At 42.1% G+C, this 120872-nt stretch overlaps 8 protein-coding genes across 12 annotated transcripts; 5 read left to right on the top strand and 3 right to left on the bottom strand.

Moving 5' to 3' along the window:
• Positions 1-13485: 13485 nt before the first annotated feature.
• On the top strand, positions 13486-21505 carry wnt7ba (wingless-type MMTV integration site family, member 7Ba). Its single transcript, XM_073480572.1, has 4 exons — positions 13486-13568; positions 14555-14781; positions 19338-19612; positions 21026-21505. Exons 1-4 carry the CDS (start codon positions 13486-13488, stop codon positions 21503-21505), a joined length of 1065 nt encoding a protein of 354 aa, XP_073336673.1.
• Positions 21506-23380: 1875 nt separating this feature from the next.
• Positions 23381-33587, bottom strand: atxn10 (ataxin 10). The gene is made up of 11 exons (XM_073480219.1): positions 33444-33587; positions 32759-32950; positions 32494-32579; positions 32290-32386; positions 31824-31988; positions 31659-31739; positions 30646-30802; positions 30365-30482; positions 29887-30059; positions 27365-27428; positions 23381-25873 (listed from the first exon to the last, which is right to left on the bottom strand). The coding sequence occupies exons 1-11, from the start codon at positions 33572-33574 to the stop codon at positions 25689-25691; spliced, it is 1449 nt and encodes a 482-aa protein (XP_073336320.1). The 5' UTR covers positions 33575-33587; the 3' UTR covers positions 23381-25688.
• Positions 33588-35970: 2383 nt separating this feature from the next.
• On the bottom strand, positions 35971-49343 carry LOC141008459 (fibulin-1-like). Of its 2 annotated transcripts, XM_073480834.1 has the most exons (17): positions 49164-49343; positions 48762-48870; positions 47945-48080; positions 47633-47786; positions 46132-46200; positions 45817-45906; positions 45286-45423; positions 45005-45142; positions 44781-44924; positions 44533-44655; positions 44255-44380; positions 43490-43609; positions 43278-43409; positions 43067-43190; positions 38725-38867; positions 38205-38345; positions 35971-38074 (listed from the first exon to the last, which is right to left on the bottom strand). In XM_073480834.1, exons 1-17 carry the CDS (start codon positions 49231-49233, stop codon positions 37935-37937), a joined length of 2097 nt encoding a protein of 698 aa, XP_073336935.1. In that variant the 5' UTR covers positions 49234-49343; the 3' UTR covers positions 35971-37934. The 2 variants fall into 2 exon arrangements, with proteins under 2 accessions (XP_073336935.1, XP_073336936.1); XM_073480835.1 differs by lacking the exons at positions 35971-38074; positions 38205-38345; positions 38725-38867 and adding an exon at positions 41912-42773.
• Positions 49344-50762: 1419 nt separating this feature from the next.
• trim24 (tripartite motif containing 24) lies at positions 50763-61072 on the bottom strand. Of its 3 annotated transcripts, none has more exons than XM_073480995.1 (20): positions 60990-61072; positions 60356-60660; positions 59692-59810; positions 59457-59604; positions 59082-59214; positions 58761-58877; positions 58429-58543; positions 58201-58347; positions 57635-57749; positions 56792-56958; positions 56428-56673; positions 55386-55508; positions 55143-55290; positions 54988-55045; positions 54575-54701; positions 54174-54463; positions 53539-53650; positions 53211-53285; positions 52728-52889; positions 50763-52586 (listed from the first exon to the last, which is right to left on the bottom strand). In XM_073480995.1, the coding sequence occupies exons 2-20, from the start codon at positions 60627-60629 to the stop codon at positions 52011-52013; spliced, it is 3252 nt and encodes a 1083-aa protein (XP_073337096.1). In that variant the 5' UTR covers positions 60630-60660; positions 60990-61072; the 3' UTR covers positions 50763-52010. The 3 variants fall into 3 exon arrangements, with proteins under 3 accessions (XP_073337096.1, XP_073337098.1, XP_073337097.1); XM_073480997.1 differs by having other exon boundaries at positions 55386-55448; XM_073480996.1 differs by having other exon boundaries at positions 56822-56958.
• A 357-nt stretch (positions 61073-61429) lies between these two features.
• On the top strand, positions 61430-64133 carry LOC141008478 (aldo-keto reductase family 1 member D1-like). Its single transcript, XM_073480855.1, has 9 exons — positions 61430-61600; positions 61752-61919; positions 62021-62137; positions 62530-62607; positions 62810-62932; positions 63191-63300; positions 63452-63617; positions 63715-63797; positions 63881-64133. The coding sequence occupies exons 1-9, from the start codon at positions 61502-61504 to the stop codon at positions 63921-63923; spliced, it is 987 nt and encodes a 328-aa protein (XP_073336956.1). The 5' UTR covers positions 61430-61501; the 3' UTR covers positions 63924-64133.
• Positions 64134-64851: 718 nt separating this feature from the next.
• kdm5a (lysine demethylase 5A) lies at positions 64852-81206 on the top strand. Its single transcript, XM_073480489.1, has 29 exons — positions 64852-66053; positions 66817-66894; positions 67346-67468; positions 67627-67797; positions 68284-68469; positions 69487-69565; positions 69653-69744; positions 69856-70014; positions 70126-70245; positions 70417-70575; positions 71326-71507; positions 71607-71769; positions 71861-71980; positions 72070-72264; positions 72404-72585; positions 72725-72849; positions 72961-73111; positions 73224-73344; positions 73472-73648; positions 73741-73919; positions 74371-74509; positions 74634-74813; positions 75025-75585; positions 75700-75858; positions 76307-76435; positions 76539-76686; positions 76778-76998; positions 77153-77623; positions 80295-81206. The coding sequence occupies exons 1-29, from the start codon at positions 65907-65909 to the stop codon at positions 80625-80627; spliced, it is 5250 nt and encodes a 1749-aa protein (XP_073336590.1). The 5' UTR covers positions 64852-65906; the 3' UTR covers positions 80628-81206.
• Positions 81207-82889: 1683 nt separating this feature from the next.
• On the top strand, positions 82890-91218 carry LOC141008700 (sodium- and chloride-dependent GABA transporter 2-like). The gene is made up of 15 exons (XM_073481150.1): positions 82890-82896; positions 83300-83482; positions 85339-85473; positions 85614-85754; positions 85848-85935; positions 86030-86162; positions 86276-86410; positions 87857-87960; positions 88205-88329; positions 88418-88530; positions 88792-88929; positions 89866-89968; positions 90096-90196; positions 90348-90518; positions 91069-91218. Exons 1-15 carry the CDS (start codon positions 82890-82892, stop codon positions 91216-91218), a joined length of 1827 nt encoding a protein of 608 aa, XP_073337251.1.
• Positions 91219-92890: 1672 nt separating this feature from the next.
• On the top strand, positions 92891-115908 carry LOC141008352 (ubiquitin carboxyl-terminal hydrolase 15-like). Of its 2 annotated transcripts, XM_073480677.1 has the most exons (22): positions 92891-92979; positions 93746-93873; positions 94237-94367; positions 96982-97108; positions 98121-98266; positions 99597-99658; positions 100119-100208; positions 104690-104834; positions 105091-105264; positions 105483-105641; positions 105839-106063; positions 106144-106227; positions 106555-106649; positions 107862-108050; positions 108257-108375; positions 108538-108819; positions 109096-109166; positions 110001-110116; positions 110207-110356; positions 111160-111263; positions 111864-111952; positions 113945-115908. In XM_073480677.1, the coding sequence occupies exons 1-22, from the start codon at positions 92891-92893 to the stop codon at positions 114305-114307; spliced, it is 3138 nt and encodes a 1045-aa protein (XP_073336778.1). In that variant the 3' UTR covers positions 114308-115908. The 2 variants fall into 2 exon arrangements, with proteins under 2 accessions (XP_073336778.1, XP_073336779.1); XM_073480678.1 differs by lacking the exon at positions 100119-100208.
• The last annotated feature ends 4964 nt before the right edge of the window (positions 115909-120872 follow it).

The raw sequence follows: 120872 nt of genomic DNA, 5'->3' as shown, positions 1-120872 counted from the left end.
AGTCCCACTGTGAACCTGCACAACAGAGCCGAGTGTATTGAGTGGTGATAAATCTGTATCGACGGGTGATATCACAGTCGCACTCAGTGACCGTGACCTGTGTACAGTACGCATATATCCACCAGGACAGACAGATACCATAGGATTAACCGTGTGTGTGTGTGTGTGTGTGTGTGTGTGTGTTCCTACAGCTCGGCTGTATATGGGCTGAGCATGTAGGTGATAGCTTACAGAGATTAGAAGGTGACACAGGTTCGTATTGAGATGGAGATTCACCTGATGTGACCTCAAGACAAACAACACACACACTTACAGTTTTTCAAAGTAAAATAAAGTTGAGTGTTAACATGTATTAAAAACTGGTGTGCTCTTTAAATAAAAGCTGTGTGAACAATTTTTAAATCATTGACTAATTCACTGCTTATTTTTTTCAGCTGATTCTAAACAAATGTAGGATTATTATCAATGTGTAATTAATTATTGTACTATTTTGTCAAAACTTTTATGTCGAAAAAAAATAGTTTTTAAAACATTATAAAACCAATTCCTTTTTTTCCCAACACACATAATAGTTTTTAATGACTTCATATAACTTTTTATAAAGTTTATCTTAATTAGCTGTCTGTATTTGTTCCAAACACACACATACACACACACACAACTGTTAATGGGAGCTTCTAAAGGTCCATGTGTTAATGTTATTTTATTATATATGATGTTACATTATTAAACATTATGGAACATATGGATGTAAGCTGATAGCACTTGCAGTTTTGGAAAGCCTTAAAATGTATACATTTGATCTATAAATATATTTTTGTTCCTTTTTATATATATTTCTGTAAAAAAGAATTGTTAATCAAGTTATTTAATATTTTAATTTAACTGATTTCCCTAATTGCAACTGTTTAATTTCCCTGAACTGAAGATGTATTCTATTTTTATATGTAAATTAAGATGCTGACACCATAAAAGAAATACACCTAGGGCAACAGATAGTTATATTTTTCTTGGTCTTTATAAATAATTTTGCATAGTTCCAGTCAACTCAAGTGGTAGAGACGTTGCTGAGCAGCAACTGTCAAACAATATACAGTAACGTAAAGCACACATTAAATAAAATATCACCTCAACTATGATATTAATAGTTGTTAGTCTCACTAATGGATATACTGTAGATATGGTAATAAGCACTTATCATCCTAAACCTTGCACCTAAATGGACTTGAGCAGTTGATACTCATCAGTCTTTCATTTTAAACTATTTGTACGCATTCACAAACATCAATTAAGAAAAAAGTATAGACAAAAGTATTGACAAATACGATGGACAAGTATTGTATCCATCGTTAGACTTCTTTAACAAGTTTTTTTCCATAATTTGAATGGAGAGGAGTGGTGAGGATGAAGGAGAGCTGAATCTTGTGGAGGTGGCCGGGGTGCTCCATTTGGCATTGCTAATTTGCAATCAGACACTCTCTTTGAGCTTCTTCGCTACCACGTCTCAAGACAGTGTGGATGGCAGCTGAGACAAAGCTAGCATTCTCGGCCGCCCAAGGCCCTTCTTAGTTTTATTTCAGGCCACTGCTCTCAGACACAGACCATTCTGCATGGAGCACTCCGAAGCCAGGAGAGGAGGAAGGAGCGAGTTCAGAGGAGGAGGAAGAGAGGCGTGGAAAAAGTGGGAGGAGGCTTTTGTCCAGCGCCAAACTGCTGTCTTTCCACCACCTACCCTCCTCTCGCTGCTCCTTCCTCTCCTTGGATGGTACCCCGGCCTGTTCCCCCGCTAACATGCTGCAGTGCAGTGCCACGCCCCACCTAGCACCATGAAAAGACTTGATATTTGGATCGATCACGCTGCTCTGACCGTGAGGGCCGATTACGACCTTTTTCACCTTTACCAATTTAGTTTGTCACTTTATGCCTAATCCTGACTTGAGTTTGAGTTCAGATTTCAGGTTTTCCATATCTCTGCCAAGGTTTTTGATAGCTTCAGCGGTAGTGAAATCCCCTTCCTCCCTTGCAGCATCCATCTTCCCCACGTGTTTTGTTGTCGTTCACTGTGTTCCTTGTTTCTCCCTGAAACTTTTTTAGTTTCTAACCCCACTCAGTTGAGGTCATTTCAGTTTCTTGTAAGAGCAATACTCGTGTTTTGTTGGAGATATTTTATGAAATTGACCAGGAGAGTTTTTGATCTATGCCGCCAAGTTGATCCTGACTTTATCAAGAAGATCAGGCATCGACCTATCATGACCGAGCCACATTAAATACAGTTTCTTTGACAATGATGCAGGTTTTTAGTGCCACAGGTATCCCACACTCATAATAACTTACCTACAGATATTAATTCTGGAAACTTATTTTTGAGTCTCATTCCCAACTCGTCAAATACTGACGATGGTGGCCATACCGACCAACAATCCTAAAGCCTCAGTATTTGATGAGATAGGAAACCCAGAGCATCAGTGTTACTATCTTACCAACAGGAGCTTTAAGAACACAATTATCACACCTGAACTCAACAGATGCCTTAAGTTTGCGCATCTGAGTCAGTATCAGGAGAGAACAGGTCGGAAAGTTGCTTCAAAGCTTACAACCCCCTCCTTTGCGATTGGTATGCACTCCATAAATTTTTATTAAAGTTGTGTTTGTACAGTGTAGGTCGGCTGAGCATGCATGTTTTTACAGCAACGCCCTGTTTAGGGAAATAATGAAAATGAGTGAAGGGTAAAAGCCATTCCTGGGCCTCACTGAGAAGATCACTAGTCCAGTGTAACTTATAATTAATTAAATGTTTTAGAACTCTGCTATCAATACAACGTGTGTGTCTGAATGTGCACCTACATTATCACTTTATTATCAGCAGTCCTGTGGTTGTGCAGTGTGTTGCGGGTTGGTTGCCCCAGGTAACAGGTCAATGATTACCCAGAGGGCCTTGGGTGTCCTCAAGCTCAGGTCAGAAGCACTTCCCCATGAGAGAGAGGGACAACAGCGGGCTGCAGCTGCCATCTGTAACTCTAGGCCTGTGCAGTTATCGGTGTCTGTCTTCAAATGCTGCATTGTGCTCACGTTGTGTATGCGGGCTGCGTTAAGGGCAGGGCCACGCTTCAGGAGCTCATGCTGCATGAATGTGACGACATGGTTTCTTTTTTGTGCTAGTGGTCATTTCAAACGAGGAGGTGCTGCATTTTTGCGCTTACTGCCACGTGTTCAGCTGTGATAGGATCAATGAATCAATGGCTGGACCGTTGTCCTTCATTACGCAGCAGTAGTGTTTACAAGCAGGCCCAAAAAGTAAAGCTAACGGAAACACAGAGGGGGGAAAAACTGCCTCAGTCCTCTTTTGGTTTGGGCCATTTCCCACAGGTTGTCTCACTTATTAGCTGCTTTCCTGCGCAGGACCGAAGAGCACAATCCCTCTCAGTCTCACTCCAACATGTAACAATGCCAGGAATGGCTGCATTTGTGCAGTACGACCATTAGGCAACATCCGACTGCCTAATTCATTCAATTTCTCCCACTGCCATGCCAGCACAATTGGCCTGAAAGGGCACAGTTGGGGGGCAGAGAAGGCTGGGAAGCTCACTGCTGAAATGCAAGCAAGCTAAAGTCGGTCACACAGCTCTGACTGCAAGAGGGCCGGATGGGTTAAAGTACAGGACGAGAGCAGATCGTTGGGAAAATGGTGTCCTCGAGGCGATCCCGGCAGGGCTCAGCGGTCACCCTGACCCCCCACTCTGAGCTTGACCCCGACTGTATCTTTAGCAGCGAACGGTACAAATTACTGGATCATATGGCTCTACTTTCTCCCTTTCTCTTTCTCACTTTCTTTTTCATCGGATGACCACAAACAGCCATTGTCGCTGCAGACCACGAGAACAATTGGGTTCTTATGCTGTGGCTGGTCAGGGGATGGGAGGGTAAACTTCAGCAATGACTGCACTAAGTAAATTATAGCTCCAATGGCCTGTGTGGTTTGGAGAGGCTGCGCATTGTGAGAGGTCCTGCAACTAAAACCACCGGTTCAGCACATTCAGTGCCTCTGCAGTGCAAAATGACGACGGCATGGTAAATGCAGACGTTTTTTTTTTTCCTCCTCGATTGGTTCACATTCATGTGACCACTTTCAACTAACTAACGGCGAGGGCTGTTAAGAAGCACGAGTAGCTCTCTTTCGGAAAGCACTCACACTTTCGACCGTCCTGAGTCACATCTTATGAAAACTGAATAATTGCGTGACTGCAGGGCAATGAAGGATTGCCACAGTCCTGGTCCCTCTCTCCCTCCCTTCCTCTCTCCCCCTTCCCTCTCTCAGATCGAGGCTCCGCCTGTCCACTGTCCTCCCGCGCTCCGATCGCTCCACCCTCCCGCCCTATCCCCTTTCTACATGACATCATCTGCACATCTGTCGTCCCAACAGGGTGCTGGTGACACAGACAGGCCACAAAAATTAGTAGAGCTCTCTCCCTCTGCCTTTGTCACCATCTCTTTCTCTCCTTCTGGCTCTCGGTTTCTTGCTGTTGATCTTTCTCTCCCTGTCCCTCTGTCCTCCTTCTTCTTTTCCCTTCTCTCTATAGATGCTTTTCTTTCTTTCTTTCTTTCTTTAAACACCTTTTTTCCAGCACTCTTCCCAGCTGCAGTATGTCCTGTAATAATACGGTTACATCTCACCGTTTCCTACGATGTGGGACGTACATTTGAGCAGGCAGGAAACAGCCATTAAACTAAATGATCCATGGGCCTGACCCCAGCCTTGACCCGTGTGATTGTGAGCAAACTCAATCAGCTAGGTCAGCGCTAACATGATGTGACTCTTACAAAAGTTGTCTTTTTTCATGACTTTCTCTGATTTGAGCTATTAGAGCCTGCTAAAACCGGTTAAGAGGTTGTGGTTACATCAATTTGTATGTGTGTGTGTGTGTGTGTGTGTGTGTGTGTGTGAGGAAGAGAGTGGGAGCGATTTTGAGTGTGTTTCGCCTGTAAGGCCCGGCCCATTAAGGGCCAAGTATTGTCAAGGGAATAGAAACTTACAGAAGTGTAACACATGTTTGATTCCCAAAGCCCCAGTGCAATAATTCTTCACATGTGAATTACTAACAGATCAAATCAAGGCGTACTGGATCAAACCAGCTGCAGCAGAATAACAGTCTTTGGTGATGTAAATGCACAAATACAATTAAGTTTATAATTAACAAAGGTTGCCTGAACAAAATGTGTTTTTCTTCTATATTTTCTCTTTAAAACGAGATGAAATAGCAGCTCGTAACCTCATTCCAACACGTTTTACTCACTCTTTCCTTTTTCGAAAAATAATAAATGATAAACAAATCTTAAACATATTCAAAGAACCAGAACTAATTGCTGTAAGTTGACCTTAAGCTTCACTTTTGGTCCGGCAGTTTAGACTCAGATACCAGCACAGAATGCAGCAGATGGGATTTGAATGCAGGATTACTCTGGGGGATCAAGGGTCTGATGACCACCACACACTCTTCAACCAAAACCCAAAGTTGTGAAATACTTTCATGTATTTTGTATGCATGAATCTGGATTATTATTACTTTAATAAAACACACTAATAGGTTCTGTTATTTAGGACAAACTGCACGCTGAAAAATGACAAGTGTGGCACTATTATATAATTAGATGCGTTCTTGTAGTTGCTGTGGACACTTAAGCAGATCTGATGGCTTGAATACTAATGTCTGGTTCTCATGTAACTTACTGTAAAGTACTGTAAAAGAAACGTCTGTCAATAGGGAGGTTAAACATTGCTCTTTTCACATACAATGCCTTTCACAATTCAGAGATACCAAACAGCTTAAGCTGATGTGTCGAAATATCCTTTTAATTTGTGTTTTTTAAAGCTATTGTGTGATCCAGATTAATGTAATGATTAATGTAAAAAGCAGCACTGAACATGATAATACTTTGATTTTAGATTCACTAAAAGCGTAGAAATCCGAAAAGAAAATCGTTCGTGTCTCGTGTTTACACGAACAAAATGTGACGGTTAAATTTTGAAAATTCGATGGTAGGAACCAAGATGGTGGAACCACAGAGGGGTGGTGGGAACCACAGGCTGCCGCACAGCCTCCTGTACTTTGAAACATAGGACTAAAGAGCCCCCTTGAGGATCTCAAACTTACTCATTTTACACACTTTGAAACGCTGCGACACGGTGAAGTCAAACACCCCTCAGGATCGACACTAAATATTTGTAGAGAATCTGAAATAAGTGGATAAGAAAAGAAGAAAGAAGATCACTGCATATGCATTAATCATTTAAAACCAAATGATGACATTGCAATGTGATGATGAAACCTTAAAACATATTTATACGGTAATCCTAGTGTTTGTTGCGATAAAGCGTACAAAAGCTGCTGTTCTTGTGCCCTGAAAGACAAAAAGATGGTGTAAAAGGGACCAGCTTGACCCTAACAGAGGAGTCTGATCTGTACTAAGACCTTCTCTGGTGTGTTGTCTCCCTCTGCAGTTGGAACTGTGTAAAAGCAGAAGCTGTAGGCGCTAAACTCAAACAACAAAAAGTGACAAAGTGAGGTGCAAGAGGCTAAAATCTTGCGCAAAGTTGAAATAAAAGTGGTCTCCTGGGCTGGAAAACACTGAGTTTAAAGCAAACACTCTGCAGGCTTCATTCCTAATAACCACTACAGGTGATAATTCCACTTTTTAGGAGACTGTACTGCAAAATGTACATATTTCTGGGCTTGGATGGAAAATGTCAATCTAGGGGAACTTTTAGTTAACACATTTGTAATTCATAACGATGGAAAAACTACTAATTAATGAGTGATAAGCAGCATCCAGAAGCAGCTTGTTCTGTTGGGAATCTCTCTCCTAGATGAATCATAACTTACTTTTCAATTTTTCCCTTTTCAGTCGCTCACAGCGGCTGAATTCAAACCCATTCCTGGTGATGCACTGTATCCATTTTCTCAACATCTGCAACATGTTTACAACTCCAAATCTGTATTTCTACACCAAAAACATAAATCCCGTTTTACATAAAAGGAATCATTTCTGCAGACATTTATGTGCCTCGTGGCATTGTTGAAAATATGGCCCTCCCTTCATCTGCTCTCAAAAAGGTTCAAGATGCTTCAAAGACAATAATTGCTCAAAAGTGGAATTGTTGTTCTGCAACATGGAAACAATTTCCCCCCTGTCAGCTTTCATGGATGCTCTGACAGTGTAAATTAGATTTGATTACAAAGTAGTTTCTTTTAGCTGTGTCATAAATACTCTCTTTGCCTGTTCGCCCCCGGGGTAATTTTGTTTTTTATCGGCAACACTCCGTAATCCCTTCAAAGTGCAGGGGGCGATGTTCATTCTCCCTAACCACACTCGGATTTCGTGTGCATTCCAGCATGCGTTTTAGCCCATTACACATATAAGCACCATGTGTTTGTCTTGCCATATTATAGTCTAAACAATGCCTCTGACATTGCGGTGAGGCTTGAAAGCCACTCGAGTTGCATGTCGCTGTGTGCCAGAATTACCCATGTGCACTTGTCTGACCTAAACAAATTAAAGCCATCAGGGTGTCTCAGTGGATCAGAGACACACATGATATACAGGACCAGGGCCTTTGATGCACGTCTCTCCCCATCTAATTAAATCTAAAATGTCATACTTAAAGATTAAGGCTGGTTTTATTTTGCATTTTTTTGACAAATCCTGTGAAAAAACCCAAACCAATGTGTTCGTCTGTCTCAGTGCTGTCTGTGTCTTTAAAAATGGTCACATATATTGCACTTTTGCACGTTTCATGTTTAAGCCTTGTGGGTGAAGTTGCACATGTGGTAGGTACACGAGTACCTTTATGACACAGAATGATCACGATATTCTTTATAGGACCAAACAGGTGTTCTTTTTAATCTGTGAAAATAAAAGCCATTGATTATTTAACTTAAAAAAGTTTTTTTTTATCGTTGACAGTGTCTTTTTTACAGTCAGCTGTTTCTCTTTAAATGTGGTGTAAATTTTGCATGTCAGACGCAGTGACTGTCACCGAGGGTGTTTCTGCACATTTTTTTTATCAGATGCTGTTGGCAATAGTGATGGTGACAATGTAAGGCTTTGGGTTTTCTTTTATTCATGATTTATTGTTAGTCTTTGTGCCATCCATGTTTCACCACTGTCTCAAAACCAAATTGGCTTTCAGGGATGTTACAGGCCAAGTTTTTCTTCTAGTATAATGTGATACTGTTTAAAATGTTTGGAGTGTGCGATATACTGAGCAGCATTATGCTATACTGTACTGTTTATATTGATTTATGACATTTTTGACGTCCCCACACACTGTGAAAATCGGTTCTACTCTTTTCTTACTTTATGCGGTATTTCTTGGGGCGATATTGCAAGTAAACAGCATGAATGCCATTATAATGCACATTAATGATTCATACAGAGTAACTCAGTGTGGAGAACTGCACTACCACAGTTTAGTCAGACGCATTTACATTGGATTTAGCAGAAAAGACACAAGCTAATCAGCAGATTTACTAACGCTATGCTCCATATATTCTAAGCCATTGGTTCTAAACCTGGAGGTCCGGACACCGAAGGGGGTTTGTGAAATAATTTCACCAGATGGTCGTGGGAAAAAAAATTAATAAAATAAATACATATATATTTTACAGTGGGGAATAGTTTTTGCATTACATTGCCTGTAGCAGTGATATATTTTGCCGTAAAATAGATTTTATTGACTGTGAGTGTGCACTTCTGATCGGACACATACAGACCTCAGGAAGTTGTGAGTTAAGTCCCAATGCAGGGGCCAAACTAATTTTCTGGGGCAGCTGCAATGGTTGAGAAACAATGTGCTTTTTTAAAGGATTTATAGACTGAATCACTGTGCCGACAACGACCGTCACTTCCAGTTAGACAACTGAATCTACATTATACGAAAAGGGCAAACTTGTTTATTTCTGTTGACATTTTTATTTAACATTCGAAGATATAGAGTCAAACATGGTGGTCTGACCTATCCGATGTTTCTGCTATGCTTATTTTATGTACTGTGTTGCCACAAGATTCAATTTCCCACTTACTTAAGACAGAAGTTTTTCTCGTTGCAAAACAGTCATAACAACAATCACACATGGCTTCAGTTCGAATAGCCGTCTGTCAGATCAGAGGCTGGCAAATCAAGCCTGTTCTACTGTGGTCCTTGGTCCTGGAATGATCTGCAGGCCGAGCTTGAACTTGAGACCCCTGTATCTTTAAATGAATGGAGCCAGCTGCAGTTGCTACACACATGCCTAAATATTGTTACCCGGTTTGCGGACTGTATTATCAAATGTATTTTTGTAGTTACTGCTGCATTTGTGATTTGATATTGTTGTTGTCCTGCCATGTCCTTGATGCTGCTATTTTGACCCTGTCCTGGCTATGTCTCACTTGTAAAAGAGATTTTAATGTCAGTGTGACTTCCAAATTAAATGAAGGTTATATATATTTGCTAGCATCTTTAATAAACCAAGTCAGTAGCCGGCAAAAGTGCTGGTATGAAGAGGATGTGAAACATGAGCGTGCATCTTAGATGAAATTCTGTTAAATATTATATATTAAAGGTACAATATGAATTTTTTTTTTACAGGCCTATAAACAAAAAAGACACCCGGCTCTTGATACATTGAATAGCAGTTTGCAAGAGCTAACGTGAGCTTTAAAGGTGTACCATTTGTTTACATTTGTATTTGTTAAAGGTGCACTATGTAGTTGTGGGGAAGAAATTTTAATCAGGAGAGAAAGATCTTCATTGACTGATTTTTTTAATGCCAAAACAAACTCAATAAAACAAACTATCTTTGTTTTCCTGACTGAATAAACTGAATAAACAAACTGACCTTAAAGGACAACACAGCTTCATACTGTTTTACTTTGTTTATATGTGGCGGACCCTGCCACCTTTCTAGCTTCAAACAGTTTATGGGGACCTTATTTTCCTCTGAGAACAGCTTGTTTATTCAATTATGGGAAAAAATTGCATTATTACCTCATTAATAATGTAAGTTTTATAATGAATTATAAAAACATTTCTCTCAAAACTACAGAGTGCCCCTTTAACATTAGAGCAAAACAGGCTTGTATTTTGAGTTCTTGTGCTGCTATGGTTACACGGCAAGAACATAGGACGACATACATACATCGTGCAAAAAAAAAAGTTCAACACAGTTTTTTCAGTGTGTTTTTTCCCTCCCATAAATGAATGAACCGGTGATGGGCCTGCATGTAGAAACTTCCTTTCCACTTAAAGCTGCTTGTGGGTGGGATTGTCGTTTTTAACACTCATATATGAGCCCCGTTCTTCCAGACAAAAAATGTCACTTACGATCAGCAATACCATTTCCTCTACAACCGCTCACACATCTAGGGATTTAGGGCTCAATGTCAAGATAGGTCCACAGAGCCATAAAACATCATTATTAATCAGGACTTTTTTAGGCCTGCTTCCAGCTTGAGGCCCCTCTGCGTCACTGCTCCACTTTCTCCCTGCCTGTCTTCAGCCCTGTCACTCATCATCATATGGATGAAGCTATCAAAAACTCCCCTGTCTAAACTCTGGCAGCTGCCGCGACAGATAAAAAAAAAACCAAAAGCTGTGTTTGTTTTACAGCCACTGTCATCCCTGATCTGATTCCTGTGCAGCCCTAAACTTCCCAAGTCTCCATGTCCATCTTGTGTTTTGCGCAAAAAAATATGAAAAGAAACAGATATCACTGCATGGGCGCCAGGACAGTGAGTGCACGCTGCTTAAGTGCTATCTTGGCTTTGGAAATTGTGGTTTAGGAGGATTATTTGGACAGAAAGAGAGAGGGAGAGGGAGAGAGAAAGAGGCATACAGGAGACACATATACACAAAGGGTTCTGCTTCTGCCAGAGGCTTTATCTGCGAGTTGTCCTCTGAAATAGCTGCAGATTGAGTTCGTGTGATGAGGTTACAACAGCCAGCATGGTCCAATTTAGTGGCAGAGCTGCTTCTCATTCTTGACAGTATAGTACTGATACAGTATGGTTACACAGGCTGAGTGGGCACGAGAATCAGGCCAATCTTATGACAGCCAAAGAATGAGAGGTATTTTATTCTTTTACACTCCAAATCACTGCTATCTCTCAAACTGTTTTGCTGGCAGCCAAAGGGAATTTAAATTAAAAGGTTCATTTCCACAAAACTACCCTCAATCATTTTCGAAGGTCTCACTTTTGTCCAGATGATTGATATCTCGCTTTGGAACAAATCTTATTAACATTATCTCCCTGTGGTTGTTTGTTCGGCTCAAGTAAAGCTGAGAACGTCTCCATTTTCAGTCTCCAAAACGTCAACAACAAGTGGAGGAAATATGTACTTTGTCCTCTGTCCACTCTGTGAAGTCGGCCTATAAAACTGCTCGCCCTTTGAAGGTCCTGTGGAACCGAACAGGACAATCCCCTCCCATTGTACTTGTTTCACTCTCTTTAAAGTCCGACAGCAAACAGGGCGCTGTTTGAAAGGGACGTCTTTAAGAGGAAGAAGCAGCGTAAATTCCTTTTGTGCTGTCCTTGTTGGCTTTTCCAACTGATTACACCTGGGCGCTTCAAAGACTATATGGGTTTAACAAGAATATAAACCATGCAGAAAAATGTGGTTCCAACATGGTGATTAATCGAAAACCTTTCCTCCATCTCCAAAAGGAATATAGTCTTAAAGACATCTCTTCTACCTCACGTTTCAAAAAGTACATCTTAATGAACTGCCGCTCACTACCTGCTTTGCACTCTAGCATCAATGTCTAGCCGGATGTTTTGGTGTGATGACATTTCCTTCATGCTACCACATGAGGGCGTATTGTTGGTGATGCACCAGCAGAACATGTGGGTGGGGAGACCGACAAGTCTCATGAACTGACTGTCTGAAGCGTTTCAGCGAGCATCTGAGATGAGAGCAAAACTGCAGCTCCAGCCGTACAGTACTGAACTAAAACAGAGGAGTGCATATGTCAGAGATTTTGCATTCATAAAAGTTGATCCATTCACACATCTCAGCCTGTAGTTGTACAGTTCATATCATTATTGCTCAAAAACACCCATTATGATTTCCGAAAGCCCAATATTTCCAAAACACAAATATATTCAGTTTAATATCAAATAAGACAAAGCAAAGCATCTAATGATCATATCTGAGAAATTGGAACCAGTTTTTTTTTGCCATTCTGTCTTAAAAATTACTCTTACGGATTGTTTTATATTCTAAAAAGCTGCTAAATAATTTGCTGTTGATCAGGTAATGAATAAATCAACTGATGATTTCAGCCCCCGTCCAGTCCACCTGTATGAAACTAAAACTATAACTATTCCTGAGTCACTTAGAAAGATTTTTGTCAGGAATGGTGGTTGTTTAACAATGATGACAAGCTAGACGCGTCTTTTGTTTCATTTCGATTAAGCGTCAGAAATAACATACTGTGCATTTAAATTAACAACTTGCAATCTGGTATCTTCCAAAGAAGTCCCTCAAGAAAAAACACGATTTCATGTTACTTTAAAGATGCAATATGTAAGAACTAGCCAAGAATTAGGGGCCAGCATACGACCAGAGTAACTAACTGTAGCTGCCATTAGCTAGTTAGCTCTCTTAGCCGTGCATCTAGTGGTCAGACTGGGAACTCGGAGGAGTGTTGACGTTTACACCACTAGCACAGTAACACACAGTCGTAGCACAGTCGTACCGAAACGGGCTGCTGCTAACTTGTCAGCATATGCTATGCTAATATGTAATTCTAATGTAAAAATGATTCAAGTTGAGTTTGGGGTGGCATGGTGGAATAATTGTACCCAGACGGTCACATGTTGGATCCAATCACAGGTAAAAGAGGCCTCCACTTTTAGTCAGGAGCAGCTAAAACAAAAAAAGTAAATACTGACTGTACAGATACAACTTGAGAGAGAGAGGGAGGGACAGAGAGAGAGAGTAGAGAAGGAGGTGTGTCGGGGGGTGGGATGCGGGGTGTGCGGGACTCATCCCGGGGGCTGGTGCGCCGGGAGAGGCCACTGTCTCCCACCCATCGAGTGCCACAACAGTCTCACTTTTGGAGACGTGAACGGCACGTTATCATACATCCGGATACCCCATCAGCCCCCACTCTCCCTCCCTCTCTCTCTTTCTCTCTCTCTTTTCCCACCCAGTCCTCTATCAGTCCAGGTGGCAGAGCGCACTTCGGCCGTGGGATGCAGCCTCTCATCTCCGACACATGGACAGCGGAGCTTGGAGCTGCCGCAGCGCGCCACGGCTCCACTAGCTGAAGACACCCAACCGCGGAAAGAAGAGAGGAAGAGACGACCCTCCTGAGTTTTTTTTTTTTTTTTTATCTCCTGGGAATTCAGATAAAAGGATATACTCGTTCACCTTCTTTTTTTTGTTTCTCTTCTAATCTTTTCCAACCGCATGAGAGCAGAACCAGTTGGGTTCAATGCGCAACCATGCTCATCATCTCGTCTCGCAGCGCGCTGCTGTCCGTCTACTACCCGCAGATCTTCCTCATCCTCACCAGCGGTAGCTACCTGTAGGTTTCTTATCAATGCACTTGTTTCATTCAGACACAAGTCGGTTTGATTCGCTTGCGAGCAGCCGTGCCTTACGCGCAATTACGCACAGGGGAAATCAAGTTAGATCGCACCTTGTTGCAGGTGTTTTATTATTTATTTTTACACTTTAAAAATCAGCTTTAACATTGCTAAGTGAAGCAAACTGTCATGGTTTTAATCTTTTTGGTGACTTTATTATTTTGGAAATGGAAGAAGTCAGCCAAAATTTAAGAAAAGTGGGTAAGAAATGTCGTTTAATCGTCTCTATTCCGCCATGGAACAAGATCTTATTCCCATAATATGAGCAATTATGTCATTTTCAGTCAAACACTATGTCATAAATCGACTTGTAATAAATATCTGGACAATATTCAATCTGCGTGTTTTAATATGAGCGCAGCTGATGAGAGAACCTGCTCTGCTGGATTTACACATTACACCAGAACCACTTTGTCAGAGGAGCACCTCGTCAGACAAGGGCCGTAATTGGAAAGTGGCATATGGAAAAGAGTCATGCTGGACTACCTCATGCTTTGCCTATAGGTGTAATGAGCTCTTTCTTCTGGCATTAAACGACCCAGAGCCCTCTCAGAGAGAATGATTGCTGCACCATGCATGCCTCTCATTCATGACATGGGCAGGTCCTGAAACTTAAAATAGCTGTGGTGGTTCATGTTTTCTGTAACACAGAGAGGGTAGAGGGAAATGGAGTGGATTTGGACCCATTTTAACTATTATTCTCTTTTATGTCTTTATGAGGGTCCATTAGATTACACATGATGTGGTAAGGGGTAAGGATGAATGCTCTTATCCTCTCATGTGGTTTATTTGGTTTTATCTTTGTGATCTGCAATGAAAGGTTTAGCAAAAAAAGTCTGTGTGTTCAGGTACTGTTTGTTCCTTTTAATCAACAGCAGTTGTCTCCATCTGTCCCCCCTCATTAATCTCCATTTCTCCCTCCCAGGGCGCTGTCCTCAGTGGTCGCCCTAGGCGCGAACATCATCTGCAACAAGATCCCAGGACTGGCCCCCCGTCAGAGAGCCCTCTGCCAGAGTCGCCCCGACGCCATCATTGTCATCGGCGAGGGCGCCCAACTGGGCATCAATGAGTGTCAGTACCAGTTCCGCTACGGCCGGTGGAACTGCTCGGCCCTGGGCGAGAGGACTGTCTTTGGACAAGAGCTGAGAGTAGGTCAGTCTCTGCTCAGCTTCTATAGACTTTTAAATTTCAATATAGACAGGAGGAGAGCAGGGTGAGTGAGGGGAAGAATGCTGCTCAGGGGACAGGGGTCTTGTATAAGGTTTGTCTGGTTTATTTCTTGACATTTTTATGCCCTTATTAGAGATAGATGACTTGAAATGAGGGGAGAGAGATGGAAAATGACCTGCAACAAAGGTTCTCATCTTGACTCCAACTAGGGACGTTGTGGTTCATGGTCAGTCCTTAAAACCCCTCAGCCAGTGGGCCACACTATAGCACATCCTTGGACTTTGTGCCAATTTTTTTTACAAAAGGAAGTCAGATCAAACCAAATGTAGACACAATAAGTCGTCGACTTGAGGCAGGAGTGTTGAAGCGACACGTCTCTCATTAACCTAGAGTTGCAACGAGTAGCCGATGAATCGATTAGTCAATCGAAAGGAAATTAGTCGCAAACTATTATATAATAATAATAGATTAATCGTATGAGACATTTTTCAGGTAAAAATCAAACTCTAGTAGGTTTCAAGCTTATTGAATGTGAGGATTTGCTGCTTTTCTTTACCATGTGTGATAGTAAATGAAGATTTTTCGGGGTTTTGGACTGCTGGTCGGACAAAAGAAGCAATTTTAAGATGTCACTTTGGGCTCTGGGAAATTGTGATGAGCATTTTTCATTATGTTTAGTCACGAAATTCATCGATTGACTGTAAAAATAATTGGCAGTCGAACCGATAATGACAATAATCGTTGAAAAACTGCTTTAACTGAGCTGTGTGGTCTGATTTTCCCATCCTTGATTTTCCCATACTTGTGGTACAGCTTGTGTGTGGATGAGCACAGTTCGTCATTGTGGTTTGACATCAGCCTGTCTTCTCATTGTTCCCGTATTTATCCTCAAACCTCCTGTAACTGTTGTCAGTGGCACAAGAAAAAAGCTGCAGCATAGCTCGACTGAGTGGCATGAAACAGACTTTGAGATGGGTGGCAAAACACCACATGCGAGAACCACAATAGATTCACAAAAAAACAAAAGGCTTTGAGGAAATTCAATGTGTGTGACATCACTGTGCTTGTAACTCACGTTGTCACAGCAAAGCAGCCATAAATGAGTGTGAAGACTTCCTTCTGAAGGAGGTTTGATGTCTATCTGGGTGTGACATCTTCTATATCAAACTTACGCGATCTGTAAACACATAATCTAACACATCTCCCTGGTTTTTAGTCGGCCTTTTCCCCCGTTTTATTTCTCACAGAAGCCTGTTTGCTCCTAATGTGAACCTCTTATATAAATTGTGTTGCAGTCCGAAATGTTTTGTTGCGGTCTTGCTGTGGGTTTGGATCCATGTTTAATCTAGCAGCTCTGGGAGCAATCACTTTCTTCTACACGGGAGACAGGCAGACAAGACGTCTGGATCCCTTTATTTCTTTTGTCAGAGGAAATGTCTCTTTTCTCTTGTGGTGTTTAAATGAGCTCAGAAAGACACTTTGGACCCTGTTTTGATCCTCACGCCCTCCCCATGGAGACAGTTTCCCCAAAGAAAGACTTAAAGGAGACTAAAACGTATTAGATCTGTATAATTAAGACTGTTATTTAATGTGAAAACATGTCAGAATCCTTTCATCTTTAGGGATTCTCAGTATCGTTTTCTTATGCCATCTTTGTGCAAAAACAGACCATACCCCCTCTTGTGTCACCAAAGCACCATCCACCACTTGGTTTGATTGACCTGCCGGTCCTGTGGACTCATTAAGCATTGAAAAAGACCAGAGAGATTCATGTTAACCACTAATTGAAGTCAGCTCCAGCAGCTGGATGGCAACAATGGGGCCCTGCATGCAGCACTGTACAATCAAAACAAATCACAGCGCGAGGAGATGGCTGTTTGGCTGTTGCATGCGTCTGATGCCTTGAGAAATGCTCACCATACAATATATCTGAATGGGTCGTGGATTTAGCCTGATGAGAGAAGACTTCAGAGTTTGTTATGAGTTATGGACGGGGGGAACCGCAGGGCTCGATGGTTTTCTGCGAGTGAGTTTGTCAGGTTGGAAAGGAGCCATTAGAGCCGCCTCCACCCGAGACGCCATGCATTAATACTCTGGCAGCATTATCCTGATTGGAGAGGGAGGATATCCTATTACCAATTGTAGTGCCAATAAATTCATTTCCCCCCTCCACACCATAAATATAAAATGTGTTTATTCTGAAGTTCAAATTGTGACATACAAAAGCTTGGGAATGGGCACATCTCACTTGAGCCTGGCCACAGATTATTTCAACATGCACAGCGGTATCATTTTAATGTGGACTTCCTAAGACAGACACAGAATGACACTTAAGCCGCGTGAGAAATTCCATTGATGAAAACATCAAGACGTAGCAGCTCTAAAGAAGCTCCTCTAGTCAGCCAGTAGATGTCACTTGTGTTTTTTACACTACACTCATTACTGTTGCAACAGTGACTGACTGCTGATGCAGATCAGTGACATGAAACAAGGCAGAAAGGAAAAAATCTGTGAATTCTTATGAGATTATATAGATGGTCTCAATAATTCTTGTTATATTGATGCTCCTCATAGTCAGCTTCTGATGTCTGGCCCTTTAATCTGCCTTGGACAGCATTTAAAATGCATTGCAGCTGAAAAGAACACTACAATCTCCTGAAGTGCTGATGCTTGAATTTAGTAAACATGGGGTAAGATTACTTAAACATCCTTTCAACATTAATTTACTCTACAACCTTCCAGTAGTAGAGTCGTCCAGCAACAGTGCACTTCAGTAATTTTGAGGATTCACAGTTATTGGAAAGGGAGCGAGGTCAGAGAAAGAGAAGCATTAAATACAACTAAGGTCTAAGATCAACATATTGGTGCATCTAATCCACCAACACAGGTGTTTTTACTCATTTTTCTTCTTCTTACAACTGTGTAAGCTTGATATTGGTATTGTTGCACATGTTTGGGTGTCGAAATTTCCCCTTCATCATTTTTTATGGTTCATGAAGTTTGGTGACCTCAACTTCTACCTGAAACAGGTCTGATCAATAACAAAAAGGCCTGTGTGGGAGTCAAACTTGCTCACCGTCTCAATTTTGTATTGGGCTCTCTTTCCCTCGATTTCCAATTCTTTTTTGTTCGCCTGTTAGTCATCATAACCTGTTTCTGGCACTTTGCAGCGTGTGGTCAACTGCACTGTTGTGCCTCATCCTCCTCAGTGAATGAGAGACGGAAAGAGAAATGGAGAGGAGAAAGATTATTTTAACATATTTCAGAGGCCCTGGAAAGAAGAATTTCCATTTCTTACATGAAGTTCTAGAGGAAAGGGGCTTTAAAATCTGCCATGTTTATTTTTCTGTCAATCACTGGGGTCGCACCTCGTCAATCGCAAATGAGAGGCCAACAAACAGGGCAGTGATTGCAGAGACTCTCGAAAGGGTAGGGGCAAAATATTAATGAATGACACGTGAACACGTTAGGTTTCCTGAGAAGTAAAAATAAAATAAAAATGCTGGTTAATCATTATTTTCTTAAATTCATTCTTTAAATGTCACCAGAATGCAGGAAACACAGTCCTTGAATCTCATATTTTTGAGGGTTGAACCCTCAAAACCCCATGTTTTAAGTCTCAAGGTTGGCAAGTATGGTGGGTGTCCAGGGCCTTAAAAAAAGAATGGTAAAACTTGATGCAGTAGAAGTCGAATAAGTCTCTCTCAAGTCCAAAAACCAGTCCTTCCCACCGACTTCTGTGGGGAACAGATCCATAGTCGTGTGACCTTCGTCTTCATGCTAACAAAAATAAACATGTGGTTTACATGGTGAAGCAGTCACAGTTTGGTTAGGTTTAGGCAACAAAACAACTTGGTTAGATTTGGGAGATCTAGATCATCATTAATGTTAAACTAAAGTGACTAACGTTACATACTGCAGTATGTTAGATACGTTATGTCCGTTACTTTATGGAGTTGAGTTAAACCAAGTCTTTGCCAACTTTCAGTTACACACAGGACACAAACAACCGTCTCCTGGGTGAAAGTCATGTGTTTGTTTGACCCACCTATCCCTCACGACCTCCTCCACCCTGTGTGGACTGTCTCGCTCTTTATACAGCGTCACCTGACATTTTTAATTGTGGTATTCGGACGCATCTGTTTTCCACAGAACTTAATAGGGAGGATTGGTGTATCACCTGTACATAAAATTTGACTTAATTTGGCGTAGTCAAAGTCTGAAGTTCTGTTAATTATATGCAGACTGAACAAACTGGGCAGAGGTCAAGGACCACAAATACTGGATCCTACATTTTCGCATAAAGCAACTCACAAGTGTCATTCATTCTGACTCTTTCAAACTCCAAAAACCCAGACTGTAACGCAGGCTTTCTGCTGCATTACAAACTCTCAAGCCTTTAAAAGTTCTTTAAAACTGATTTTAGAATGTCTACTTGAAATAATGAGAGTACTTGTAGCCCATTATGTCAGTTTTTGCTACTTTCCACTTTCCACTCCAACTCAAATTGATTGACATTTCGCTCTTTTTCTCTTCAGGCAGCAGGGAGGCAGCTTTCACCTATGCGATCACCGCAGCCGGAGTTGCCCACGCAGTGACCACAGCTTGCAGCCAAGGCAACCTCAGCCAGTGCGGCTGTGACCGCGAGAAGCAGGGCTACCACGACTACCAAGAGGAGGGCTGGAAGTGGGGAGGCTGCTCGGCCGATGTTAAGTACGGGGTGGAGTTCTCGCGGCGCTTTGTCGACGCCCGGGAGATCAAGAAAAACGCCCGCCGGCTGATGAACCTGCACAACAACGAGGCAGGGCGAAAGGTATCACACTCCATATATAACAGTATATAAGGAAAATGTCTAAATTGGGATGGATTGTCCATGATTCTACAGTTCAAGTACAAGTGCAGCAATGTGACTGAAATGCAAAACTTGGCAGATGCTAAATGGAATTGTGCCATAGCCCTACAGTCCATTCATGAATTACTCACATTAAGTGAGCATAGAGGATATTATTGCAAGCCTCTCTCTCTTCCCCTCTTTTAGTGGCAGCACCAAAGACCATGTTTCTGCACCACTGCACACACTGAACCAACCAAAGTCAAGAGCAAACTCCCCCCAGAGTGTAGGGTTAGAGTTAAGAGTCAGGATGAAGGGGAGCCACTGATTTGACCAGGACAAACACGTTACAAGAAGTTCTAATTACGAGCTTAGTCGCTTAATGATCATACGCTCTTATTGATGGAGAAGTAACTACAATAAAAGTAGACATGGAGCTCAGTCAAAAGGGCAAACAGTCACCTGTCAGTGTTGTCATCTGAGAACATTTGTATGGCATTATAATAGAAATCTGTCTTAAACCACAATGTAATTCTATACGTGTATGGTTGCGCAACAGCTCTGGTCAGTTTTCTCGGGCTGTCACGCCATTATGTGGTCTGAAGAAAGGTAAAGTTAATTAGAGACTACAGTCTCGGGGTATGAGTTATTTCCCCCAGGTTTTTGACATAAAGTTGGCATGCTGGACGGCGGGCTTACCAAAAGAGGCTTGAAGGCTATGCGATCGCTATTGACAGTTTGAGACTCAAACCATGGACATACAGACGGTTGACAAATTAAGGGACCAACTTAAAGCTCCTGTTGGTAAGATAGTCCATTTTTGAGTCTCATTCCCAACTCATCAAATATTGATGCTTTGTGTTTCCCTAACTCATCGAATACTGATGCTTTTGGATGTGGACTGACCCGACCTACAAAGCGTCAGTATCACTATCTTACTAACAGGGCCTATTGATAAATGACTGGAAAAATATAACAAACGGTGGCTCTGTTATGCTTTTTTTTTTTTTTTTTTTGGGGGGGGGGGGCATTTTAGTGGCATGGTTTGAGTGCGTTGTTCTGAGTGATTACCTTCATCTGATGATGAATCATTTCTATCGTGAGGAGAGCAGTCTCTTTCACAATGATCCATAGGGGACGAGGGGTCACTGAATGGTTAGATGCGTATGACCCATCTTCAAAACACCAAATGAGGAAATATCTTTTCAAGTTTCGTCCCTGCAGTAGAGTTCCATGACTTGCTGAATCAATTCCAAGGAGCTCTGAAGCTGTTTTTAAGTTGTTTTCCCCCTAATTTGTCACCCGTCTGTCTATGAATCATGCAGACTATATTTTCAGCTCTTAACTATCTCTTTTAATTCATACAGACCTAATTTCTACTCTCTATGTGATCAGATCCTAGAGGAGAGGATGAAGCTGGAGTGTAAGTGTCACGGCGTATCTGGTTCCTGCACCACCAAGACCTGCTGGATCACCCTGCCCAAGTTCAGAGAGATTGGCTACCTGCTGAAAGACCGCTACATCGACGCGGTTCAAGTCGAGCCGGTCCGGGCCTCGCGGCTCCGCCAACCCTCCTTTCTAAGGCTCAAAGAAGCACGCGGCTACCAGAAGCCCACGGACACAGACTTGGTCTACTTGGAGCGTTCGCCCAACTACTGCGAAGAGGACACAGTCACAGGAAGTACAGGAACACGGGGCCGGCTGTGCAATGGCACCTCCACTCACACAGACAGTTGTAATGTGATGTGCTGTGGCCGGGGCTACAACACACACCACTACACGCGCATCTGGCAGTGCAACTGCAAGTTCCACTGGTGCTGTTTTGTCAAGTGCAACACCTGCAGCGAGAAATCAGAGGTTTACACCTGCAAGTAGGGAATGAGGAAGCGAGGGAGAGGCTGGGGAAAGCGGACAGTGACTGAAGACAAGAGGGTTATGATAAAGTGGAATTTGAAGTGAAGGACTTGGAAGTATTTATTGAACAATTTGCACATTTTTACATCCTATTTTGGAATTCTTTAAAGAAAGAAAAAACAGACATGAGGATTGGAATAAAAGAGACACAAAAAAATTCTACCGCGGTGGTACAAAACTGTGACAAAACGCAGCATGTTGCAGTGAAAGGATTTGATGTTCCTTTTTTTTGCCTCCGGCAAGGCAATGTTTGGAAGACAACATCTTGTAAAGATGTCGCTTACAGATGTCTCACACAAGAGGAAAAAACAACAAAGACTATTGTTGGATCTTGAGAAGACTTTTGTTACACGGCAACTGGAAATGCTATGATAGCAAAGCGCTTCAGACTGCCATGAAGGGAGACAGGGTTGGATGACGGCAGTGAAATACTTTTAACTGTACACTCACACTGTATTCTGTTTGAACACTGAAATTAAACAAAATTATTTATGTATTTCAAACCTTAAGTCTTATAGGACAGATTTAACATTTTTCCTCTTATCATCTTCAATTGCTACTGATACATTTCAAGCTGGAGTCACATTCACAGCCACTAAACAGCAAAATCCTCTGCTATTTCATTTTGTATCCATTATCATTTGTCAGTGGCGTATTTTGCTATAGATTAGTTATTTTTCCTTGCACTCACATATTCACATTTTTTCTTTTTCATGGGATATCAGTAATTTGAGGGTTGTGCTGTCGAGTGCTGTGCTGACATCTCTCTCATGGACATGTCACCCCCCCACTCCACCAAGCTCAGAGCCTTTGTTACGCCAAGAGTCAAAGAGGCAGAAAATACCCCCAAACTATTTTAAGCATCCAACCTGTCAGTTCGAACGGCACTTTCCATCCCGACCATGTTCACTGTTTTGTTTACAGAGGGCTCTTGCCTTCTGAGAAAAGCATGTAAGCCTCATTGGAACTCCATAGAGGTGCAATCAGGTTCAGATGCATCCAACATTCCCATGAACAGCAGAGACGTGGAATTCCACATGGTGGCCTCTGCTTACACAAGGCCTTCCAGTGCGGTTTAGGCCTGCCTGGGTGGATGGCATGTGCCCCAACCACACAGAAGGGGGTATGAGAGGATCAAAGGCCTCAAAAAGCTATTTTTGGACAGCACCCTTAATGTATTCAGAAATGTTTATTTAGGCTTTATATAACTTACAAAACAATTTGAAGAGTATATTTTTATATGAGGAACGTGGCACTTTATGTCATTTATAGATGGAAAGGAAAGTCACTATTTACAAGTGTTTTCTAATGTCATTGTTTTCAGCTTTGAGAGCTATAAATTATTTGGAATTTATGTCTTTGGATCAAAGTTCCTGAACTGTAAATACTCCACGTGTTTTACCAAAGTAGCTCAGATTGTCTCTCTCAATGTTTTCCTTCACAATTCGACGTAGCTCATAAATGCTGAGTGATTCATCAAGTGTTGGAAAGTTGAGGAAATTTTGTAGAAACCACTGTGTATTTGAGTAAATGCATGGATAATTAATAGGAAGCTTTCGATCGACCAGATTTCTATGTTTCAAGTTGTCTTCATTGCCTTTTCAGTAAACAGGAACAACTGACTGCATCCTTGAAGCGTAGTTGTGACTTCAAATACAGCTAACTTAAGTTTCTTTATTTGTTCTGTGGCAAAATCAAAGTCTGCATCACTTACAAACATGGACGGTTGTATTTTTTCTTTTTTACCAATAAAATTTGAGCATCCTTTTTTAATGTCTCTTGAGTTTTATGTCATGTGTGGCCTTTATTGGCCTTATCAAAAACTTTACAAACAGCTGTTTTTCACACACATACTTTATTAGGCATTATATAAACATTATTTCAACCAAACATCAGTATATATTTTACACCCTGACAAAGTTTTTTTTGCAGAAGGCCAGTAGAAAACCAGAAGGCACCAATACAATTTAGTAGAGGCCTGTGGTAGAAAACGCTGATATGGGAAACACAAGAACTTCTGGCCTCGACTGATGTGGTGCTAATGTGTTAGGAGGTGAACGCACGGCCGCGGCTATGCTACCTCATTCAGCCCGGCTGACTCGCACAGCCTCTTTCCTGTGGGGCTGAAAAGCATTGCAGCCAGTCAGTCAAGCGCAAGTAACAGCTGTTTTGTTAGCTGTCTGAAATCCTGGGGACCGGAACCGCATAAGCTCCCTTCACTATGCCGGCGGATTGAGCGGAGAGTCCAGCCGATTGTTTCAATACATTTTGTCATTAAAAATCAGTGGCAGAGCAAACAGGGTGGAGCAGGGTGTGGGCCCGGCCAGTAAAGCACTGCATTGTTGAGGTGTCAGGACCGTTCAGCTTATCCAGCAACGGGAGGAGCAGGGAGGGATGTCATTCTGCAAACTAATGCTTCTGGTCTGATTCACTCACTCACTCACACTTCGGATGTACACTTTTAGTATGCTCTCATCCATCGTCTACTAATCCAGGATTACTATCTCTTTTCAAAAGAAGCGCATACACGCAAACACACAGCTACAGCTTCATATAAAGTACAGTATTCACTAAATCTCTAAGAAGGTCTATGGAGTCTGGTAAAACTCAAAGATAGCTTGTTCAGAGCAAAGCGAGGCAATTTAAGGTGTAAAACATGAACTCAATGTTATGAGTTTAAAGGTGGTTAATGATGTATGATGCATGCCATTAGCCCTCATGCTTTATTTATCTCTAATACTTTGCAATAGGGAAGAAATAGAGGATTTAGAATATGATGAAGAAGAATAAGATGACATTCACTGGACTACGTTGAATATAAAGCTCACTACTGTTATGGTCTTAATACAGGAAGCTTTGCAAAAGCAAGCAGAGATGCAGCTCATGCGTAGGCCCGTCACGATAATTACTTCGACTTATTGTACATGTTATCATGAATATCTTACTGACTTATTGATATACATATTGGCAGTATATTTCCTGTTAAGGAATTAATGACTATTCACCTGTGCCAAATGTTTAATATAAGTAGTGGAATTTTTGTTAACGGAGAGTCAATTTTATTTCTTGCTTTGGTTGTGTGGTTTGATTTTATTTAATGGTAATTTATTTGGATATTTCATATTTTGACGTTTGAATGTTCTTAAGAATTAAAAGTTCATTGCTCTATATTGCTCTACATTATATCAGTGGTATTAAAAGCTCCTAACATAGCAATAATATTGTTTATCACAATTATTTCTGGAACAATATATTGTCTGACAAAAAGTAGTTATCGTGACAGGCTTACTCAGACTGAGCATTGTTTTTAAATTACAAACATGCATAGCTTCAGTTTTTATTAGTTTTAGTATTGCATTTTGCACTTAGCTGCCCTTATATTAATAATACCTGTTTAGATAACCAGTTATTTGAAGCGTTTGAATGACAATAAAAGTCTTTGTCCCTCTGGCGAAGACACCGCCCTTAACTAGGTAAGGTGGTGAGGGGGTTGATTACATCATATTTTGGTCATTCTCTGTTTCGCAGTTACTGCGGCAGAAGTCACTATGGGCCTGAGATTAAACCCCAACCCCTGCTGGTAACATCAGTGTCTGTGAAAGTGAAAAGCCCAGACACTGTGGTGCTCTTTGTCTTTGGATTAAAACACAAAGAATCAGCCTTGCCAAAAGGTACCAGCAGGCGCTCGCCGTTCCAAAACTCTTCATTTCCCACACTCGGGTCAAGACAAAACAAGACCTCCTGCTTCTATACCAGGGGGACCCCATGGACCCTTTGTTTATCAAGAATAACTTAAGCCCTATCTGGGCATGAGTGCAATCATCACTGAGGTAGAAAAGTAATTATACATACTTCTCTGACAGAAAAATCTCATTCAAAAGCGCTTTTTTGCTTAATATATCGGCAGTGTGGCTGTCAATTATTCTGGACAGGCACAAAAGTTAGGAATTGTTAGTGGACAGGTTATTCACCAGCAGATGAAGCTTAAGTATTAGGTAACATTAATGAGGCTTGTAGAACAACAAGAGAACATGTTCACACGTGTATATACACATGTGCCTTATCCTTTTCTAAATAAATACTTCACATGAGAACCTGCGTGCAGGGCTTGAGGACCTCCTCTCTCCTGTCTGCTCCTGAGGTTTTACGAGTCTTTCCTCACAGGTTTGAGCAGCAGGCTTCCATCTCGCTCCTCCACCAGGAAACCCAACTCCCTGAGCGCAGAGTAGTCGGCGCTGCCACGGCGTTCCAGGGAGGCAACCAGCTCCTGGTTCTGTGTGTTGTGTTCTAGGAGGTTCCTGATGGCGAAGATGGCCCACTGGCTGATAACTGCAGGCGTCCGGTTAAGGACAGCAATGACTGTGTGGTATTTAGAATGTTTTTTAGACATTTTTTTTAATGGTTTCCTGTACATACCATAACTTAAGTCTTAAAATCAGGCATGAACCTCAAATATTGTTGGGTGTCAAGTATTTGTCATTCCTCAATAACACTTAAGATGTCAACAAAAACAACACTACCACATTGCACCACTTTTATAAAACGTCAACAAAATAAATGTAATGCTGTAAACGAGCATGTGAATGCAGTTGCAATGCAATAGTGCATTTACAAAATCGACTTCATGAAAAAATGCATATAGAAAAATAAGTGATATACGTAGACAGATAAAAGGTAGAGGGGGTCACAGTTGGTTAAACATTTTTAACGTTCTCCCCAGGAAGTCAAATTCATGAGTGCCTGGTATTTGCCTTAGGTCACTGAGTACACATACAGGCCAATAAACAAATGAGTTTCACAGACAGGTTATGTGTGTGATACAAAACATTCCCAACTCACCCCTCTCAAGTTTCCTGCGTAAATCCACAGGCCTTTTTTTTCTACAACAATCTTTTTCTCAACAGAAACAAATGCTGACACCTACACAAAAAAGGTGGACGGAGTGAACATTGTGTATGGGAGAGAGGCACAAGGTAAAGGCTCGGCTCAGACTATTGACCTGGTTCAAAGACAAGCTGGCACGATGCCCTCACTTGAGCCTGCTAATACCAACTGGTAGCAGGATGCCCAGTGGGGGCTCGACATGAGAACGGCTCAGGGGTGGGAGCTCATTGACCAGCAGTAAAACAGAGGTCAGAGTGTTCACAGTGTGTTGTGAACTTACAGCACAGAGTTATCACTGTATTTGACAAACCAAAAGGCAAGCCTTTTGATGGATCACATCTTTGCTAAGCTAAGCCAGTGTGTCAGAAAGATGTTGATTCAAGTGGATGTGTATTTTAGAAGCTGCAGAGATGTTTTTGCATTGGATTGCATCACATTGAGAGGATTGATAACATTCTGCCCCCTCATGTAGATAAATAGGGGGCTGAAAAAACATCAGAAACAACTATCAAAATGCAATCTAATACAAAAGCACCACTGTGGTCTAAATAATTACCATAGAACTGACTTGGTTCTCTGAAAAAAGTAGCATTCACAAGCAGCTCCAAAGACTTATGTAATGAACCAGCTGCGAGCAACGATGTATTGAGAGGTGCTGAATGCTATGTGAAAATTTCAACACGTTATGTTGGCCAGCCTACACACACTGCAGCAATCAAAGCTTGATGCAACACTTATTTCTAGTTACAAACACACCAGCCTTCCTGTGCCAACATGCCAAGTTCAATTCTTAAAGCGCCAGTAAAAGATACACAGTGGTTATAATGGCTTCTGGGCAGAAAAGTGAACAATGATTTCAATAAACTTGCAATATATGTACATAAACACAGATGTGTTTGTGTTTCCAGATCACTGACTTGGGTTAACAAAGGATACATGGGTTGTTGCTGTCTATGTTGCAGTTGTCCAAGATGAGGGGGATGCCTTCCAGTTCTCTCACCTGAGGAAGCAAGTTCAGTAAGATGTTAAAGAATGGACCGATAAAGAAGTCTGTGTCTACTTTTCACGTTCGGTATCACTGGACATTTTCCAGTTGTTTTGACAATTTAATACCAGTCCTGGAACAATACTTTTGCAGTCTCTATAAACAGATATCTGTATGGAAATGCAGAATCTGCAGCCAAGAGACAAGATTTTGGTGTTTCAAGCTTTTTGGTTTCCGTTTGCCCAATCGTGTTTGAGCAAGCGGCAGGAGGCATAGCCAAAATGCAATCTAGGAACACATCAGCTGTCATCTGACAACAATTTAGCTTAGTTTTTTAAAAAAGCATCTGCATTCATATGCAGATTAATTAGTCGTCTCTAAACTCAAACTCCATTCTCGCATCTCAAGTTGGTAATTGGACTGTTAACAATTACTGACAAACAGCCGTCATCTATAAAAGGTCAAATGTGTAGGATTTAGGGAGATTTAGGGGCAAAAATGGAGTATCATTTCCATCATTATGTTTTCAATCCTGTATAATCACCTGAAACCAAGAATGTTGTTACTTTAGAATGAGCCTATTATATCGACGAGGAGGACAGTAGCCTGAAAAGGAGAAAACAAACACTGGCTCTAGCGAGGGCATTTTGTGCTTTTAGCAGCCATCACAGGGGAGGGTGAGGCGAGGGGTGTTCAGGCTGCAATCTCACCGTTAGATGCCACTAAATCCTACACATTGGACAACTAATACCAGATCTGAAACAACATTTTGTTGACAAATTTCATACCTGAAGAGAAGCTCATTTCACAGTGTTTAATCAGAGTATCTGTATGTGCTTTGTGATTACATGATGTACCAGGAATTCTGTATTGTCTTGATAAATCATTCTTGAGACAAAAGGAAACCTGCATTTTCAAAGCAGTATGTGAGAGTAGTATTAAAAGCACCAATATTTTTCACCACACAATTCTCATACCAATGACCTAACAATGCTTGGAAAGTGAATTGTAGTATTTGGTCAAGCTGTGCAGTCAGTAATCTTTTTTTTTTTTTTACAGAGAAAACAAAGTACATATTCATTTAAAGGAAAGAAATGTTTTTGACCTAAGTGTACTTCACATTGCTGCAAAAGCAGCAGTGTGGTTGAGGGTTAGTTTAAGACCATCCCAATGGGGTGATCTGCTCTGTATCATGTGTCTAATTCTATAGGCTTAATTGTTGTCTTTGCTTGCTGTTGCCCTTGTGGTTACCCTCCAAACAGACTGCTAGGAGCTCCGAGACGAGACAAAGTGCTGAGTTTCAGAAAATGGAAATGTCATTTACACTGTCGAAGAAACAAAGTCGCTGACTAGTGCAAGCGCCCAGGTCTGCATTTTCCACTTTCGAAATAATTGTCTGAAGTTGCTTACATTATGTCCAAACCGATAAAGCGATGAATAACTGGACACTGACTGCAGCTCCGTACATGCAGTTCAGCGCTTTGCATGCACATCTGAAATTACAATCTCTCCCGAAGGTGAACAGAATGACAATTGGTTTACTGGAAGAGTTCTTAGTGAAAACAGATATGGGGTGATTTCTGACCACTGACAGACCACAGATCAGCATCCATAAATATTATAGAGAGGCCAACTGAGGGTGGCCATCCCACAAGCATTCCTCAAATCTGTTTCTATTAAGTAGGACTGAGTCTATAATGTGCCACAGATAGAGGCCCACTCCTCCCAGTCCACTTTGTTTTCTAACTGTGCTTTATGTTAATAGTGAGATGCTGACAGATGGCGATGGAGGGGAACTGATAAAAATCACTAAAGCGAGGGAGGAAATGTCTCACATTTCAGCGCAAAACCAAATTGTTGTGTTGAAAGAGCTCGTAAGCTTGCAGTCGTTGGAACACACAGCCTCGTGCTTCATTAGACGTTACACTCATTTGCGGTGCTCATTCCCGAGAGGTCATGTGGTTTGATACAACAGCTCATTACTAGAGCCTGCACTTTAAACATGCTAATTTAGAGCAGAGACAGGTCTGTCAAAGCAAGACAAGGAGGGCCTCTCAGACCTCCTCTTGACCTGTGACCCCCATTGTGTTAGACTGATCAAGGGTGCTCACTATATCTTGAGAGGCCCCAGATCCCATTAGAGGAGGGATCCAAGTGGATTAAAGAAAGAAAAAAAAGAAATTCAATGAATAACAATAACAATCATTAACACTTACGTAGGTTGTTATTTTGGGTATTTATGTTGGTTTTTTTTTCTAAATTCCCCTCTTACTTACGGGGAAGTAGATAAATATGGGAATTAATAAAAAGATAAATAAACACAGAAGCAAATCAAAACAGGAAGATCAATTTATGTTATGTTTTATGAATTAATTAATGCCTACATTTATTTTTTATATTATTTTTGATGCAATAAATCACATATCAATGTATTTATTTGTTCATGAAGCACCATTTTCTGTTAAATCCAAACCTTGTTCTGGTTGTTGGTGTTGTTGTGACACAAGTTTCCTATCAGCCTGATGAGGTGGGCCTTGAAGCTGATGACAGGGGATTGGTCTCCATCTCCACCGAAGGAGAAGTTCTGTGCGGAACTGAAAACATTCTTGCTGGACTTCCCTATAGCATGCACCTGCTCCAGGAGCTCTGCAGAGAACACGTTAATGGTGAAAAGAGGAAAAGCACACAGAGTATGGAGATGACGTTCAAGCCATTAGATCTAATTACCTAATTATCTAATTATGAATTAAGAATTATGGAATGGATTTCTACAGAAGATTCATTTACTTTAGATATGTTGTTTAAGCACCGTGTTTTTATTTGGATCTGGATCTTTCACCATTTGAATCAGTGTCTACTGTGCACAGATGAAATCAACCATAGACGGCCAAATCTGACCCACAAACTCCAGTTGGGTCACAGCGGTTGTGTAAGTGTGAGTTTTCATTTACCAACAGTGGTCATTAGAAGGTCTGGATGGTCCTGCAGGAACATGAACTGGCTGCAGTCTGAGGTCATCTCACACAGCACGTCCAGTAGACTTATCACTGTCAGTGCCTCCTGCAGGACCTATAGGGGATTGCAACAAACAGGTGTTGGTCACATGGAGGATGTTGTGTGAGTTCTTGTTAGGGAGGGGACATATCAGTTAGAAAATGGAAACCTTAAAGTAGAACAAAGCTCTCCCAATAGTACACAGTTTACTCGATTGAGTCAGGTTAACTTTCTGTACCTCCTCACTGGAGACCGAGCCAGTGGCGAGTGTCAGCACAGCTCCACAAACTTTCTGGAAGGTACTAGCCAGGAAACGAGCCACACTGGGTGGGACGCCACACTCATCTGAGTCCTCCTCTCTCAGCTGGGCAAAGAGCAGCTCTAACAGAGTAACTCTGGAAAGAAAACATGCACACACGTCTTTATGACACATCTGCAGCACCTTTTAGTATTACATATTCGTATTTTCTGCAACACTTTTTATTAAGACACATATAAAACATTCACTAGTTGCTCATTAGCAACTTATTAGTTAGCAGCTTCACACTTAATCTTTTAGGTAGAATTTAATATTTTTTTTGTGTTTGTCTATGACCCTTTAAAGCCCTTTGAATTACCTTGTGTCTAAATGGTGCCCTTAAAAAAACCTGCCATGCCTTATTAAGCCACACAGGTTATTATTACACTATTACCACTTCTAGTTTTGAGTTTTGATGCATTCAAACATGCAATATTTATTAAGTGTTATTGAGGGAGAATCACTATTCTTGTGGTAACACCACATTATAAGGCCCATACCTTGCAAAGCTTAGTAAGATCATAATTAATTTACAACAATTTCCTTACTTATGATCAATGAGCTTGAATTAGTAGGTAATTGAGGGAAAACTCTTAATGTTAAATATTGAAAGTTAATGGCCTAGTAGTGATAGGATGTGGTCGAAGGCAGAATAAAGCATCAATAAGTGCTTTATAATGACCAGTAAAGAGCCAATAGGCTATTAATATGCACACATATAAGCAATTAGATAATGGTTAATAAGTATACCCTAATATGACGTGTTTCTATTTTCTCTATGTGTACTAGTAACTCCATTATAGGCTGTGTTAGCTTTTCTGGGTATATTAACTTGCTATTCTGCAAGTTTTTTATTAGAGGTTTGATGGGGCCATGTTTTATTACAGGATCAGTTTCTGTGTAATGTAACCAAGTGACATTTACTCTCTGTCACTACATTTAAAGGAAAGTACCTTTCATGGTGAGACATCCCAGAGTACATGCTCTCCACGAGAGCTGAAGACTTGAGGAAATGTTGGGTAGCAATGATAACCCTGTAATTGAGCAAATACAAAATAAAACTCTTTATAAAAATGAACAATTGCTTTACACACACCATCACAGATACACACTCTTACGTCCAGTCCAAGTCAGGTTGGGTCCTGCAGAGCTCCATCACCCTGAGAGCCACCTGGATGTTCTGCGGCTCAGACAGATCTTCCACCTTGGCTTCATCTAGACATGTGTGGAGCACCATAGAGGCGTAGTTCACCGCCTTCTCATCGTCAACACTGAGCAGCTGCCTGTTAACACATGTTTGGGTTGATTCAATGTGTGAACAAATGGCTTGGCTACAAATGTCGGCAATAAAGCTTTCACAAATACAAATACTGCTGCAGAATGTGTGTTCGTGTGAAAAACAAAGGGCTTGATGTGGTCTCACATCAACTCTGTTTTTAGTGTGGAAGAGACAGAGAGCTGTGGATGAGATGCTTTTACATAATGTAAATCAATCAATCAATCAGTTACTATAGTATTAGTATCATAGTGTTTATTTAAAAGTGTTGCTTAACATTAACTTCAATTGTAGTACACAAAACTTACAGGAGAAGATTTGGGAAACTCTGCTGCCAGATGTTGTCTTTACACATTTGGTTTCCAACGGCCAGGTTACCGAGGAACTGGATCCCACAACGAAGAGCTGGGCCATAGAGGATGATTGAAAAAACAAAGATTAGAATCAGAAAGGCTGCATTAAAGAAAAAGCTATTATTTTATGAAGGTTTAATTGCCTAAATTTAGACTTACGTTCAAGTATGTCATCTCTGTTCTCCAAATTTGGGATCCGAAGGATGCTCAGGAGTTTAAGAGATACATCAATGAAACCAACCTCCCTGGAGAAAAAGAGAATTACATTATTATGTACTTACTGTATGTTTAGAAGATTATTCCCCTATTTTATGGTGTTCCTTAATATCTTTCTCGTATTCTCCCATCCACTCATCCTTAATAGTCCCGTTATTGTATTCATCTTCTCCACTATCTCATTAACAATGTATGTATCTTGAAGTACCTGAGTACACTCTGGTTGCGAGTGCTCTGGACACAGGCGTTCCTCTGAGCCCTGAAGCACTCAGCGGTCAGCTGCAGCTGCAGGGCGACAGACTGCAGGTCTTCATCCTCACCGCTGACAGCCTGCAGCTCATCACACAGTCGGGACAACACCTTTAAAAGGCTGGAGAAGGCCTCCTCCTCCACGGCATCCCTGGGACAACAAAAACAGGAAGGCACTATGGTTATTTCAGTGCAGTAGTACACACGCCTGGAAGCAACGGGGGGGGGGGGGGGGGGATGTGGAGTTGAACGTCACAGCAGACATTTTAGTTTGACAAAAACAGGTGCAGCTTTACTATAAAACTGCTGCTTTGCATTGTGATAACTGCCTGTACTGACCCATCATTACTGTCATTGGCTACACCCTGTCCTGATAACTATCTCTAGACAGAGAGCCACTGAGAGCTTTTAAGCTAAATAACTGCTGTAGTTAATAGGTCAGTAAAGTAAATATATCTTAGTTTGCTACACTGCAGCGAGGTGGTTAAATGAGCACCCACCCTAATGGTTACTGACACAGAACTGGCCTGAATAACGGACCGGTAATGTCACGCTGGACGTTGTATTCGACAGTACGTAGCGTTAGCTCATAAGCTAACACCCTCAGTTTCCGTTAAAAATGCAGTAAATTACTTAGTCCACACCTGTATTCCTTGTCCCGTAACGCAGTGGTGAATGTTTTTAGGACCGGCAAGTGTTCAGAGCGGTGATTTTCATTCAAAATGCCAGCGAAAGACGCTGGGATGTCCAAGTTGCTGTTGGTGATAGCTGCCATGTTTGCCTGCTTCACGCCTGTGGGCGGGACTTCCGGATAGACTTCAAACACGCTATTGGTTGAATCCAGGATCAGGGCGGAGTCAGAGCATGTGCTGCTGTTTGCACACAAATGTCAAGTCACTGAGGCTCACTGAGGAGAAAGCTCTGGAAATGTTATTCATTCTTGGTCAGGGCAGGGGATAGCAGGAGTAGAAAGTAACTAAATACATTGCTTCAGAACAAATTTTAAGGTGCCTCTACTATTTGATTATATACTTTATGCTTTGACTCCACTATAGCTCCGAGGCAAATATGGTGCTTTTTACTCCACTACATTTATTTGATTTATCTATTTGAGTTCACTTTGCAGATTGAGATAAATAATATATAATCAATTAATAAATTATCATGTTTTATTAGGCATATACTCTATTGATACCAGGGGTAAATTCATAAATCAAACAGCAGTATATAAAGTGGTTAACGCCCCACCTATATCAGCTGCAATGTTAAAGTAATGTACACATGACTGCATCAGTGATTTTAATCCAATAATACTTTATTCTTAAATGGGCAGTTCTACATAATGAGTACTTTAAATTATTAATTTAAGTATATTTTGATGCTGATAAGATAAGATGTTCCTTTATTGATCCCCCTTGGGAGAAATTCACAGGTAACACAGCAGTACAGAGGGAAATAAGTAGCAGCACAAGAGTAAGTCTCAAAAAGTAGAGACAATAATGAGGAGATATTGGAAAGAATAAAATAACATTTTGAATAAAAATATAATAAAAACTATTTGAATAAAGATAAACATACCATATACAGTAACTGTCCTTGTGTGTACATGACGTGTGCAATATATAATAAATGTGCCTGTGCAAATGTGCAATGTGCAGGGTTCCTGAGATAATAAATAAGTGACAGTGAAGTGTATGGTTGAGTCCTTAATCAGTGGAGAAAGGAGGTGTTGGGAGCTGTGGTGGTGGTGTTGTGTAGTATTTTGCACTTTTGCACACGCTAACGAAGAAGCCTCTTTATAACTTTATTCATTCATTTACACTTTTGTTTTCATTATTGCTATTAATAATTCATTAAGAAGCATAACCAATAATCTAATTTAGATATATACCATATTGTCTTCCGGTATTACTGACAACTTCAGCTTCAACGTTATGCATAAAAGGACATTTGTAGCCAGGTGAAATAATAATCACCGTTTTCTAATAAGGCGGCCTTTATAAAGGGTTTTTAAATGGGAACTTATAGCTTCACTAGTGGTTGATGGATCGGTCATAATCCATTCATAAAGTCTGTTGTCCTTAGTCTTGTGAATTGCTTTGTAATAGAATAGAATAGAATAGATATACTTTATTGATCCCAAGCTGGGAAATTGAGGTGTAGCAGCAGCATTACACACAGAGACGAATGACAACACAGTGAAATAAAGAGAATATCCTATACATATTAACATAGCAGTATAAAAAATGTAAAAAAAAATAGAACAACCTAGACATATTAACATAACAATATAAAGTGTAATATAAAAATGTATATATACAGAAAATATGTATAAAAATGTATAAATGAGCAGTGTTGGTGTATACACAAGCAGTATTAATGGTAGTGCAACATAAAGTATAAGGTGCAGTGAACAGATGAGGTGCAGAACAGTGTAAAAACATAAAAAAAACATGAAGCATGTTTTACAGTGTTTTATAAATCAACTTACTTCACTTTGCTTATATGTTAAAGCCAACATCCACCAGGAGTCTAGGATTAGATGTTTTATAGCTCCCATTACAGATGTTTTATAAAATAAGGTCCAATAATTTCCTAAACAGAAGTTCTGTACAAGCTGTACTCACAACTGATTTACCTAAAGGAATGCTGAAAGGTCTGAAGATCAATTCAATGAGGCCTGACAATTTGTGGGACAATTGTTGCAGCTGAAACAACAGAAGCCACAGGACAAGCCCTCGGGATTCCTATGCAAAGTGGCAAATTTAAGATTACAGGATTTTGCTCCGTCTGGTTGTCCCCTGTGTTTTCACTGGCTGAGCGCAGCACAGCAGTGGTGAAAGGCAGATCGATGTGGGGGAGAGTTGATTATGGATGGTAAGATGTATCTACCTCAAGCAATTTGTCAGCTTTAAGACGAGGTATTCAAGGATCCAAACATTCCCAGCATAGGAGTTCCATTATTCATTCTTTGAGTGGAATAACTGGAAATATCCTTACAAACTGGAAGCGGTATGGTACAACGGGGAATCTGAAGAGTTGAGTTACAGGAAAAACAGTACATCCTTTCAGTTTTTAGTTATTCTGGAAACCTCAGTTATGCTAACTAAAAGATGGCCTGTTTAGTCTGCAGTGCGAGAGGATTGGGCTCTTTTCAATCAAAAACACGAGTACAATTAACCGCGTGGTCTTTATTATTCACAGATGCTCGTAAAGTCTCATGGTACAAAACACAATCAATGTTGAAAACAAATCCGCAATTCATTATCAAATGAAGCGTGAAGCCTCTGGTCTGTCAAAACAGATGAAAAGGAGTAAATATAAAACAGTTCCGCAGGTCAATCAACAGTCTATAATAGTGGCACAAGTCTAAACCCAAGTAGACAGTGGTTAAGGAGATGACAGCACCGGGTTAATCTATTGCATTATTTCGTTCAACTCTTGTAAAAGGCATTTATTTTTCAACACATCTAGGGTCGAGGTATCAATTGAGGAATGAGTCTTATTTTGGCATGAAAAATAACTTTTTAGCCAATGCGAGTAGCGTTGCTTTATGGATTGATGTTGGCTGTTTTGTTGGCTGGTCTACCACTTTGGTCTAGACTGAAATATCTCAAAAAGTTGCTACAGACATTCATGGCTCACACATGATGTATAATAACTAATAATTTTGCAGATCCCATAAATTCTCCTCTAACGCCTCCATGAGGTTGCAATTTGTGGTTTCAAGCAAAACGTCTCAACAGCCATTGGATGATCGCCCAGTCGCCAGAATAATATGTTGGCATTGTACGTTTCTGCAAACCAAAGATATGGTACATTTGTATGATTCATACATATCATAACAACAGAGCTACAATACATGTCATATCACGGTCACATAAATGTATTTGAGCTGACTGTCACGTCCGGGGAGGTCGATGGTGGTGCCGTGACAGTTAGCCAAGATGGCTGCCAAGTGAGAGACCACAGTTCCAGATGGCGTTCTAACAGTTGTGAGCGTAAAACCACAAGACAGCGTAACAATTCCCAGCTCTGTTTGTGGTGACAGAAACAGGTAAACCTAAACTTAACCGGACCAAAAGCACAGCGTAGTCACAACATAAAATTGAAAACTGAACCTTAAGAAAGGTCCAATGCCAGCATTTATTCTGGCAGTTGGGTGGCAGATGGTGTGTCATGAAATAAGACATTCATAACACTTTATATCCCCTCATGATGAATTTTAATAATTTCGATGATTCCTTAAAGCTGCTATAGGCATTATTTTCTTAAAGACAGCTGCATCGAAAAAACAGAAAGGAGTTGTGCAAGTGTGGTGACGTAGAGAGAATGCTAACTGAATGGACAGGAAGTTAGCTAAAATGACGACAGCGCTTACAGCAGCTTTAACTTCTCATTTAGTCATACATTTAAATTAACTGAGACTTTGGTTTTTGACCAAATGCCTGCAAAATTATCAACATTTCCATTAGCCTCAGTTATGCTTTATGTTTAGCGCTAATCAGCAGGTGTTAGCATGCAACAAACTGAATTGAGATGGTAAACATGGTATTACACCTGCTAAACATTAACACTGTCACTGTAAGCACATCAGCATGCTGACATTAGCATTTAGCTGAAAATACTACAGTGCAAGTAAGGCCTCACAGAGCTGCCTGATTGGCTATAGGCTTAGTCCAGTATGTTCTGATCATGTTTTCTTGTTTTATTGGTAGATATTATGTTGAAATGACAAAACAAGACTAACGCCCTGTTTTCAATACATTTAAACCATTTCAAATGAACCAAATCCCATGATTTATCTTATCTTGCACGCAACAGCTTTAACATTTGAGCTGTTTATCAATGCTCAGTGAGATAAGTGCAGCGCCTTCAGATATTCCAAACTGCATTTAAAGCAACATTATGTAGAAATTGGCCTTTTGTGTGAGTTGGCGCCCCCCACAGTTTCTGAGTGGATCACAACTATTGTAAATACAAATCCCAGTTCTGTAACACCATTCACCCTGTTACAAGACACTGTACCATCAACATGATTTTGTTTAAGGTAAAAAAGTTACATAATGTGGCTTTAAATAATATTTGCCAGGTTATGTGACATATTGCTAATGCAGTACACTTCTTAGTTCAGCTCAGAACCAGAACTCAGAGATGAAGACATGGATCACCACAATGTTGCGACGGCTAATGAGCCCTGAGATGACATAGTCCATAGCCACCTCCAACACAAGGTCCCTGGGGCCAATGATAGGTCTCACCTGCCGGACCACACCTGAGGGAGGACGCAGACTGGGATTAATGACTGAAATTCAGTTGCTGCAGAGATATGAATAAAAATAATGTATTTCTGTGATTATTAATTAAAGGATTTGATAAAGAACTGACAGCCTGGTTCCTCTTACCGATAATCATGCCCTGGTGGGAGCGTTTCTGTACGTCAAAAGAGAACTGGTCGTCTGCAGCCAGGATTTTAAAGAAAACATCGGTGGCACCGGGTGGAGGGACAGGGTTCGCCGCTGCAGCAGTCCGCAGGAAAACTATATCTGATGGAGGAATTGGTTTAAAGTTTCTATTAGTCTGATAGACGCAAACCACAAAGTGCATTTGGGGTCTTCAAATGAGATAATTATGATATGATTAAACAATTGCTTTGTGGGTTGAAATAAGTAATTGAATCTGATGTGCTGTGGCAGGTTGGTAGGCGGAAAATTGTATTTCAATGAGGCTGCGAATAATGTTTGAATTTGCTATTACAAGCTACTGTGTGAACCAGAAAAAAAAGTCAGATCCTGCCACTAAGCGTTCTGACCTCACAGGGGTCAAGCTTTTGGCATTATAACAAAAAAAAGTCTCTTCCCCTATTAAGGTCCTCTATACAAACACATCTAAAAGCTAGTTTCTAAGAACTCGCTGTTCACTTACCCTCTGGTCCAGTGAATTCTCTGAAGGTTGGGAGGGAGAGGCCAGTGTGGGTGATGAGCTGGGCAGGGTCGTAACTGCAGCCGACGTCATCATGTTGGCAATCCCTAACACAACGTAAATTGACCGAAGCATCTTGTCTGGACCTGAAAAAGGCCCATGGAAAGGAAGCGAGATGAGAGGAGAGAAGGGCATGGGGAGAAATACATACAATCTGAAGAAGAAGTGTGAGTTTCCCACATTTTTTAAGGTACACAGTATCCAGCAGTATTCAGAAGAAAATGTTTTGACCAAAGCTCCACAGTTGAGTTGAGTGAGGAGAACCTGGCAACACCTGAATAGCCCCATAGACCTCCTTGGTTAACCAAAGACCGTGTGCATTAAAAGGAGGCCAAACCCTGATTCCGCAACCTGAAATCATGTTTTTGGGGTTCCCCGACGTGAAGACAGTAGCGCTTTCAAACATAGCCTCGAAAACTGCAAAGGGAGCAGAGCCATGTAATTAGCAGCAAGCAGGTGAGTCCAAGTTGTTCGCTGAGCACGAAGCCAAAGCCACAGAGATGATTGCATGGTATTCTGCACCAGCGAAACGCCACCAAGGAAAAACAGGATGGCAGAAAACCACACGAGGGTATGTACAGTAAGAATGGATGTCATTTGAGCGATCCAATGACATCATCGTCACATGGTGGACTAAGGAAAAAGATCACAACTTTGACCGAATGGAAAGCAGATTATCATCATAAATTATCATTAATTATAATTTCTCTATTTTCTCTTTTGAAGATTATTAATTTAGCATTCTGGAAAAGTAGGTTATATAATCCAAAGATTAAAGAGAATAATTACAGCATATATTTAATATATTTGCATTTTCAATCAGCTCTGATTGGACTCCAAAAACCAGCAGGAGGGAAGTGGAACAGTGGAAAATTTGTCTGGCTGCCTTCATCCAGCTGACCAACACAGCAACTGGCCTCTTAGTATTACTTACAACAAATTAACTGATAACCACCCAATACCAACACTAAACGCACCATCCATCATACGAGCTGTAATGCTGCCCCACCACTAATTGAGCCCCCATGCTGGCCGAGCCCCAGGTGCCCATAAATAAGTGCCACGCTTATTTTTCTTGCTATCCGCTAAGGCGAGGCCCGTTTGATCCTATGGCGAGGCCGCTTGGAACAGATCATAGGAAAAATTGGTTTCTGCATTAGAAATGACCGCAGCGGAGGAAGCACGAGAGTAGCGGCAGAAACCATAGCCGGTGCGTGTGTTTGTGCTCGGGTATTAAAGATTGAAAAGCCATTTTTAACTGTCACTTTTTAATTCCAAACACATAGAAAGTGCACATGGAGAGAAGCTGCCGCACAGACATGAGGTGGAGGGAGCTGCTATCAATACAAAAGAATAATCCTGTCATAGTGTTGTAGAGATCTTCAACAGCTAATGGGCCCCATCTAGTGGTACAATGCCCTAATATTTTTGGTATATTCTGCTATATCAAATGCTAGGATAAACAACAAATTGATTTCAAGAAATGAATCCCCCAGACCACATTAGGCCTATATATACATATTATATATATAAGTCAATATATATATATATATATTGACTTAAGAGTTAGATGACAAGATCAATAGCTACAACTCTTGTGTCTGCATTGAATATGAAGCTCCAGCTAGCTTAGACTGGACGCAGCTAGCTTGACTCCACCCAAAGGTAATAAAATCTGTCAACTACGAGATATAAAGTTAAAAACTAAATTTACGTCTGTTTTCTTGGAGTTGCGTGTCAGGCCATTTCTTAGCCAGGCACAGTGATTTCTCAAAGCCGTTTTCCTGTTTTCAGTCTCTGTGCTAAGCTAAGCTAACCGGCTGCTGGCTGGACAGTGGCGTTGTTTTAGCATCATATGCTAGAATAAATGCCAAAAAAGGCATTGGGTGTTGTTCTACAGATTAAAAAAAAGACACACACTACACACTACATATACAAATGCAATTGTATGTTGTTGCTTAATCATCTTCTATAAAATAACTTTACTACATTTTAAGGTAGTTTGGGCTTTCTCTATGGTTGGGAAATGTGCTAAATAACTTTCTTTCTGAGAGTCAAGTGAGATGGTCAATACGCTACGCTGAATATCCTACAGAAACCCATTAGAGATTAGCATAAAGACTGAAAGTAGTCAGCTTGGCTCTGCTTAACCAATCATTTACTATAAAATAATCATTTTACTACATTTTGAAGGAATAGTTTGAGGTTTTTTTGGATGGAAATTACACTCATTGACTTTCTTACTGAGAGTTAGATTAGAAGATCAATAGGCTAGCACTCCGCTAACAGTTAAATGAAATTAGCATAAAGACTAGACTTGACAAGACTTGTTTTTGTGTTTTGTGCTAAGCTAAGCTAATTGGCCGTACAGTAGTTTCGTTTTTAGCATACAGACATGAGAGTGTTTTTACTCTTCTCATAAATTCTTGGACAGAAAGCAAATCTGAGTACTTCACACAAGGTTGAATTATTCCTTAAAATGATTCAGAATTTTTTCACCACGATTATCAAAGTAAGCAGGTTTTACTTTCACAATCATCCATTCTTTTCTCTATGAAGTATTCAGTTCTGGCTTTCCATCTGTAGCTCTAACTGATATTTTGATTGATACAATGAGCAGAGATGGGCAGTATTTCAATTAAAATACGTATTTAATTACTTCTGCTTCTTCCTTTCTATAGGGCAGAAAACACTCTAGAATTTATTTTTTTTAAACAATTAGCCAAATCAGCTTAGCCTAATTAGTTTAGACTATTTTGTTGTAATGCTCTGTTGTAATGCTATTGTTTTGTGCCTCTTGCATTCATTAATTTGTTGCATGTAATGAACATAGGAATGTACTTACACCACTTATATTCAGGAATCTGCTAAATGCCCATTATTCGTCTGAAAGCATCACTGTGCCCTAACTGTTCAGTCCCTGCAGCATTTCAACAGGTTTTTACTGAAAGAAACCACTCAGCATGCACCCCTGAGGTTGCAGCCCTTCATCTCCAAGATGTTCTGATTGGCAACCTTCAGATCTATGATGCGGTGAATTAGTGGAGCTAATCTTTTCATTGCACAATAAAAAAACTGGATTAATAATTGACTTAGTGTGGGGTTAATATATCACAGACGCAATAAAAGGTTAACTTGACCCAGTACAAGGGGATTTATTTGTCATTATACAACACAGGGTTGCATAACGAAATGAGTCGGTACTCCTTCTAGCTCCACAAATGTAGAACACTGGTCCTATGTACAATTACATGTGCTCTCTGGCACTGGGCAGGTATATATAAAACAGGAAAGGTAACGGGTGGAGGCTGAGAATTAAAGGGGACATTTTATTAAGTTATAAAAAATGTAAAGTTTCTTTAACTGACCACTGCAATTCACCAATAATGCTGCTGTTCATCTCAAACTTTAGGTGAATTATGTAGTGTTTTCCCACTTAACAAGAACAATATATCAGCCCCTTAATAACTGCATAAAAAGGCAGATGGAAAGCCGGAGCTGTGGGTATAAAGGAAAGGATGGATGAAAAAGAGAGTCAACATTACAATACATGAGTGGTGAGTACACAATAGGGACAGACATCAAAAACCATAAACAACATCTAATACGGAAATGTTCTCGAGGGCCGGATGGACAGCTCGTGTGTGACAAACACTGCGATCTTGGCCATGTACAGATGTGCCGTCCCGTAGCGAATCAGCCTCATCTCCACAGTCAGAAAGAAGTCTCGGGGCGCATATAAGGCGCGACGCAGTGAGATCTCTCCTCCGTGAGCCTTCTGCTCCACGACAAAGTATCCCTCCTCGTTTCCTGAGACTATGTTGAACAGCATTTTGTCTCCGGCCACAGAATTAGAGGCTCCCATCCGGAAAACATCAGCAGGGACGGGAGTGTTGGTGGGGAAGCTGATGTTGTAGAAGGAGATTCTCAGCGGGAGCGAGAAACACGACGCAGGATCCTGCTCGAATTCGCAAGCTACGCGCTCACAACGGCTGAAAGGGAAAAAACGAAAATGCTCATCGGATGGAGGTCGGAAACCGTTACATACATGGGTGGAAAAAGAGGGAAAGGAAAGAGAGAAGGAGTGATTGATGCTGGAGGATGAGAGAGGGCCGAAAACTGCGGCAAATGTCAACAGCAGGGTTAGGGTAGACAACACATCACAATAAGTCAAATAAGAAAAAGAAAGAAATGAGGACTGAACTGTGGACATGTAAGATGCATCATGCTCAGCTGGGGACAATCAATTATCTTGTTTCACCAGCTCCTAATAATCAGCTCTCACCCTTTTGATAAATGCCGGAAGTTCGGAGGACATACGAAGGACAGGCAGCGAAATCCTCCCTGGATGTTGAAACAGCTTTCAGACACAGAGCAGTTATGGCTCCCTGCTGCACATTCATCAATGTCTGAAAAAACATGGGCGAGGTGAAGGTTAGACATTTAATAGTAATTTAAAACTCAAGGGAAAGGGAGGAAAAGGTTCGTCCACTGACCTTGGCATGTGCGTCCATTGTGGGCGATGGTGTAGCCCGCAGGTGGGCAGGTGCAGTAAAAACTTCCCGGGGCGTTGGAGCAGCGGTAGGAGCACACGTGACCTCCAGTAGGCAGAGCACACTCATCGATGTCTAAGGGCGGAAGAGAGTAAAAGTGAGTGTCGCAGTTTTTGGTGAATAATTACCCACCGTTGAGTCCTTCACAACAGTACCTTCACATGATATCCCATCAATGTCACTCAGCTGGTAACCACGGCGACAGTAGCACTGGTAGGAGCCATAGACGTTGGCGCACTCTTGGCTGCAAGGGTTGGCGTCACACTCGTTGACATCTGCCAGGATACAGGCACAGATACAAGTCTACATTCATTCATAGATTTCTTTTTAGCATCGCATTAAAATGACTTACAAGTGAAATGCGTGACATTGATCATCTCGATACAACGCCCCCTCGTGGCAACGGCACTCCCTGATGGCAGTGCCTCCCCCAGCAGGGCAATGCACCCTGCCATACTGCAAAGACTGTTCTGTGGGGCATTCCTGAGCAGTTCTTGCAGTGTGACAGGGCGTATTGTTAGTCTGGGAGGTTACTTGGTCTGCAACCGTCTTTTGGGTGGGTGGTGTGCTTCAACTGGGTCCAGGCCAGATCAATGTACCCTGCCATACTGCAAAAACTGTTCTGTACTGGCCTCCAAATTGTCAAGGTGTCAATCTGATTGTGGGCCTTGCTGGAACAAGTCTGATCCACGGAAGATCCAATCCACCTGAAAACCCACAGGACTAAAAGGAGCCACAACCAATGCCCTGGTGGCAGACATGGGTGGTGCGCTTCAACTGGGTCCAGGCCCAGGACCCAAGGTTTCTAAGCATTGCATTGTAATGTCCCTGCCAGTCCTTTCAGTGTTGTGGCTGATGGGTGTACATATATACAGTGTATCATGTAGCTCTAACATAAGTCCAATGAAAAGTGATTTTACCTTCACAGTTTCTGCCGTCGTGGGACAGTTTGAAGCCAGTGGTGCAGCTGCATGTGTAGGACCCCTCTGTGTTGTCACACTTGTGGGCGCAGAGTCGTCCGGGATAATGCCTGCACTCATTGATGTCTAAAGTCCACAGAGGACAGACAATGAATTTACCAGAGAGCCCAGCACATATCTCATATATAAGCTGAGACAACATGAAAACATATTATTTCATGGCTGATGTGCACAAAATGTTCCAACTGACACAAAAAGACAGTGAATTCCTGCTATACCTTCACACAATCTGGTGATACTGTTGAAGATGAAGCCAATTCTGCATTCACAGCGGTATGAGCCCATCAGGTTAACACAACCGTGGGCGCCACACACATTGCCTGCACGACACTCATCTACATCTGTAACATGAGGGAGAGAAGTTACATCTCATTAGTTTGGGGAAATTAAGGTGAGACACAGTGAGAAGAAAACACAATTTTGGAGACTTTCAAACAGAATATCGGTTTATTTTGACAACACCTACCTTCGCAACGTGTGCCGTCCTCAGTTAGATGATAGCCTCGTCCACAGGTGACTGTGTTCCTGCGACAGGTGTAGGAGCCTGCTGTGTTGATACACGTCTGCCCATGCGGGCATGGAGTGGTATAGGCCACACATTCATTTATATCTAATGAGAAAACATATTTAGCAAGTCAGCTCACCCTGTGGATGTTTTTCCATGGGTTTTCGGTGTGACATCAAACTCACCAATACAGCTGCCGATAGCGTCCTGAATGAAACCGTCTGAGCAACTCTCCTTTGGGTGGCAGCGAAACGAGCCGGCTGTGTTGGTGCAAACAAAGTCTGGTCCACAGTTATGGGTCCCCAATTTACACTCATCTATGTCTGGAACAGGAAAAGAGGAAAGAAATCAAGCATAATATACTTTACATAAATTCTGTTTTACATGAAATATCATAAACTATCGGTCTTGTCTTCAGATAGGAAGGATTTAGGTGTTTTTTTCTACAGTGCTCCTGAATTGTTACCTTGGCAAGCGTTGTCGTCTTTGAGTTCATACCCAGTGCCACAACTGGTTTCCCTCTGACAGCGAAAGGAGCCCTCTGTATTAATGCAAACTTGGCCGGTGACACAGTTGTGACTGCCAGTAAGACACTCATTAACATCTGAGGAGAAAGACATCAACTTGAAAATAAGAACATCAGTCAATACGTATAGTGTAGTAATTTTGGTGGAACTGTGTGTACGTACTGCTGTGCTTTCAGCTAAATGTTAGCATGCTAACATGTTCACAATGACAATTCTAACATGCTCATTTTCAGCAAGTTTAATGTTTACCATGTTCACCATCTTAGTTTAGCATGTTTGCATATATAGAGGTTTATAGGAATGTCATTAGTTTTGCAGTTATTTGGTCTCAACTAAAGTATCTGAAACATTAAAGCTGCAATATGTAAGAATTTTGGTTGAAAACATTAAAGACTTAAAGACTGAGATAAGAAATTCCTGATTACATTTAAGATTTACGGTGAAGTTGGACTTCTATTTACATTACTTACCCTCACAGTTTACTCCATCTTTGCATAGTTGATAACCATCATGGCATGCACATGTACCGTTACCTACGCACAACTGGGAGCAATTGGAGCCTGAAAACAGCAGAGAGACACATGAAGAAGAAGAAGACATCACAATGTACAGTGTGTAGTAGCTGTACTCTCAATCCCATTTCGCCCCCTCGGTGCCACGCCCCTGGTCCGAGATCACAAGAATCATGTCACTGGCTGATGGAAGACAAAGCCACAAAGAGTCTAAGCCTCTTACAGCTCTAATTATAACAAAGGAGACTACTTTGAGAAATAAAGGTGCCAAACCTCTACAGGCGTCCGACTCCACTGGAGGCTTCGCAGTAACGCTGGCCTCAGGCTTTTCTGTCACTGGTTCTATAGAAGAAAAAGCCTCATTAAAACAAATTATGAGAAAATATTCAGCACCTTGTTTCACAGTATGACTTCTCAAATCTCTGCGGCAAGAAATCGTGTGTTTTTGTGCTCCCCACACGTTTGTGTTTTTCACCTTAGGGCACTGGAACACCATTTGGCCCCGAGTTACCATTTGGCAAGGTGTCTGCAGATTAGTCTTGTGAATACCCCTGTGACCTAGACTGACTCTCTGGCAACAATCTGATCCACAGCTGCCACCCCAAGGCCATTCATTTTAGGCCCTGCTCTCTCTGCTCCTAGTAACGCTGCCTGTTTCGATGTATTCACCTCTTTTGAAAACTTTACGAGCGTAAACAAATCTCAAAGAGCTTCTTAGAGTACATATTTAACGGTGTGGTAATAATTTTGGTTTAAAACAAACAAAAATTAAGTGAAATCGTCAACAGAATGTGAGGAAATAACAGTTCTGACATCATGTCAAAGACATCGTGCTGCAGAGATGACTACTGAAGTTGGCCCCAGCTTGTTCGGTCACGCAAACTCCCAGTCTGGACCGCTAACTGCATGGCTAACTGGGCAAACTATCTCACATCAGTTACAGTTAGCAGCAGTTAGCGGTTGCTTTGGTGATATGCTGCCCCATATTCGTTTGGATTCTTACATATTGCACCTTTAATATGAACACATTTCGGTTCGCCAGGTTGTGAAAAATTTGGTAGCTGCGATAATTTTCATCTGGCTCTGCTCGTGGTCGTGCTCAACGGCTGTTGATCTGATTGCCTGAAGTTAACCTGTTATAGACTGTAACAGACAGATGGTTTGTCCAATCACCAAAGTATTTTTTGAAAGTGCCTTTGTCTTTTCAACAAACCATCTGGCACAACAGGTTAGTGATAAATACAAATGGACATGGACGGGGCCTCTGACGTGGGGGAACACCAGGTCAGTTGGCCTGTACCCAGGGTCATGAGAGGGCCAAAAAGTGCCCAAAAGGTCCCTCTAGACCTTAAAATAATATGGTCAAGGATGCCAAATTTCTAAAAAGCCAAAAAGTCTGCAGGTGTAAGTGTTAATAAGAGGTTAATAACGGGATTTAGGTCTCGCTCATCTGCAATATTTTCCTACGAATTAAATATCAAACAAGTTAGTAACAATTTTACAACCTGACAGTTCTTTTCGGTAGCTTGTAACCGATCCCTCAAGCCTTACGAATCTTTATTAATCATTAACAAAGCTATTAGTTCCGATTTACTAGAAAGCGGGACCAAATCATGTTGTGCTACAAGTCATTTGGCCCCTAATGTGTGCAAATGACCAAGTGTATTGATTGTTTTAAGTGTCGCAGCCAGTCAGTAGCCATTCCTTCGTGATAAGAGTGGAGCTAATCAAGACACAGAAGACCGAAAGCACACGATCGTTTAGATCTTCTCACCGTTATCAACTGGTTTGGTTTCCTCTGTTGCGTTTTTGCCGCAGCAGGTTTTAGCTGCAAATGCACACTGTCTCCCCAGCGTCAAACCTGGGAGCTCGCAGCTCGAGCCCCGGCTCGCTGTCATCAGGCCGAGCACACAGCAGTCGCAGCACATCTGAACAGGAGGGTGAGACAGTAAGAACAAAATCTTATCTTAAATGTGATTGTTCCCGCTATTTATTGATTTACAAAGGGCTTAGTGTTTTGCCTTTGTGTGTAAGAGTGAGGAGACGTGTAAAGGTTGAAGATATTGACATTAGAAAGGAGGAAAACCTTAGAGATTTTGGTTTCCCAGGGGTCTCCTTCGAAAAAGGGCCTCTCGCAGGCCCCTTGCCCCTTGGCCATCTTGACGCCATTGTCACAGAGTTGGTCTACTACTGCTGCTGCACAGCACTGCTCCTGGGCAATCCTGAAAATAAATGGCAAAAAATGTAGAAGGAAACCTCATCCAAAGCAGAAACTGCTCTCTTTGCTCTATGAGGTAAGAGCTGGATAAGAAGCATGTGAAGAAATCCTTAGTATTTACATTAGATACAGTGGATCAAGTGGATTTCTGTCGTAATACTTTTCATAACAATAAGTAACCGACCTTATATTAAAAAAGTTGCCATGGATAAAAAAAACCTCTGTTTCCCTGCCTTTCATTGGCAAATGTTCCCTCCACTGACCTCCATGTGTTGACCAGGTGTTCCTCTATTTCATCAATCACCACCTCTGTCTTCTAACAGTCAAACAGGGGCCTTTAGTGTTAAAATGCTCCAGGGGGCCACTTTACGCCTGCACTTACTGTGTAGTTATCCTCCCCTGCAGTGGGATGGATGGTTGAGGACTGTGGAGATGATTTGGGGCTTGAAACCCCGAGGGGGAATTTTCTGCTTTTAAAAATGCCATCACAAACGCTGGCCTAGGATACGCACATTTCCTCATGCAAAACTCCAACATTTTGTAACTCAGGAATACCAAGAAGATCAATACACTGTAAATAAACACAGCAAACTTCACACATTCCTCTCTGAACCCACTGTACTGACCCTTCTTTGGTCCCTGGGCCCCTTTTTGAGACTCTCCAGAGAAACCAGGTGTTGCCTACCTGCAGGTGTGGGACGAGGAGATGAGGTGGAGGATTGTACAGTCTTGTCCTCCCAGGGCCCGTTCCCTCCCATCCTGACAGCACTCTAGTACAGTGGGAGGCTGAATCTCTGATGGCATGAGGATTAGAAATAGACAGAAGAGGTATGAGGCGGCACAGAAGATGGAAAAAAATTGCCATGCTGCCCCTGAGTGCCAGTGGCTGACTCAGATTTAATTAAAGTGGTCTCACACTTCGGTCTCAGATAGACAGCCACTTTATAGAAAGTAGGTTGAGCGTCTGCAGTACCTCACGTTTAAAAGTCCTCAAAATAAACAAGCTTGTAGAAGTCATTTAACCACTAACAGTTTCATATATACTCAAAATCTGCATCTCATCTCCAAACTTTAGCAACGTTCCTACCTTGTCCATGCAGAACTCCGTACAAAAAAAACAAAAGTGTTGACCAGTGTGCCATCGGACTCTGTTTCATGTATCTCCCCCCTCGGATCGTCTAAATTTGGCGATTATACGAATGTATTGGAGGATCGGCGGCTGAACTGCAGCAGTGGACTATGTGTGTGTCCGACAAGAAGGAGAGCATCTCAGTCAGAGCGGCGGCAGGAGAGGCAACACAGATCTCACCGCCGGGGGGAAGGTTGGAGCTTTGGGGGCGGTGAGGGCGGGGTGGACGGAGCCACGGTTAACTGTCTGGGCTCCTGAATAATACAAACAACTGGATTTATTTTTGTGTACAAAGTCAGTAAAATATGTAGTTGTTGACTGAGTAGAAGATAAATAAGCCGCAGAAGCTGTTAGAAAAGTTTAAAAGGTATGGAAGCCGTATGCAGGCAAAAATAAAACAAGACTGAAATAAGCCCGTGGAGTTTTAAGAAGACAGTTTCAAAAAGTATGGAAGCCCTATACAGGCAAAATTAGATATAATAAGAACAATGAAATAAACAATTACAAATAATAAGCCCAGTCATTCTGGCTTTTAAAATGTCTTAAACCACAACTTTGTAATGTGTTTATTATTATTATTATTATTATTATTATTATTTTAATATTGTTTCAGTTTTTGAAACAAGGAAGTTATTTTCCAAACTACTAAAATCTAATATTGAAATTTAAATTTAAAAAACAGGGAATAATAATAATAATAGAATTTGGCACAACTCCATCTACCAATATATTGGTCAGCCGATATGATCGACTGATATTGGCCTATCACAGATATATTAGCATATATATAGTGTCCGATATGTGCCAACAAGAAAACTTTAAAAAAAAATGTTTTACCAGAGTATAATGCAGAAAAAGCTTGGTTGGGTAGTTTTAAATTATTAAAGTTGCACTATGTAGTTTTGGGAAGAAATTTGATTCAGAAGAGAACTATCATCATTGATTTACTTTTTAATGCCTAAACAAACTTTTTTCATGACTGAATAAACTGAATAAACAAACTGACCTTAAAGGACAATAGTTTTATACTGTTTTACTGTTAATATTTGGCAGACCCTGCCACCTTTCTAGCTTCAAACAGTGTTCTGGGACCTTATTTTCCTCTGAGAACAGCTTGTTTATTCAGTTATGGAAAAAAATAATATTTCTGAGTTTGTATTATTACCTCATGTATATTCATAAATTCATATATTTTAAAATTTGGAGTGTGAATTTCTTCTAAATACCCAGTGAAGTTTATTTTGTGTGACAACCACAGCTGAGGGTTTTAAAAAATGCAAAGATCACTCAACTGTATATACGTATTCTGTATAATATTATACATTTTATACATAAGCCGGTATATCAGTATCAGTTTTTTACTCCTAATATCAGCTTTGGCAGCAAACCCAAATATCCAGATCGGCCAGGCTCTACTTGTGACCCCCTGTGTGGGTTGAGACTGTAGCTTTGGAAACACTCCTCAAAGCTATGAATAAATTGAGTTTTTCATGGTGCAGCATGTTGAATTATACATTTAAAAAAACAGAAAAAAGATGACAATATTGAAAGCATAAGTCAGATCTACATGTAACCCTGTTTATTACAAATATTGTAAATGCAGGTATTTTTTATGCTCAACAGTTCATTTACAGGTCTTGTGTATCCTCAATAAATAAAATAAAATAAAAAAAAGATGTTAGACAAATGGCTGAATAGTGAGTAGTCAGTTTTTGACATACAGGAGAGTTTAGCTATTTGAAGTATCTATAATAAAGTGTTTTCTCCTTAATGCCATGGACAAATAGAGTGCCACTGCATGCTTTTTTAAGTCTGTCTGAGACAGACTAAAACAATTAGGCTCACCTAATCTTATGCAAAACTAATCATGCAGCAGCAGGGCAAGGACTCATTTGTAAAACACTGTTGTCACAGGCTGATGATGAGAAAGTGATGATCATGTCCTTGCATTATCTAGGACTGATAACAGTCAAGTCTGAAGAGTTGTTCTCCTGATAGAAACCCACAAGGCTGTTGGGATTTGGGGGATAAAAGGGCCTCAAACTAGCAACATAAAAATGAAACATGACAGTTGCAAATCATTTTCGTTCTTAAAGGACCAAGCAGCATCATTTTCAAAATGCCACATTTGTCAAGGGGCTGTTTAAATCAATAGCACAGATAGATGTGGCACTTCTGTACAAAAACTACAGTACATACAGCAGCCCTATTCATTTCATTCATAGCATTAATACAATACTAATAATAAAATAAAATAAAAAACAATACTATTGCATTAAAACTATTTGTTTATGAGCCAAATGGCTAGCACATGTGAGCTCAAGTCCATTAACGCAAAAACTGAGGCATTGTTATTTATACTAAGACATCTTACATGCAATTCTAATCCAAAGTCTCTTTTTGTTCTCATTATGATTGCAGCATTTATGCCTTCAGTTCATGGCATTGTTATGTACAAGTGATAAGCAAAGTAACTGATGATAGCTTACACAACGATCCTATCAACAAAGAATATCTTTTGTGTGCTTTTCAGTGTTGTCATCTCAGAAAATAACCTTCTGTGTTACAGTAAAAATGTAACCTCTTTCCAAAAGGAGCTTTATTTGCTCCTCTCATTGTGCATCTACGGCAGGACCACTACTAAATAAGTCTATTTAGTAAAGCAGTACCCTTTGTTCCTATTGCAAATATAACATTTTACAAACAAAATGTCTGATTGCAGCAAGGTAGGTCCCCACTGGGGCCACTTCTGTGGAAGACTAAAATCATCCAGCAGTTTCAGCATTTTGTCTCTGATGTAACCATCTATCCCTCCTTCTCCTCTTTGGCTGTGTCTGCAGGAGCTGACTCCTTCTCCTGGGTTTCAGCAGGATCTTCAGTCTTGTCCATAGAGAGCTGAGGGTTCTCCTCTTTTGCGGAGCTGGAAGCTTCTCCATCTTTTGTTTCACTTTCATCAGCAGCCAAGCTTTTCACCTCCTGCTCAGGACTGTTCTCTTGCTGCTCTGCCTCCTCTGCAGGAGGCGAGCCTTCCTCCTTGGCTGTTACCTTTTTGTCTGTCCCCTTATCGCTCGTATCGATCGCCTCCTCCTCTGTTTCTGGCTTTTCTTCCTTTGCCAGGGCTGAAGTTTCTTCCAGAGGAGCCAAGTCCTCTTCTACAGGAGGGATTCCTTCTCCCACAGGACTTTGTGGTTTATCGTCTTCAAGGGGGGCAATTCCTTCCTCCATCATCTCTTCCTCTTCTTCATCTATCTCATCCTCCAAAGGAGGGATCATCTGTTCTTCCCTCCCACCAGGGAAGACTTTATCTGGGTAGACTAGCTTAAGCTGCTCCTCAAAGTAGTCCTCCAAGTACAAGCCTGCACTGCCCACTTCTGAGGTCGCCTGTACAGGCAAAGCAAAGAACTATCAGTTATATAAAAGATCAAATTCACATTTTGACAAGACATACTATGTTACAATAAAGTTTTTGCAGATAACTGGTTAATTTCCCAAAAGATTAATGTTATAGAAACTGACGTTTACCTTGTAGTACTTTGCACAGTTGATAAAAATGAGCCTGACGTCCGCGACAAACCCCTCCGGACAACTGTAGCATTCAGCTTCCCCCAACTTTGACTCAAGCCTCCGCTTCACTATTGACAAATCCATTGGCGTCTTGATCAGCTCTTTGTACCTTCTTGTCTCCTACAACAGAAAAAACAAAGTCAAAGTTGAGCACCTAATAAAACTGTCATGAAAATCAGATTTTAAATAGCCGCTTTCAAACACAATTTTTATGCTAAAACACAGCTGCAATTCAGTGTCATGTCACATACAATAATTTTGCTGAAAGATTTCCCAGATTTATTCATTTGTGGTGGCAGTTTAACCCTTTCAATATGAGCTAATAATGATTTAAAATAACACGAAAAGCAATATTTTTTTTAAAACCCACATAAGAACACAACTTACTGCAACTGAGCAGGTTTTTTTTTTTATTGACAAATACTAAATTCAATAACTTACTGATGGAGTAGCAGGCTGCTGGAAGTCAGTGCTGAAGTCATTGCAGAACAGACGTAGTAGCAGCCGCTCACACCTCTGCACGTCCAAAAAATAATTAAAAAAGAGGAAACATTAGATCTGACATTAACTTGATCATTTTATGTGTCTGTCTTAATGAGATTAAACGTGTTTGGGTACGGTGACCCTGATGCTCAAAACAACATTTCAGAAAACACAACGGCATGTCAGAAAACAATAGGAAATGTTGTGTTTTCTGAAATGGTGTTGTGTTTTGGATGATCATAAAACAGAACAAGTCTCTAACTAACAGCTGAGTGTGTAAACATACCCTTCTATCAACAGGTGGGAACCCCTCAGAGGCGGGGTCATCCTTCCTCTTGCAGTCATACTTCATCTCAGGAGAGATGAGGTCGCGGCAGAACGAACAGAACCACTCGCCACTGTGGAGAGAAGTCAGCACAGGAAAGCTGTTAAGGACAGATGCATGGACTGGCTGACTACTGCTGAATATGATCAATATGGTAAGTACTGTCAGCACAGAACAGCCAATATTAGTCACTGACAAGACCCATAGACCAGGTTGTCAGAATCCCCATCAGTATACATTTTTGGCAAACTACTCCTTTAATTGATTCTTGTTCAGTAAAAAGATAAGGAAGGATAGTGATCTATGAGGGACTTCCTCCATGAAAATCAGACAACTAAACGATAACTTAAACGCTGTGGTGAATAAGAACATTTTATAACCTGATGTAGTGTGGTTTGAACAAGAAATACAGGAACTGCAGTACAATGACAGCACATGCAAAAGTCCCGTTAACTTTTTGAGTTGTTTACAATTCATTTCAGATGTATCAAAACTCTCTTAACAAACCTTTGAATATCACAAACTAATATTCCAGCTGCAATAAAGTAGAAAGCCTAACCTGCATATTACTGTAAAACAATAGACCAGTCTCTCACCTGGGGGACTCATTAAGAGTTGGGATGTGACAGGTCAGATGGAAAACTTTGGGGCACTTGTCACAACAGAGTAGCTCCCCTCCGTTCTGACAGACGGCGCACCAGTCCTCGTTGGGATCTTCCTCCGGCTCTGCTCTCTTCTCAGACTCTGGCTGCCCTGCGGGTTGAGGACGCTGTTCTTTCCCAGCTTTGGACTCAGATCCAGGCACTGATGCTGGGGCAGCCACCTTTAGCTGCTGCCGAGGCTTTGACTGAGCCCCGGTGCTGCTGTCTGGCAGGCTGGACTGCACCTAAGAAAATGTAGGATATATGACTAAATATTATTATTTTTTTAAATTTCAAACAAATTGCTATGTTTCTAAGACATTCTGGACTGGATTTAACCAAAGTCATTCTCTTACAAAACGAACTTCATCCTCATCCTCTGGTTCATCCTTGATGACTATAACAGGCCCGGGGGACGTCCTTCTTCGTCGCTTGGCTGAAGGGGCAGACGGAGGCTCAAAAGTCGGCTTCCAGGACGTCGTCCTTCAATTAAGAGATTGCAAGAGAGAAGGGAAGATTGTGACCATTATATAGTTGTAAAAGACGAAGCAGCATTTCCAACCCATCACTCCTGTTAACAAGCTCAGATTCATAAGCCAAACAAAATAAAGACAAAAATAAATCTGTTACAAATAAAAAGCTACTAGCTTGAAGAACTGTGATGAACTACGAAGGCATGCAGGCTAAATAGTTAAACATTCAACACTCAGCCATTCCGCTGAACCATGGAGATGAGGAACTGTGATGAGGACAGAGTTCATGAACTTACGCTGTGCTTCTGTCTGAAGAAGACGGCTTGGCTAACGGAGAGTTCTGCCTTGCTTGAGCTTCAGAGAAGAAGAAGATAAAAAGCTTTATTTGAGATAAATGTTCACATAAGACGGGATCTTCGGGTTGTTGCTACATCAGAGCTCTGATAACAACCTGTTACGTGATTAAGCATGCTTGTCTTGTCCACAGTTGCTGAAGCTCCACTTGTAGCAAAGCTGGGTTTGGGGATGGAGATGGTGATGGAGGGGACGGGTCCAACAGCCTCACTCCTCTTCAGATAGGAGGACTCCGTCAGGCCCCGCTGTAGGAAACAATAAAAAACAATGCTCCATAATGCTTCATAAACAAATCAAGCACTTTCATGTGAGACTGAAAACTTTGTTGCATCCTCCCAACCTGATGTAGTGACGTCTGTGTAGCTGTTCCGGTGGACAGAGGCTGCGGGTAGCGGGACGTACCCTGCAACACATCCATGGGTTTAGGAGGGTAGGTCGAGCTTTGGATCAGATCTCTCAGAGACTAAATGTAGAAAAGAACCCAAGTTGAAAGAAAAGTTCAGGTTTTAAAAAAGCCAGTTTGTCATCATCTATAAGTCAAAGACATTCTCAGAAAATAAATTTATCTAGAAGCTGAAAGAAGACAATACAATCTGGTAGATAAACCAACTCGATTCACCCTCCATTTCGAGGCAAATGATAATCAAGTTTTAACGAAAGATTTACAACAACAATAACGTCAGAGAAACCTCAAGTGATTAAAACAAAAGTGGGCTGAGGACAGTGCTGGGAACTTCTGCTTCTGGTATCTGACTCTTTAGTATGCCCCGTCTACAGATACTTCCCCAGTGACAAGAGGCTCATGTCTGGCGTACAGAACATACAGTACATTCCACACATACATAAACCGATCAGCCACAACATTAAAACCACTGACAGGTGACGTGAATAACATTGATCATCTCATCACAATGCGATGTTCTGCTGGGAAACCTTGGGTGCTGGCATTCATGTGAATGCCACTTGACAAGCACCACCCATCCAAACACTGTTGTGGACCAAGTACACCCCCTCATCACAACAACACTACTCGATGGCAGTGGCCCCCAGCAGGACAATGTGCTCAGGAACAGCTCGAGGAACACAATAAAGGGCCCAAGGTGTTGACCGGGCGTCCAAATTCCCCAGCTCCCAATCTGATCGAGCATCTGTAAGACGTGCTGGAGCAGGTCTGATCCATGGAGGCCCCACCCCCCAACATACAGGACCCAGAGGATCCACTATAAAACACCCTGGTGCCAGACACCACAGGACACCCTCAGAGGTCTTAAGTCCATGTCTTGACAGGTCAGAGCTGTTTTGGCTGCACTAGGGGAACCTTCACAATATTAGGCAGGTGGTCATAATGTCATGCCTGATCGGTGTACATTGCACTAACTTACCTGAGCAGGTGTGAATCCTGTGTTGTGCAGCATGGATGATGTGGGGCTTCTGGGGTTGGGGTGGGAGTTTACGAATCTGCGTCCCTGTTGTCCCAAGTTTGGGGGGCCTTGGGAGGGGGAGGACCCACCGTGGATGGGTCTGGTTGGGGGCGGGGGGCCGGGAGGTCCTGGGAGCCTGACGTTTTGATACCAGGACCAGTGGTTGGGAGGGGGCTGCCTGTGGGGTTGCTGGGAAAGCTTGTCCACCTTGGACAGAGGAATAAATGCATAGATAAATGCAGAGTATTTGGTATGGTGGTATGAGTATAATGAAAGTGCTCTTTCACACTTATCAGTCTTAAAACAAATCAATTTGTCAAAGTACCAAAACTACTGGCTGTGGTGAAAACCCAACCTGCATCTGGAGCTGAGCCAGCGTGCTCTGTCTCTGCTGAGCTGCTGTGAGAGCTCCAGTGGGTGCCTCTGCTCTGGGACCTGCCTGGTGGTTGGTGATGGGCGGACGGGCAGGTCCCCTTTCTACTACCAGAGAGCCTGGAGAAAATAAGGAAATAGTTAAGAAATAAATCAAGAATCTATAGCAGTGGCATTAAGAGTTCATGCAGGTGTCCTCCGCCTCTCATAAACTTGATATTCCTGTTGAAAACTACTGTCTTGCGTGTGCTCAAACAAATAAAGACGATAATTGAGAAGGGTCGATTGTGTGAACTAAAAACACAAGATTAATAAAGTTATTTAGGTCAGAAGAGATTCCCACACTCGAATACAGAGAAGCAAAAAAAAACATCTATCTTGTTTATTTGACTCAAGAGCACACTGACAAATAAAGATAAAAGTATAGGATATCGTCATCAAAAAGGTTTCAACAGTGGCAAGCGCCGCTCTCATTACTGTGAACGACCATACTGAGGATTTTTTCCCCTTTATCTTGAATCTCAGCTGCTGATGTAGTTCGTTTATCATTTAAAGACTATCTCTAGTTCTGCATTTTTCCAAGTTATAGTCACAGTGTGCATCAGTGGCTTATAAGCTAAAACTGTAATGAACTAAAAGGAAATGTGTAGTTCGCAGTTATTTGCGCAGATTATGGGTTTTTAAGACACACTTAGACTTCTAAAAATCCGTCGTAAACAACTGTTATTCTAAGACAGCAATCGACACCCGTTGCAGCTTGACTTGTAGTGTAAGTTGTAGGGGACTCCAGTCTTACCGAGGTCTACATTGGTGGCCCAGAAGCCAGAGCGACACTGGAACCGCACAGAACTCTGAGGGACAATTGAAGGATTACAGCTCGCTCTCATCAGGTAGTGGATCTGATAAAGGATCTAGAAGACAAAAAGACAAGGACATTTCAGTCACTGAGGTCATTGCGGGTATTGTAGGTTTTTATCAAATTGCTATTGTTTTTTTTCTACAGTAACATAAGGTACATGTAACAACTAAACATTAAATAATGAAAAAAAAATTTGTTACACAGCTCTTACACTTTCATATTCACTCTTTGTTTTTCAATTGCCAACTACTTCTGCCTACTGAACGCAGACACACTAAGTCCATAGTTTCTTTGAAATATCTCCATAAAAGCTTTCTCTTTGTGAAAGGTTTTAGAAACGTATGCTTTTATTTATACAGTTTTGTTTCTATTTATTTGAACCCATTCATTTTATTAATTTTTAGCAGCAACACACAACTTCAAGCTCTCAATACACATTTTCTTCAGAAAACACAAACAAATAAATCAAGTTTAATTTGCACTGTGATGTTAAAGTCACTCACCAGTCTCTTGCAGTACAGGAGCGCTGTTCCACTGTGGCTGGCTGTGGCCCATTTGGTAAAACTGATGACGTGGTCCAGGTGCCTGCTCAGAGAGTTGACGTCCTCTTGCTGCTTCTTCAAACCCACCTCATGGTCTTTAGTCAGAGCCTAGGAGTAAATGTGTGAATGAATTGTCTAAACGTCACGATTGCCTTTGAACAGTAATTTTTCCAAACAGATTAAACTTACCTCAAGCTGGTTGACCAGAATCTTTCCCTTCCTGTTGATCTCCATAATCAAATTACAGATGGACTTCTTTATTTCATTAGTTACAGACTTCCGGTTTTCGTCAACTTGCTGGAGTCTGGAAGAATAAGTGGCAGAAAATGAATTTTAAAAATCATGCCTCACATGAATCCCATGAGGATTTTGAGTGCAATCACATTCTGCTAAAACTGCAGCTAAAACTTTGGAAGTCTGGAAAGATGAGTATTCCATGGGAACCAATTTGTCAAAATTATACTGCACAGAAATGTGCGTTCATCTAAAAAATAGAAACGCTAATCAAGTTCCAGCTTTACCCAGTGCTGATACAGGTGGACACTTCCTCAATGGCCTTTCTTTTCTCTTGCAACTGCTGTGTCATGTTCTCCAGGTACTGCCTGTGGTTCCTGTACGCGTCCTCCAAGAACTGGTAGCTACACACAGAGAACATGTTCATTAATGATTGGAAGCTCACTTTTACAACAACAGCTCTTGGTGTTCTAGTTTTCACCTAAATTAATCATTAGGTATTCTTATTTGGTAACAGACCGACACCGTGCATCTTTTGAAAGTAATAATGGAAGATAAACAGAAAAATACACTATTTCTATTGTCGAAAAGAACAAAAATATGCCTACTTGTGATCTTTGTGCTTAAGCAGCTGACAGTCTCGACAGGTGAGTCGGTCACACGTCTCACAAAACAGCTTCAGAGGCTCCTGCTTGTGGATGTCACAGAACACAGGCTTCTGTGTGGACATACCTACTGCTTCTGGGATACAAAGAGGAGGGACATTTAAGAACATAAAGTCAGCTTTTTAAGCTATCTCTCCCATCATTATCATGACTCACACATCCTGCCAGAGCCGTTTACCCGCTTGTCCACTTTGCATCTCTGGCAGGTAGACAACAGTGGTCCCACTCCTCTATACACTTGTTGAACAACCCTCTGAACTTTTAGGTTGAACTAATTGCTGAAAAACTGACATTTCCCTGCCCCATTCCAAACAATACCTGGAGACATCTCCTCCTTCTGGCGTATGGTGTGATCCCTGGTGAACTTGACCCTTTGGTGTGCCTCGATACACGTCACACACAGAAACTCCACACACTCCACGCAGTAACCTGTTGCCTCCGTGTTGTCCTCGCAGCTCATACACACCTATCGAAGGCAAAGATAAAGAACAAATGAAAGGGAGAGATCCCCACTACCTATGACCGTTGTGACATGACTGGCTCAAGGACCAACCTGGCTGGTTTTCTCCACCGTGCTGCTTGGCACCTCGGCAGAGTCCTTCACAAAGAAGTTATCCAACACGTCCATCTCCCAGCATTCCTGTCTGCATACCGGACATCGAATGGCACCCACTGGAATGAGAGAGCAGAAGCACATGTAAAAAGGTGTCAGCTCACAACTACTACGATTACTTTATTATTTCAAACAAACACAGGGTTGGGTGATACTTAGCAGCTACGGTGTTGATTTTAATAGAAGAGGATTTAAATAGGATACATGCACAGAGATGGTCAATAGGTAGCCAATGTAGTGACTTGGTGATTTGAGAGTAGTTATATGATATCATTATTAAAGTTTTGCCGAGCTGGTGTTGAAGGCTGCATTTCAGTTAAGCAACATACATTTCTGACAGCAAAAAAAGCACCAAACTTTTGTCACATTATACAAATATTGATATGTTTAGCTAAAAGCATCCTGAGATCGCAGTGTCATCATCCAGCCCCACATAGAAGTTATGTGACACTAAGCTCAAGGTTAAATTTTGGCTCATCACTGCTGGCAAGCCCCCCACTAGCTTCAGTTCTAGCTTGGTATGAAGAGCTTTCTTATCACAAGCTGCCACAGTGACATTAATCACAACTCGCTACAAAGTCCTCATATCAAACACTATCCTTACATGGTTTGTTGCTGTCGACTTGACCCTGCGAGTCACGCCTCGGGTCAGCACTCCTGAAAGGAGCAGGGAGGCACCTCTTGCAGAAAGAGTGGAGACACGGCAGCAGTTTGGGCTCTCTGTTGTGGAAGCTCAACTTGCAGATAGGACAAGTGTCCATGAGCCCGAAGGTGCCTTGCTGTTTCAGTCTCTCCTCCTCGGCTGGCAAACTTTCCGCCTCGTTTTCCACGATAATGACAATGTCGTCGTTGTCAACATTTTCGGCACTTTCATCCATTTTTTAGGGAGGAGGTCTGCTGTTTCCCGATCTTTCCAGTCAACCAATCAATGTAGCGTTGCGATAGGAAACAAAGGATAACGTTAGCCTATAATTTCCCGACTTAACAAGCCTGATAGGGAATATAGTTACTTACATTGTGCCTTACAACATCAAATACATAGTCCTTTCATCCTACAAGATGGCTTATCAAACTGTGCGATAGCACCTTTAGCTAAAGTCTAATTCTCCCCGTTAAAGGAGCTAAATTAGCAACGTAGCCTGTTTTAATTGCACGCATACAAGAGACAATAAATAATGAATTTTGCTGCTTGTGGCGGTTCTAATGTGAACAGGCGAAACATAACAATGCAAACTCACTTTGAAATTATCAGCACGCTACAAACATAGTGTTTATACGCTCATATGTCCATGGGAGAGGCAACCATCTGGGAATTCTTAACTCAAAACATATACCATCTACTACCCAGAGTGCACCGCGATGTTTTAAAGCTACAGCGCCCGGTTTGGGCCAAACTACATCTGGAGAAGAGCAACTTGAAATTTTATATTTTGTAAACAATTTCCCGTGACATGTGATTAATACGGATCCCCAAAGTAAAAATGCTAACTATTGTTATTAACTATTTACTAATTATTTAGACGTGAATGCTTTAGACACGTTTAAAAAAAAAAAAATCACATTTCTTTTTTTCCTGACCTGTGAGGGGCTGATCTTTCTGCCAGGGAGGAGTCTCTGTTGAGGTTTAAGTGCAATAGGACAAACCTAATATACTGTGCAGATTTGTATTGTGCAATCTTCAGTCTGGGGTTTGACTAAGCACACAAGCAGCAGCAGCAGCAGCAGCACTGGTAACATTTGTTACACTTTGATGATCATGGATTTGACAGCTGAGAGCCACTCCATCCCTTTGAGTGATGGAAACAGCATACCTTTAATGGGACTGGGAACTTATGGGGATCCTCGCACGGTAAGACACAGTATTGAGCCAGGTAGCTTGTGATAAAACATTAACTAACTGAGCACTGCATGTCACTTGAAAAAAAACAGTACACTGTTCAGTCTGTGGTGCACTGGGTTTGCTTAAGGGAAATTTTAATGACTCCTGGTGTTTTTTATAGACGCCTAAGGGAACTGCATGTGACTCGGTCAAAGTGGCTATTGAAACTGGTTACAGACATATTGACGGTGCCCTGGTCTACTTCAATGAACATGAGGTGGGACAAGCTATAAGGGAGAAAATTGCAGATGGAACTGTAAAGAGAGAGGACATCTTCTACTGTGGAAAGGTTTGGAGAGTGTTTTAAGAGTTCATTGAACTTTACAACTACAGAGTGACTGCTGGACTTTTGCAACAACTAACGCCTTTTCAACTGCACCGATCATACAGCTGTGGAACACATTCCACCCCCCACAATTGGTACGACCAGCTTTGGAGAGGACCTTGAAGACATTACAACTGGATTATGTTGACCTCTACATTGTCGAAATGCCCACAGCCTTCAAGGTAAACATTAAAGATGTAGTTTTGGGCAAGAATTTTTAATCAGCAGAGAAAGATCTTCATTGACTGAATAGTTTTCATGACTGAATAAACAAATTGACCTTAAAGAACAATGCAGTTTCATACTGTTTTTACTTTGTTTATATGTGGCGGACCCTGCCACCTTTCTAGCTTCAAACAGTGTTCTGGGGACCTTTTTTTCTGAGAACAGCTTGTTGATTCAGTTATGGAAAAACTCAAATATTTCTGCGTTTGAATTTCTTCTCAAAAACTACAAAGTGCCCCTTTAAAAAGATACCTGATGAAATTATCATACAACATTAGATTGTCTCTTCTTTATTTAACTTCATCAATACTCACTCTTATAATAATAACAATGTTATTATTTTCTGAAGCCAGGAGACACATTTTACCCCAAGGATGAGAATGGGAAGCACATATATCACGAGACAGATCTCCGTGCCACATGGGAGGTGAGACTTGTTGACTTGCAGTCAAGAATACAGAGACTTATCTTTTTATCTAATTAATGACCAACATGATAATAAGTAACTAATTAACTTAGTTCACTTAGTCTAACATTTGCTGGAAACAATACAACTAACAATCTGTTCAAAGTTCAAAGTCTAATGTGTTACTTTCTGCCTTTCTTGCTTTTTTTTACACCTTGGACAGGCATTGGAGGCTTGCAAAGATGCCGGACTAGTAAAGTCTCTTGGCGTATCCAACTTCAATAAGAGACAACTAGAGTTGATCCTCAACAAACCTGGGCTGAAACACAAGCCTGTGTCAAACCAGGTACAGAAAATGCTGTAATAATGAAGGCAAATTAGAAGAAAACATTAACTTTTGGACTACCACGCCCCAAGTCACTGACTTATAATTATATTCTCAACAAACTGAACAGAAATCCTTTCACAAAACTGTAAAGATGCCCTTAAGAAAACTGATCATATGTGATAATAATGACTAATACAGTGTACAAGACTCACAAAAGGAAGCATTCAGTCTATTTCCATCAACTAACAAACACTTTTTGTGCTTTTTTAACCACAGGTTGAATGCCATCCCTATTTCACCCAGCCAAAGTTGATGGAGTACTGCAAGCAGCATGATATTGTCATTGTGGGATACAGCCCCTTGGGGACATCTAGAGATGCATCCTGGTATGCAAGAAATGTGTACTAGAACTTGTGTACTCACATTCAGCTAATGTGTAACTAATCGTAACAGATAAAAGACGCCGTGTCCTTGGCTTAAAACACTAAAATGTTGCACGAGGAAAAACTGTAAAAACTGTCCAAACCGTTTCCGCAGGGTAAACCTTAAATGCCCCCCATTATTGGAAGATGAGCTACTGGTATCAGTTGCTAAAAAGTATAACAAGACCACAGCCCAGGTGGCCTTGAGGTTCAACGTGCAGAGAGGAGTGGTTGTCATCCCGAAGAGCTTCAGCCCTGTTCGCATCAAGGAGAACTTTCAGGTTTGTTTGTGTGGCACAGTTTAGGCAGCAAATCACATCAGCATGCTGTGTGTAAAATAGGAAATGTACTTTAAAAAGTTCTGTGATTGATCTGCAGATATTCGACTTCTCTCTTTCTGAGGCTGAGATGAAGGCAATCGAGGGACTGAACAAGAACATTCGATTTGTGGAGCTTCTCATGTGAGTATAGCGCGTAGCAGCCTACTGATGTTTTCTTCCTGTGATAAATAAATGATTACTATTTCTCTTCACTGACTCAACAGGTGGTCCGATCATCCAGAGTATCCATTTCATGATGACTACTAGACGCCACAGATGTCGGGACTTAATTTGAGTGTGACCAAATGAGTTGCCTTGTTCACTTTGTTGCTTTTAGAACATGGTGTGCCTTAACTTGAAAATAATTGTATTGTACATTTCATGAAACATTTTTCTGATTTATACTATATGTGTTGAATAATGTAAATATATTTTTGATGAATGTGACATTATTAAAGCAATAATCTGATTGTTTCAGTTCTGTGTTCATATTTCTTTGTCTTGGTGAGTGATTTAAAGACAATTGGAAAACATTGTTCTCAGCCTCGCTTCTTCTTTAGACAACCCCTACAGTCCCGACGGAAGTGGAGGATGGGTGCCGTAGTATATGACTGTAAACCGGTCTAGAAACACTGGCAATAATAAGATTGGCCATTATTGCTGAAATATATATATATATATATACGAATATGACCTTTTAAACTGAGCCGTGAAGCCAAATTAGATTATGTAATCGGTTACGTTTCACACTTTAATCGTTGCAGTTAACCTGTAAAAAAGGATGCTGAGTTGAGGTGCTGTAGGAAATATTATCATCAAATCAAATCACGCCTGTTGAACATGTTATGGGTACTAAAGACTGCCAGAGTCTTTTAAAAGTACGCGGTTGCTGGGATGTGGTGTTTTTATAGTAGACATAGGCTATTAGTAAAGGCAATTAAAAATAATCAAACCCCACATTAGCATATGCTTGCTAAATGTATCCTTAATTACCACCTAAATGTCATTGTCTCTCCTTATTGCACGGAAACAACACATAATAGCAGCAAAATATCGTTGTTTTCTGATGCAAGTTGTTGACAATTGCTGTTAAAACGCCAACGCTATCTTTTAAAAAACCTGCGACCTCGGAAGTATTTTAAAGTTTCCGAGTGTTCATGAAGGCACCATAACAGCTCTCCCAACCTTGCTAGTTGTAGCTAGCCCGTTAGCTAATGCGGATACAGTACCTACAGACGACGTTAAATTATACGGAAAGTGACACTCGGTAAAACAAAGCAACACGAACATTGCCCTTTTTCTACGTGATTCCGACTGGCCTATTCAAGCTATGGCGGACTGTGCTGCTCGTCCGACTTTCTCAGCTAATGTCAATGTTAGCTGCGCAACGGGCAGCAGTAGCTAGCTAAGCTGATATTAGCCAACCAAATTAGCCGTGTGCTAGTTTTCCACTGCCTCAAATGCTTCAATGAATGGGGGGTTGTTGCACGGAGTGAAGACGCCAGTCAACAATGTACGCTTGCTGCTACTAGCCTCCCCCGTGTTGTTGTCCAGCTTGGCTATCAGAGACTCGACGAAGTGGACGTAAAGACTGAAGTTTATCGAGGAAAGCCTGACGAGCGAGCGTGATTACGTTAGCTAATGAACACTACCAGCTTGCCACAGGACTTAGCCAACCGTGGATAACTTTGTTGGAAATGCATCATCACGAAGAAATCATGCACTATCCAGGTGCAGAGACGTAGCAATAGCGATGGTAGCTTGCGTAACATAATATCGGAGCCAACACTGTAAAGCCGGAGTATTTTTGTTTTGTGTTGACAAACTTATTTTCTATTTCTGTGATCATCCCTGGCCCAAGTCCTCACTGCAGGGTTGGTTATTGTGAAGTTGTCGTCTGTGAGAAGGAATGATGGCGTTTCGGACTGACCCTGCCCTCCGTCCCAGGTAGGGGAGTGGTGGTGAAGACTCCCCGGCCTGGCTTGGCCCGCTGTTTGCGGATGATGGCAAAACATTGATCAGCTTTGTTGTTGTATTAATGCATTCACTTTCAAAACCAGATCATGATTCGCCATCGCGACTGGGATGGCCTGCCATTGAAGTGATTTGTTATTCGAAGGATCATGATGGACACGGAGGAAGTTCCCCAAGACGAGAATAATTGGAAATAATCATGGACTGTTGAGCTCAACTCGGTGCAATTTTATCAGATATTATTTTTGAAGACTGTTTCACTGGCGCCACACCGACATGTCTGCGTTTGCTGAGTTCGTCCCCCCTCCTGAATGCCCGGTTTTTGAGCCGAGTTGGGAGGATTTCTCGGATCCTTTAGGATTTATCAACAAGATCCGACCCATCGCAGAGAAAACGGGCATCTGCAAGATCCGGCCCCCTGAGGTAAACTCACATATCATTTCAAACATAGGATTATAGTCTGCGAGAATTTGCCTGTTATGCTCCTACGTAGGTATTGCTGGATTATCAGGGCCTGCGTGTATTTTGCGTTAGGCAACGACATTACTACGTTAGTTACCATCACTCTAATAGAGGTCAAATAAGATTAATTTCTTTGCACTCAACTGTACATATTTTCCACTTGGTTGATATTGTGTTTCATCTGTTGTCCGGAAAAGTTTTGTAAAGGCGAAATAGATTCAACAGTTCCGATTACACTTGCTTTGTTTTTATTTTCTTCGTGGCTAGCTAAGTAACTCTACAGTGACTGTACCACGTTAGCTGCGAAGATGCGACATTGGGCCACATGCAGGCCTGTCGCTCCTGTCACACCATAACACCAGATTTATGTCATGTTAAATACACATACAAGTAAACATTCCAGTAGATTTTTTATGTTTGTTTTTTTTTTACTTTTAACTGTTGGGCTGTGTCTGTGTGGCCAAATAAAGCGTTACTATCCCTTCAAAATAGACTGAACAACATGTTGAAAATAATAGCTTCCAATACACAGTATTTATGCCCAGATAGTCCTGTACAAAAATAGCCTGAATTGCACTTTTCAAACTGTATGAGCAGTGGTAATTTGTCATTATTATTTATAACCCATAATCTCTGTTAATAAGCTCAGCTCAAGTTGCAGCATTGTTGCTCTCATGTCCTCATTGTTGATGTTGCTCAATGTGTCCGATTTCTTGTTTGCCAGGATTGGCAGCCTCCGTTCGCCTGCGATGTACGCAACTTCCGCTTTACGCCTCGAGTACAAAGACTGAATGAACTTGAGGTGAGTTTGACAAAGATACACCATGCCATCATGTCAATCATGCTGAGTGAAAGTGTGTCTAGGGATTTGCTTGATGAAGAAGGAAACATGTATTTTAGAAGGTATTCTGTTTTAAATTTTGATTGACACACAAACTGTCCACAAACTTTAAGCCACTTCAGGATGGGTACACAGACTGTGCTTCCTCCTACAGTGTCTGTCTTACACCTGCCCAGATTTGTGTGTGTGTTTTTTCGAGCCTTTGACTCCTTCTTATGTTCAATGTAAAGTGAGAGCAGCAGAACAGCTCCAGTATTGGATTAAAGGTTTTCACATAACCAGAGAAGTATGGTGGTGTGTCAGAGTGCAGCCATTCAGACATCATTTTGCCTGAGGTGTCCAGTGTGCATGAAAGCAGAACATTGGTCCCCTGCATTCATAGTCTGTCCTCTCTCTCTCCCTCACTTTCCAGGCCCTCACTCGGGTTAAGCTCAACTTTCTGGATCAAATCGCAAAGTTCTGGGAACTGCAGGGATCCAAGATCCGCTTCCCTCATGTGGAGAGAAAGGTTTTGGACCTCTACCAGCTCAGCAAGGTAAAACTCAATTAGATCAGTTTTGGATTGTTTTTTATTAACTGTTGGGTTTTTTTTGTTTTGTTTTTTTACAAATTGCTTAACATTTATTTTTAATCAGAGATTTTGTCTATCATAGTAGTTTAAAAAAGCCCATATTGGATGCTTGTTTGTTTCAGATTGTGTCATCAGAGGGCGGCTTCGAGACAGCGTGCAAAGAGAAGAGATGGTCCAAGGTGGCCAGCCGAATGGGCTTCCCACCCGGGAAAGGCACCGGCTCACTGCTGCGCTCACACTATGAGAGGATCCTTTATCCGTATGAACTCTTCCAGTCTGGGGCCACGCTGACTGTGAGTGGTGCTGAGTTAACATAGACCAGCTAACACAGTTTGACCTCGCTTCATACAGCTGCACAGTAGCATTATGGGGGTTAACTGACAAAAAAACAACCCCAATATGGAAGCAAGTGTAAACACAGTGTTATTGTTGACCTAAATTTTCTGCACACTCTTGCTCTGGGCATTCATCCATTTATACGATTTCACATGAGATATAAAAATCATTTTTTTAAATATATAATAGAGCAAGTTGCATTATGTGGACATTTTGAGAGTAGATGTTATTATTTGGTTACTCTACTTTTTATCCCCCATTGAGCTTAATCTGTTTTGGCTGTTACCAGTGTCGCTTCAACCAAACTTGACCAAATCAAAATGCTACAAAATGATTTGAACCAAGTGTCACAGTATTAATAATAGCAATGCTTTTTCAAAGCCTGGAATTATTTTCAAAGGTCTCCAAAAATCTCCAATTTCTTTCCACTCCACTCCTTTCAGGGCATCCAGCGGCTATACGAGGAAGGAGACGATGGGGAAGAGGTAGATGAGGGAATGGGTGAGGAGACGATGGAGGAAGAGGAGCAAGATGAGGAGGAGGACAAGGAGAAAGATGGGGAGAGTGATGGAATGCAAACCAAACACCGGCTTCTGCCTGAGAGACGCTCCAGGCGCCTAAAGTCCGAGGTAAACAGGAAAAGAAAAAACTACAAGAAGTGTTTGGCTACAATTGTAGTAGCTGAGTAGATAAGGTGATGTAGGATACAATACAGAGGGTTTATGCATTTGATCAGCTGATCTCAAAAGTGTAATAAGCTGTTTTACGTAATAACATATTTTGTTGAGTGGAATTTTTGATAAATGTGTCCTTTGTGTGCTCAGTTTTCAATTTAAGCCATTTGCAAACAATGTATTTTCATAGCACTCATTCCCCACCCTTTATTCCTCTTAACATCCTTTGCTTTAAAGGGACAGTTCATCCTAAAATCAAAATTAAATATTTTCCCCCTTATCTTTAGTGCTCTTTATCTATCTAGATTGTTTTGTTGTGAGTCGCTGAATTTTGACAATATCGGCTGTAGAGATGTCTGCCTTCTATCAAATATAATGGCACTAGGTGGATCTTGGCTTGCGGTGCTCAAAGTGCCAAAAAAATATTAAAAACTCAACAGTAATGTCTTTTTCCAGAAAATAGTGAGCTGTTTTTTATTTTTCTTTCTGCCAAACTAAGCCATGTATCCATGTGCAGAGGGAAGTTGCAGCTACTCATGGACGAGAGGCTAGCTAATGTTACAGCTCAATCATCCTGCGCTGTCCATGGTGATATGGTAGAAAGAAAGTAGTTCCTACATGAAACATCTTATAACAAGGTCTGTGGATTATATATTTATTTTTTTGTTTTGTTTTTGCGCTTCATGCAGTACAAGCTGAGTGCCACCTAGTTCTCTATGGTTGATATCTCTAAAAGTTTGGAACTCAAAACAAAACAATCTAGATGGATATATTACACTGCAGGTAAGAGGAAAAATATGTTTTTAATTTTGGGGTGAACTGTCCCTTTAAGGATCCCTCTCCCTTTCCAGAGTCCCAGCTGTGGCAGACATTCTCCCCAGAGGCCGTCTTAACATTTGGCCTTTCAGCAGGATCACTGTTTCACAGTCTGCTGTTGTTGCTGATGTTGTTGTTGTTGTTCTTCTTCTCTAGAGGGAAAACAAGGAGCCAAAAGGTCTGAAGATCTTTGGTACGAGTCCCAAGATGGTTGGCTTGGAGATTGTATCAGCTGGTGAGGATAATTTTTGTTTGACCTGTATTTTCACACATGGTGAGTATTTATATCCTTACACCGGCACTTTTTTTCCCTTTCACTCAGATGATGGATTCAACAAGAAGCAGCGTCACCTCAAAGCCCAGGCCTTTGCCATCAAAATGAGACCACGCAAGGAAACCTTGGAGGTCAACTTTGTGAGTGTCATCTTATTGTGATCAGCATTTTCCTGATGGGTGATGCTTGGTATATCTTGAGAAACTGCAGGCGTGACCTTTTCTTTGTGTTCTGTGGTTCTGATCCCCCAGATCGACCTGTACCTCTGCCTGGTGTGCGGACGGGGCGATGAGGAGGACCGGCTCCTGCTGTGTGACGGCTGTGACGACAGCTACCACACCTTCTGCCTGATCCCGCCTCTACAGGACGTGCCCAAAGGAGACTGGCGCTGTCCAAAGTGTGTTGCTGAGGTATGGCTTAAACACTGTAGAATTGTAACTAATTAATTCATCTTTCCTTTAGATATTTAATCTTTTTCACTTGATGTAAATTGTACTGAATGGGTCCATCTACCCTCACAGGAGTGCAGTAAGCCCAGAGAGGCATTCGGCTTCGAGCAGGCAGTGAGAGAGTACAGTCTCCAGAGTTTTGGAGAAATGGCTGACCAGTTCAAGTCTGACTACTTCAACATGCCTGTTCATGTACGTAAAATCCCCTTAGTGTAATATGTAAACTGTTTACATGGACGCCCTTTCATCATCTGTCTGTCACACTTTCGTTTTTTACAATTGGAGGTTAAATGTGTTGCTAACAGGCTTTTCATTGTTGAGATAATGCATGGAGAGTTCATTATTTCCGCCTTGTGCCCCCAGATGGTCCCCACAGAGTTGGTGGAAAAAGAGTTCTGGCGCCTGGTAAGCAGCATCGAGGAGGACGTCATCGTGGAGTACGGAGCTGACATCAGCTCCAAGGAGGTGGGCAGCGGATTTCCTGTCAGGGACGGTAAAAGGAGGCTGCTGGGAGATGAGGAGGTGAGACCATTGATCTCTTTAAGTTTTTAACTTGACAAACCTTTATTGAAGAGTTCTTCCATTTTTAATATCTTGTTTTAGAATATGACTTGTTGTATTTTTCAACTTTTAGAGAAGTTGTTATCTGTGCATATCACATTGAGCACCTCAGTTCATTATTTCTGGCATGTTCTGTGAGAGGGTTATAACCAGTGAACTACATTTAATAAGGATTCCCGTGTGTCCTAGTGTCCTGGGTCATTTTAATCATCAGACTTCCATCTCACAGATCCTTCAAAAGTTTTTTTCTTGGGGTATCTGGTTTTAGCTTGTCCGTGTTCAAACGGGAAACAATATGGCACCTGGCTGGTATCAAACAATCTCATATTTCAGCTAAACAGTATATTAAAATATGATTTTGGAAAAAAGAAATAGGAGAGAAGTAGACAATGCAGTAATAGAATCTTAGTTAATATTTATTCTGAACTGCCTCATTTTACAGTTTGGTCTGAGTTTGACCCCTGATCAACCCTGGCGACCCTCTTAATCTGACTCTCTCTTGAATGAGGAGGTGTAATCTGATTTATGATGGAAATGAGCTGGGAGCTCTGGGTACAGGCAACATGGAGGGGTGTTTATCATTGTTGATTTGCATTTACTACCCACATTGTAATTTTACAAAACTGGTTGAAAATTGTTAGTTTCCCTTTAGGTAAAAACATGACATGTGCCCTGAAATGAAAGAAAACACTTTGTTCCCTTTCCTGTTAGGAGTATGCCAACTCAGGCTGGAACCTGAACAACATGCCAGTGCTGGAGCAGTCGGTGCTGACCCACATCAATGTTGACATCTCGGGTATGAAGGTGCCCTGGCTCTATGTGGGCATGTGTTTCTCCTCATTCTGTTGGCACATCGAGGATCACTGGAGTTACTCCATCAACTTCCTGCATTGGTGAGACTCAACAAAGGATGCTCAAGAATTTATTACAGTCTGATGATTAAAATAGTCACTCTGGTGTATTTAATGTTAATTTATTCGTTTGTTCTCAAGGGGGGAACCGAAGACCTGGTATGGAGTGCCGGCCTCTGCAGCAGAGCAGCTGGAGGCCGTTATGAAAAAGTTGGCTCCAGAACTGTTTGACTCCCAGCCTGACCTCCTCCATCAACTCGTCACCATCATGAATCCTAATGTCCTCATGGAGCACGGTGTCCCTGTATGTATTCTGAGCCTTCACGTATGTGCATCTGATAAGATTTTGTCCACGTTGATTATTAGTTATATTTATGTGCGTATTGCCCCCTCAGGTGTACAGGACCAATCAGTGTGCGGGGGAGTTTGTGGTCACCTTCCCCAGGGCCTACCACAGCGGCTTCAACCAGGGCTACAACTTTGCAGAGGCTGTTAACTTCTGCACCGCTGACTGGGTGAGGGAAAGCAAATCCTTCTGCCATTAAGAAAAAAGTATTTTTTCCTTGAATGTGTTTGTTCATCTTTCTCAAATGCCCATCCCTAGTTACCCATGGGTCGTCAGTGCGTGGCCCATTACAGACGCCTCCACCGCTACTGCGTCTTCTCCCACGAGGAGTTGCTGTGCAAGATGGCTGCTGATCCAGAGAGCCTTGACGTGGAACTGGCGGCCGCCGTCTTCAAGGAAATGGGAGACATGATGGAGGAGGAGACTAAACTCAGGCAGGCTGTCCAAGAAAAAGTGAGTTACTTATTTTTGGTTTGGTTGGTTTTTGCTTGTAAAAGGTCTGAACTCATGCCTTACCATTCATTTAATGTAATTGCCTCAACTTATATTGTGCCCGATGGCATCATCACTTCTCTTTCCTCCTTCTCTACAGGGGGTGCTGTCCTCAGAGCAGGAGGTGTTTGAACTTTTACCTGACGATGAGCGCCAGTGTCACAAGTGTAAGACAACCTGCTTCCTGTCTGCACTGACCTGCTCCTGCAGCCCCGATCGACTGGTCTGTCTCCACCATGCAGCAGATCTCTGTGACTGCCCACACGGCAATAAGTGTCTTCGGTGAGAGATCTGTCAAGAAATCTAATTTGTCATGGCCTAAATTTGATTCTTTCATGCTTGGATTAACAATACCAGATTTAAGATTTACTTGACTGCACACACCACATTCTCAAGTCGATATCTGCACAATATTTTTCAGATATCGTTATGATCTGGAGGAGTTTCCTTCCATGCTTTACGGGGTCAAAACACGGGCTCAGTCTTATGACACCTGGTCGAAGAGGGTGACGGAGGCCTTGGCTGCCGACCAGAAAAACAAGAAAGGTTTTAGACTTTAGTTCTTCTACAAAATGTGTACAAGTTGCCCAAAAATGGTTGCGTTATTGTAGTGGTGTCTGTTTGTGCCATTGCTTGACTGTTTTGTGTGTCTCATAGATCTTATTGAGCTCAAGGTTCTGCTGGAGGATGCAGAGGACAGGAAGTATCCTGAGAAAGCGTTGTTCCGCCGCCTGAGGGAGATGGTCAAAGAGGCGGAGACGTGCTCGTCTGTAGCTCAGCTGCTGCTTAGTCGCAAACAGAGGCACAGGTCAGTGGACATGAATACACCTTAATGTAATCCAACAGACAAGTGATGTACTGATTGCCCAGCATGTACACAGTGTGCACTGACCTGTCTCTCTTTTTTCATGTGTATGCAGCAGTCGTCTGCGCTCTGAGAGCAGTCGTAACCGCACAAAACTGACTGTGGATGAGCTCAAGGCCTTTGTGGATCAGCTCTACAGGCTGCCCTGTATCATCAGCCAGGCCCGACAAGTCAAAGTGAGTCCCCTCAATTCCTTTGTGCTTATGTGGTCCACACTTAATGTCTCTTTCCTTTTATTCTCTTCCCTCTATAAATCACCTGCTTTTGCCACCACAAAACTTGTGCTTGACTTGTTACTCCCAGGAGTTACTAGAGAATGTGGAGGACTTCCACGAGCGAGCCCAGGTGGCACTGTCGGACGAAATGCCCGATTCCTCTAAGCTGCAGGCACTGTTGGACTTGGGTAGTGGCCTGGATGTAGAGCTGCCAGAGCTGCCTCGATTGAAACAGGAGCTCCAGCAGGCCCGCTGGCTCGACGAGGTTGGCTCAGACTTCACTCTCAACCTGTTTGTCTGAGTAACTAACTAACTAACTGTAGCCTCATGTAACGTGCTGTCATCGTCGTGTCTCAGGTCCGTGTCACCCTGGCTGAGCCTCACCGCGTGACCCTGGAGCTGATGAAGAGGTTGATAGACTCTGGGGTGGGCCTGGCTCCCCATCATGCTGTAGAGAAAGCCATGGCCGAACTACAGGAGATCCTCACTGTCTCAGAGAGATGGGAGGATAAGGCCCGCGCCTGCCTGCAGGCCAGGTAAGAATGCATTTGCACTTTTCCACAGTTCTGTTCATAACTTAATGAACGACAGGTTTGATACAAAGTCTTCAAGGTCTGGAAAATACTGAATGTCAACCGATATGTTTTCATGGTTAGGAATATGCTTGAATTCAAGTATAATTCTTGAAAAATGCTGGATTTTTTCAACATCTGGTGTTTCGTCTACACAATCACCCATATCAAACAAAAAGTGACAATGTACATAATTGCCATGGGTATAAAAGAACCCTATAAAGTGTATTTTCATGATAGTGTTTGTAGTAATAATTTAGATGTGATGATAAAGAGTTCAAAAGTCTGGCAATTTTTGGTTTAGGTACCTTGAAATTATTTAAGATAAGTGCTTGAATTTTACTCAACAAATAAAAATTAAATCTTATTGGCTGAGCCATACATCTAATGTCTGTCTGTCCTCATATAACCCCAGACCTCGACACAGCATGGTTACCTTGGAGAGCATTGTCCTGGAAGCTAGGAACATCCCAGCATACCTACCTAATATTTTAGCCCTACGAGAGGCCCTTCAGAAGGCGAAGGAGTGGACCGCTAAGGTGGAAGCCATTCAGGTATTGTCTAACCCATATCTCAAGCCATGTGACGTTGAGGACCTTTGATTGTGACTTCTCTCAGTGCTGTGAAAAAGGGCATTCCATCTGTAAACCCTTCTCCTTCTGTGAATACACCTCACAGAGCGGCAGCAGCTATGCTTACCTGGAGCAGCTGGAGAGCCTGCTGGCCAGGGGTCGCTCCATCCCCGTTCGGCTCGATCCACTGGCCCAGGTGGAGTCTCAGGTGGCCGCAGCCCGAGCCTGGAGGGAAAGGACAGGTCGCACATTCCTCAAGAAGAACTCCACGTACACACTGCTCCAGGTGGGCCATCATAAAAAAGTTGATCTGATGCTCTCTGCTTCTCGGAGTCAGGACTGTGTAAATTGTGCTGTATACAGACACTTGAAGGCAAATAAGCGTTATGAATCTCTAGATCACATTTTTTTTGTAACTTCAACGGTGGTATAATGTCTTGTACCAGTAGGATATTAATAAAAAATATTTTGTTGCTACCCTGTGTGTCTCCTTTTAGGTCCTCAGCCCTCGTATTGATATCGGGGTCTATGGCAACAGCAAGAGCAAGAGGAAACGTGTCAAAGAGCTCATGGAGAAGGAGAGAGGAGGCTTTGACCCGGATGCCCTGAGCGACCTGGAGGAGAGCCTGGAAGAGGTGCGAGACCCTTCCACTGTTGTAGCAGCCTTCAAAGCCAAAGAGCAGAAAGAAGTGGAGTCCATCCACTCGCTCCGTGCCGCCAATTTAGCCAAGATGGCGATGGCGGACCGTATTGAGGAGGTCAAGTTCTGCTTGTGTCGAAAGACAGCCAGTGGCTTCATGTTGCAGTGCGAGCTTTGTAAGGACTGGTTCCACGGGGCGTGCGTGCCTCTGCCTAAGACGGGATCTCAGAAGAAGCTGGGCGTTGGTTGGCAGAGCAATAGCAAAGACTCCAAGTTCCTGTGTCCGCTGTGTCAGCGGTCGAGGAGGCCGAGGTTAGAGACTATCCTGTCGCTGTTGGTGTCGCTGCAGAAGCTGCCAGTGCGTCTGCCTGAAGGAGAAGCCTTGCAGTGTTTGACAGAGAGGGCAATGAGCTGGCAGGTATGCATTAAAATTACATTACTCATTATAGCTCATTTATATGGAACACTTCCACACTTTGCTTTTGGTCTCTCCTAAATTCTCACCTTAACACTGGTCTGACTGTCATACCAGGACCGAGCGCGTCAAGCTCTGGCCACAGAGGAGCTGTCCTCAGCCCTGGCAAAGCTGTCTGTGCTGAGCCAGCGCATGGTGGAGCAGGCTGCTAGGGAGAAAACTGAGAAGATCATCAATGCCGAGCTGCAGAAAGCTGCTGCCAACCCTGACTTGCAGGTACTTCAGACTCTTACCTCTCATCAAATGTGTCACCTACTGCAACTTCAGATGTAACCAGAAGAGGGCACTAATGTGTAAACATAAAATAGACCACAAGATTGGACGGACTTCTACAATGTGAAAAAGAGTGCAGGGAGTTACAGGCACCTGATGGCATTTTGCCATAAACCTTTATAATCCACTGGATGTATTTTGATAAAAATAGTATATAAAGGTTTTTTTTCTGACACATTCTTTATTTACACCCCTTAATTACAGTTTTTGAAGGGTAATAATAAAAGAAGATGGCAGCTATTTTGGTACTCTGCTATTGGAGAAAGCCACAAAAACATTAAAAGCACTACATACACAGACCATGAAAAGAAATCTAAATGATTCGTGACAAAGTCAATATAAGACACATCAGCGATGTTGAGTATGTTTGTGTATTTCTGTCCTTCCTCAGGGGCACATCCAGACTTTTCAGCAGTCAGGTTTCAGCAGAGCCACATCACCTCGCCAGTCTGTGGACTACGATGACGAGGAGACGGACTCAGACGAGGACATCAGGGAAACTTATGGTTATGACATGAAGGTGTGTGAGGGCAGCAAGAAGTGATGCTGTTCAAGATAAATATAATCGAGCAGGAATTTTTTTTTCTTATCCTTACCTCTTGGTGCAACTGTTTGTGCTGCAGGACCCAGGCGAGGTGAAGCCCTACCTGTTCTGCGATGAGGAGATTCCTGTTAAGTCTGAGGAGGTGGTCAGTCACATGTGGCCAGCTGCCACGCCCTCCTTCTGCGCTGAACATGCCTACTCGTCAGCCTCCAAGTCCTGTGTGCAAAGTGAGGCCAACGTCACTTACGTAGATAACGTCCGTTTCTTAGAGTCTGAAACAAACGTCTTCATTGTCTCATACTGAAATTTGCATTTCAGATGTGGGCACGCCCAGGAAGCAGCCCAGGAAGACCCCCCTGGTACCTCGCAGCCTGGAGCCGCCAGTGCTCGAGCTGTCCCCGCAGGCGAAGGCCCAGCTGGAGGAGCTGATGATGCTGGGAGACCTGCTGGAGGTGTCCCTGGATGAAACCCAGCACATCTGGAGGATCCTGCAGGCCACGCACCCCCCGTCTGAGGAGAGATTCCTGCAGGTCATGGAGGTAGGGAGGTCATCCATTATGTAACCTGATTGCGCAGCTAGATAGAGACTTAACATTGGGTTTGGGTCGGTTCTGATTTTGTGAAAAGATGCATAGATAGAGGTCAAATTATGGGGAAAAAAATCTCATTTCATCTTTCCTACCTTTTCTACAGCCTGACGACTCTCTAATGGAGAAGCCACTAAAGCTCAAGCTCAAAGATTCAGAGAAGAAGAGGAAACGGAAGTTAGAAAGAGCAGAGCACCACCACATGCTGATGGCGGCGTCCACCGGCGGGGCTTCGGCAATGGGCGACATGCGACCGGCCAAGTCCAAAGAGCTGAAAAGGGTGGGTCTGGAACTGGGTCTCGGGGGCAAACCCAAGAAGAAAAAACTCAAACTGAACCTGGACAAGAACCGGGAGATGAAGCAGCTGGCCAAACGGTTAGCCAAGGAGGAGAAGGAGAGGAAGAGGAAGGAGAAGGCAGCAGCCAAGGCGGAGGCCATCAGGGAGGGGCTGGAGAAGAGGAAGGAGAAGAAGATTCTCGACATTCCCTCCAAGTACGACTGGTCCGGGGCTGAGGACTCCAATGATGAGAACGCTGTGTGTGCAGCCAAGAACTGCCAGAGACCCTGTAAAGATAAGGTGAGGACTCATCATGTCATCGGCCTCTACAGATTATTATTGTGATTTGGTCATTGAATATGTACTTTCCCACATATATAAGTCTGAGATTCAGCACTTAAGATGGAGAGTGTGTTGTCAAGAAGTTGTGTTGCAGTGAAAGAGGCTCAAGAGGTGAATCATAGATGATTGATAAACACAGCTACAGTTTAGCAATTAACAGAGGTCAAAGGCAACCATGTGACTGAGTACAAACTCAAAGGTCTTTATGTTTTAAATATTATTCTTCAAATATTCAATTAAAGCCATGTCTTTACTTGGAATATGGACAAAATTCATGTGGTGATTATTAGCATTATTTAATATTGACAAATGTAAACAAAATCATATCTTAAAATGTTGTCACTTATGTCCCATACTTTCATTGGAGAAGCTTGAATCAGAAAATTTGGGCAATTTTTGCTTGTAAAATGTAATCTTCTGCTGATCGACTTATCAGTTAATCAACTAGCCGTTTCCACTCTGAATATAATTTTCAAAATACACATTTTCTCAGTGATTTGTCTTGTGAAAATGAATATATCACACTGACAGGATTTAGATAACTTTCTGTTGTAATCATTCACATTTACAGTTAGACTAGACAGTTGTGAACCACCGATTCTAAATATGAGTAACTTGTTCGAATACTTTGGAGAAATGATAAGAGGCTCATTCATTTGGCTGGACTATGGATAAAATGTATTAAAATTTGTATATCGAAGGGCCTGTAGAGACATCTCGCAACTCCCTTCTGCTGTGATTAGAGGCTGCTGATAGAACTTTACATTTGATGTGGAGTGCAGACTGACCTAATTAGATTAGACATGATGCGCTGTTAAAATGTGCCTTGACCATGATGTTGGCCGACTTGTGAGACCTTGTGAGTTAGAAAATTCTTGACCCCTCCTACTAACATCCCCGCCAAAGTAAGAGCAGGCAGTCTATTCTGGATGACACTTTCAAGACCTCTAAACCTCCAGCCCATGTCCAGGTGAATGACACAGGGTTTTTTTAGTTTGCCGAGTTAATACCGAACACTTCTCAAAATGAAACATCATGGAACTTTATTGAATATCAACAGCTGATAACAGCACTGGAACACCTTAAAGAGAGTTACACATAACGTATTAACAGGACACACTGATGTGGTCCTTTTCGGAGACGGCACCGTAGACTGTCCTCCAAGTTAACCAGTGGCTAGTCTGATTCTCATGTGTGTCTGCGGGGGCAGCCAATCAGAGCTGAGGAACTGGTAGGCATGCAGCTCTGTGGGTGGAGTAAAGATGGTGAAATTATGAAGGTACTGCTCTGAAGTGGGCCAAAAACACCTGATGTTGGGATGATGCATTTACTAATTATAAAATCCAGAACACAAGGTCAAATCTGGTCAGCTGTGTGTTTAATGTTTGCTTTGATCGTTTTGGAGATTTGAGACTCTAAATCACACATTGATGTCAATATTTTTATCTGGCTCGATGATAGAATGGCGACCTGTCCAGGGTGCGCCCTTCCTTTAGCCCAGTGCATGCTGGGAAGAGCCCGTGCCTCTGCACCCTTGAACAGGATCACCTGAACATGACATAAAATCTCAGAGAAGTGGTTTTGGCTTTTTTCAAAAAGAGTTGACGCTCTTCATGAGAGATGGAAACACCTTTTCTGAATAAGTTCTGATGTAGTGAACATTGAACTTGCATGATCGATGAGCTGTTTCTGCTCCGAGAGGAGAAATGAAAAATAATGTAAGATAAAAACGGTCTCCTCATCGCTCCGTACAAATCACTGTTTGCTGTTCAGCTGGCAGCACTATTTCTTTTCCTAGGATAGCAAAGGAATGACCTACACTACTCTGCCTTTGATTGGTTAACCCTGATATTCTTACCCTAACTCAAACCAATAATCACTAATCATGTATAAATGTACCCAACCAACAAAGGCAACAAGTAAGAGCCAAACAGAGGCAGTATAGGACAATATGGAACTTTTACCTTGAAACCTCTGAAACCTCTATTTGTGTATAAATGTACTCCTGTTTTGTTTAAGTTATTATACATTTAAAAATGTTCCCAAACCCATAACATAAAGTGAATAATAATCGCGTCACTGTGGTGGATGTCTCTACCGATTTGTCTCTCAAGAATCAAATGTTGTGTGACTCGCTGCTAAAGAAAGCAGCATACAACCACAGTCATAAATGTATTTGTTGACTTGATAAATGTTGCAGTTTAGTGTGTTTGTCCACCAGGTGTAGAAAATATTTGACTCTAGCCCCTTAATGAACTACACTTATCAGAGACGGGGATGCAGATGAAGAGAAGCAGTGGCGAAAGACTTGATGATGTGATATGATGTTTGTTTCACTCCATAGTAAATTAGCTGACAGTCGTTTTATGTGTGCAAAACATGTCCCTGATCATTTACAGTCCATCAGTGTTTGACTTTATTTTCAGTACATTAGATCAATCAAACAATGACAGACTTGCAGCTTTACCGTGCTGTTAAAATTTACACTCGAGTGATGTTTATCTGGAAGTTTGTGCTCTGCTTGACAAACCCCTGTCACGTTTTTTGTTAATAACCATCCTGTTTCCTTGTTGCCCCTCCTTAATCCTCACTCACATGCCTTCCTCTGTCTGCCCGTGTCTATCTCCAGGTGGACTGGGTGCAGTGCGACGGTGGCTGCGACGAGTGGTTCCACCAGGTGTGCGTGGGCGTGTCGTGCGAAATGGCCGAGAACGAAGACTACATCTGCATGGACTGCTCCCGCAAAGCTGCCGGGGTGAGCCCGGGAGGAAGCGTGGCGATAACTGTGGAGGAGGTAGCGGAGGAGAACGTTGTAGTGCTGGCGACGTCGATAGGCGTGCAGAGCCTGCCGTCGTCGTCTGTCGGGGCATCGTGGTCTCACGCGCCCGCCGCCTCTCATCTAAACCCAGCAGCTTCACATCAGCAGCAGCAGCAGCAACAAGAGCCTCAGCAGGGCAGTTAGCGCTTAAAAACACTAGAATCCAGGCAAGACTGTACAGAATCTGAGGAACAAAGAAGCTGGGGGGGAGGACAGGTCAAACCAGAGGTTTTTGTGTAACAGCCTGGATTATAGAGCACAAGAAAAACTTGCATCTGGAAGGCAGAGAAGAGTCTGACTGACATGCGCTCTCTCCGTGCGCGAAGATCTGTTGTATTGGCTGTTAGTACTCAGACAAGACTAAGTCCTCCTACAACAGTTTTAGGTTTAGAAACATCCCCCGAACAATAACAAGTCATCGGTACACTTACTTAAAAACACCCACTTACTCCAGCTGTTGTATTCAGTGCAAACAGGCAAATAAACAGACGTGTCCCCAGTTGTGTTTTACTGGACGTCCTGACCCGCTCCCCTCTGCCCTTCGCCTGGCTCCTCAGACAGTAACATCTCAATATGTAGGATTCCAGACTAGGAAAACACAAATGGTTGTAATGTAGTGGAATTATTTATAATGTACATACTTTTAAGCAATTAAAAAAAAATGAATTGTGGCTTTTTTTGTTTTGTTTTCTCACCTTTAATAAACTATTCCTAGTCAAATGATTGATAATTGTGATGTTTTTTTTCATTGTGTGAATTTGCTTTTATGAGCCAGTTTGTCCGTACTTTTCTTTCTCTCTTTCAAATAACAGATTGTCTTTAAATCATGCAAAGAAAATGAAGCAAAAGTATTATTGTAAAAAGTAAAATTGTCCTTTTATTTGGCTGGAATGCCAGAGTTTGACCCACCAATCATCCCGAGGCCTCTGCAGTGACTTGTTGATTGATTTCAAGTGGCAAGTTAAGCTTCACATTTCCTGTGTTACTCATTAAGCTCAATTAGAGGCGAGATGTCGAGGTATGTTGCTTAATTCAATAATAAGCAGGCAAACGTTTCACACAACATGCATAAATTCCCAAAGAGATGACCTTGCTGAAAAAATTCCAATCTTTGATTTTTTTTCCAACATTGTGGGACGGGAAAAAGCATCAATTTTATAGGAATTCTACATCAACATCCGAATTTGCAGGGGAGGGTTGTGAGAGGGGGCTTGGTGGAGGGCTGCGCTGAACTTCTAACTCAACCAAGTCAAATCCGGTGTGAACTGACCTCAGCTGCTTTTCTGACTCACCTCTGTCACCGCTTTGACCGGGGAGAGTCAGAAATATGTGATCACGAGGGGCTGCGAGGCATCAACACAATGAAGAGTAATGACGCATAATAGATTGCACAACTGCAACAGTCTGCTCTGTCATCTTATACTGTTACATCTTCATCGCCTGCAGTTTGTTGTGTCGACTGAGTGGAGTCTATGCATAAAAATGTAGTTTAGAGTCTTAAAGGGGCATTATGTAGTTTTGGAAAATAAATTAAAACCCAGAATTTTAATATTTTCAATATTAATGAGGAAATACAAACTCAGAAATATATATATTTTTCCATAACTGAATAAACAAGCTGTTCTCAGGGGAAAATAAGGTCTCCAGAACACTGTTTGAAGCTAGAAAGGTGGCAGGGTCCGCCACATATAAACAGAGTGATACAGTATGAAACTGTGTTGTCCTTTAAGGTCATTTTGTTTATTTAGGTTTATTTAGTCATGAAAATGAAAAGAGTTTATTTAGTTTGTTAAGGCATGAAAAAATCAGGCAATGGAGATCTTTCTCTTCTGATTAAAATGTCTTCCCCAAAACTACATAGTGCACCTTTAATGGTCACAAAAACCTTTCATAATAATCACTTTATGGCAGTGATATATTTGAAGGTTTCTGTGAATTTATTTTATTTTAAGGAGACACTTTTTTATGTCAAGATTTGTCTGTTTTTTCTTTTTTCTGTAAGCCTGCTAAAATTTTAATTTCTGACTGACATCAACCGGAAACTTAACCTCTGAATGAGATAACGATGTACTGCGCTGCAGAAAGCAAATACATGGTACCCCAAAATCAAAACCTTGATATGAGGGTGCCCTAACCCTTCCTGTTGATTAAAAAAACATATATTTATATCTATATCCTTAAAGCAGTACAATGACACAGTTATATAACTGAAATATTTTGATGTACTTTGCTCAGAAGGAGGCAGAAGAAAGGGAGCGACCCTGGAGGCTGGCCCTAAGTTTAGCATTACAAACACCCGCCCCTCGCGCGAGTCATGTTAAATTCTAAAACCTGCAGCATTCACAGAGAAATCTCCAGAGACTGCCTCAGCACTGAGAGAAACACAGAAGATCAATTAGCACTGCAATGAAAGGTAAGCTGTCACTTGTGGTCATTTAACAAAGATTTTTAATGCAATTTCAGTGAATTCGAACTCGTTTAAGTAATTTGTTTTCATAATTTGATTTGTTTAAGGCAAAGATAAAGGTTGCATTGCATTTACATGTAATTGATTTAATTCATGATTTATACAAAGCTTAAATTTGATCCTTTTATGTGTGTTTTCAGGGGAAATCTGTTAAAAGGACTGAACATGCATCCTCCTTTTCTATCTTTCCAATTTTACACATTCATAGTAAAACTAATTTGCTCCACTGATGTAGCTGGAACTGTGTGACTGTCATATTTGATGCCTTGCTTAAGGGCATCTCTACTGTTTCAACCTGCTTCTCTAATCTCCTGCAACCCTCCTCTCCCCCTCCTTCTCTCTCCTGCAGGAGACGCTGCCAAAGCAGGCCTCCGCAATGGCACCAAGGACCTGCTGCCTCCCTCGGAGGAGAAGATGGAGGAGCGGGGCCAGTGGAGCAACAAGATAGAGTTCATCCTGTCGGTGGCCGGCTCCATCATCGGCCTGGGCAACATGTGGCGCTTCCCTTACCTCTGCTACAAGAATGGGGGAGGTGAGTGAAGGATGAACAGTGGATGGAGGAAGGGGTTAAAACAGCACGATGTGCATATGCAGTACACATTTAAAGCATCCATTACTGCTCTTGTGCACTTTTACATTCAACCATTTGCTATTGTTTTTACATGCACTCAATAGCTGCAGTTATGCATGATGAAAAACACATGTAAGGCATGGTAGAACACCTGAATGCTCCTTTTTTTTGTTTGTTTTTAGCTCAGGTGAGAGAAATCAAAATCATGCATATTCAAGGACTCACAATCAACCAAACCCCAGAGAGTATTTTACCCATTTATTTGTGGACATTCTTGTGTAGCTGCTAAATTGGACGCCCCTTCCTCTTCCCTCCATGGGGTGGCAGGGTCAGGGGTTCAGGGCTGATCGGGGTCAGGCAGCTGTTGTTGCTCCTCGCTCACAGCAGCTGTCCCCGCAGAGAGGCGGAAATCTGAGCGCGCCAAACATCCTCGGTCGACGGGACGTCAGACACAAAAGGGCGAAAGAGAGTGGCAGTGGCTCAGGTGTACAGCTAAAGAAACCTTTCTCTATGTCTTCTTGCAGTACTTTGTGCCTTTACTTGCTTACTACATCACCTACACATGACCTTGCATGGTTCTTAAATTTTATATGGCTTATATTTGTATTTAAGGTTTGTTCAAACCCTCTCAACCTGGTGGAAATCACAAGTTTGGTGCGAACGGAAGCAACGTGTGAAATTATAGACAGGATAAACAAACATGTAATAGGTAATGCATGATGAGTAATAAGTAATCTAAGTCAAGGGTACAGGAAGTGTGAAAGAGAGGTAGACAGAGAAGATTTCCATCATCTTAACATAATCTGGCTTTAAACCAGAGACACTTTGTTTCTACAGTCATTCACACAGGGAGCTCAACATGGGGCCATTTGTCCACATCTGAGCAGACTGACTGTGACTGTAGCTGCAGTCTGTGTTTGCCTCCACATTTCCAGTAATGTAAGAAGGCCCTGAAGCTCTGACCACATGTATTCATTGGATTCCTGTAGATGCTCTGATTTAATTCAAAGTGGTGGAAAGTAACCAACATTTAAACTATTTAGTTCAAGTATTTAAATATTAATTTGAGATAGGCTCACACGTTATTTGAGTCTTTTCCTTTCATATAATTTTGTACATTTTCTCTGGTATTGTTTCATGTAGTACTTTTTACCCCACGACATTTATCTGACAACATTAGTACATTTTACAAGCATATGATCTTTTGTTGTAAATTGAATGAACCAACAGTATATGCAAGGACAGCTCAAACAAGTAGAATATTGGGAACTTGTGAGCATGTGTTCATTTTCCTTGAAATTACTTTAATCATTTCTATTTATTTTGTAATAATTTTGAGGTTTGGAGTTTTTGGTTTGACAAAATAATAAAAATGAGCTCAAATCTCAGCCACTTACAACAGTAAAATCCTGCTTTCACATTACTGCATGATTCATAATAATCTAAAAATGATATATAATAGAGCATATTTCTGCATTGAGTACTTTTACTTTATAATACTTTAAGTACATTTTCCTGATTATACTCACATACTTTTACTTAAGTAACATTTTCAGTGCAGGACCTTCACTTATACTGGAGAATTTTGACAGTATGGTATTGGTACTTTACCTTAAGCTAAGCAACTGAAAACTTCCTCCACCACTTTGTGCCTTGTCTGGTGGATAATGTGTGTGAGAATGAATGTATTTCTCATACAGTATATGCATATGGTACCAGCGTCTGAGAATACGTCTGGACTGGAGATGGGCAACCATTTTCCATTCCCAAAAACTTTAACCCTGAAATCCTTTCCTCTCTCCTCTTTCTCAACTCAGGTGCTTTCCTTATCCCATACCTGATCTTCCTCTTCACCTGTGGCGTTCCCGTCTTCTTCCTGGAGACGGCCCTGGGCCAGTACACCAGCGAGGGAGGCATTACCTGCTGGAGAAAAATCAGTCCCTTGTTTGAAGGTAGGCAGGACAGGTGCATCACCTCCAGGAAAGTCATACAACATTTAGCAAATGTTACAAAGCAATGGTATAAAAACCTGAGTTCAGCTGGTTTTGCTATTATGTTTTCAGTGCTGTATATGAATGTGTTCTTTCTGCAGGTCTTGGCTATGGCACCCAGGTGATCGTGACTCTGTTGAACTTCTACTACATCATCGTTCTGGCCTGGGGGATTTTCTACCTGTCTTTCTCCTTCTCCTGGGACCTGGCCTGGTCATCCTGCAACAACACATGGAACACAGGTCAGGAATGCTCTTCAAAATGCATCAGAAGCTCCTCAAAAGTTTTTGATTTGTTGAAGGGTTTTTACATTTTGCCCTTCTTCTCCCCCCCAGAAAACTGTGTGGAGTTTGCAAGGAGAAACACGTCAGTCAACCAAACAATGGACCTGAACGCCACCTCTCCTGTCATCGAGTTCTGGGAGTGAGTTCTTCAGACCGCCTGACCTCCTTTCGGTGATATCTCACTGTTCTGAAAACGACAGTGAAGACTCATGTTTTATTTCCTGTCTCGGCAGGAGGAGAGCGCTGAGGATTTCCCCAGGCCTCGACCACATGGGATCTCTGAACTGGGACCTGGCTCTGTGCCTGTTCATCGCCTGGGTCATGTGCTACTTCTGCATCTGGAAGGGGGTGAAATCCACAGGGAAGGTGGGTGAGAAGTGTTTAACCAAAGGGGCACATTGAGAATGACATCTGGGATTTGTTTCTTCTTTTCCACGTTTCCTCTTAACATCACTTGTTGGATGTGTGTGTCTGTGTAGGTGGTCTACTTCACAGCCACCTTCCCCTATGTGATGCTGATTGTGCTGCTGATCAGAGGACTCACCCTGCCTGGTGCTGGCATCGGCATCCAGTTCTACCTTTACCCAGACCTGGGACGACTAGCGGATCCACAGGTACCAGGATGTCACACAAACCCCTTCGAATTAAAGGTCCCATACTGTAGAGGCTCAAATTTCCATGTCTCGTTTGATTCTGAAGCAGGTCTTAGAGACAGGCACTAAAAACATGGCGTTCAATCAGAGGGTGAATGGAGATGTTACAGCAATAGACACAGAAAATAATGTGTTTTTTGAACATTAAAGCATGTAAACATTTTCTAGTAGTCACCCAAAATAAAAATATGAACTTAAATTGAGCATTATATGGGAACTTTAAAGCTGCACTATGCAGTTTTGGGGAAAAAAATTTAATCAGAAGATAAGGATCTTCATTGACATAAACAAACTGAATAATCATGACTGAATAAACAAACTGACCTTAAAGGACAACACAATTTCATACTGTTTTACTTTGTTTATATGTGGCGGACCCTGCCACCTTTCTAGCTTCAAACAGTGTTCTGGGGGCCTTATTTTCCCCTGAGAACAGCTTGTGGAAAAAATAAATATTTCTGAGTTTGTTTTATTACCTCATTAATATTCATAAATTCATACATATTAAAGTTTCAATTTCTTCTCTAAAACTACGTAGTGCCCCTTTAAAGTGCAGAGAATCAATTGATTGATGTCTTCTTTACGAATCTATCATGGTGGTGTCATTACCTTTAACTAATTCAAGCAAAATTCACAATGAGGGCCTTCAGAAGATTTAGCGACGTATGTGGTCCCTGTGGGCGAGGGCGCACCAGGTGCAGGTATCCCATGGTTCTCTGCTGGGGAGCCTAGTTTCTGCTGGGTCCATCTGCTCTCCATGAAAGAGGCAGGGGCCGCAGGGATCAAACGCAGGGCCGGGACACCACAGAGACTGTAAACATGAGCTGCAGACAGACAGCTAACCAGGCTTTGCCCCTCCGGGAGGACGCAAGAGTTCTTAACTCAGACTCAGACTAGCAACGGTCCAATTAGAAGAGCTCAGTTAGTGTCCCTTGTTAACTTTTCATGTATCTCTCCTGTTGTTAAGTGCTGTTATATTTTATTGTCTCATTCTGCTTTGGTCGCCAGCTAGTTTGCCATAAAACCAAACCAAACAAACTGGCGTAAATCCTGATTATTACTTGCTCTATATTCAATTTGAAATTGTAGTGTTTTTGTATCTGAACAGGGAAGAGTTTTGACTCATTTTACTATCCATCCCAGATCCTGTACTTTTTATATTTACGGAAGCCCGCTTTGTTAATCAATATGTAGAAAAACAACATGTGACAGACTTTTCACAAGTTATTGTTGTGCAACTGCAATAGTCAATGATTATGTATGCTGACACTCGGCACGTGAAATCCTCCGGATTATCTAAACACTTCACGGCACGCTTGTGTATATACATCAACCTAAGTATGAATACATTATTCAGCATCGCTTTAGTCTAGTGGCTTCATTTTTTTTCTTTTTCTTTTGTGTAAGGTGTGGATGGATGCTGGCACCCAGATCTTCTTCTCCTACGCCATCTGTTTAGGGGCACTGACTGCTCTGGGAAGCTACAACAAATACAACAATAACTGTTACAGGTATATAAAACAATTGCTATGCAAACATGATTACATGCTCAGATATAGACTACAAACGCCTTCCCAAAGAAGTACATATTTACATGATGCGTTGACAGCTTGGTAATATCATGGTGAGGTAATAATTTGATAATAAAGAGGTAATACTTAAATAAATGTAATAACCAGGTAATATTTAGTTGTTTTTTACAACACCTCCATGCGTGTGTGAATCTGGAGCTTAACAATGTAACTTCTGTTGCAGAGACTGCCTGTCGCTGTGCTTTCTGAACAGCGGCACCAGCTTTGTGGCAGGCTTTGCGATCTTCTCCATCCTGGGTTTCATGTCTTATGAGCAGAATGTTCCCATCTCAGAAGTGGCAGAATCTGGTGAGGCTTACATATCGACTACATTCAAGGCTGAGAGCAAAAGGGAATAAAAAAGAATCAGTTTACATGTGCTTACTTGTCTCTGTAGGTCCGGGCCTGGCCTTCATAGCTTATCCCCGCGCTGTGAGCATGATGCCATTCTCTCCTCTGTGGGCCGCCCTCTTCTTCATCATGATAGTTTTTCTAGGGCTTGACAGCCAGGTACAGAGTTAATTAACACACACACACACACACACTGGTTTCCACAGTAACACAGATTACTGAACAAATGCAGGATGATTTGTGGTTGTCCTTGTACATTTGATTTAAAGCTCCCTTTTGGAGACTTATTTTAAACTTTCTTTGCTCTCATTTTGCATTTGCAGTATTTGTTTTCACTAAGTTGATGTTAACTGAGCAAGTCTTTACTTCATTATAGCTGACAAACAAAGAGAGTTTCATTCATTTTGCATCTCCTGTCAGTTTGTGTGTGTCGAGAGCCTCGTGACGGCGGTGGTGGACATGTACCCGGCTGTGTTCAGACGTAAAAACCGCAGGGAGCTCTTCCTGTTGGCTGTTAGCCTTTTCTCCTTCTTCATGGGCCTCATCATGCTGATGGAGGTAGGGGTCACACTCTGGGACCACACACACATGCACAGATGCAAACTATGGACACACAGATGCATGCACAGTGACGAAGATCTACAAGCACAAACTCAGGTTTCACTGCAGAAGACCATGATTTGTACAGTTAGTGTCTTTAAATCTTATTGCTCATGGTGTTTCCCCCACATTGTATTTTACAAACAGGGTCATTAACTCTATCCACTGAACCTTAAAACTAATGAAATGAAATGACGTACACTCAACTCAGGCTGTTGCTGTCGGGGAGGGGGTTGCACCTGGAGGGTTTGATGCTTTGTACTGCTGAAATAAACTATTTTGGAGTCCAACATGGTTGACATGGTTTCACCTCTGCACAGCTGGAAACATGAATGCTCTGCAGAGGTGTCAACAAGTCATCTTTTTGTACGTACAAGCAAGTCAAAGGTTTTATGCAGCGTGTCTCAGGTGAGTCTCAAGTGTTGTTATTGACACCCAAGTCTCTAGATTTGTGCTTCAGCGTTTCTTTCATATATATATATTACTATTTACTAAAAAATAAACACAACAACAACACCAACAAAAAAACCCCAACAACAAACAAATTAAAAAATGTAGACACAATGGGCACATATACAGACAGTATACAGTAAACAGTTACAATTGTAATGATACACAATTATATTAGAAGATATGGTAAGAATCATTACCCACAATGCAATTTAGCAACTTAGGCAATTTATTAGATTACATGCAATTCCTCTGGAGAACATTTTATCCTACTTTTTTCACATATGCAATAGTATTCCCCAAGACCTGTAAACACACTTTAATGTGTAAAATTGGTGGAGTTACCCTTTAATCTGTTTTGTGTTAAAACCAATGGATTAAGTGTAACAGGTTTATTATCCTAGTATAATTATGCCTCAATTCTTTATTTCTCTCTCTTTGTAGGGGGGCATGTACGTCTTCCAGCTGTTTGACTACTATGCAGCCAGTGGCATGTGTCTTCTCTTCATGGCCATCTTTGAGACTGTCTGCATTGCATGGGTCTATGGTAAGCCGGCCTCAAACATAAATAACTTTTTGGGCTATTTGTTTTAATCAAGCAGATCAGAGTGTTTATGCTGATCACAGGCAGACGTTCCTATTCAGCAATTTTTGTCTTTACTGTGTTTTCCCAGGTGCGGATCGCTTTTATGATAACATTGAGGACATGATTGGCTACCGCCCAGGACCTTACATCAAGTACTGTTGGTTGTTCTTCACCCCGGCCACATGCATTGTGAGTATAAACAAACTAATTGAGTAGCATCAAGGCGTTCCAAAAATGACAAAGGCTGACAGCATCTGAGGCCCCCTCAACTCTTTTGCAGTAATCACAAGACATTCATTCCTCACCAGTAATACTAATACTTCTCTGCTTGTCTCTCCAGGGTACCTTTGCCTTCTCCCTCATCAAATACACTCCTCTAAAGTACAACAATGAGTACGTGTACCCGTGGTGGGGCTATGCCATTGGCTGGCTGCTCGCCCTCGCCTCCATGGTCTGCATCCCGTTTTGGATGGTGTACAAGATCAGCACCACCCCAGGGACACTCAGACAGGTAAGAGATGACCCTTAAAGAGCTCTTTGTGTCAGTGGCGTATCCAGAATTTTTGACTGGGGGCCCAAGTGGGGCACAGACTTATGTGATATAACGCTTCCATAATTTATTCTTTAATTCCTCAAAAAGAAATTGTGCAGCCACACACACACACACACAAACAATGCACATACATAAATATAGTCACAGTAGAAATTACCAACAAAATTTTAATTAATTAGCCTGTGTGTAAATATTTTATGAAAGAAACTGTAAACAGTTGGTTTGAACTAAGGTCCCGCCTCAGACCAGGCTGATAGCCAATCACAGTTTAGGATAGTGGAGTGGCACCTGAGTTGGCCAGTCTGATTTCGAGGATGGCCTGTGCCACCCTAGGCCACCCCCTGGTTACACCCTTGCCTTCAGTGTCTGAAATTATAGGATTTGTGTGCCAGTGTTGGTCTTAAATCAGACATCCTGTGTCCCCAACATCTCTGAACTTATTCTTGACTTGAACCCCATTAAGATAGCCACGGCTGAAGCCCATGAACACTGTTTTATCTTTCTACAGCGCATCCAGCTGCTCACCACACCATGTGACAGCTTGCCCAAAACCAAGAGGGAGCAGGAGAAGTTACTGGCCATCTTTGCTCCTGATGGAGATGCCAGCATGACCACAAATGGCTACTATCCTGTCCCTGAGAGAGACTCCAACTTATGAGCCCCCCCCGCTGGTGATTAGTGTGGGAAAAGACCACGGGGTTTTGGTTTCATCCTTGACTTGCTGCACCCTTGCCTCCATCCCAAAGATCACAGCAGGGAAAGATACATTACAGTGTCACATCACTTCATCTACTTTTATTTATACACAACAGATGTGGAGGACTCAGGAGATAATAGGCTTAGGACGCGTTGGATTTGCCAGCGCCTGTAGCTTTCAGAGTTGGCAGTAATGTGATAAAAGAAGGATAAAGAAAAAATAAGTTATAAAGCCCTTTATTGTTAGCCATTTATTGGATTTCTTAGAAATCATAAGGGGGACATTTTATCAGGGACGAAAGTCATCTACTCTACTCTAACTGACTCATTCTGTTCATATTGGCATATATTGTTCAGCTCTGCACTTCACAGGTGGTGTAAATGAAATAATTCAAGGTCAGCTGAGATTCACGAGTCAGCCTTGTCCTGTGAAAATGTTGAAATTTCATAATAAAAGTTAACAGCATTTCCGTCTCATTCAAATGTGGTAGGGACACACAGGTTCTACCAGAAGTTTAGAAATACATTCTTGACTTTGCATATAAGGAAGTTTGTGCAATTGTAACAATAAGACAGTAAAATCATTAATGGAAGAGGTTAACCATCTGTTACCACAGAAAAGTGGGCTACATGTAAGTATCTGTATCTGACATCACGTCATGGCTACTTAGCCACTATTTGTATCATATATTGTATTATCATAACCGATTGGGGAAATTTCCCTCATTGTATTTACAAGAATTGAATTAAAATGTTTTGCATGAATGGACTGTGTAATAAAAAGATAAACTGTCAGTAATAATTACTATATCGTAGCATTTAATAGCCGTAGAACTAACATGACATATAGTTTAATATTTTGTGCTGTAACATATATGACTGTACAAAGAAATGTGAATCTTGTAAGTGTGTTTTTAAATAAACATGCAAAATTTAGCGTTGACTTGAATCATTTTATCAGTTGCACACAGTGTGTAATTTTATCTATTTGTCTGAGAAGAAGATCAATAATTTACATTATGTAAAGAGTACTCCATGTTAGGGACTTAAAGAATGAATACCTCCACCTCTGCTGCTTTAATGGTTATCATTATTCTACTTATCTACCTACTGCTAGTCACCCAACTTTATGATGTGAGATACTAAATCACTGGAGTGCCCCTTTAATTTACTGATCATTGCAGAAAAATGCCAAAAAATATACCTTTTACTGTCTCAAAATAGGAGGGGATGTATAATTTTCTGATCTGAGGTTATGTTATGGAAAAAACCCAAAGCTCCAATTAGGTCCACTGACAAAATCTTAATGAAATAAGACTCTGCTTAGAGGTATTTTACTCCCTGTATGAAATGTTGTGTTAAACATTTTTAAGATTATAATGCTCCTGGCTGGACAAAGACGTAAAGTTGCTGAAGACTGTTTTTTAAAGGGGCACAGACATCAAGAAGGCTGCGCAGACACAATGATGGAGCAGTTTTGGATAATTTTTCTAGAATGATTTTACCACTGGGTGTCACGCTTCTCCCCTTCTGCCGGCGAGCTCGTGATTGGCTGAAACGGTAGCGTCACCCTCTACGTGCCTCGGTGACGCCCCACACTTTCCCAGCATGCAGCGGGTGATGTCTGAGGAAAGATGGCGGAAGGAGGAGCGGCTGATCTGGATACCCAGAGAGGAGAGGTCGCGGCACTGTTGAAAACACAGCTGAGAAAGGGAGACACTTGGTAAGACTTGAGCTGAAACCTTTTCAAAGATACCGCGTGGCCGTCGGCCGGCTCCGCCGAGGCTGTCAACGCCATGGAGGATAAGAAAGCCGAGGTGACGGGCCGTGTTGACAGTTAGCTCCGAGCTAGCTAACGGGAGCCCGTCAGCTTCATGTGTGTCAGCTTGGCAGGCTAGCGGTGCTTCGGCTAACGCTAGCTTCTAAACTGTCAGTGAAGAACGACCGACCCCACATATCTTCTACATTACATGTTGCATTCTGGTGATTATGTGCGCTGCTTCCAAATTACAGTGTCGCATTTTAAGTTATTTGTTGACAAGATCTCAGTCAGGCTACATTCGTTGGTCTGCTCTAGTTAGCAGGCTAATAGCTAATTGGCTAGTCCACCGAAGCTCCAAGTGGTTTGCCAGTCAGTGGGTTCATCCCGTCGACTTCGGCAGGGCGGAGTCGGAAAAGAAGCACCTGTCAAAATCACAGAGCCAGCTGGCCTGGCATGCAGCAACCTGAACTCAAGTCGGCGTCAACACTGCTACTGTTACAACTATCAATCTGTGTCAAATTAGCCTCCCAGAGTCAGATTTGTTTGGAGAACTGACAGCAAGGTAGCCTTCACCTGCCAGAGTATTTCCACAATCACCATTCAATGTGTTTGAGAAAAGCTTTGGTTTACATCTTACAGACTGTTGCCTGACCCTTGAACAATCTAGACTGATCAGTCCCATCTTGCTTTATCAGAGCTGAAGTGATATAGCTTCCCTTCTCTGCAGGTACCTTGTGGACAGTCATTGGTTCAAACAGTGGAAGAAATATGTGGGATATGACAGCTGGGACAAATACCAGATGGGTGACCAGAATGTCTACCCAGGACCAGTTGATAACTCTGGTCTCCTCAGAGGTAAGACAGGTGATGCATCACCTCATGAGACCTTAAATCGCCATTATGAATTTATTGTGAATACTGTGTGGCCCTTATGCACCACATTGTCAGTAAAGCTTATCATTCTGGAAGTAGCAACAAAGAGTTGAGAGGAAAAGGGAACAAAAAACAACATTGTTGACTGACTCCATAGAGTAGCCTTTTTAGGGGGGGGAGTTCATAGAAAGCTCTCCAGTGTACCTTTTTTCCTTTGTGTGTTTTGTGTCGTGTGAGACAGTCAGTGCAGGGTCAGCGCTGTAAGTGCTGTCCCATAGTGTGCTTTCCCTCCTCCCTCTAACTGCTTGTTTCTCACCCTTTCTCTCACCTCCTCCCTACCTCTAGATGGGGATGTGCTGGCCATCAAGGAGCACCTCATCGACGAGCTCGACTACATCTTGGTCCCGACTGAGGGCTGGAATAAGCTAGTCAGCTGGTATGGGTTGAAGGAGGGTCAGGAGCCAATTGCACGCAAGGTAAGGGTTCATTCATGAGAACTGGACTATGAATTGATGGTTGGAGAGTGTTCTGCTCGCTTCATTATATAATACTGGCAAAGGTTGTTCCCTCTGGTGCAATTTAATGGTTGTGGTTCGTAGCTGAGGTGTCTTGGCTTGCAACGGGTTGAACGGGAGAAATGTGTGCAAATGTGGTTGTTTGAGATCATGATATCAGGAGTGCCGCACAATTGTAACAGAAACTTGAGTTCTGCAAGAGTGTTATGCAACATGAAATAGAAAAAGACTCAGCTAACTGATATCAGAACTATAGTACTTCAAGATAATATTGATCTGTCTCCACTGCTGCTTGTTATATGTTTTTAACAGAAAGAAAAGTTGAGACTGTTAAGCACAAAGTTTTGTTTGGATTGGAATACTGTAGCCTTGCTTGTTACAACAAGAAATGCTGCAGTAGGTATTGATTGGCTGACTTAGATGTGAGAAGATTAAGACCCTGTGTACTGGAGACCTTGCGTGAAGGGGATGTAACAGTGACTGTGTGTTTCATTCATTCCCTTCAGCTTTTTGTTCATTTCTGTCAGGAAGTGCTTTTATTTATTTTATGGTTAAAAAGTACTATCACACACATTTTGGTAGCGTGAAAAAAAACACTGCATTGCTGTATGTGTGCTTACAGTTGATTAGTCAGTGGAATATGTCATGATGGCGGCTGCAACCTAACAGGACCTACAGTATCAAATCCCGGCTTTAAATCTCACTAGTCATGCCATCATGGCTGCTAGAAGAGGTTCCTCTATCATTCTCTCTCTAGTCTTTCTCCCCCCTTCCATCGACCCTCCCATTTTGCCATGTATGTCGCTGGACGTATCGGGTGGCCGCAGGGTTTCTATTTTCAGGCGACGTTCTGGATGACTGAAAAGAAACATGGAGCGATCTGCGCGACACAACATGCAGGAGGTTCATTATTAGTTTTTCTCTTTTTTTCAACTCCTTGTTTCTTCTGTGGGGTTATCAGCCTGAGGTGCGGAGGGGGGAGGCACAAAAAGGATTCAGGAGGATTGTAGTCATGGGTTTATCGCTATGTTTCTTTTCCGTTTGTCCTCTTCTGGTCTGATTGCCAAACACCGGCGGAGTGTTCCTGCTTGTCCTTGTTTTTTGAAGTGGAGGAATGCCAGCTGAGGTCACACTGAGTGAAGCGGCTTCTGAGAGGAGTGCGAGAGGCACAACCAGTATGGGAGGAGTGGGGGGGTGGGTGGGGTAAATGGTTTTGGCTCGACTCTGATTTAAGAAATTCTGTCTGAGATTGGCGATGAGTTTACAAACACATGGGTGGTGGGCCCATCGGGATATCGGGGTATGGGTAAGGCAGGTGTGGGCTGGGGGGAATCTGAGCCGTGTGCATGACTATTGCAGTTCTCAGGGAGGTTTGTGAAGTTGTTACTGTGTGTGTGCGTGTGTGTCGGAGGGGCTCAGGGGTGAAATAAATAGGCTGGGACCCCTCAGCTGTTTCCACGAGGTGCTGCTAATTTAGGCACTTCACTCTGCTCCTATCAGGACACCAGATGAGTGGCAACCAGGCCAGCAGACTGTACTTTGTTCTCTATGAGACACTGGAGCTAGTACAACCCCCAATTTACCAGACAATTTTTGTGGTTTGAGACAGCAAATAATTCATTATAAAGAAGTAAAGTAAGAGGTATACCTGATGGGCTGCTGCTATAGAATGCTTACTAGTTCCTATTCAAAGAATAAAGAGCTGGTTTAGGTGTTCCATGTTCGGTTGACTTGCTGCAAAAGCTTTATTTTTGTGACATGATGAGCAGGAGGTTGTGTTTTTTTTGTCTGACATAGTGACAGCAGAGATGTGTCTTCAGGTCTTGTGCTTTGGCTTAACATGTATCTGTTGCTACATTATGTTTTCTAGTTTTATGCTTTTGCTTGGTGCAGTCAGCTAATGTAGCCCAGATATGACACACAGTTAATATTTTACGAACAGTTGAGAATGTCTGGAATTATCCGGAGGGGTACTTGTATATTATAGTTGTGTTTTCCTCGTTACAGCAACTTATGGTGAGAATGTAATGCACGGTATCTGCTTAAGTACATATTAGGGCTGACCTGAAAGCCGGAAAAGCCGTTGCCATGGTAATCGATGTCCAAATTAGTATTCGAATGCTTGGTTGTTTGTATTTTAAGAGGAAGAAGACATTGTGTTACCTGTATCAAAAAAGGGGCAAAAGACTGATAAAGAGTGAGAAATGAAGCTCCTTTATGGTGTTTAATTATTCTCATAACCTGTGTGCACTTCTCTGCATGCAAAAATACTGCGCCTCGAGCACTTGCTGATCCTTCGCTCGCTTTTCAAGTTGACTTTTTAGACTATGGAGATGGAGATGGAATAGACAGTGGCTTAGGTCGAGGGGAATAATGGCCTAGAGATTGAGGAAGGTATGATAGCTTGTGTTGTTCTTACCGAAGCTTCGAATCCCCAAAAATGATATTCAGACCAGTGCTAGTACACACATATAACATTTGATGTCACGGTTTGCAATATATTTGTATTTTATTGCTTCATGAGTTCTGTCTTAGATTATTTGGGCAGTTAATAATCTTTCTGTTTATTTTTCAGGTGGTGGAACAGGGTATGTTTGTGAAGCACTGCAAGGTGGAGGTGTACCTGACGGAGCTGAAGCTCTGTGAAGACAGCAACATGGACAATGTGATCACCAGACGCTTCAGTAAAGCTGACACAATAGGTAAGCCTCAGTCAGTCTGGAGTCTTAGCTACATTGCTGCAAGCTGAATTAAATGCAGTTATTTAGATATTTTCATTACTTTGATTTCTACTTCTTTTCATTTATCCTTTTCTTTTGATTAAGGCTGTTTTTTCATTTCGAGACACATACAGAAAATATGTCCTATTTATAGTTATATTATATTTATTTAAATATTATAGGTTTTGACCACAAATGTCTTGCTTTAAAACATTAATCAAAAGATTAAATAATCTTCATGTTATTCTTGACTTAATGTGTATTTTCCAAAGAAAATGGTCTGTGTATGGTTAAAGAATTTACCTGCCATTACTTCTTATTTTAGTATTCACACTAATAAGAAGTTCTTGATTATTAATACATGAAAGACAAGATGGCTTCTAAAATCCAAACATCCTCTTCAGTGCCTCCATGTTCAGTAACACCAAATTTCGTTATACAGACATTTGCAAACCATGTGTCGTCAAGCCCTAAGTGTTTGCAGGTTGCAAACATGATCATAGATGAATTCACTGATTAGTTCCTCCTTTATTGGTCTAATCTTTCTCCATTCTGCAAGTAAATCCTTGTTTCCACCTAAAGTACCCAGAATTTATAGTCCCAGGAACTACTTTTCAAGGAACTAAAAGCTCTAAGACCCACGAAGATTAGGCAAATTAGTCTGCTGATGTATGTAAAAGCGTCACATGTCATGTTGTCATGCAACTATACAACACTAAGATCTGGACTATGTGTTCAGCACTACAAACCCTGATCTCCAAAGTTCCTGTATTTTTGGAGAGTACTATAGAGCCTTACCTACGACTTTTTTTGGGGGGGAAATTATGCGCAGGAACTTCCACCAAAGGTTCCAAGTCCCTGGAAAAGTTAGTGCAGTGGAAACGTGGCTTTGGTAAACTTGACGCTATTTCCGTTTTTAACCTCATGTTAACTCAACCTCAATGTTAACCTGTCTTTTTCTTTTCCTTTTTAAAATATTCATGCTTTGCTGCAGATATGATAGAGAAGGAGATGAGGAAGCTGTTTAGCATTCCTGATGAGAAGGAGACCAGATTGTGGAACAGGTACATGAGCAACACCTTTGAGCCTCTCAACAAGCCTGACAGCACCATTCAAGACGCCGGCCTCTACCAAGGACAGGTAAGGACTTTTGTTGTTTTATCTGAGACTGTTTGAATACTTCTGCAAGGTTCTTTTTTAGGAGTCGTATTTGACAAAATCAACACAGAGCCGTCCAAATATGGCTTGCTATGTAGACAGTTATTATTCCTGAGCTCAGTGAAATACGCTCTAGTTTCAATCACCCTTATCAGATAGCTTTTCCTTATTTGTGCTCTCTGCCTGTCAGCCCTTTTAGGCCACAGCAGAGCGGAGCTTCAGAATAAACCCTCAGTTTTTCTGCTTCATTTGAACCAGGTTATCATGACCTGGATGGTAATGAAATTCAACTGGATTACTTTCTTTTTGGGGCTCATGTACCGTGAAGTCATTTAGACACTGTAGGTGGTACTGTGACAAGTTTCTTCTTTGTTGTTGTGTTAAAGTTTGAGTCTCTTCAGGTGGTGCTGTTGTCTATTTCTTTTTATCACTGCTCCTACTTTCTACAAAGTTCCTCTCCTGGGTAAACACTCAACATAAACAGGTACATTTGTAACTGAAAAACCTCAACACAGAGTGGTTAGAGCAGCAAAACAGGAATGTATTTATTTGATATGACACACAGTAGATAATTTAAATCATCATCTGACTCTCTGTGGAGTAATGTTAACACAGTACAGTCAGACTGCCCTGTAAATGAGCTGGTCGCCTCTTCCAAACCCGCCAACATCTGTGAGTCAGCTGCCACGCAAGCCACTTAACCTCCCCTTGTAAGCTGCTTAAACCGTGCACGCATGTCCTGGCATCCACCTGACAGTCGACTAGAGCAGACACATCCTCTGTACGAGCCTAGACTAATGTAGACACCTGGCCACTTTGGGCCAGTGGGCTTCAGATCAGCAGCTGCTCCAGAGGATTGTTGAGCCTCGGACAAATCCTCACACAGTGAAAGAGGAGATAAGATTTGTCTGGCTCCCTGTCTTTCTCCATCGGAAATCAGATCTTTAGAGTATGTGGGAAAGGCAAAACACACCTGTTTCTTTGTGTTTATTTATAAAAAATGTGTCTAATATAATCTTCCAGTCTCAAGTCCTCTGATTATTTGGTCAAATCTGGAAAAAAAAAATACACATGGTTTATCTGATGAGATATTTGCTGTGACATACAGCAAATAAGATGACTATGAACAACAACATCAGTATTAACTATTAGTCACTGGTAAAATTATTATTTTAAACATCAGTATCGTACCAGAGTTTCACAATCTCTCATCCTGAAATTTCAGTAGTAAAGGGTGTGGGATGGGAACACTTAAAGGTTTAAATTTGTGGAAGCAGATGGAGCCCTCCTTTCTTTCTGCTGTCTCCCACAGGTTCTCGTAATAGAGCAGAAGAATGAGGATGGCACATGGCCTCGAGGCTCCACGGCACCCAAGTGAGTGAGCGGCGCATCACCTGGCTTATATTGCTTTGTTGACTGAAGAAAAAAGAAGTTACCACAGAAATAGAACGCCATTTCCACGCTGTATCCAAACACGTCTGTTGATATACTGAAGGATTACACAGAATTGAATTGTTAAGGACTTTAATACTTGATCAGATGTGACACAGCAACAGAAATCCTCCTCTTTCTTTGGAAATTTCAATTTACAATTGTGCAACCCTGTGTAAAGTTTCCCTGCTATGTCACTATAGCACCTCATCATCTTCAAAAATCCCCTCTCTCTACAACTTTGCCTCAGACTACCTCTTTTGCTTGACCTTTTGTTGCTGACATATCCCTCCGTTTTATTTCAATTCATCCCAGTTTTATTTAATTGACACACGCGCACCTTTCTGGAACAGCTCCTTATTTCCTCTCCTCTAACTCATGATCTATTCTTTATCTTTTGAAGGTCATCTGGTGCTTCCAATCTCTCTGCTTTGCCAAAGATCTCGCCTTCATCTCTCACAAACAATCATAACAGCAGCTTCAACAGCAGGAAGTAAGGCTTAGTAGTGGGTCGAAGAGCTGAGGGGGTGGGGTTTGGACGCCAACAGCCAGAGATGGAGTCTAGAGGGTTTCTTATCATTAAGCTTCATGTTCACTTCACTTGAATTTCAGATTTAATTGACTTATGGAGTGTTAAATTCTGCAGAAATTACTGCAGCAAGAACGTCAGTTTTCTCAGCTGTTCTGCTCAGTTTACACAGCAACACTTAGTTTGAAGTTAAACTTTTTCTTGTTCAGATCTATCTCTGGCTGTTGGTTCTGGGCTCAAAGCTATCTCGTGATGATTCAGCTGTAAGTGCTGATCGCAGGGCGGGGAAAGGGGGCTCACGAGGGATCGATCTCTTTTGAAATTTCTTCAGCGACAGCAGTGCTCTCTATAAAAGGCCCGTCGGTGACTCTGAGTGCCTTATCAGCATTAGTTACCATTTCTGATCCTCTGATTTTCTACCTTACTCATTAATAGTGCTGGCAAGGGCTGCATGATTATGGTTGATTTGATAATTACTTTATCCATTACTCTCATACAACACTTACTGCTAACATTCAAATGATAACCTAAGACTGAACATGTGTTATCTGATTTAACACCAAAGTGTATCCAAATAACAGGATCTATTTAATGAACTCAACTGCTTTCATATTCAAATTTAGAAGGATTTTCGAAGCCTGATCCATTTTTCGACGTTGCTTTTTGACAGATTTGAGAGATGAAAGATGTAAGATTTGTCGGCCTGCAGCTCCTTATCAGGTCGCATTCTGACTGACTTAATTCCTGGGACGGAAAACGCAAGAAGCCAGTTTTACGCTCAGACATCCTGTTTTATACACTGGTGTATACTTTATGAATCTGTTCCTCGAACTGGTCCTCTCGGATTCTAATTAATTTTCTCAGCGCTATCTACAGCCTTACACACTCACCACCAGCACCAGTGTTGTTTTAACACAGTTGTTGGTCGGAAGACAGCCTCACTCTTACTTTTTAAGGATAAGTTCAACCAGAAATGATAATTCAGTAATTATCTACTCACCCCGACGCTGATGGAAAGTCAGGTGAAGTTTTGTCGCCCACAGAACATTTCTGGAACTTTGCAGCAAAACAGCGTTGCAGCATTCTCCTACCCTGCTGAAGAAAACAACAGAAAAACACAAAATGGCTCCATACAGCTTGTTAAGCATAATCCAAGTCTCTGAAAGCACAGATAACCCAAATTGAAGTGAAGAGTCTAGTGTACACCCTCGGCGTGTGGTCAAGCCAGTGCACTCACTTCAGATTGGGTGTGTGCTTTTAGCTTAACAGCTAAGCAATGCGGTAACGTCTTTTCAACTCAATTTGGGAACTTTGGAGACTTGGATTACACGGGACAAACTGTATGTAACCCTTTTATGTTTTTTTTCTAGATTTTTTTTTTTTTTTTTAAGTTTTAAAAGAAGTCCCCATCTTCAGTTTTTTAGGAGAATGATGCAACGCTGTTTTGCTGTGAAGCTCCAGAAATGTTTTGTGGACTACGAAACCTCACCTGACTTTCCATCGGCTTGAGGATGAGGAGAATTTTCATTTAGGATGAATGTATCCATTAATGCAATTACAACTTTTAAATGAACTTTTGAACATGAATCATCAGCACTGCACTGTATTTGGAGAGTGTCTACAATCCTGGGACGGCACAGAATCTTTGAAACTGTTGGTTATCTTTCAAACCAACATACCTAATTTTCAAAGATGGCCTCTGTAAGATTTAACTGCCCACATCTTTAGTTTTGTTTTTGTTTCATGATGCCGTTGCACATTCAACATTTCCAGCTTGGTGTCCTGAGTGCTGACAGTGAAGCTGACACACCAAATCAGGAGTTTCGAAGGTTTCACAACACTTGCGAAACAAATAAAGTCATTGTTAATAATTCAAAAAGAAAACCACGGTACCCCTGTATGTATAATCACGCAGCTCGTGTGTTAGCTTATGTTTTCTGAAGTTTCTTTATTATTTAACAGTTGTATTGAAATCCAGCTCAGGTATCAATCAGTCTGGATTTCTTGCTATGGGAAAGTGAATCACAGCTCACTTTCTGTCCAACTTTCAGTTTCTGTTTTCTGAAAACGCCACTGTAGCATAAATTAATGTTTGTCACTAAAGCACTGGGACCCAGCGGCTCTGTCGGCCCTCTGCTAGAGAGCACTGCTGGGCTGTGGGTGGAGCTTTCACCTCTGCTGTCCAGTAGACTTTACTGTCCCCTGCTTCCTCTTTATGTGTGTGATTTACTGCATGCTGGAGTGTGTCTTTCTCTCTCTCTCTCTGTGTGTGTGCGTGCGTGTGTGTGTGCGTGGTTGTGCGTGCGTCTTTAGATATAGACACTCTGCACTGCATTTTTTCTTGATACTGTTGGAATGCAGAAATAATAGCCACGAGCTCGGCCACCCTGAAAAATCAATATTGACAAAGAAGGAAGGTGTTGAAGTGAGGTTAGCCTGTCCTTCCTACACTCAGTGAAAAGAAAATCTCTCCAATTATTTTTCTCTGCGTCTGGCCCGTACTGGGAGTGTAGTTGCACTTTGTCATTTCGCAGCTCTGCCTCATATTGTTTGATGGCAGTGGCATCTTTCAGATTGTGGGATGCAGAGAGTGGGTGACTTGGGGAAATTGGATCTTACTTCCAGCAGCTCTCCTGTCCCTGATTCACTGGTGTGCCAGAGCTGTCGTTTCCTCTGAATTATGCATGGGGCCTCTTTTTTTCATATGAAGTGTTCCAGCATTACATAACACTTGTCTTTTTGATTTTGCGGTTTTTGGCCCGGTCTGTTTGGCGTTGGTAACAGCAGTTAAGTGTCACCATCTTACTAGGCGGTGTCCCCGCATTCTGGCAGGCAGGTTCTCCCTCTCTTTCTCTGCCTCTCTCTCTCTTTTACCTCTCCTCTCCCCCGAGCTCATTGCGATGCACACGTTCTGCAGTCTTAAGTGACCTTCAGAATACATTTCATCTGCTCCTGCTCCTCTCATCGCCTGCCTCCACACGCACTCACACTGGCCCTGGTGATGAAACCCGCCCTCTCTTCAGGGGTTACTTTATTTATGAAAAGCCTCCCTGTTTAAAAGCCAACATACAGGCAGCCATGGCAGGCAAAAGAGGGAGTGTCAAGGTGTGTGTTTGGCTTAAAATGGGTGCGAAGAGTGTGAATGTGTGTGTCGAGATGAGAGTGTAAGAAACGGGGATAAATGGTGTGCCGGCATGAGTGAACGTGTTAATGTGTGTGTATATCTGTGTAAGAGAGAGATACTGAGAGAGAGTCAGGCCTGTGAATACTGCAGCCTCAGCTGGATGCAGTGGATCAGCTGCTCCCTCCATCCCCATCTCATTTCTCCTCTGTCAGCCCCCCCCCTTCCTCCCCCCTTGTACTGTCCGCCCCTCCCCCCTATTCTCTCTGCCTCTCCCTCTCTCTCTCTCCCTCTCTGTGCACCTCTAGCTTTGGTAGCAGTAGTCTTGAGCATCCTTGCTGCTGCTGATGCTGCTATAAATATCCGCCGGTAGCCGTAGAGCAGCAGAGAGCAGCAGGCAGGCCAGAGGGAGGAGCACAAGACTAGAGGACAGGACGGGACGGGACAGGACAGGACAGGACAGGACAGGAGGGATCTGAGGCAGAGAGGATAACAAGATGACAGGCGGTCGGGCTCGGAAAAGAAGAAGGGGGGAGAAGAGAAGGGGGCAGCTGCTTAGTTAGCTCTAAGAGAGAGGAGGCGTGTGTGTTTGTGCGTTCTGTGGTTTGGTCGTTGGCCTGTGCTGGACTCGGAAGTCAAATTTAGGCCTAAACTTGGTCCAGACTATCCCCAAACTGCTGCTGGAGCATTTACTGGGTTCAGCTGAGGACTTAACAGTAGAGACTGGAGCTGGACTTTGCTTCGCGGCCTCTAAAATCCAGGCTTCGCATGCGCCGCCGGACACCCGGAACCGAACCTCATCCTGACCCTGTCCGGGCTGCCGGTCGCTCAGTTTGGCGCGGACATGTGGGCCGGCGCGGGCCGGGGCGGGGCTGAGATGTCATGCTCCTGTGTTGCTGGTGGTGCCTGAGGCCTGAGGCGGTGGAGCTGGACAGCAGGAGGGTGGACCACCACCGCGTGCTGAACTGCGAGGCCACTGCCTCCACCGCCATCACAGCTGTTTCCCTTGACCAGTGGGAGCCAGAAACGAGCAGCGATGCCTTGCAGCCCTTGCAGAGGTCTGCTGAGCGCTGCAGTTGGACTAGCTTGAAGCTGGATTGTAGTTTGTTTTTATTGGAGGAAATAGTGGAAGCTGGTGTTTTTTAAGTGCATTGTTGAGTGTATTAACAACTTTATCTTGCTAAAAAACATTGTATACTTAGTTCACTCAGTGTAGATGTGTTACATTTATGTGTTCAACTTTTCTTTGCTTGTAGCAGTTTGACAAATCCTATCTGACCTCCTATAACCTGCTTGTCTGTACTTCTATATGTTTATTGCACAGTGTGAAGAACTCAAGCTATAGTTTGCCGTCTTACCATGCCTACAACAGCTATGACTACTCAGACCAGAGCAGGCAGAGTGAGCGCTCGGGCCTCTGTGGACTCTCCAACCTAGGCAACACCTGCTTCATGAACTCTGCAGTGCAGGTAACAGAATGCCTTTAGGAAGAAAATATTGAAAGTCATTCTGACTCTCTCCAAGTCTTCAAATATTTGTGCATAGAGTCGAGAAAAACTTAGAAGATTCCTGCATAAATGACAGCACTTGAAGACCGAAGAAGAGTTGGAGCTCCTTATCTGTGCATATTATGAGTGTCAGCAGTGACAGCATGGAAGTTTGCAAAGCAGTTCTTGTGAAGAGCCTAAATCCACCCTCTGCTGATTATTGCCCTCTCTCCTGCAGTGTTTAAGCAATATCCCTCCACTGACGGAGTACTTCCTCAAAGACAAGTACACGGACGAGCTGAATGTGGACAACCCGCTGGGCATGAAGGGGGAGATCGCCAGAGCCTACGCCGAGCTTATCAAGCAGCTGTGGACAGGCAAATACAGCTACGTCACCCCAAGGCCTTTCAAGGTGACATAAAGATTCTCTAAAGGAGTTGTGTGTGTTGGGGTCACTATCAAAACAATGTTCCGTTTCTACATTTTTGTAAGGAAGGGTCTGTACAAGCACTATTTACATGTCACCTATAGTAGCTGTTACCTTTCACTTTATAGATTTCTAATTCTGGGTAGAAAGCATCCCAGTTCTTTTTCTTTGTTCTGTTTTCTCATGTGTTTTCCATCCTCCAGACCCAGGTGGGCCGCTTTGCCCCACAGTTCTCGGGCTACCAACAGCAGGACTCTCACGAGCTGCTAGCCTTTCTCCTGGACGGCCTTCACGAGGACCTCAACCGCATCAGGAAGAAGCCCTACATCCAGCTGAAGGATGCCAACGGCAGGCCTGATAAGGTGAGATTGAGATGAAAGTGTTAAATTGTGTCCAGATCCTAAAGTGTATCCAGCTGTCCAAAGATAAAGGAAAAGTGTTGCTCACGTCCTATAAAATATGACTCAATGTATGTGTTTTCATTTTATATGACTCATTTATATACCTCTGTATAAATAGTTTGAAACAATCAGTTCTTCTGCCTTGCTGTTGATCTCAGGTGGTGGCGGAGGAGGCGTGGGAGAACCACATCAAGAGAAACGACTCCATCATCGTGGACATCTTCCACGGCCTTTTCAAGTCCACCCTGGTGTGTCCTGTGTGCTCCAAGGTCTCTGTGACCTTTGACCCTTTCTGCTACTTGACCCTGCCCCTGCCCATGAAGAAGGAGCGCACGCTGGAGGTCTACCTGGTCCGACTGGACCCTCTGGCCAAACCCACGCAGGTAACACGTAATGTCCGGGAGAGCAACATTATGACCTCATGTGAAGGCAGAAGGTTGACTGTGGCGTGTTTATGTTTCAGTACAAGCTGACCGTGCCGAAGGTGGGCTACATCTCTGACCTGTGTACCTCGCTCTCCAACCTGTCAGGGGTGCCTGCTGAGAAGGTACAAACATCACAGTCAGCTCCGCTCCAGGCACTAACCCGCTCTCTTTAGAGATTCCCTGCCTACTCAGACACAGCACCTTGTGGGAAAAGAAAATGTTTGCATCCTTTTCCTGTCAATCAAGGAGCTGAATAGAAAAACAAAAAAAGGAAAATATATACAGAAAGTGCCAATGAAACGATACTTTCCAACTCATACCAGTTATTAACACTCAAATGAGTTTGTGTACTAAATAATCTCAAGAATATGCCGTATGTCAGGTTGATAAGCCAATGTTTACACAAATCTTCTGACTACGTCTCTCTCCACTTGTCTTTCATCCCCCAGATGATTGTAACTGACATCTACAACCACCGTTTCCACCGGATCTTCGCCACCAACGAGAACCTCAGCAGCATCATGGAGAGAGATGATATCTATGTGTGAGTGTGGAACTTGGCTGACAGGCACACTGTTATCTCAATTTTGATGGAGCGTTATCTTTTACTTCTGGCTAAGTCGAAGTGTCGGGGCCTTGTTTACCGTCAAGATTCAAAATAATTTTAATCGTTATAGTGCAATGCAAGATCATGAAATTTCTTTCAAAAAAACAAAACTTTGCAGACTAATTAATAAAAAAACAATCAAGTGTTGAGGATGAGTGAAGAAGCTGCTCCTTAGACTGCTGGTACAGCTGTGGATGCTTCTGTATCTTTCCCAAGATGGCAGAAGGATGAACAGACTTTGGCTGTTGGGGGTAATGCATAACAAAGTAATGAATTCCTGTAATCACATTACGTTTGTCTAGATCGCAGTAATGTAACAGATTACTGTTTCCTAAATTCAGTAATCACATTGCAGTTACTAATCTAACAATTACCATGTCATTGCTAGGGGTTACATAAGTCCTTAATTTATCTGCCTACTGGGCGGATAGAAGGTTCTCAAGCACGCTCACACAACGAGCACCTAATCTCTTCTGATATCCATGAAATTCAACACAGCAACACTGTCTGCTGCACCCATGGAGAGGCTCTTTACTCTGTGCAGTCTTTAGTTTACTCCGAGGAGAAACAGATTGTCTAGCAAACGTTTTGAGAGACTCCTCCTCATGAGGGATAACCACGGTTTTAGTGGTAAATACCTCATATACGCTGGGCTAGTCTACCGTAAAGCCATGGTTTACAGTAAGAGAGTGACTTAAGAGAGTGTGTTTTAGTGTGTTTGCTCTGTTAAATGCAGTTTATTTGTCATTTAACAACCATAAAAGAAAGATATTGTTTATTACCTCCTTATTAGGATAGGGCTAATATTTGGCCATTTATAAAGTTTAATGTTACGTGATATTGCTCAGGCGATGCTGCAGGGTAATGAAAAGGTAATGAGTAATGTCTAATACATTACTGTTTCTGTGTAACGACCCCAATGCTGTTTACTATTTAAAAAGAAAAAAAGATTTGACAACGAATGCGTGGTGTGATTTCACTCATTTAATATTTGGTTATGTTTTTAATTGGTTTCTATTGATCATTTTGACGTCAGAGATTTAAAGCATAATACAGTTGGCTCCCCCACCAATTTAAATCACCATATTTGCCAACGACATAAATATGCTGGAAATTGGTTTTCCTAACAGCACACGCTTCTCTCTGCAGATTTGAGCTGGCGGTGAACAGGGTGGAGGATACGGACCACGTAGTGATCCCAGTGCACCTGAGGGAGAAGTACAAGCAGTCGGGCTACAACCACACCAGCACGCCGCTCTTCGGACAGCCCTTCCTCATCGCCGTCCCCAGAACCCTCAGTGAAGACAAACTCTACAACATGCTGCTGCTGCGCCTCTGGTACGTCCATGTGTCTCCATGGTGGATCATATTGACACACAACTAATGGGCGTTAAGTTTGATGTTTGTGGATAAGTTTCATTATCCTCATTATCTATGAGGCATTTTGGCATGCAATCAAGAAGCAATAAAAAGACCTTTAGAAGACATTGCTTAGCTTGTTTAAGTAGGTTAGAAAAGGACTAAAAATGGTTTTGTCTTTGAAGCCGGTTCGTTAGATCTTCAGTAGAGGAGGAAGAAGAGGATTGTGAAGAAACGCAGCCAACAAAACAACACACTGTCAATGGTAATGCCACTAATGGACTGCTGGAGGAGGGGTCGCCGAGTGAGTGCACAAACACCCACCCACACACACACACACACACACACACACACACACACATACAGACATGTTACAATCAAATACCCGTATACCTTAACTTGATTTGTGCCACAGTCAATTCCACAGTCAATAAAGTGGTTAAAAATCTCGTCCATCCTCTCTCAGGTGAGATGGAGACCGACGAGCAGGACGACGAGTCCAGTCAGGATCAGGAGCTGCCTTCCGAGAATGACAACAGCCAGTCAGAGGACTCCGTGGGTGGGGACAACGAGCTGGAGAATGGCGTGGTCGGCCCTCAGAACTCCACCAAAGGCCAGCAGACGGCAGGGCACAACAAAAAGAGACTTTTTACATTCCAGTTCAATAACATGGGGAAAACGGACTTCTCGCTCATCAAGGAGGACACCAGACAGATCCGCTTCGACGAGGGACACCTTCGGCTCAGTGGTAGAAACTCAAAATGTCCTAAAAATATATTCATGCTCACCATCTAGTATCCAATCATTAATGGAACTAGGTATTTTTCAAATTCTGGATATCTTATACTGTAAGGATAATATGTAAATTTATAATTGAATCACAGCCCAGGAAAGTAAATGAGTCCTTTTGTGAGCACCAGACTAAATGACCCTGTAGATAAATGGATGAAATAACTGAATGATAAATGACGACGATGGTGTTATTAAGGATGACTCGTGGTTTTGTGTGTCCTCCTTTTTACAGACCGCTCTTATCTCTCCTTGGACTGGGAACCAGAGATCAAGAAGAAGTACTTCGATGAGACTGTCGTCGAGGTAAAGCTAATATTTATCTGATGCAGATATCCAACTTAACTGTATAAACGCAACATAGTGGCAATCTGGTATCAGGTTTCAAAATATGGCGATGTGACCAGGCAGGAGCAGCAGGAAGCCCTCGTAATAAGCATGAGTGACTTGTAATGTGAAGGTCACAGATCTGACACCTGCAGCAGACGATCCGATCCGAAAGAAAGGTGTTAAACCTCCACCTTTCATTTTATTAGTCTATATTTAACTTATGGGTGCCAAAAACTCATAAAACTCTTCTTCAGAGTAAACCATTATCAGTTTTGTTCTAAAGGGTGCCGCAGGATTTAGTCCTAAAACCCGGAAATGAGTTGGCAATTTCACACTTTCAGTTCTCTCAGCTGGAGGTCAAGGGGTTTTTCGAATGGGTTTTTGGTTCGATTCCTGAAATAAGGTCTGTGGTTAACACAATGAGTTTATCTCCCTTTTGTTCTACAACATAAAAATGTCAGTAAATACCCCAATTGTGAATTTTAAAGCATTTATGTATCTATAAAAGGGCGGTTGCTAACAAGAAGCTAAATGAGACTACAGAGGTAATGGGGACATTAAACGTTATCACGCAGAAAGCGGAAACTCATCTACTCGCACCACTACTTTACTTGCAACCACACTAACAAGTGTGTGTAGTACAGTGCAGTAGGAAACTTAGTGGTTAAGATGCTAATTTTCTGGGTTAACCCTCATACAAATATGTCATCCCTGCAGCAAATTTTAAAAAAGCAACGTGACAGGAACACAGCAGTGCTATAAGAAGTGTTTTCCAACAGCTGTTACGTGTGTTTGTGTGACTGAGAACAGGACTTTGACAAGCACGAGAGCATGGAGTACAAGCCTCAGAAGAAGGCGTTCTTTAAATTGAAGGACTGCATCGAGCTGTTCACCACCAAGGAGAAACTGGGAGCCGAGGACCCATGGTGAGAAAACACTCACCGCACAGTCAAAACACACAAACACGGTGGGGTCGACTGCACCTGCCAACTTGAAATGTGCATGTGGTCTCGCAGGTACTGTCCGAACTGCAAGCAGCACCAACAGGCCACTAAGAAGCTGGACCTGTGGTCTCTGCCGCCGGTGCTGGTGGTCCATCTGAAACGCTTCTCCTACAGTCGTTATATGAGGGATAAACTGGACTCGCTTGTTGATTTCCCACTCAGGTACGCACGCACACGCACACGCACACGCACACGCACACGCACACGCACACGCACGCACTCACTCACACACACACACACACACACACACACACACACACACACACACACACACACACACACACACAGAAAAGGCAATAAATCACTGCAGCAGAACACTGCAGTATATGCAGACCTAGTGTATACGTATAGATGAATAGTTTCATGCGCATTAAGAATGTAATTACAGTTTTTTTATCCGTCATTAAAATAAGTTCCATCTGAAACATTTTATACCTGATGATTTTTCTGTTGTTGTTAAGTAGGGCTGCAACTAACGATTATTTTAATTAGTGATTACTCTCCCAATTATTTTAATGATTGTTCTATTTATCGTTTGGTCTGTAAATTGTGAAAATGGAATGAATTATGAAAAAAAGGTTTAATATCACAGTAAAGTTAATACGCTAGGGGGAGGTTGAAAAGTTGGTGTATGGATAAAAAGAAAATGCGATGAAGTGCATCGGGAACAGATGTAGTGAACAATGAATCACGAGACTTGAGCCTCCACAAAGTAGACAAAAAGTGTTGACGGATGAAAACATCAAATCTGTGTGAAATTAGGAGGAGGCCGTAACCTTCTTCATATTAATACATGAAACAGACATCATGTGTCCTACAAGGTTTTCCAGCATCTGAGGTTTGACAGGTGTTCTTTTTAATACATCATCTAGTTACACAATGTTTTTGTTAATAATTCATGATTCAAACATTTCATACACGACACCTGACGACTTCTTACATACTGTATGATATGTTTCCTGCAGAGACCTGGATATGTCTGAGTTCCTCATCAACCCCAACGCTGGGCCCTGTCGCTATGATCTCATCGCTGTGTCCAACCACTACGGAGGGATGGGTGGAGGCCACTGTAAGATTCTCCACATGTCACTGAGGACTTTAAAAAGCCTCCTTTCTGCTTCCCTCTGTGTCCTTTTGGCATGATGCCATTTTGATTTTATTTGTCTTATATGTAAAACAAGACAGATTTTCTTGTTGATATTTGTTGCTTTATGCACCAACACTCCTCATCACTCCATGAAGCATAATCAAGAAACATGTCTGAAACCCTGTGATTGCAGCAGGCGAGAAGCGTGTTGTTTCTGTCAGTCATGACTGGTGTGTGCACGTCCTTATCACACAGAGCTTTGTTTCACTCTGAAGCTCACCACAGGCGTCACGGGGGGGGGGTTCGCTGCTTTTTGCACCGTCATTCTGTTATAATTGTAGCCAACTGATGCTTGTTTAAATATGCTTTTCACTGTAGTCACCAAAAGAGTTGTCAGGAAGTTTTAGATGGCTCTAATACTCAGTAATGATACACAGCTGTAAGCTAGTGACTTTTTCTCTGTGGCTGTCCTGTTAAAGAAATGTGTAGAAATGTATCATAAACAGTGAACATACTGTGCTGAACTGGCACACCTGAAAAGAGAGAAACCTGTCTAATGCTTCGTTCTTGTCTTCTGCTCAGATACCGCATACGCCAAGAACAAAGACGATGAAAAGTGGTACAACTTTGATGACAGCAGTGTGTCTCCTGCCAACGAAGATCAAATAGTGGTGAGCATCCGCGTTTGCGACAGCCAGGCAACAGTCCTTCTGTATATTCATCAGAGGCAGTTTTGCCGGAAAAGAACTAGAAAAGTTAATTTCATCAAAGTAATTGAGATTAATTATTACACTACAAAACAGTCTGATTTCTCAAATATGTCCAGCTGTGGTGGCAATTCCAAAAAAAAGCACTAATGAGGTCCTGAGAACTCGTACTGTTACCGTTTTGGAAGAGTTGGTTATTAAGTAGTCATTGGCAAAGGCAACTCAAGCAAGTGATTGAAGCCAGAAAGCCCACACTCCAACAACGTGGAGTCTCTGGGCGGTATCGAGGATGTTTGTAAAGGCTTTTACTCCTCACTGCCTACTGAGGATTCCACTACAGCACAGACACAGGTGAAACTTTCAATGACATGAAAAATTGCAAACTAGCTGTCATTAGATATTCAGCTTGACTCTTTGGCTTTGACCTGGGCAAAACAAACAGTATGATACCACTAATGCTGAGCTTGTCCTTGGGTTTAATATTCAGTATTTTCATTAAGAGCTGTCTCTTTCTGTCGATTTCTGCACGACTAATGATCCATGCTTCTCAGTCATGGTGCTTCAAAATTGAGAGGAAGTTTAAAGGGCGAGGCAGCTGATATTGTACTTTGGTTATTGTAAAAGACCAAAATTAGACAATGTTCCTACTAAGCTGTTTGCATAGCCAATGTAAATGGAAATTCCTGTTTACATGCAGCCTTGCATAGTCCAATAAACACGCTCTAATATGTGGTTTATGATGACAAGATATGGGAAAGTGGAACAGCTGGTGCTGCTTGTGCAAAACCATCTCAATTGAGACGCTTTGTCTGAATGCGCTGTGTACATGTCCAAAGAACGCTCCTAAAACCGGAATAATATCAGAATATTCCACGTAAAACGCTACATTCGCCATATCCAAATAGAATATCCAGTTTACATGTCATATTCAGAAAAATAGTGGAATATTAGTGTGTAAGTAAACATAGTCCGTGTGTCACTGTACTTTCTGACCTCCCCAGCTTGTCTGTGCCGCTCATTATGTTGCCATTTGTTCTTACTGAAGACACAACTCTTCAAAAACACTTCACAAATCTACTCTTTTATTTATAAAAGGCTTGATGTTTCCTGAACGATTCAAGATGTATCTTTAATGTCAAAGCTAGGTACAACCAAACTTGGTTTGGCATTCTCTCTGTAGTAAGAAATCTAACTGGAAACAGAATGTAGAATAAAGACAAATAGACAGTTTTGTAGTTTGTAAAACAGCTGGGAACTGTTTTGAGTAAATGTTACTTGAACAGTAGTAAAAAGTGCATTTGTTGGGGACTATTTTTCATTGAATGCACTTTTAGCGCTCTGGTGAATGTTTTACAGCAGCTGGCTTTGTATTAGGGATCAACTGTTTTTCTCAGGGCTGATACTGATTATTGGTAATCAAGGAAACTGAACTTGTGTTGTGTAAACATAGTTAGTTTGGGGGCAGAACAGGGAATGAGACCACAGAATGGTGAGAGACAGAGAAAGGATATTGCGTTAATAAAATGTATTTAATCAGCCACTGGACAAAAAACCCACAAATTCCCATAATTGGAAAAAAGATGAATATCTGATACACTTGTTAGTTGCATCAATTCATAGTTGGTTTTGATCCTTTTCTTGATAAGTTGACAAAAATAAAGAATATCACCAGACTTCTTATCTTCTGACTTCCTGTGGATGGACCGATGAGTCATCATTTGTTTAACCAATTAGAATTCAGGAGGTAATCCCACAGCAGGTTTGTCTTGGGGAAAAATGTCCTGGGGGAAAGCTGTAATTAATGCAGGATCAAATGCAGGATTGTGAGTCAATAGGATCCTGTTGACTCACAATTCACAATAAATGCATGGTCATGGTCATTAAAAGTTAGTGTTTGAAGTTGCTGCAGTAGGGAGTTGTTTGTGTAGCTGACTAACTATGTTGTCTTTCCTTTAGTCCAAAGCTGGCTATGTGCTGTTCTACCAGCGCCAGGACACGGTGAAGGGCACCGGCTACTTCGCTCTGGACCGCGAGGAAGAGGAGGAAGAAGAGGAGGAGGAGGAGGAAGGAGAGGAGGAGGAGAACGAAGGCGAGGGGAGGCAGGAGAGAAAGACAGCCTCCTCTTCTCAGGGTGCCGCATCCGCCGCCGCCGCATCTGCCGCCTCCGCTCTGAGCGACGAGGAGGACCTGAACGAGAACCGGCGCAGGAAGAACGACAACGAGCAGGAGGACGATGAGGAGGAGGAAGAGGAAGAAGAGGAGGAGGAAGAGGAGGAGGAGCAGGCGCCCAATCGAGACGTCACCATGAAAACCAACTGAGGCAAGCGAGGACAGGAATAAATGGAGAGAGAGACTAGGATCTTTCCATCCAAAGCCATATGGACACACAGCATGGCAGCGGGCGCCACCGGTCCCACCCAGCGGCTCGGACTCGGCCGCTCGACAGGCGGAGCCACTGCGGGGGATGAAGGGGAGCTGCCGGGGTACGCAAGAAATCAGGGCCCTCCTCTGTGGTTGGATCACTGTGTGTGCGTGTGTGCGTGTGTGTGTGTGTCAAGTGTGTGAGTGTGTCGCCACGTCCATTCGTTAAGATTTGCTCACCTGCTCTCTGAAAAGACTCACATCAGGGCTGATTCGGAGGCTTCACAGTGCTGTGGTGTCACGCTCTGACTCGCCCTCCTGCTTTTTGTGTTCCTTTGTTGTTTTTTTTATATATATATATTTTTGAGAGCATCGTTGGCATATCATTTTACTATCATTTAGACCTTGTAAATATTTTAAACACTGAATTATATCGGGTTATCATGATGCGCTGAAACATTTTTGAACTTGCACAATCACCAACCATCCACCTTCTTTTTTTTTTGTGTGTGTATTATTGCCAGACATACTGCAATTGTATAACAACTTTCTCAGAGGGTTTTCTCCCATAAAAAGTTTAGGAAGCTGCCTTTAGTAAGCCAGCGGCGGGACGTGTCTACTGTCTAGACTCAGCGTAGAGACGTGACACTCATAGTTGTGTGGTTTTTACAAAAGTGTCAAACAGCCAAACTGTCCTAGCTTCGTGCTGCTGCTGCTGCTGCTGTGATCTCGCATTTTTAGACAGATTATTAGCATACTGGCATGAACTTTAGAGATTTAAGGTCCTGCTTTCGCCGTCTCTCTCTCTGATCTCCTCCAAAATAAAGCAGGATTGAGCAGTTATCCAGCTAACTTTGCAAAAAACAGACTCAAAACTCTGCGTGTTTTATCTGCAAAAATGAATCAGCGTTAAGATGTTTCAGGAGCTCCAGAAGCACTCCTGTCTTAACTCCGTTCCCGATATCTGTTTAAAAGTTAGCTGGCAGACTCAAAGATCTCCCCCTCTGACTCTCCCTCTTAAGTTATTCATGGGTGGTGTTTTAAAGCTTTACCACGGCTCTCTGCGCTCTCTCTCCTCATATCAGAGGCACTGTGAGATTAGAAAACATCGGTGATTTCGCTGACATCAGATGGCTCGTCTCTTGTTTGCATCACCTCGGCCTTAACTCTCAATCTCAGACCAGTCGCCTTTTCTTTGCACATCACTTATCAGCGCCGCCTTCTCTCGCACGGCCCCTTCACACACCTACACTCGTGTGCGAATGTCCATATGATTTGTTGGTTCGTCTGCTTTTTTTTTTTTTTTTTTTTAAACCCACAAGAGGGCCTGAATGTATGCTGAATGGAATGAACACTGACCAGATGTATGTGGTTGATGCCTTTTTGATTCTCTATAGGGCCAGATTTGTTTTTTTCCTTCTTTTTTTGTTTCATGGCTCCCTTTTGTTTTTGGTTTGGTTGAATGCGATGGTAATGGGTTCTTAGCCTTTGATATTAGCTGTATGAAATCATGGGTACTGCTGAATGCGTCCCTTTCCACAGGGGGGAAATATGCGTCTTTGTGGTCCTGGGAAGGAAAGGGGAGGGAGGGTTAGGGGTGGGGGGGGACAAAAAAAACCTATGGGGTGAGTCCGCCTAAAAGGCCTTTCAGCTTTTGGGATCATGATACAGTGAAAATATTGTGTGGCAGATTGTTGCAGGATATTCCTCCATCGACGTAAAACTATTCTCCATGGTGGAGTGTTAATGTTTTCTTTTTCTACCTGTTCTTTCCATTGTAAAAACAGCATCAGCGTACCTGTTGTCGCCTCAGAATATTAGACGTGTACCATGCCTTTTACGAGCATCTCTGTGCTTTGACTTCAGTGGGCTTCACCGCCTCGCCGCTGCCTTGCTTTTCGGGCGACTCACCCCATCCTGAATGAGATGTGATTGCTACTATAGGCTTATACAATACTGTACATAAGAGTTCACTCTGTGAGTGCACATTTGATAAAGTTTATTTATTTATATGTAAGCATTTAATAATAAACAGACAATATATTTAAAACCTTGGCAAGACCTGAAATGTCGCTGGGAAGGGAGGGAGGGAGGGAGGGAGGGAGGGGAGGGCTGTGGATGAGTCCACACATAAACACTAGTTTGCAAAGTCTTGCCTGTGCTCTTGTCAGGGAGGGAATATTTTTAAAGAAAGGATGCTTCTGTTGTTTTGGGACTTTTTTTGTAAAAAAAAAATAATCCAGACATCCTTGCATGACGACATTACGGGGGTTTCCAGGTTTGGCTGCACTTGAGTTCACTTGGGTTTACATTTGAATTGTGCATGTGTATTTATACACAATCTTCAATAAAGTTGTGTAAAGCTTCCTGCGGGTCTCTCTTCTCTTTAGTGTGTGTTGTTTTATCAAAGTTAAAGGTGCACTGTGTAGTTGTGGGGAAGACATTTTAATCAGAAGAGAAAGAAATTGATTGATTGATTTTTTTCTTTTTTAATTTCTAAATAAATACACAAACACTTTGTTTTCATGACTGAATAAACAAACTGACCTTAAAGGACAACACCATTTCATACTGTTTTACTTGGTTTATATGTGGCGGACCCTGCCACCTTTCTAGCTTCAAACAGTGTTCTGGGGACCTCTGAGAACAGCTTGTTTATCCAGTTATGGAAAAAATAAATATCTCTGATTATCTATCTGCTGTTTTATTACCTCATTAATATTGTAAGTATTAAAATTCTGAGTTTGAACGTCTTCGCCAAAACTACACAGTGCCCCTTTATAGGAAAATACCTAAAGATGTGTACTTTTTTTTCTTTTTGCTTATCATGTCTGGGCTTAAAAAATAATTTTTAGTGTAAAAAGTAAAGATCCTGTTAAAGCTTCAATCTGGTGTCAATCTCTTCATCTTCATCAAAAGCACAGAGATCTTCATCACAGCAGTGAGGAGGAATCCCTGCAGTATCCTTCATCTCACTGTTCCCCCTGAATCCTGTCTCATTTTTGGGATTTAAACGAGACATACACCTCGTCTGCCATTTTACTTCCCACTCTGTGTAGTCTGTCCCAGTGTGTGCAGCAGCTGCAGGCTCATCTGTGAGGAGGAACACGGTGTTCTCTCCGGGTTCCGACGGGGTTCTCTGCCCGCTCACAGCTGGGAGGTTCCCCCGTGCAGCGGCTCGTCCCTCTGACCAATAGGAGGGAGGAGGAGAGGAGCCGACAGTGTGCAGAGCAGTGGATCACTCTGAGGGAGAAAACGGAAACCAGTCGGTCAGTCAGTGAAAGTGACCCAAAACTTAAAACTCGAGGAGGAGCTGGGGAAATATGATGAATTTTAAACATATAGCCTATATTTAACATCTTTACAGGGATATCTGTAGACATTTATTTTTAGAGATGGTGAAAGAAGTGATCAGATCTAAAATACTGTGTTACAAATAAAAGTATTAGCATGAAAATATAGGCTGCTTAAAGTACCAACAGTGTCAATGTCTGAATAATGTGTAACTGGATGATAATTATGAATGCAATCATGTATTCGTCTCTATAATGTTTCAGCTAATAAAGGTGGGGCTAGATAGCTTTTGAATTTCCACCTGAGTCAATAAAGTTTTATCTTGAGGTATGTAAGAATTGTCCACGTGTTGAATTCATACTCCCCACAATAAGTGCAGCATATCACCAGAATAAATGCAAACTGCTGCTAACTGTATTCTGTTTATACATCCATGAATGAAGCTACTGTTAGCTTAGTAAGCCATGCAGCTAGCTGCTACTAGCTGAGTGTTGGTGTTTACACCACTAGCGCAGGAGCTTAAGGCCTAGTCCACACATACGCTGGTATTTTTAAAAATACATTTTTGTCCTCCTCTGGTTTCGAAAACATTCCTGTCCACACCAACGGTATGAAAACGTAAACGTAGGCTGTCAAGCGCACGCCAAAGCAACAGGTGGCGATATAACCTTTACTGTAAGGCCACATTGGCCAATCAGAAGCCTGCTACACAATGGAGACAAGCCAAAAAACCCTGGTTTTCCTGTCTATACACAAACACTGAAAACGGCGTTTCTGAATAACTTCACCCTGGCAGGAGTTTTCCAAAAGCCCCATTTTCAGTGTCCTGAAATGGCGTTTACATGTGTGCAGAAGACCAAAACGAATAGAAAAAGCTCCATTTAAGAAACACCCATGTAGTGTGTACAGGGCCTTAGACTATTAGGAGCAAGAGGTTTTCAGGTCTGGGGCTAGCTAGTTAGCATGCTAACTTTAGCCGATATCTCTGCAACACAACACATCAGTGCCTTTGACACATCAAAATTGTTATATCTTCATATTCTGGTGACAATTTTAGTTAATTTTCAACTGAAATTCTTACATGTTGCACCTTTAACTACTAATAATACATCATAATGTAGCGTATTTGTTGATTATATTTTATATTATTAATGTGAATCTTCAGAGGAACTAATAAAGTTGTCAGATAAATGTAGTCGAGTAAAAGGTAGTAACTAGTACCTAGTTACTTTCCACCACTGATTTTTAAAAATGTTTGTATTCACCTGACACCATTTATTAGCTAATGAGAAGAGAGGTGGGAAAAATAAGATTTTTAAGTAACTTAAGTTAAGTTAACTTAACAATAAAGTAAGTTGATACTGGTTAGAATGAAAAATGGTTTTGTTCTGTAATTACCATAATTATTTTTCATACATCAGTTGCAACTTTACAATAAATTGTTTAATAAATGGTTCGTAAAACATTCCACTGTGTGTTAATGGTAAAATTATTATCATCGTGGTCTGTTGCTGTTGTCCTGAGACAGATGTCTTGAGTGCGGCCAGCTGATGGCGCACTCTGCCACCTTCTCTCTCCCTCTGCAGGAGTTCGGAAAACCCGTCGGAGTGAGACCTCTGCGTTTTCCTCTGCTCTCCGCTCGTGCCTACACCCGTCCTGACGTTCCCCGCGAATTTTATCCACGCCGCTCCGCCAGTTCCACTCATTTTCCACACCTACCTGACATGCGGCATTTGCGGGGAGAAAAAGGGCAGAGACAGCGGCTCGTCGCTCCGCTGTGGATTTTCTACACGGCTTCGTGTTTTGGATCGAGCGGGTTTGACGGCGAGACAACTTTCCTGCGCGACGCAGAGACAGAGACAGACAACAATAGATTATAAAACAGTCTGCTGCAGTTCAGCTGCAAGGTGAAGGAGTCGGTGTGGGGTTTTCCTGCGTCCTCTCTGATCCAACTAAACCCTGGTAATATTTCTATAGAATCACAGCTGTGAGTTCATGTTGACTTTGTTCGCTTGTCTGCTGCTGATTGCTTTTGCTTCATTACGCAAACAAAAGACTAAAATCAGTTTTTCCTATTTTACATTTTACATTTTTGGTCATTTTATTTCGTGCTAGTTCAAACTAATACATACTGTCATGTGTCTATGGTGATTTTTACGCGTAATTTCACGTTTCGATGTCTGGAGTCTGCAGAATCCCGCAGATCATATATTGTTTTTTCCGATTCATTCATGTCATGCGGACTGAATTTTAATGTCATCATGCCAAAACAACATTTACAGCCTCCACGATCCCTTGTTGTGGGTCTGACACGGGGATGAATGTCGCCCGTGGCACTCAGGAAACAGACGGGGAGCCCCGCCGTCCTCACCTGCCATATGTCATTTTCACTGAGGTCATCCGAGGAGAGGAGGAGGTGCAGGAAATATGGGATAGGTACAGGAGGTGTTTTTTTTTTCTCCTCCTTTTCTTTGGGTGGGGTTTTTGTCTCGATTTATTGCGGCCACGTTTTGCGCGCACGCCATTTTTCCCCCCCCGTGCGCTTTTACGCACAGCGACACAGACTGACTGAGCGGAGAGATCCCAAAGAGGACAAAAGAAAAAGGCAGAGAGCGTCGAGGGGCCACGCTCTGGTTGAGGTAGTAGTTTGTGCTGTTGGTCGGGTTGTCATATTACCCCTTGTGGAGATGACTGCGCAATCTACTGCCTTGCCGGCGCTGGTGACTTGCGACAGAGGAGGCGAACCGGATCGACGCGGACGACTGAGCTCACTGTGTTGTTTGTAAACAGAATAAATTGAACGGAGTCTGAATGTGCCTCCATAATAATCATGTCTCCTGTGCGTAAATTAACAGAAGGTGTGAATATGTTTGAATGAAACACGTGCAAAGCTTTAATATATTTGAAATAAAGTGGTTTTAATGTTACATATCATGTGCGTTTGTGTCTCTCCTTTCCAACTCTTTTTCATTTTTTTTCAGGAGCCTGGAGGATAACATGATTGTCCAAGAGAGTCAGGATATGTATCCATAATTCAAAGGAGCTGACATAGTTTTTATCCTTTTGGAATCAAGACAGTTAACCTTATATTGCTGTTCACTGCAGTTGAGTTTACCTGTGGACATGTTTTACATTACTGGTGGGACTTAGGACAAGTTTAGGGAGTGTACGAAAATTATTTGAGGGGAGAGGCGTAAGAGTGGCTCATCATATGAAGGGATGGTATTCT

Source organism: Pagrus major, chromosome 14 (genome assembly GCF_040436345.1).
Source record: "Pagrus major chromosome 14, Pma_NU_1.0".
In the NCBI taxonomy this organism is placed as follows: Eukaryota; Metazoa; Chordata; class Actinopteri; order Spariformes; family Sparidae; genus Pagrus; species Pagrus major.
The sequence above is the reverse complement of the archived record's forward strand: the minus strand, read 5'-3'. Positions and strand labels throughout refer to the sequence as shown.

What these genes read in the sequence shown, in the direction of transcription:
- wnt7ba (XM_073480572.1), top strand. Translation starts at nt 13,486, where the DNA reads ATGCTCATCATCTCGTCTCGCAGCGCGCTGCTGTCCGTCTACTACCCG. An exon ending in CTCACCAGCGGTAGCTACCT is followed by an intron (nt 13,569 to 14,554) that starts GTAGGTTTCTTA and finishes TCTCCCTCCCAG; the next exon opens with GGCGCTGTCCTCAGTGGTCG. An exon ending in ACAACGAGGCAGGGCGAAAG is followed by an intron (nt 19,613 to 21,025) that starts GTATCACACTCC and finishes CTATGTGATCAG; the next exon opens with ATCCTAGAGGAGAGGATGAA.
- atxn10 (XM_073480219.1), bottom strand. Translation starts at nt 33,574, where the DNA reads ATGGCAGCTATCACCAACAGCAACTTGGACATCCCAGCGTCTTTCGCT. An exon ending in AGTTTCCCAAATCTTCTCCT is followed by an intron (nt 31,989 to 32,289) that starts GTAAGTTTTGTG and finishes ATGTGTTAACAG; the next exon opens with GCAGCTGCTCAGTGTTGACG. An exon ending in GGGATGTCTCACCATGAAAG is followed by an intron (nt 30,803 to 31,658) that starts GTACTTTCCTTT and finishes TTTTCTTTCCAG; the next exon opens with AGTTACTCTGTTAGAGCTGC.
- LOC141008459 (XM_073480834.1), bottom strand. Translation starts at nt 49,233, where the DNA reads ATGAAACAGAGTCCGATGGCACACTGGTCAACACTTTTGTTTTTTTTG. An exon ending in CGGAGTTCTGCATGGACAAG is followed by an intron (nt 48,871 to 49,163) that starts GTAGGAACGTTG and finishes TCATGCCATCAG; the next exon opens with AGATTCAGCCTCCCACTGTA. An exon ending in GGACGGCACACGTTGCGAAG is followed by an intron (nt 44,656 to 44,780) that starts GTAGGTGTTGTC and finishes CTCATGTTACAG; the next exon opens with ATGTAGATGAGTGTCGTGCA.
- trim24 (XM_073480995.1), bottom strand. Translation starts at nt 60,629, where the DNA reads ATGGATGAAAGTGCCGAAAATGTTGACAACGACGACATTGTCATTATC. An exon ending in TCTTCAGACAGAAGCACAGC is followed by an intron (nt 54,702 to 54,987) that starts GTAAGTTCATGA and finishes TCTTAATTGAAG; the next exon opens with GACGACGTCCTGGAAGCCGA. An exon ending in AGCAGCCTGCTACTCCATCA is followed by an intron (nt 52,890 to 53,210) that starts GTAAGTTATTGA and finishes TTTCTGTTGTAG; the next exon opens with GAGACAAGAAGGTACAAAGA.
- LOC141008478 (XM_073480855.1), top strand. Translation starts at nt 61,502, where the DNA reads ATGATCATGGATTTGACAGCTGAGAGCCACTCCATCCCTTTGAGTGAT. An exon ending in CTTATGGGGATCCTCGCACG is followed by an intron (nt 61,601 to 61,751) that starts GTAAGACACAGT and finishes TGTTTTTTATAG; the next exon opens with ACGCCTAAGGGAACTGCATG. An exon ending in GCATCAAGGAGAACTTTCAG is followed by an intron (nt 63,618 to 63,714) that starts GTTTGTTTGTGT and finishes ATTGATCTGCAG; the next exon opens with ATATTCGACTTCTCTCTTTC.
- kdm5a (XM_073480489.1), top strand. Translation starts at nt 65,907, where the DNA reads ATGTCTGCGTTTGCTGAGTTCGTCCCCCCTCCTGAATGCCCGGTTTTT. An exon ending in ACTTCAACATGCCTGTTCAT is followed by an intron (nt 70,246 to 70,416) that starts GTACGTAAAATC and finishes TTGTGCCCCCAG; the next exon opens with ATGGTCCCCACAGAGTTGGT. An exon ending in GGCTGCTGGGAGATGAGGAG is followed by an intron (nt 70,576 to 71,325) that starts GTGAGACCATTG and finishes CTTTCCTGTTAG; the next exon opens with GAGTATGCCAACTCAGGCTG.
- LOC141008700 (XM_073481150.1), top strand. An exon ending in CTCAGAAGTGGCAGAATCTG is followed by an intron (nt 88,330 to 88,417) that starts GTGAGGCTTACA and finishes TTGTCTCTGTAG; the next exon opens with GTCCGGGCCTGGCCTTCATA. An exon ending in CTGCATTGCATGGGTCTATG is followed by an intron (nt 89,969 to 90,095) that starts GTAAGCCGGCCT and finishes GTGTTTTCCCAG; the next exon opens with GTGCGGATCGCTTTTATGAT.
- LOC141008352 (XM_073480677.1), top strand. Translation starts at nt 92,891, where the DNA reads ATGGCGGAAGGAGGAGCGGCTGATCTGGATACCCAGAGAGGAGAGGTC. An exon ending in CAGTAAAGCTGACACAATAG is followed by an intron (nt 97,109 to 98,120) that starts GTAAGCCTCAGT and finishes GCTTTGCTGCAG; the next exon opens with ATATGATAGAGAAGGAGATG. An exon ending in GCTGGAGGAGGGGTCGCCGA is followed by an intron (nt 108,376 to 108,537) that starts GTGAGTGCACAA and finishes ATCCTCTCTCAG; the next exon opens with GTGAGATGGAGACCGACGAG.